At 32.5% G+C, this 134,971-nt stretch overlaps 5 protein-coding genes and 1 long non-coding RNA gene across 14 annotated transcripts; 4 read left to right on the top strand and 2 right to left on the bottom strand.

The window, feature by feature from the left end:
• Positions 1–29,302: 29,302 nt before the first annotated feature.
• LOC134270935 (uncharacterized) lies at positions 29,303–30,788 on the top strand. Its single transcript, XR_009992912.1, has 3 exons — positions 29,303–29,327; positions 29,712–29,835; positions 30,702–30,788. It is a non-coding gene; the product is annotated as an uncharacterized LOC134270935 (long non-coding RNA).
• Positions 30,789–41,518: 10,730 nt separating this feature from the next.
• On the top strand, positions 41,519–56,425 carry LOC134270934 (nuclear receptor subfamily 5 group A member 2-like). 2 transcript variants are annotated; one of them, XM_062753203.1, is made up of 7 exons: positions 41,519–41,765; positions 51,079–51,207; positions 51,602–51,742; positions 52,028–52,740; positions 52,950–53,054; positions 53,148–53,301; positions 53,510–56,425. In XM_062753203.1, the coding sequence occupies exons 1-7, from the start codon at positions 41,666–41,668 to the stop codon at positions 53,755–53,757; spliced, it is 1,590 nt and encodes a 529-aa protein (XP_062609187.1). In that variant the 5' UTR covers positions 41,519–41,665; the 3' UTR covers positions 53,758–56,425. The 2 variants fall into 2 exon arrangements, with proteins under 2 accessions (XP_062609187.1, XP_062609188.1); XM_062753204.1 differs by lacking the exon at positions 41,519–41,765 and adding an exon at positions 47,367–47,460.
• Positions 56,426–61,193: 4,768 nt separating this feature from the next.
• Positions 61,194–78,468, bottom strand: LOC134270937 (superkiller complex protein 2-like). Its single transcript, XM_062753208.1, has 23 exons — positions 78,268–78,468; positions 77,691–77,797; positions 75,895–76,012; positions 75,554–75,665; positions 75,362–75,427; positions 74,397–74,641; positions 74,112–74,243; positions 73,485–73,630; positions 72,438–72,584; positions 71,865–71,949; positions 71,568–71,674; positions 71,115–71,261; positions 70,479–70,569; positions 69,851–70,063; positions 69,436–69,546; positions 69,076–69,306; positions 68,169–68,444; positions 67,591–67,964; positions 67,074–67,284; positions 66,792–66,902; positions 62,818–63,036; positions 61,741–61,878; positions 61,194–61,408 (listed from the first exon to the last, which is right to left on the bottom strand). Exons 1-23 carry the CDS (start codon positions 78,376–78,378, stop codon positions 61,208–61,210), a joined length of 3,699 nt encoding a protein of 1,232 aa, XP_062609192.1. The 5' UTR covers positions 78,379–78,468; the 3' UTR covers positions 61,194–61,207.
• Positions 78,469–80,278: 1,810 nt separating this feature from the next.
• On the top strand, positions 80,279–82,572 carry LOC134270931 (proteasome assembly chaperone 4-like). Its single transcript, XM_062753192.1, has 3 exons — positions 80,279–80,509; positions 81,844–81,916; positions 82,024–82,572. Exons 1-3 carry the CDS (start codon positions 80,312–80,314, stop codon positions 82,152–82,154), a joined length of 402 nt encoding a protein of 133 aa, XP_062609176.1. The 5' UTR covers positions 80,279–80,311; the 3' UTR covers positions 82,155–82,572.
• Positions 82,573–87,137: 4,565 nt separating this feature from the next.
• Positions 87,138–96,439, top strand: LOC134270933 (uncharacterized). Of its 2 annotated transcripts, none has more exons than XM_062753201.1 (9): positions 87,138–87,207; positions 90,769–90,967; positions 91,242–91,483; positions 93,413–93,569; positions 94,146–94,353; positions 94,536–94,690; positions 94,821–94,940; positions 95,033–95,179; positions 95,516–96,439. In XM_062753201.1, exons 2-9 carry the CDS (start codon positions 90,794–90,796, stop codon positions 95,714–95,716), a joined length of 1,404 nt encoding a protein of 467 aa, XP_062609185.1. In that variant the 5' UTR covers positions 87,138–87,207; positions 90,769–90,793; the 3' UTR covers positions 95,717–96,439. The 2 variants fall into 2 exon arrangements, with proteins under 2 accessions (XP_062609185.1, XP_062609186.1); XM_062753202.1 differs by lacking the exon at positions 87,138–87,207 and adding an exon at positions 89,018–89,037.
• A 5,738-nt stretch (positions 96,440–102,177) lies between these two features.
• Positions 102,178–129,260, bottom strand: LOC134270932 (neurabin-1-like). 7 transcript variants are annotated; one of them, XM_062753193.1, is made up of 24 exons: positions 129,193–129,260; positions 124,618–126,976; positions 120,992–121,095; positions 120,200–120,333; positions 119,312–119,444; positions 118,291–118,411; positions 115,038–115,142; positions 113,802–114,081; positions 113,209–113,466; positions 112,641–112,823; positions 112,316–112,437; positions 111,487–111,583; positions 111,144–111,261; positions 110,947–111,015; positions 110,575–110,729; positions 108,670–108,740; positions 108,137–108,163; positions 106,784–106,924; positions 105,732–105,880; positions 104,137–104,313; positions 103,932–103,961; positions 103,300–103,412; positions 102,799–102,978; positions 102,178–102,539 (listed from the first exon to the last, which is right to left on the bottom strand). In XM_062753193.1, the coding sequence occupies exons 2-24, from the start codon at positions 126,840–126,842 to the stop codon at positions 102,387–102,389; spliced, it is 5,145 nt and encodes a 1,714-aa protein (XP_062609177.1). In that variant the 5' UTR covers positions 126,843–126,976; positions 129,193–129,260; the 3' UTR covers positions 102,178–102,386. The 7 variants fall into 7 exon arrangements, with proteins under 7 accessions (XP_062609177.1, XP_062609180.1, XP_062609181.1 ...); XM_062753196.1 differs by lacking the exon at positions 103,932–103,961; XM_062753197.1 differs by lacking the exon at positions 106,784–106,924.
• Between the last annotated feature and the right edge of the window lie 5,711 nt (positions 129,261–134,971).

Genomic DNA, 134,971 nt, shown 5'->3' with positions numbered 1-134,971 from the left:
ACTTATGCAGCAATATAGCCTCATCATCTGCATACGGAGTTTATATATCTCAGTTGAATCGATACGCAAGAGCATTCTCTACTACGTATGAACAATTTCTGAAACGAGGTAAATTATTGACTAACAAGTTGATGAAACAAGAATTTCAGCTGTCTCCTTTAAAGTCGTCATTTCGTAAATTCTGTGGTCGATACAATGGCCTTATCAGCAAATACAATTTATCATTGAGTCAAATGCCGACTGACGTTTTTCATACTAATTGTTAGTCCATTATTTATACACTGAATTGACGATGTTTTTTTTTTCTCTCGTTATTTCCCGATCATGACAAGGAAACACCAAATAGTCAACAAACAAGGTGACTTAAGCTTAAATGAAATTTAAATTTAAAAGAGCAGAAAACAATGAAGTCGCAGGACGTCGGGGTGCAGCTATAAAAATTTGTTTTGTATTCGAAAAAAAATTCCAAAACAAACTCTGAAAATGCTGGAGCAACCAGGAAATATTTAAGGAATGTTTTTAAGTTTTGTGTGAGTTATTGGTGTGTGAATCACACAGACTTGTCAAGTAGGCATATTTCATGAAGCACGCTAGCGCTTCATGAAAAATATGCCTACGTGCAAGTCTGTGTTATTCACACACCAATAATTCACACTAAACTGAAAAACATTCCATATATTTACATTTACATGTTTGGAAGCAACTTAAATATACTCAATATTTAAATTTCTCGCTGTCCTATATCGTTGCATTTTACTAACGTCGCTGCAGCCTCAATGTGACGTCACGTTAACGCACGTTTCTCCGTGTATATTTCTACGCGTGAGTAAACACAAAAATGAATTTCAAATCAATTTTACAGTTGGCTTAGTAGAAAAACACAGCGAATGTAAATATATTAAAATAAACCGTGCATTTGTATAACATGGAAAATACAATTTTTGATTGGTAGAGACTTTAATCGGACGATGGACGGTCTGCATAGAAACAGATTATACCCTAAGGTAGTTAAAATTTTGTCAAAGGAGTTAGTAACGTAATGAAGCGTAGTGTATGTTTTACTGTTGTGGAACTTGTTAAAGCATAGTTACACCAGGGATGGGGTCAATTACTTTAAAAAGTAATTAATTAAATTACAATTACTTTGACTTTTTCTTCAATTAAATTACAATTAAATTACAGGCTTTCTAAGACATGTAATTAATTAAATTACAATTACTTTACAAAAGTAATTAATTAAATTACAAATTACATTTTTATTTTTTTGAAATTTTTTCATATTAATCATATGAATATACAGAACAGGGATCATTCACTTGTATATTAGCGCAGCCTCTGCACAAACAATATAAGAAATAATATGTTATTAGGCATAGTGTATCTTTGTGGTTTAAATCACAACTTTTATTTATAAAACAGTTAAGAACTGTTCAAGATCAGTTTGATGCAATTGCCTCCACACAAAACCTACATGTACACTAATTGCATGGGATATGATATTTGATTAAAAGGGGATATTTCAATAAAGTAAAAATAAGTCACAACTGTAACCCCTCAAATTAAATATTTCTTTTAAATAAAGGTAATCTTTTAAAGGTAAAATCCTAAATTGCTATATATGTTGAACATTTTTACTTCATAAATAAAACTTGTACAAACAAATCTTTTTGAGATACAAAATACATTCATAATATTCTGTTTAAATGTTAAAATAATTATCAAATTGAAAGTTTTTCTTTTCTCAAATTAGCAGAGCATTTTAATTGAAATAATTATCCCCATGCATTGGCTATGTCATCTAAATCAAGGAATGAATACCTCTGTAGAGGGGTTGATTTGTTTTGATTGTAATTTACAGGTGTGATCTGGAGGGCAATTATCTCTTAATACCAACAAGAGAGAACTTCATTAATGACACATACATTCCTTTTTTTTCTTGACACACATATTCTTATTCTTCATTGAACAAACAAAAGAGATTGAAATATAATAAATTATTTGTGTTTCATAGCTGAATAGACCTAGAAATCGTGGTGCAAAATTCATGTAAACATAAAACAAAGAAATCAAATTTTATATAATGATTAGAAAGAAACTACATTATTATTATAAAAAAAATCTGTCTTCTGTATAATTGAAGGACTGGGGATATGTTTTGCAATAAAATATAGTATTATGGGGAGGTCGTGGTGACAATATATCAACTCATATCAAGCATGTGTATTATATAAAGTAATTGAATGTAATTGAAAAAGTAATTGAAATTACATGGTATTTTTTCAGTGTAATTAATTAAATTACAATTACAAGTAATTGAAAAAATGTTCAATTACAAATTACTTCCAATTACTTCAAAAAATGTAATTAATTACAGTCAATTACAATTACTTTTTTCAATTACCCCATCCCTGAGTTACACAATAAAGAATTTGAAAACAATGACAATCTTAATTAAGGTACTTGAATAATTGTTAGCAAACTAGGTGTCAAGGGTTATGGATACGATTTTATGAATGGGGAAGTCTCTACAAAGACGAAATGAAAAGGCAGAGTAAATTTGAGTAACTTTCTCGACTTTGTTTTGACGTTACAATGTTTTTACCGTTTTCCGTGGCGATAAAACATGTTGCTGTTAAAATTGTTTAACATGACTTCCTTTTAATCAAATGGAATCAAACTTCGTACAAGGGTTAAATGAATGTTTTTACATTTATAAATGTGTTGATTTCTAATCTTAATTATTATGAAGGAGAAACATTGTCTACGTATTTTTTGAATGACCCTCTTATGAGGCCACCCCTCGATCCAAAAAAAAAATCATGGATAAGAATCTTCTGAAAAGTTTTTTTTTTAGGAATATTCAGAATTTTAAGACAATGTCGAAATTCATGACGTTATATATATATATATAATACATAAACTACAGAGAAAATTACGTTACTTTTAACTGAAATGCAGTTACCAAGGATCCAAGTGATATATAACATTTTTCATCTAAAACTAAATAGTTTTGGGTTTTTTTAAAGAAATTCACATGGCCAAAAAAGCCCCATGTGAACCTTTTTTTTTATTTAAACCCTATCTCAAGGATTTTTTTGTTTTAAATCAATGTATATAAATGTACAATAAATGCATTAGTAAAAAGTATTTCATGAAACATTTCAAGACTTAGGGGGAAAATAAATTCTATTTCGATGTATTGGCATGTATTTTGGCACAACTTAATGAAAGCCTAGTTAAAGCTACTTTATCAAACCTCTTTCAACTGAGTTCGTTCACAGAACAAAAATCAAAACCTAGTGGTTTGGACTACCCAATCTGCAGTCCCTTAACTGCCTTGGAACTAATAATAAATCAACTTGTTACTTTTTGTAAAACTGACATTAATTTGCGAGTCTGTCAAAATTTCGCACAAAAATCGCTTGTCTTTCCTAATTTAAAGACTGTAACAGGTGTTTATAGGAATGATTGAATAAAGCCATTTTAACACTTTTCCTTGGACATTTATAACTAATATTGACGTATATTTTATCAAATTTCTCACCAACCTAATTTTTAAAACAATAAGATATTCAAATTTCACAAATTGATATTGTTTGGCAATTTATCATATGGATATTATGATTATAAATGATGTCATGTATCTGAATATTTTTTTAAAAAACAAATGCCTCTTTTTAAATTTTGAATAAAATCTGTCAAAACATTATTATTTATGGTATGTTGAGGTATTGATACTTTATATTTTTGCAATTTTGATACGACTCTCAAATAAATCATGATGTTGAAAACAAATATTATATCTAGAACACCTTAAAAACTATAGAGAAATTACATACATGATAATTATGTCAAATATTCTTTTCAATAATCTTCTTTTGTGCTTTGATAACGAATTTAATTCATTATTAATTCGTACTTAAGAAAGTTCCAAGATATTTTAGAATGTTCCCCTACTTACATTGTACTTATGTCTCTACCATTTTGCAATTTATTGATTTAAAAGTTAAGATGAAATGAAATTAAAATAATTCATTAATTCATTTCATATGTCTATAAAAATTGCATTGCTGGTAAGTTTCCTCTGCGAAATAACTGAAATATTTTTTCCCAAATTTTACTTTTCCTAAATTTTTTCTTTTTTCTAATTTGAAAATCTCAAAAACATAAATAAATCATAACAGTCATGTTTTTAAATATGCTGTGGATTGAAAAAGGATTTTATCGTGCATCACCTGCAAGTACGAGTAAATACATTGGTCATGTTTAAGATATCTTGAAAGAAAGACAAAGCATGCGTGACACCCGCTTATGAGGTGGTGGTAAAAGTCGACCTCACAAAATATCCAGACATATCTCCAAGCAGTAAAGCTTCAAGGTACTCATTAATATTCCATATATACATAAACTAGGTCAGAAACAAAGTACTAATATAATTCATTATAATCATCCCTTCTCATTACTCACTTGAAAAATATTTAATATACATTATCTAAATTAAGTACAAAATCCTTCAAGCATGTTGAGTTTAAGAAGTTCATCAATATACAAAGGATTTTAGCAGTTCATTTTTGTATTTGCTGGAGTCATTGACCTCCCGCCTAACTAGGACGATTTTGCGTGATTTACGATCCCTATTCGCTTAATAGGCACTTAATTTCATTAATATACTATTCAAATTGCATAAATTTGAATAAAGGTATAAATCAATATAAACGATGGATTAAATTTAGAATATTCCTAAACTGCTTTCATTTACATGCATTTTACTTCTGTTATGTACCAACATTTAAATATAAATTTTAATTTATTTATTTAATGACAAAGAGAAAACAAATACTGGTGGGCCTGTCTTCAATTTTAACTTGCGATTATTGACCCCTGAATTTGTTTTCAGAAGAGAATATCTGTATAACAAAGATAAGACATATATAGAAAAACTTACACGCCTATATAAAAGGTCAAAGCAATCTTTTGTTGAAAACTATGCTGAATAAAATCGTGCGTGTGTGTTTTATTTTTATTACTGCAATTGGTGCAAAACATTGTATAACAAGTCAAAAGATAATCAAAGTTTTGCTAGGGGTTATTATAAGTCAAATTTGCTATCTTTGAGAAATGGAAAACAAAGCTACGGATATTTATGTCGACGAAGATTATGCCCATTCATGATTTCTTTCAAAGAAATCGTGGAAATGACCTTCAGTCTTACCTTGACTGTATTCATGAATACACAAACTATTTGCACTATCTAAAACAAAGGATATGTCACCTACCACACATTTTATTTCATTAAATTATGATTAAAGTAATTAATTTCCTGTTCTCATTTTTAAAATAATATCATGAATAGACATAGGATTGGTGCGGTTCACCCTACATGCAAAGATAGATATATTTGTTTAGTAATTTCTATTACTGGACTTCAATTTACATATTACATTGTATTTGGCAGTTCTTTTTTTTTTTTTTTTTTTTTTTTTTTTTTTTTTTTAAGACTACGATTAAAACATTAGAGTTTGTCTAACATTTCTTCTTAAATCGGCAAATATTCATTATTGTGTAGATGAAAGCAAACTATTTCTTAACAGTTCAGCAGGAGGACAAATTCTTATTGTCCCCCGCTTGAAAAGTGGGGGATATTAATTTGGGTTTGTCCGTCCGTCCGTCCGTCCCTCCGTCCGTCCGTCTTTCTGTCTGTCTGTAACGGTTTCGTTTCCACACGATATCTCGAGAACCTTTTGAGCTTTTGCAATGAAATTTAGCATAGCAACTCCCTATGGACTAAAGAAGACCCCTATTGATTTTGAGATCAAAAGGTCAAAGGTCAAGGTCATAAATAAGCAAATTTTGTCTGTTATAACACTTTCGTTTCCACACGATATCTCTAGAACCATTTGAGCTATTGCAATGAAATTTTACATAACAACTCCCTGTGGCCAAATGAAGACCCCTATGGATTTTATGGTCAAAAGGTCAAAGTTCAAGGTCGTAAATTTATACATTCTGTCTGTGTGTAACACTATCATTTCCGGGCGATATTTCAAGAAGATTTTGAGCTTATGCAATGTAATTTTATATCTGAACTCCCTAGGACCTCTCTCACCCCTCTCAAAGTGCCCCGCCCCGTTTGTTTTAGTATTTATAGTATTACATGTCGCTATTTTAAGCACAGGGGCATGAGGAGAGTTATTGCGTACAAAACAGGTTCTCGGCGGACTTTATGTTCTTATTACATCTATTAGAACTGTTTAATAAAGGCTAAATAAATCAAACACCATGGATTGTGTAAAATTTTGAGAATACCGAACATGAATATATACATGAATGTGACTTCAGTTCTGCATATACTTCATTTCACGTAAAGCGATTCCGTGGTCTCGTGGTATGTCTCTCGCTTCACATGTGAGAGGTTCCGGGATCGAAACTCGGTGGATTCCTTTTTTTTTTTTTAAATACTTTTCTTTTTTTTACTAAATGATAGTATTCAGCATGTGAAATGAAAAATTTATGAAGTTATAAAATCATCATTACAGTGTGATAAATATTCCATATAAAAAGAATCTTCTATACGCATAATAAAGAATAAGCAATCAAATCTTTATATGCATATTGACATACATGTATTTTATTTGCTTCAGTATACATGTATACATTTAATAATTCTACAAATTCAATCAGGGGGATCCGACTTTTTCCCTAAGCGGGGGACACGAATTCTCTGAATTAGCTTGTTATGTTTATTATGCAGCGAAATTGTCTCTTTTAAAATCAATTTCTGATTTTATTAAAAGAACAAATTTAACTCCAAGATGTGCCATGGTATAGTCATAAATTATGGGAAAAAAGAAACCGGGATTGTTCACAACTATGGACATGCCCTCAATCTCCGAAATCTTACCAAAGTCTTGATTCTACCAACAACAGAAGACTGCAATAGTAAAAGGTGACATTAAGAGAACACATAAAGAGTGCAGAAAGATCGCTCAACTAAGTTTCCCTATATATTTTCTGTTAAAGGTAAAGCATGACAAAAGCTATGAACAGCATAGAAATCTAAGTGGACTCCTTCAGCCTGTAATTGAACACCCCTCTCCCCTCTCTCTCTTCATATCATCTGTCTCAGAAATGTCAGCATACGTTCATATCTTTGATCTCCATTTGGAGAAAAGTTTTCAAATTACAAATTCTTAGATGTAGCTACATATAAAGCTGGGTGACCAACAATCTCTACAGAATCGATCTTTCTCTTTCCTCTCCTTGAGCAGCCAAATCGCTCAGTGGTATCAACAAATCTCAATAAAAAAAGCTCATCCTCTGTCATGTTTCTTTACATAATTTTTGTTTCTTTAACATTTACACATAGATTAAAATTTTCTGAGATATTCAGAGAACGCTTAAAAGTTATAAGTTTTACAGACTGTCTTTTTCATAGGACCCCCCTTTATGATAAAGTCCTACTATGATTTTAGACCGATGACCATCATAATGAGATTGACCTGAAATAAACTGTAAGTACAGATATAGAGTCTAGACTTCACTTTGCTTCTACAAACAGAAAAGTAACACGGGGAAGGCCATGATAAGGTGTCACGAAACTAATCTATTACATCTCTGATAACCCTAACCTGGAATAGTCACAGAGGTTGAAGAAATGTGCCAGAGTAACGCGTAAGGCATTTACCAAGACATCCATGGGCAGCAACGCTTACCCCGTGTCAATTTTCTCTTTTGTTATTCGAATTTAGTGATTTATTAAGCTTAGAAATGTAATGATTACTTATTATAGAAAAAATCCATGATTTCTTTATTTTCGTTTTCATATAAATTTCTATTTGTTTACTAAGTACCAAGATTGTAAGCTATTAATTCGAAATCCGAGGATTTGGCCGAATTTCAACGCTTAGATGATTTACTATATGGACAGTGTTGTATATTAATTAATTGATTGATTGATTGATTGATTGATTACATAATGTTATAAGTCTCATCCAAGTAATTTTCACCGAAGGACCTCACAATATACCGTTGAGGGGCTTCAAATTAATCGCTGCTCGGCACTCAATGTCATTAAAAAGTAGGGATTCCTTATCGTTCCAACGTCTACCGTAAGAAGGGACGTCGATCCCGTGATGACAACACCTTTTGTACATCATGTGTATATTTACGAGTATTTGTCTTATTTTCTTTCTTTGAGCTGCAAAGGAAAACTAAAATTAAGGTTGCAAAATCTATTGATTATGTTTTAATAAAATATGTTTGAATACGAGAAATAAGGGACCCGTTTTTGCAAAAGAACTTACGACTAAGACCAAAATTTAATTCTGCATACATCTCTCTAACTAATATTATACTGAGAATGATTTTAATTTTTATCAAAGGAATATATTGATATATATGTAAACTAGCAATTTTAAGCAGAATAATTATATTTGTAAGATTTTACAATCAACTTTTTTTTAGTCTTAGTCTCGAGTTCTTTTGTAAAGCAGGCCACTGGATTCGTTTCATTTGAAAGACTCGCGATTTTCATTTCCAATGCCTTGCGCTTTCTGAAGGCACAGTCACTACCTATGTTTACAAATCAGGTTTTACGCGTCAAGGAGGACCAGAATTGAATCCAAGTTCTTCTACTAAGCTGCTATGTCTGGTTAATGTTATGTATTGTAAACCTAAACAATTGTAGGAAAACAAAAACTTCAGGAAAAAATTCTGTGTATTTCTAAACATTATTTGTTTTAATCCGTAAATTAGAAGAGGTGTCCATGGTTTCAATGCATGCAGATGCAAAATCAAATGGTACTCTTTTTTCCTGAAAGTTCCTAAAATGAAACCAGGTACATGTACGTCCCCTGATCAAAATTTTGACAAAAACTATAACAATATCAATATATTTTAAAATTCTTCTTAAATGTTTTAATGAAAAACTTTTATTTCACATGAAAGAAATCAATTTGAAATAAAAAGAACCCATGTAACAGAAAAATTATTTTTCAGGGTATTATTTCATGATATATGAGTAAAATATCTCTAAAAGTGTTTAGTATTAGAAAAATGAAAGTATGTTTCAAATGGTGTTAAACACTGAAAAATATATCGCCAATTTGACGTCATATTGAAAATTTTCTTACATCATCTGTGTGAAAGTATACTATATACATTGCATTCCCTCCAGTGTTTTATCTCGTTCATACATTTTGATACTTCCTACATTCAAAATATAACTAAAAAATGATAACAAACTCTGAAGGATAAATCGGTGATTTTGACGTCATATTTAAGATTTTCTTACGCTGTGTGAAAGTATACTATATACACTGAATCCCTTCCAGTTTTTTGTGAAAGAAATTTTGATACTTCAAACAAGTAAAATATGACTTAATTAAATAAATGCTAAATTTTTTTTGCATTTTTTGAATGTTAAAGTAAAAGAAATTTGAATTGATAGCTGGACTGCCTTGAAAATTCATTCATATATTTCATCCAATAGAATATTTCTGTTTAAGTAATCAATAGACGCTTATATGAAAATTGCTTTTTCAAAATTGAAAAGGGGGAATTCTTAATAATCAGCCACTGCAGTTAATCTAATTGTCTGTAATTAAGTCCTTAGATTCATGATTCCTTAAGAAATATTATTGAATATGTTTATTTATCTGTTTTGAATAAAATTGTGACCTGCATTCGATTCGAAGCCATCTGAATATAATATGTGCAAAAATAAATGTACAGCATCACATAACTTTGTAGTCTTCTCTGTTTCTTTGGCGGTAAAAGAATATAGATCATACGCATTATTCTGAAATCATATTCTTAATCTTTAAATGACAAGCAGTATGAACCCGTAGTATTCATATCTGTTAGTAACGGATCAAATATTCTGCTGAAAAGGATCGAGTATTTTTGAAATATTTAGTTTAACAAGAAATATCTACTGCATTCTTTATCAAGTAAAAAAATAACCAAAATTCCAAATTTCAAATAAAAGAATTTTTCATGGATATGGCATCCAAACATACTATGATCTTTGCAACAATTTTAACTTTTGAAAAAACAAATTTAAATAACTTTTTAATTTTTACTTAAGTAATTAGTAATAATACTTATTATATACCGTACTACATTTGGGAGACATGGTGACCTATTTCGACTAAACCGTTCCATAGTACGGAATTTCTGTCAGGAGATAACATTTGATGACGTCACGGAAGTATGTGCTCAAAGCATGCATCTGTGTACAAGTTACCTATTACACAGAGATGGATTCTTACGAATGTGATTGGCTAGGTACGTAACTTCAGTGAAATTTAATTCTTTTTTAGATGCAATTCCTATTTTTTTTTAATTTCTTTTATATAGTCCCATTTTTCTTACACAAATTTTAGAAATTTCATCTTTATCTTAATTAATTTATTCAGTAACCTCTTGCTTTTTATATTAATTTTTCTATCATTTTTAACACGCAACAATGTGATGTAATTTGTCTCAAACAGCAAACATTCTGTCTGTCAGTAAAACCTCAAAAAGATACGCTTTTTAACTAGAAATAAAAGGTTATCTGAATCAGCACACTTTTTCACAGCGTTCTTATACATTAACATGATATTAGCATGATATGTCAAGCTTTTTTAACATTTTGTTTTTACAAATAATCCAGTAGAGATACAACGTAATGACATTTCTAAAAACAAAGTGAAATTACGAGCTCTAAGGCATTCTCTCTGTTGCAGAACAATCAGACTTTGATTTCAGTAATATCTTTTAATCAGGCTTAAATGATGGTATGATGAAAAGCCTAGAAATTAATTTTTATATTGTTCAATATAGGAAGTATCGGCTTCCGCTACTCAGCAAAACATGGCATAGTTTCCTCTCATCAGAAATTAATTAATCTTTATACAAAGTAAAACAGTGAAAAGTGTCGTTCCCTATTTCCAGTATTCGCTTGTAAAAATGTTATAAAAGGTTCAACGCAAGTAGTTGACAAAATGATTCTTATAGATAAAATCTTTGTTATATAGTTTGCGGTCATTACTCTGAATAGCAGCATTTTGTATCTTGCCTGCATTATTCAATATTTAGGGCGATGAAAAGTGCAGTCCACCATTTTTTAAAAAAAAAATATTTCCCTTCTATGAGTGCAAATTTTTGTTAAATATAACTGACTGACATTTTTTCAGAAAATACATGACAAAGTAGCCACTTTTAGGTGTTTATTAAAGTTATATACACAACTACATAGCAAGATTCATTGCTTGAAGCAAGCGTTTGAATTAGCATTCAAATAACATTCTAGATTCATTTGCTTACTTCAGCAGATTTAGATTGCTTTTCGAAAACTTTTTGGCTTGTTTTGATCTTCATATTGAGTAACACCTTTCGTGTCAATTTTTTTTTTTTGAAATGGTTAATTCTTTATTCAGATGAATACAGTTTTTCCTGAAATTATTTGTTCTAATCAGATGTAATATCGTGTTCAAATGATGTACAAAACTGTAAAATACTACCGGATAAATGGTTTTGTATTTTGACATTAGTAAAATCCACTGTCAAGTTCCTTTAAGGTCTTTTTTATTTTGAAAATGTCTTTTCTGACTCTTTCTAACATAAAAAAAAGTTTCAAGGATCAACTCCTAGGATATGCCCAGTCGAAGTTTAAAAAATATTTACTAGGAAAATGACCAATTGAATTCCTGTAAATTGATTTAGCAATATCCTATTAAAATGCCGCCGAAATATGGCTGAAAGATTTCCGACTCGGTGTGCAACAATACTCTATCAATCAATCATTCTTATTTAAAGAAACAAAATATTGCATTTAACGCAACCTGATAATTCTTTATAGTTAGCTTGTTGTAGTTCAAGAAAAGTGTTTTATCTTTAGGTAATAAGGAACTGTAATACAAAAGTTTAATTCTAAAATTCTTTGAATTTTGAAAATACATTTGGATTTTGGAAATTGAAAATTAAAATTTGACAATTAATGTTTGTTTCTTAACAAAAAATCTTATACTTATTTCTGGCAGTATCCAGTAAGACATTTTGTCTAAAAAAAAAAAAGAGAGAGGCAACTTCTGTATTTAAAGTGCAGGTTGTAGTTTCAATGAAATGAATTAGAAGCTTCGATTTACGATGGACTTAAAGTGGAGAATATTTGTTTGTGCCTTAATCATTTATCTTGCAGAGTTATGGCAAAAAAATTACGGATAAAAGAAGTTATAATAATCATAGAATATATTTTTACAAAGTAATTGGGTATACAATTTCTTAGCTGTGTTTTTTCTGATGAATTATTAAGTATAGGAAAAAGCATAACATAGAGACTGTTTTTATCAAAAACTAAATAACAATTTCTCTTTAACTCGTTTTCTTCAAACTCATAATCTCCTTCCTACTTTATATATGCCTTTAATGTTGTTTTCCCCTCACAAAATATATATTTTCTCGTTTCTTCGAACATTTAAACGTTCTTGACTCGATCCCAAATGATGGTGTTAATCTCAGTAAACGTCTCGGGACAAGGAATCAAACCTTATAGATAAGTATTTAAGATAAAACTGAGAAATTTACCCAAATACCGACAATAGTTCCACCATCTGGAAATTAATCAGAGAAATTTGATTCATTTGTATGTGGAAGTTGGCACTTGTTCGTTTTTTATTCAGATAAAATTTATATGATTTTTAATTTTTTTCCAATTTTTCAAATATGACAAAGTGAGAAATATTTATTTCACCTGAAATTCCATCATTCAGTCACCACATAATAATCCTGAGGGTGATACCGTAAGGATTGTTCCCACAGAAAATATTATCATTTTAGCAAAACGCATCAATAAATGTCTTCGCTGTTATGTTACTAAATGAGAGGATTAGAGGGTGTTCGGTTACATGGAATACGAAATAAGCTGGTTTCAATTGACAAAGCATGAGTTTTTAATGATCTGTTTTCGGCTGTTTTTAAGCGATCAATTTTATCCAATGAATGAGAGAAATCGTTAGAATAATTCAAAGATATCCTTTTTAATCAAACTAAATATTGAATTACGTAACTTGAGAATGTTCAGAAGTTAAGTAAGCTTGTTACAAAAGTTATGCAAAATATCACTGCCTTTCAAAGACTCTTTCTATAAAATGTATTGTTAATTTAAAGAGTTACTCTAGTATAGTTATCAGATACATTAATATTTTTATGGTATGTTTTGACAAGGGTTCAATTTTATAAATACAGAAAGCATAGTTTACTGCATGTATACTAGATAATTATAATAACTCTAAAAGAAGAATGAATGTAAGGAAGACATATTATTTTGAGGTAAGGCATCGTCTCCATTATATGTTCTGCTATAATTTTACATAGGAAACCACCATTAAATGGAAATTGGAGCGATATGTATACAATGCACTATGAAAGGAAATGTTTAATGTATAAATTAGATTATGGGTTTATAAATTTCGTTTTTGCTATTTTTCGAACTATGTAATCCATCACGGTTTTGTAAATGTATGGTATCAGTTTGTTTAAACAAACCCAACGATCCATCATTTGGGTGGTAGGATAGGACACTCCAAAAGCCACTAGAGGTGACCACCAAAACAAGTAAATAAAACTCAACGGTATATCCCAATTTTGATTATATGTATTGTTTGTAAGATTTTTTAGATCAGTCACTGTTCGCTGTGTTCACAATTTTCATGACTATTATTATAATAATCGAGAAAAAAAAAACCTTTGGCGTGTGTTCTAACTTTTAGGATCTGTTATTATTTTTCATCATTTTGACAGCCTACAACATCACGACCTCACGCATTTAACTAAACATTACACACATTTTTTTTTACTTTCGATCACAATTGTTATTTCGTACTTGTGTACTTAAAACATTAAATAATCTATCTTGATTGGAAGTAATTCCTTAAAACAATAAATGTTCATATTATTGATGAAATACTTATAACTTTTGATGGATTTTTAAGGTTTTAAAAACCCATAATTAGTTTGTCATTACAAAGTAAGATGGCTTCATTATTAATTTATTATAATCAAGTAATAATTGTCCCTCACAAATTAAAAAAAAGGATCCTACAATTTGCTACCATAATACGCCTATATATTGATATATTAATTATTTGCTGCATCATCGCAAAACACTTGCAATGGGTCCATTATTTCCATAATAGATAAAATTTTCTGGATTTCAATATTTCAAAATTTCTGGACAAGTTTCATGACTATCCAGCTCATTTATTGGCATCATTTTATAAAAAGGACGTATAAGATAAGGTGAATATATGATAAAATAGATTATTATATAAACTGCGTTCTCATCTCCTAAAATCGTGACTTGGCTATTTTTGCAAGATTTGGGTTTTACCCCCACATCCGTGGGGCATCTTTTCTTTCATTTCACAAATATGTGTTAAATTGTTCAAGCCATGATTTTTTTTTGTGATTAATATTATACGTTTTTCTTCATCAACTTCTGATGAACTGAAAAATTATTTTTGTATAGAATTACATATCCTCGTACTTAAAGAAACTCCCCAATCACCTTTACCACGCCCGCGGTTATCTAGAAATCATTTCTTTAAAAATTACAAAGAATAGAGAAATAAAATGGGAAAAGTCAGAACTGAACTTGGGGAAGATTGTTATGGTAAAATTGATGTCCAAGCGAGCGTCTGCATTTAACTCTCGATCATTAGCACTTGATTGCTACAGACTGGAAGATTAAATCCTTTTGTGCAGATGTATTAAAATTGCTCTTATCCGCATCAAATTTTATTTCTTGTTAATATGGGTGTTTTATGCATCATAAAACTTGCATACGTCATGAAAAGTTAGATGCGGCATTTAATGCGCAGACACTGTGAGAGAGAGGAATATGTCATTTAAAGTTCAGCTGGAACTAAAAAACCATAACTTTCCTGTCGCGTGCCAACGGTGACTTTTATACCCCTATGAAAATTTAATCATTACAGGTTTACAATAAATATTATGTATATTTTACGATGGGGGCATCTTTGAGAGTTTACATAAAGGAAATTTTCTTATATATTCATAAAGTATCATTTACTTTAAATTTTAATGAGTTTACATGACATAACAGTATTTGTTGCTTACTTTCAATTTCATAATTAGGCTGGAATGTCTGATTCATTACAATAAGCTTTTGATGTAAATAATTCAAAACGCCACATATTCTTGCACTCTACTTCCAAATGCATAGAGTACAAAACTGTCCACTGCAGGCTCACGGTAAGTTAATCATTAAAAGAATAAAGCGTTATTGCTACTTTAAGGGCATTTATTGCAAACAAAATAAATGCATGTATTGCTTATTATTATTTTTTTTTTTGCGTTGTAATTGGTGCAAACATTTATTTCCTAAAATACAAAATTGTAAATGTTCGATGATGTTAAAAACTCTGGTTGATTTTTTTTTAATCTAATGTAACTATTTTTTTTTTTTTTTTACTTTTTTGATGTACGAAGTTCTGAAAATTATTTATTTGTTAAATTTTAAAATTGTTCCTCATGTCAAAAAATGTTTAACTGTGTTGAATTTTGTTTTTAAAATGATGTAATATTTTTCCTTAACAGTTTATTTACCTTTGCATTTGTATTCAATTTTTGCATTATATTGAGCAAGGCTTATTGTGAACTTTGTCATCTGCGTCTTGGAAACATTTCTTGAAATTAAATACATGTTTTCTGGAAATAACATTTTCAAAAATGCTGCAATGCAATAGGAATAAGGAATAACATTTGAAAATGCTATCTTTTTGAAAATTTCAATAGAGGTTCACAAAAAAGCCAATTAGTTTGCATTTTAGTAATGTACTAGTATATTGTAATAATTTATGAATATAGCGAACAGTAAGCTTAGACGTCCATCAAAACAATACAAATATAGAGCAGAACAAGCACAGACTCTAAAATCATCAGAGCTATAGGTGGAATCAAGTGGGATCATGTGCCCTGAAGGAGTAAGCATCGCATGTCGACTGATCACACCCGATGTTTCCACCTGGTCCCGATAGGTCAACCGAAAAATGTCGTAGACAGTGCAATGAGAAAATGATGTTCTTACAATCGTGTAGTAAACGTCAGAATTCGAGATAATATTATCGAAATATCGAATAAGATCATCGAAAGATTATTAGCCTTTCATCCATTGGTCTTTGGTGGACATAAATTGTACCTTTGGTTAAAATTATTATGTGTTTAGGTGCTATCAAAGAAGGTATCGTTTTATTATTTTTTCTTTTAAAATGCTACCATAAAACCAATTGCAAGGAGAAAATATTGTTGTGAAATACTAGTACATGTGTGTTTAATTAAAGAGGTGTATGATGAAAAAATCCGTAGATTTGCGAAATTGGAGATTTTGTCATTTATCAAGTATTGTCATAATTTAAAGAATGACGCACTCTTATGCGTTATAAATGACGTGCACTACATGCATTTTAATGACTTTTCATGAAGTACACGTTCATTTATTTAGTTTGCTAAAAATACATATCAAAATTTCCATATGGAAAACCAATGTTCAAAATGTGTAGGCTATTTACTTTTTATGTTATTCTTTCATCAAAATTTTTAACAGATGTATGTAATTAACTTTATCGGTCATTGAATGCGTGTCATTGATTTCGATGTCTAATGCGACACATTTGTGAATGTGAGATGATGAATTGCTACCTCAATAGGTTGTCAAAAGGGATAAATCTAAAATTATACTAATCCGCTAATCGGAATCGTAATCTACACAACTGTTGAAGTGTTTTCAGTTCATGAAATGTACTGAATGATTTAAAGGAGCAAGAATACAGATCATATACAGGCTAATGATTTTTAAGCAAGATATGGTCGCCTAACGTTAGAATGACTGTAATTATACCTCTATTTTGCCAACGTTGTATATAGGCTAACGGAACAATATGCAATGTCGCTGGTCAACACAGAGGAAAAACAAACCTATAAACAAACTCCTGTATCATTGTAAACAATCTTTCAGGGCGATGGATTTTAATTTTTTTCTCTCATATCATACTTTTTGACACTTTTTATATCGGAAATCTTAAGGGTGGTCGTATATTTCCACATTTATATGCTAATCAGCCTCCATTTGAAGGGATTAAGATATTTGGTTGCAATGTTTGAAAACCTTACAAGATTGACCACTTTTGAACGTGTGTATGTTACAAAACTATTGAGCCAGAAGCCATGTTTTAAACAGCGCAGTACATTATATATTTAACTTAATTAAAATTATATTAATAATTATTTTATATCATTTTCAAATTTGTTAACAAAGTAATTTATCTCAAGTTTCATGTTTACTGTATTTTAATATGCTGCTTAGTTCGATCCTTTCTTTCAAAAAAATTTCAAAAGAAAATATTTTTTTTAATATTCTTTTATATTCATTCCGGTAAAACATGAAAAATCGGGAATCTATTGTTCAAAGATTATACATTGCAATTCAATTTCTTTTTTTTCATTCTTTTTCGTTTCCAAACTCCCCAAGTGTCTATGGTTTTTGAGATTTTCTTGATTTATTTAAAGAGTAAACACAACAAGATTGAGTTGCAGTGAGAAAATGTTCATATGAGAGCATTAATTTATTGAACAATCATTTGATCTGTATCTATTTCATTTATAATTGAAAATAACATTTAATTTTCAGCGGAAAGAATCATTGACAAATGTATAAAGTGTTACTCAAAGTTTATGTAAATAATGATAATGTTCCGCTTTGAGAAGCGCCATTTTAAAAGCGTGAAGCCCTTTTCAAAGGGATTTTTTAAACCACTGCAATTTACTATCCTCTGTGTAATTACACGAGAATGTAAATTATTGTTTAAAAATCAACGTAAGTGAGAAAAGCAGAAAAAAGAATCTATTTTAGAAATCTGAAACTTATATTGTAATTGTAATCTCCTTTTTTCTAACAGAAGAAATTCGTCTCGTAACGTCTCTAGATAAGCCTAGAACAATGCAGGACATTCCTCACAGAAAAGGCTTTTTATTCTGTAGAAATGCTTTCTTTTTCTAAAGGCATAATGCAAAACACTTTTGTGGTTGCCTTTATGACTCACTAACGCCTCGCTGACCCATCTTTTAAGATACTTTCTCTGCGAGACAAAATGAATAATATTTTGTTTACCTTTTCTTACTAGTCTTAAACCTATTTCATTTTATTTGTCTTCTGATGACAAAATGGAAAACTTTATACTCCATATTTAAAATTTTATATTTTAAGAAAAAGGAAAACAGAAGCAAATACAACATTTTATTATATAAATTAATTGTTAAAAACGTCACTTGATACTGTAATTCATTTATATGTTCCCCTTTCACACCTTTATAACCCTCATGTTAGACACAAGTTACAACCCACCTTAAGCAAAATTAATGAATTAATATTTTACTTTCATCTCATTTAGAAAATTGAAGACAAATTACAACAAATTACCACGAGTCTTTAAGGTGAACGAAGATCATATCCAGACAGAGGAAGTGCAAAGCTCTCATTTCAAATAGTGTACACTTCCCCCCATTAAAGAGTAGAGTTTTCCTAAGGCTCAATTGGAACATTTCATATCAATTATATATTTCCTAATAATTCGGTTAACTTCACACAACCGAAAAGCTCATAAAATGTATCTGGTGGGCTTATAGGCCAAAAATCAATTCTTCTGCATAGAAATATGCCTTTTAGATAATTATTTTGACATTTTAATTTTCTTTTCCCTTTTTTCAATTAACGCCTGTTGTATCCTTGAACGTTATCGTTTCATATATAGAAAAGAACATGACTACAAATCTACAAACTTACTTCCCTCAAGAAGAATTAGAGTACTTAGGGACCTTATGATAAAAGAAGATGTAAAGCATATTTAGCTGAATGAATACAATAACCAATTCTTTCTTTACTCTCTGAAAGGGGGAAGCGTTTGCTTAGCAGTTGTTAAAAAATTGATCAGAAGTTACTATATAATTGCTTAAACCTCCTTCATATTAAAAGAAACCAATTCAGACCCTTCATGTCTTTGAAGTTGAAAATCCCTTTTTTAAGATTAAAATTCAACTCCATATGAATTAGTTAACAAGACTTCTCAGTATAATAGAATTTGATAAGTGCGTTTGTGATAGTTCTATTTTACCCCGTCAAAAAGGTATCAAGTATTTATTTTTTCATTTTATCAATTAAGAATGCGGGGGTACGGGAAAGCTGCGCATGGCACTCAACAAAACATCAAAAGTCTGAATACACCTCGACAAGATATATGTTAAAGTACACGACTGCAGGTGGGTTACGGGTGTAAGGGGTATAGTAGAGACCAAACGCCTTACATAAAGTTTTTTGAAATCATGTCCACTTGCGGCTTCATTGAGATCTGACTGAGAAGAATTGCATAATTTGTTATGGAAAATGGTTATTTTTCCATTGTGCTGTGAAGAATGTATCTTTTCTTTGAATAATACTTAATTTAGATTCGATTGATGGCAGAAAAGAGATAATTTACTTTTTTTTTATCCTTTTTAAATCTTAAAAGTTAATTAGGTTTACACATTCAGAGTATTGTATGCTTCAAAAAAAGTATTTTAATTGGAAATCTATCAAAGATTATTAAAGACTTATATATAAAATCATATTAAAATCTCGAGAGATGATGACCATCTACATTTTAAAAAATTGAGTATTTTTTCAACAGCCTTCAAGTTTTACCGGTAAAATTGTTGATTATTAATTGAAATAGCATGCAATTCAGTGCAGTCTCTTTTTGAGCTGAATATTCAAATTTTAATAACAAAGAAGACTTCTTATTTATTATTTATTTATTTATGTAAATAAATAATTTTAAAATATTTATTTATTTATTTATTTATTTGCGTAAAATTTATATATGTAATATTTATTTATCTTTTATTTATTTATTTTGTCCTTGACAGATGTTTTATTGATTGTGTAATTAATGCGTGTTGGCGGACGTACACGTATGTAGGTAAATGGCTCATATACATATTACCTGTATGCCATAAAAAGTTTGTAAAGAGCGCCATTCAAAAATGTCAAAAATGGTGAGTCTTGTTTTGTAGTTAATATCATCATATTCTTCGAATTCTATCAAATTTGTAATCTTTTAATCATACACAAGAATAAACAAAAAAATTATATTACCTTCTTTCGATGATGATAAGAAAATTTTGTTAAATTATAATTTTTTTTCAAACATGGTTTTCTTTTTAAATAATTTATTAATTGTAAGAGGGAACAATCACGCATGCACAATATCATTTAAAATTGATGATCTCGTGCTAATGTGGATTGTGTAGATTGAACATGATTTCCTTCGTAGTATTTGATATACGTAAGACTACTTTTCTTAAATAGATCTCAATGTAATATGTTAAATGCTCTTGTAATTTGTAAAGTGTTTCGGAATAAAGCATTCACACTTTCAGAATAAGGAGAAATACCTGTGCATACAATTCTATTGACATTTGTAAATCATGTTCATGGTCAAACTATTTATACTGTCTCAGATAGCATTTAAAACATTCAACAGGTGTTTAAAAACTATCTGTTTACCAGAAGAGGAGTAAACTTTATAGAAATGATACTACTGTATCATTTTCCAATGCCTATATAATGTCTATCTTTGTAAAAGAGGAGACTGAGTCCCCCCCCCCCCCCCCCCCCCCCGTTCCGATGCCTAAAAATGTAGATTAATTTGTTGAACGTAAACATAATAAAATACACTTCTGAAGGCAGTTAATTTTATATATCTACTTAACCGTTGTCTGTTGTTGCGAACTATGATAAAAATGAATGTAATACGTTCTTCAAAGCAGAAACACAACGTTTAAAGTAATAATTGCATAATTCTGAATATTTTTCTTTTTGACATTTCAACATTCAAATGTCGTTTTAGTGGCATTTTGAATCCTTTACAATTTTAAGTTGAACCTCATATTGTTCAATTTTTTTTTTATATTTAATAGGCCTGCAAAATAAATGATTTGAAAAAAAAAGTTCATAAAGAGAACTTAATTTTTTGTTGCACTGACTTCCGTTTCTTGGCACCTGTTCTTTTTCTGTGTGGGCATGGAACTGATTTTATAATAAATCTAATTAATTTATTGAGTTCCTATCACTAAGAATTTCATTTCAAAATGTTTGACCCATTGGCTTTATCAGTAGTCATCTAAGCGACGACAAAATTTGATAAGCATGGCACACGTTTGATTAGAAGTCGATAACTTTCAATTTCGACAGCATATCAGTTTCTTATTCAGAAAATCTTACAATTAGTTGAATAAGTAACATCAATATTTTGACGTATTTTTAGATACACTTCGCACCTCCCTAAGGTACCGTTCTCGTAAAAACCGAAATGACACGCTAATTGGGTGAATAGGGGTATGTCATTTAAAATCCAATTTTTCATCTCCCTTCAAGATAAACAATATCAATTCAAAAAATCATTAAAATAAAATGAAAACGGAATCTTAAAAACATGTTTATTTGTGCAAGTTCTAGAGTTAGGGCACATTAATGTAATCGTCGCTCTCTGTTCTCAATCACCCGATAAATATTTAAATATGTTAAAGAAAGTTTCACAATTTCCCTATTAGATTTGTTTCATTAAAGCAGGCTTGAGACGTACAAGCCTATATTATATCCAGTTACAACCCCCAGTGGCTTGGCAACTATCGTTAGTACAATTTTTGTGTTTGATATATATGATTTAAACTGTAATTTTCAAGAGTTTTATCTGATTTTTACTAAAGTAGACCCAAGTTTAAAACAGCAATTTTTGGTATTTTTATAATTATAAAAATATTTGAAATGTTTAAAAATAATTCTTCATCATTAAGATCACGCTAATTAGAAACACTGCAACGTGTACATGCTTATTTTAAGATATTCCTATAATGCAATTGTAATTTATATAAGTCTAAGTATTGAAGCACGTTTTCGTTGACTTAACATTATGAGACAATTACTTAAGGAAAATTAGCAAGTTTAGAATTTATCACCAAAAAACTTCTATTTTGGTTCATTCTACGTGGTAGGTAATTTTAATCTCCTTCTTCTGATTTATAAATAATACTCCGCAAATATCTACAATTCATGCAATTTTTCAATTACAAATTCCAGTCTATTCAAAAGATGGTAATTTTTTGGGGGGTAAAATTCATTATTTTAACTTTAAAGAAGGGGATTCAGACTAAGAGCTTTGATGGTATGTATTTTTAAGCATCCGTTGTAACAGAAAAATAATGATTAATCCATCTGTCTATTTGGTAATTATTTTATTCAATCACAAGTTCAACATGCCTTGTTAAGGAATTCATTTTTTTTATCTTATTATAGTGGAAAATAAAAGCATTCACTTCATTTTATTGAAACATTACGAAAATATTTATGTAAAGTGTACATTATCATAACACATGATTAAAGTGTCAGAAGTAATCTAACAAAAGATTATGGTCATATAGTAGTGAATTAATAAATGCAAATTCACTTATTTTGTTTATTTATACAATTTTTTCCTATTTGATTTTTCTTATACCATTACAAAGAAAAGGAGAAGCATGGCGAATTAAATATCTGCCATTCAGTAGAGGGTTCGTTTATATAAATTACTTTAATAAACTTAGATCATTTTTGAAATTTCCTCAAGAATTATCATTTCTGATTTTATCTTAGTGACGTGTAGCTGAAAATATTACATGTTTTATCATTGACAGTTTTTTTCCTTTATCTTTAAACCAAAATATTTTTTTCTTTTTATTTTGGTTTCTTAAATTCTTAAATTCATGTCTTATGGGATTTTTACTGTTTGTTGCAAACAGATTTTAAGGGCGGAAAGACCAACAAGTAAACCATGCTTGGGAAATATTGGTGTGTACTAGTATGTTAAGTGAAATGGCCACTCATTCCTTTCCTTTGCTACCTAATTTAAATGAAATGCACTTAAAAGCAAAATTTAAATATTTTCCCACAACAATTATGACATGCACAAAATTATTAAAATAAATCATTGTGTAAATAGTGATGCAAACTTACGCTAAATTGGAGGTGGTTTATATATAATTTTCGTATTTGTTATAAATGGACAATTATAATTTACAATTAAAATTGCCAAACTATGAGTAAAAACAAATTGGAAAGGAAATGATACAACTTCAAAAAGATTTAGCAAGGTATATCTTACGAAATTACAGAGTGTTCGAGCAATTTTGAAAATATAAAGTTACAAATGATATTTTGTAGGTTAACTGTTTTAACTCAGTTGCAATGTTCCCAAATTATTACATGAAATTGAATATAGAGACTTTAGAGTTAATGAAACAAATTTTCAAAGATGATTTCTAAAAGATCAATTATCTCTCGGTAGAATATGATTTAAATATGATCATGTGATCACCTGATACCATAATTAGTGCTGCTCATCATATAGTCTGCTGGTGGGTAAATACAATTCGTCATCTAAACACATACAGTTGTCGATGACATACATTGATATTTCCTTAACAGATCCTCCGAAATCCTCCCTATCTCTCTTGTATTCACGATTTGCCCAATTATAGAAAACGAAGTTGAAATCTTTCTTTGAAAATGAGATTTTTTCCTCTTTTCATTATAGACCAACAGAAAATGATAAAAATGGAACATAACAAATTTGTGGGATTATTTTCGAATTTAATTGGTGTAATAATTGTCTAAATTATACCTGGTTCTTTAACACTCAAATTCCAGCAGTCACCCAAAGATTTATCTGCCGACATTAAGCGTAACACCCGCGTGAATCAGTCGTGTCTTCTTCGTCAGCTAATTGGCTCTGACCAAATGATAGGTACAACTATGTCTGAAAAAGAACGTTTATCGACTATCAATAGCAAATCATCACCATGGAACATATCACATTACAGGTTGTTGTTGATTTTTACGCCTGTTTTCAATATAAGGAAGTCTACAGTTCAACATTGGAATTTTTGTTGTTTATTTTTGTCTCGTATACTGTCGCTTAGGTCATATTAATTTGTTGAATTTTAAAATTCGTCAGAATGTTCTTTGTTTTTAGATAGGAAATCCTTTTAATAAAAAAAACTCAATATAATTCTGTTTTGCTGACAACACCTTTTATGAGCTTTCGGTATATTAACTACTTTATAAATTCATCCTGGGTTTCAATGTCAAATGCAAATCTTAATTCTAAGCGGTTTCCCTTTTTCCATTGCGTAAAGATGACCTAAATCTTCTTGCACTTTGTGATGCACTACAGAGAAAATTCACTTTACTTTAAGATTGGAATGATACAAAGATAAACATTCAACAGGTACGTTAATATGTACCATATACGTCAACTGAAGAGCCATTCAGGCTAATTAATATTTAATGTTTATCGTTATTGATTTGAAATTTTCTTAATAGTTCTCCATATTCTTAAGAATGTATGAAAATAGAAATGCGAAATTAATGCAGATGTTAAACCTGATTAGAAAAAAACCAGAATGAAAGTAAACGCCCGTTCATTATAGGTCTGTGACAATGAATGAAATTGCATATCTATGTTCTTGTGTAACTGACATGCTTTGCTTCTGCGTCAAACCTTCGTAAAGAAAAAAAGATTACACCTGCCGAAAACGCAAACACTGCTCTCTGCAGGTCAGTCTCATTTTTTTTACTTGCGTAATAACTCATACCAACATCTCTCATGAAATTAATCAATGTTACTGGATTCAAACGGGTTGATATAATACTGTACATTAAATTGTCATCTTTGTGTTTCATGTCGTATTGACAAACCTATGAAAAGTGAAATGTTAAATAGTTATTCCCAGTTTATGTTTTGCATTCGAGACTTACTTGCAGACTTGTTTTTTTTTCAATCGTCAACATTCCTTACCTTTGCAGCAATATATCCCTTTCACATTCATACATGTATGAGGTTTATATCATTTGATTCGATACGCAAGAACATATGCTACGTATGAACAATTTCTAAAATGAGGCACTTTATTTACAAACAAGTTGATGAAACAAGAATATTAACAATCTCGTCTTAAGTCATCATTTTGCAAGTTCTGTGGTCGATACAATAACCTTCTCAGTAAAAACAATCAATTATTAAATCAAATAATGACTGACGTTTGTCATACTAATTCTAAGACCATTATAAACACATCGCATTGTGGACGGATTCCCGCCATTTCCCGATTATGGCACGGATCACACGGCGGGTGTGGCCGGTGGGTAGGGCATTCTTACTCCTCCATGGCACCTGATCCCACCTCTGATGTTTCAGGTTCGTGTTTGTTCTGCTCCTGATTTGTATTATTTGAATGGACCTTTTAGCTTGAGTACTGTTCGTTATCTCCATATATTTCATTCTCAAGATGAGACATACGTTTGGCATTTTTGCCATGAATGAATGTGGAGTATTATTAATCTATGGTGTCGGATGCTAAAGTCCCTTTGTATTTCTTCTCAATACAGTTTAATAAACACTGTATTGCACATCCGATTACATATGTTAATGACAGTACTGAAGCTCATATTCATGTGCTATTTTGAGTGATTCATCTTAGGTCTTTCTTGTAAGTTAAGTTTTCTATGATTCATCTTATCTTTCATTTAAAGCCAATAACACTCATATGGATAATGTCAAGAAGCATCGACAAAAGAGATATCTATACTTATGCAAACATTTGTATTGTAGCCGTTGAAATACGATATAGTTTCTGGTGATATAAAATTTCTCCAATCAAGAAAATATTTAAAACAATCTTTGCTTCCCTTCATTTAGCAAAATGTAGTAATATACGTATGCTTATACAGAAATGGTGTTGTTCGCTACAAAAAAATTATGTACCCAGCTAATTTTGAAAGGCAAATACACGAACAACTAATTTCAATTGTTCGTATTTCAATTTCGGATTTTTTTCCGTTATTTTTTTATCATGACAAGAAGCGGACGGCGGTTGTAGCCGGTTGTCAGGGGATGATCACTCCTCCATGGCACCTGATCCCATCTCTGATTTTTTTGGATGTCCGTGTTTTCTCTGGTTCAATTTTGTTCTGTATAATGAACTCTTGAGCTGGAAAACTGTTCGTTATCTCTAAATATTTCATTTCATAAATTAAATGCACCTACGACTTACATTTTGAACCTTTATTCACCAGTGAAAATTTCAGTCATTCAATCACAAACTATTAGTAAACGTCTTGTGCATTGTAAACACTAATTTTATGTTTTCTGGTGGATTACTTTGTAATACTCTATATGTGTTGCATCCCATTTATTGCTATAATTATTGACTTCCCACAAACTGATGCAAGCCTCCGTGAAGGCAGATGAATGATATTTGTTTTTTGTCGTTAAAAGAGGGAAACTCTTTGATGTACTAGAAAATGTGGAAAATAACAGGAAAATTGTTTTAGAAATTTCGTTAAAGAAGTAATATATTCATACTGTGGCTAAGTTCAGTATTTCACTAGGTTAATTTGGTTTTCCTGCGCAATAAACTCTCAAAATATAGTTTATGAATTATGATTAGATTTGCTTTTCATTCTTTGCGAAAATTATTTTTAAAACGTATTTATACATTATACCTAAAAAACTATTGATAACACATTTTATAAATTATGACAAGATTAGATTTCTTTTCGACTCTCCAGAAAAATGAAATTTCAAACTAATTTATCGAAAAAATTAGGAAGCCTATAAATGCCAAATAGAAACTTATTATTTTTTCACAATTTATAATTAATCTGTAAAATTTACATTTTAATCGGTAAAATATATTTTTAATTTGAACACTTTATACTTTACTGTACTTTAAATTTTACAGAAGGAAAAGTAAATGTTACCGAATAAAGTGTACATTTTACAGATTAAAGTGAAAAATTTACAATGCCACTTAGTCTTTTTTTTATTTTTCTGTTACTGATTTCCATGCGAAAGAATTTTTCATGTATCTTAATGTAGTATATAAAAGCAGATTATATTTAATCTTTAATTTTTTAAATACCCCGGTATTTACAAATATAATTACTTTTCCTAAAATTTTGAATGCAAATTTTGAGTTGCTGTAAATGCATTGCAAAGTATACTATTAATAATTCCTTCAAATCTCATATACAAGTACGTACAGATTTCTACCTTCCTTGATTACAACATTATTAATAAAATATGAAATCAAGCTAAAAAGCCCATTGCAATGACACAAATATGGAGCAGAGCAAACAAAAACATCCAGGCAGGGATCAGGTGCCACTGAGTAGTAAGCACCTTGTGTTGACTAGTCACAGCCACCTTGTGCATGTCATAATCGCGCAAACGGGAAAAAATTGTACACAATCCAGTGTTCAAATACATTTTTGAAATGGCCTTAAAAATGTATGAAAAAGTCAAGCACAAATTGATACGGATAAATTCTTATCCATTGAGGGAATACATGCAGATCGAGTCAAATTTATAATTATCAATGATTTGAGTAAAAAGTCCATGCAAGTAAGAATTTGGAGTCGTACCTTCATAATGATACTAAATGACCCCGATAAGCTTGCCTATTAATCCAATTAATTAGATTAAGAAAAAGAGAGTAAACATTGCAACAGAGTAAAATATTTGAAAAGATTATACATATGTTCTTGTGTAGGAAAAATGTTAATTTTATAAGGTTATAATATCAATTCATAAGCTTCGCTGCATTGTCAATGTTCATTTGCCCTTGAGGTAGGTCAACAGCGCCTTAACATAAATAAATAGATAAAAGTACTCACCTTAAAAAAAAATCAAATCTATACCATGATTCTCACTGCAAGTAAAATCTACACCTAATTAGGTTTATAACTGTGCAACACACCAAAACAATAAGTAATACTAAAGTTCAATACACTATGTTGTTGCAAAACAAAATTCCCTACAAGATTGCAAGCACAACCAAGCAATGGAGTTTTTTTTATGTATATATATATATATATATATATATATATATATATATATATATATATATATATATATATATATATATATATATATATATGACAATGTGAACATCTGATAATTTAATGAAATTTAAAAAAAAAAATTAAAGAATGAAAGAAATCAAAGGGTGGAAGATAGTTTTGGTATCGCTGTATTTGTTTCTTAACACCTAAAAATTCTTACTATAAACAAGCACTTTGTCAAATTATTCTCTTCAAATACAATCATCTGTATTAACCAGCGTGCAACTTATAGTTGCAATACACAAGTGTAAAAGAGTGATAACTTTATAATGCTATATGTGTTACAAATGGTATCTTTCGATATTACAAGATATTTACCTTTTTTTTAATACTTGTAAGTTATTGTATTTAACTTAATAACATTTGCAAATATCGGAACATAATTATCATCATAATTAATTATACATCTATTATATATCTTATGATAATTCTAAATTTCATTATACTTTTTAAAGCTCCTTTGATGTTTCATAAATACATTGGAAATTTTTATCAGGAGTTCTAAAATATTGTATTATTTTGGTATTTTCAAATATACATCTATTATTATTAATTTATTATATATAAATGTCTTTTTCATTTCATTTTTGTGTTGTGTATGAATAATTGTATGCTGAGCCATTTCTAAAAATTAAATTAAATCAAATCAAATGTTAAAACAATGTTTTTAAGATGGTTGTATATTTTTTGTTTTGCATATTGTTTTAATTAATTTCTTTGATTTTAAGAAAATACCTATTAGGTTTTCTGAACTGTCAAATCGTTGGCCACCAAAATCTGCAAAGAGACATAAAGAATAATCTAATATATGTAATATTGTTTTTCAACACTTTCAATAAAACTTCAAAAATAGATTTCATGCAGACAAGATTGTAAAATAAGCATTTCATAAACGGAAATATTTTGTGCAAATTGCCCAGTAACTAAATAAATGTATAAAAGATTAGCATGAAATTCAGACATCACCAAGAATAACAAAATATAAATAGTATTTAACATTTCATCGATTTTTTGGAACGTGCTTAAAGAATTTCCACGGGCATTTAAACATGTCGGTCATAAAGAAGGGGGAGGGGTCTTACCGACTGTCTGTCATCATTTCCACGCTTCAGTTTTATAGTAAGCCAGCGCTCATACTATTGTCTAAGTACCCTTATTTTACGGTGACGTCACGGGGAAGTTGACAAAGTATTGGACAATTTATACAACGCTTTGCTTTATTTACATTGGCGCTGAAATCTGTTTTATTTTATTTATAAATGACGCTGGATTCTAGATGAATCTCAGAGAAGTAAGTTTTTCATCGTTTATGTCAATGTACTGACTGCACTTATCATTTTGAACTGCTGTTTAAAATTTGTTCTTGCTCGTTAATCTTATTGTTGCTGCAAACATAGTGCATGTATTCGTAATTTTAAAATGATGCATCCATGATGAGTGAGACAAATCATTTGCCCTTTTTTAAAAGCACATGTCTTTTTTACTTAATCATGAATGTAAATCTAGTGGTGAATAGCGTTGCATTTGTGAAAAGGTCATAAGTACATAGTAATAGTACATCAAACTTTCAGCAGCTTAAAACAATGTTTTGGGTGTAAGTTAACTCATTAAGCATTATTACAGAAGTGATACCAACAGTTTCATCTGCAAAAGACTTAATTCTGTAACTTTGCAGGGTTTTCTTACAGGAGCCGGTAATATGCCTGAATACATGACAAGTTTCCCTATGACGTCATTGACACTCGACGCCATCGCATGCAAAGAGGAGGACGCAGTTGTTGTAGAATATATACTGAAAGGTACGTCAGAAAAATTCATTTTAACTGTAAACTTATGTTATCGTTCAACAGTTGAGCAACAATTATCAATTTTTATTTTTCTCTAAAATCTTCGCTCATTTTTAAACTTGTTTTGGAAAAAGTATACTTTTTGGGGGTCTTTTGAGCTGCTGTGAAAAGGGGCTGTATCTGCTGACACTTCAGTGATACGTGCTTAGCCAATTTTTTTCTGTGTTCTTCAAAACTTTCTGGGCTATATGCCTGCATTAAAAAATATTTCGAATCCACATACCTACATAAAGACCATCCTTAATAGATATTCATGTATATATATTGGACTGGTTAACTTTTCAATATGTATGCAATCTTTACCATTTTATTAAACTTAAACATAATAAGACATGTATGTCAGTGGGGCATTTATGTAACTAAAGTACCAATATCTATATGATGAATAATAATTGAAATGATAATTAAAACCTCCATTTATTCCTCATTATCATTGAAATCTCCATTAATGGCTAGGTGTGACATAATTAGTAGAGGAATCTAAGAACAATATAATCTGCTTTAATGTGTCATGTAGGAACACTGTCTGCCCTTCAGCACAAGTTTAGGAAATGTATTCATTTCTCTTCAATCTGATTGATTTATATATCCTTTGGTTATGGTAAAATTGTACATTATCTATTTTGCATATCATTATATTATCTATTTGCATCTCATTATCTTCAGGCTACATGCAATATGAATATTTAAAAACGGTCATAAATACCTTGCATTGGCAAGGTTAATTTAACTACAAGAGACTAATATTTACCACTTACCCTAATCTTAACATTTTGTATTACATATTTATGTAAATCGTGACATTATTTCCCAATTAGGTCGATACATTTCATCACGCCAGATCTGTTCTGGCTCTCCTTTGGAGCCAACTTGTCACTACAGGGATGCATGGCAATATGGTGGGCAAGACATTCGTGCATATTTAGGATACTGAAGTTATGAACAGTTGCTTAAATTACCCTGCACTTTTGATAACTTGTATAAACTTCTTACCAGTTGTGTAAAATAGGTGTGTTCCAAAGGATGGTACTTTTTTCTACTTATGTAATTCATATATCACGAAGAAATTTTAGAAAAATCAAAAAGCTGTAAGAGTCTAGAAATGATGCTTCAATTAATGAAAAGGGTTTGTACACACTTATACCTTCCAGATTCAATTACTAAAAAATATACAATCATGAAATGACCAGCTGTTTATATTTTTTATTTAAAGAATTTTTGTTGGTTTTTAATCACATTCTGATTAACCAATATGAAACAGCTGATATTTTTATTGTGAACCCCTCCTTTTTCAAACATTTGTGTATGATGGTGTTATGATAGAAACGCTTTTTTAAAAGAAATCTTTGCACAACCAATTACCCTTGCCTCTGAATAGTCAAGTCTCTAAACAAATAAAGCAAACCTTTTGCTGGCGACTCAAGCATCATCAAAAAGCATACAAATTGCTGGACAATTTATCTTTTGTGGTCAATAAACAGGATTCATAAATATCATTTCAAGTTAATTTCAATATTTGTTAAGAAAGACTGTTTAGTCAATAACGGAACGAAAAATTGGAAATTACCTACAAAAGCCATGAAATGCCTTCACACTCAATTGAGTGGCGGTGATTTATGTGTGTTCTCTCTACTTCAAAAAATACTATAACAATATCCACCACTTTTTCTAATTGTCATCGCTGATGATATGGCATATGGTCGAGCATGTTCATTTAAAAAAGATTTTATCAATTTCAATTTCTTGATCGTTTAAAAGAGCTTCAAAGTATTTCATGGAACGGTTTAAAGCCAAAACCATATTAGGTATCTTTAACGCGCAAAGGGAAAATTTATTTCATGGATTTATAAAGACATATCTCATTACCAATGTACATAGTAAATATATCTTTTAGTAGAATGCAAAACATGTCGTACTTGGGAATTCTTGAATTCCGGTTTTTTTGTTTTGTTTTTTTTTTGGCACATCTTCTCTCAGTTATCTCATATTTCTGGCAGGAGCATTTTACATAAATATTACATTTTATCTGATTTTATTATATTTCATTTTGGACATTTTGCTGCACGGTGACTTTTACTGTGTTGGTTTCGAAAGTCTGCTCTTTTCAAACATTAAAGCCTTTAAATCATCGCAAGTGACACTAGTAACTATGTTTCGTTTGACTTGTCAATTGTTCCTCTGTCAAAACGTTTAAGAGGTTGAAATTTTTATGCCATTTTGCCTCTTGATGATGCTTTAAAGTAAGAAGAGAGATTTATTTTATATAAAATCTCCTTTTTTAAGATTTATGTTCAAGAGTTGAAAGTTGTAAGTTTGAATGAAAGGGGTTTGTGTGGTATTCTTGGTTCTTAAGGAAAATTGTTTAAAGCTTCAGCAATGAGATCCATGTACGGGAATACATTTACTCTAATAATTCATATACTTTCTTTCGATGAATTAATAATATCAGTGTTCTTTTAAAAATTCTAATAATTCATACACTTTCTTTCTATGAATTAATAATATCAGTGTTCTTTTTTAAAATATTACTACAAGGAAGTGGGAAAAGTTCTAAGTCATTGTAATTATAAATTAAAATAAAATAATTGAATAAGTATAATATAAATTAATCGTTTAGTGATTTGCTAACATGCATGCATTCTTCTTGCTGATCAGATGTTAAATCATTAAGCGATTTTTTACAACCCTACTCAGTCGAGTGAATACTTGCATTCACTTGCCTGAGTACCAATTGATACTAGTATACCAATTGATAATTAATGAAGGACCTTTGCCATACAATATTAAGTCAAAATCTGCATTTTTTTCATAATTCAAGCATATTTTTTTCGCTCTCCATTCATTTCAATTTTTTTTTTCATTTGGCAAGAAATTTTGGTGTCATTTTCGCAGCATTTATTACAGGACACCCGACTGATAAGGAAGGGCGGTGCAAAGGTTCCTACCCGATAACCCGTCTGGCGATTCCATTTCCCTTTCATATAATTTCCCTATTAAATGACCCAGACGTTTGGTTTCCCAAAACTTGTATTTCAAACAACATAGCATAATCCTTAATTTACTTACCGAAGTTTTATTAGACGAGCTTAATGTGTTTTATGAGCACATTATGTCAACTTGACAAATTCATTTCTCATTAAATGTCATTGAAGTTAAAATATTGACAAAAGAACACAAGCTTCAATATGCATTTATTTAAATATATGTTCACCAAGGTGTCTTCTTACGGCTTTTTTAGGCGATGAAAGTTTTCATAATCAAATTTTATGGGGTAACATAAGCTTCGGTGGATTTTTAAGATAATTGTTAGTCTTAACTCCGTTAAACCCCCGTAAAATGGACCACAGAGGTGTAAAAAATGTAGGATTTTTTTTAAAAAATTATTTTTGTTAATGAAGTGTGGTGACATTGTTTGATATAAATGAGTCATATATAACGAGAACCATGATGCGGTCCTTATCACAGGAAAAGATGATTCGGAACATTTTCACAGGTTAACCAGAATCTCATGCATTTGATCTGTAGATGATGCATGAAAAAATTCTGAAGTATAAACGAATAGGACGATTTTTTTTAAATTCTAGGTTTGCCTTTACAACGAAGGTAAATTGTCCTCTCTATTTCAAAATGTACATTTACATATACCTTTAAAAGAAATCTTGGGAAAAAACTTAAATATTAAAAAAAAAAAAATTTTGTCAAATTATTGCATTCTATGCCTTACATAGAATACTTCTATTGAAGTCTTAAGTTCTTTTTCTGTTTTGATGAAACTCGTTTCCGTTTTACAATACTTTTTAAAACTAAATATATTGCAAGTACTATGCATGTAACGTGTATTTGTATCTACTTGGCAAAATGTCAGAAGGAGCGGTTTTGAGTGACATGCAACCCGTCTCTTCGTTCTTATACTTTTTGTTCTTCTTAATATATTTTTCAAAGAAATATAAAGATTTTATTATAAGTTTAGTACATGCAATACTCCCCATGAAAGACATAAATTTAATTTTTCTATCGAATCTAAGTCCTTTATTATTGAAAGCTAGGCCAAAATAGTTTCCTTATGATTCTACAGCAATCATTTCATTATGTACATACATTTCCTTTTAGAAAGCACTCAGAAAAGGAAATTCAGATATTTTCTTTTTAAATATTGAACTGATGGTATTTCTCAGTTACCTGTTGTATTGAAATTGCTTGTTTAATCTGAAATGTTCATTAAGGAAGATGGAGTATGGGGAATCTGTTTGAAATTGAATCGCTTCCTGATGTTGTCTTATCCTTTTCATCAAAATTTCTCTATCAGAAATCTAAAGTTTCGGGTATGTTTGTGGACAGAGAATACAGTTACCAATTATTCCCTATCAAGCCCTTTTGCTCTATCGCCAAAGATATCAATGTATACATTTAAATGTATCCGATTCAACTTGTTGTGTCATCTTCCCAGAGAAAGAGATTGATGAACAAGGGTCCCTCTATGTCCAAAGTATCAGCATAATTTACAGTCATCAATTTGCCTCCTTTTTGTACCTCCAATAAGTGGCAAATAGTACAAAGTATGAATCAATGTTTTAATGGAAAGAATCAGTTCTAAACGAGTTACGGCACGGGCAAACATGAGGATTGTGGCAATAGGTTTAACACCCGTTTATCTCGATGCAATCTCTTTAATCTTTTTATTTCATCTCTGGACAAAGTGTGCGCTTGTGAGCCCTGTTACCCTAACCGGGCTAACATCAATAAAGGGGCGTGTTCGTGCGCTACCTTTTCCCTCTATTTTTTACGGTCAGATTCGGCCAAAGACCACCTTCTGAGATGGGTTATCAACACTTGGCAGATATTACGGGTTTTTTTGTAATTACTTTGTGCACCCAGTTTACCCAAGCTTGAGGACATAAATGGAGATGTAGCATATGTTTTCCTCGCCTGTCCAAATATGTGTTAATGACTTATACGTCTCATTTGATTAGAATTCTATGAAAATTATCTCCCTACTAGCATGTTATAATTTACAATATTCTGGGTAGCTTTGTCGGTAATTATCGGAGTCTATGAACTGATATTTAGTCATTGAATATGTAACGATGTTATTACATTGGTCTGTACCGGATATGAAATGAATCTGAACCTCCATGTCAGTTACACTAACTGGAATGATTTCAAGGAATTCGAATACAGACAGCGGATGTGAAATCAGCAATGCTAATATTTTTATTTCGTGAACATGTGCAGTAACTTTTAATTATGCATTCCGTGGTCCAAATGTTTTACAATTTAAGACTTCTTTTTGGTCCTATGGGGGTTTATGAAGATTAGTTAAATGTAGCACCCGTTTACCTAACCTTTTTCAAGCAGACCCTTTGATGTTATCAACATCCTTAGACTGAATGGAAACAAACAATGGAAAAACCAAGTGAAAATATGGCGACTTTGTGTTGTCTTCTGATAGATTGTCAATAGAAATTGGTGAAACTTTAGCTCTTATTCTACCGATTATTATCTGCAAGATGAAAGTAACATTACACCACTCAATCGGGTGCAAATTTCAGTTTCTTGGGGGTGACTCAGTATTTTTAGTTTTGAGCTATTTTCACATTTTGAAATCTGTTTGAATCTTTTTGACAATACAATATAGGAATCCCCCCACATAAGGTCGCTTTAATTTTAACATTTCGTCTCCTTTTCAAAAGATCCAAATCTGTCCAATCTGCTTGCATGTTGACCTTTAGCGTTTGATCACATGCTTTCATTCTTTGAAAATGCGTTTCCTGCTTTTCCAGTTGTCATAGTAGTTTGTTTAAAATCACTTTAAACTGTGAGTAATTTCTTCTTTCTTTTTTTTCGAATAAAAAATTATATAGCTTTCCTCTCGGGCTTTAGAGATTTGGAATTCAAAAAAGGTGATACAGACAATAAATTGTCGCATTTGTGTAATTGGTGATGAGAAACACATTGATTTGATAACGGCGATACACATTAAAAGCAAGATAGCCTGCAAGCTGAGAATTGAATTAAATAGATAATTGCAGTGGTTAAAGGCATTTCAGCATTTATCGGCATACAAACGATTTTCCGCATCAAAAATGGCAAACGGGTCTGTTTCCTTTGTGATTTTTTCAAAAATACAAATTAGCCTAATATAGAATCATTGTTTACATTGTTCTTTTTGAAAATCTTTAACAAAATCCTTGCATGGTATCACAATAAAACACTTTTATAATGCATGTCTTTACTTTGCCTTGTCCTATGTTCCGGCGAAATGGGAAAGGGATGTACAGGTTTTCATTCGCTGTATGTTATAATAAATTGAGTTCTTTGTTTTCATGTCCAACATCAAAGACTTGAAGATTGTTTCAGTATTTTCAGTATGGCTAACGATTTTTTTTTATAAAGATCAAAATGTTTTAAAACTTCCTTTGACATTGAATTTTTCCGATTCTGGGAAATTAATGGGAAAAATGAATGAAGAATTCAATGCAATGGGTTTTCCCCCAATGAATAAATACAAATTTACCAGGCATATAGTTATGTCTTTGGTAAAAAAAAAAAATCTGTAACATCACTGAATAAGCAAAAATAGACAGAAAGAAAAATGATCATGTAGAGATATGTATATGCAGAGATTTTGCTATGATTTGTTTCAGTCCTTCAAAATGTGTGAAGCTATAGTACGCCACACGTCATTGGGGGTAACCACAAATATAAGCACAGGCGCGTGGCGACAGATTTTTTACAAAGTGTCGACAACTTCTTGCTGACTTGTATTGAAATAGTGCATGGCTCCACGTGGCCTAAAGAAAAGATAAAAATCAACATATTTCATAGTATTGACAAACCCGTCTGCAATATTACGGGGGAAATTTGTCTTCTTTTATGCACTATGTATTAGTTGTACATGTTATTCTTCAACATTTTAATCAAACATTTTTGAAAATTTTTGTTGAGGAAACAATAAAACACACACATTAAGAAAACATAATTTTTGAAACTTACTTACAATGGTTATTTAAAAATTTATTTAGCGTCCCAAAATATCAAAACAGAAGTATCTAAAAGTGCAAAAAACCATACATAGTTTTTGTTTGTTTTGTTTTTGTTTAAAATTTCTCAGGTTGCTCATATTTTGTACACATAATACCATCCAAACAAAAGTCGAGCTATCTATAGAGTGTCCCGCTCTGAAATCTACACTGTTTTGAAAGCACTCTATGCAAAGGATACATGTACATCCTTATTCAATAGGGGTTCATTTCCTGTCTGCCTTTGTAACGTTAGACTTTATCAAAACCTCCATCAGTCTTTAAAACAAGTCATTAGAAAGTGTTGATACTTAGATAAGAAACGCAGCGCCGTGTCACTCGACTTTTTCTTAGGTTAATGAACGGGTACCTTTGTTCAGAATCAGTATTTCTAGCTGGATGTTCGATAAATACGACTTCGTCACGTTTAAGTGCTACAAATATGCATTAAGAAAAAAATAAATTACTAGTTTAAAAAAAAAGAATAATGAATTAAAGAAAAAATTTGAGAGGAATTTTATTCGTTCTTTTTGTGTGATTGACATAAAACAATGTTTTAATTAATGATATTGGCAATTAATAAAAGATAATAAAAATCTGTGTTCCAATTGAACGATTTATAATAAAGCATTGCATAACACAGACAGTATGTACGTGTTTTATGCTATAAATCAATAATTTATTAACTATACTAAGTTCATTTTTAATTGAAACAATATAGATAAACATTTTCACACGTCAGTCCTAGTGGAATTCAATAGGATTAAAAAGGGTCCATTACATAGGAAATCGGACAATTGTCTTTTTTAAGGGGAAAAATTAACCATTCGATAAAAATGGTTCATTCCAATGAATGAATCTCGATCGAGAGAGATGGGGCATTCAGCTTCATATTAAAACGGTTATATAATTAAACAGCAGTGTTTTTTTTAAATATATTTAACTTGGATGGACCAACATTAAAATAATGCTTGCTTGCCCTCTCCCAATTCATAATGAAAAAAATGGGTCCATAGTAGGTGAGCAATTTTCCCCCAAAAAATCTTAGATCAATGTAGAATTTTCAAAAACTTTTTTCAGGAATTATTTTAAAAAATTGCATCCAAGATATTTACAATAAAAGTTTTGAGTTAGGGGCAATTTTCAGCATAGTTGATCGGGAGAGTTCAAACAATTTTTAAGGTGGCCCTGAATTCATGGCTTAAAGGAGATAACTCTAATTCACCTACTACTGGCACAAGATATAATTTTTTTATTTTTAAATTCTATAGATTTATTAAGGGGGTACCTACCCTCTGATAAGAGAGATAACTTTCCAAGTACAAAATACGAATACCATAGCTTTCATTATCAGAGTTTCTTTATTGAGATCTCGGAATCTAACATATGACTGAAACATATAGTACTTGTAACCTTCTATTTCTTTCGCCAATACTTTTCATATTGTTTTATAATAATTAACAAAAATTCAAATCCAGTTTTAAAAGCCTTACAAACCTCATACAACGTTGTGATATTCTGACTTAGGAAGCAGCACTTTAATATCTTTTCTAATACGATTTTAATAGGTATGATACTAAATATTATTTTCATATATACTTCATATTTTTAATTTAATGCCGTGTTAATAAACCGTCACTCTTTCTATTCTCTTTGTTCAAATTTCTTCATACAATGATCTGACATTTAAAAAAAGGATCCTTAAAAAAATCGTTTCTGAAAAAATAAGCCGTGCTTTATACCTCATACCATTTTCCATTCGCAGCTGATGTTAAAGCTCCTGATGAAAATCAGTGATGGGAATGTTTTTTAAAAAAAATGTAAAATTCATAGCAGAGGGTCATTCGTCCTTAAACCTCCACTTTATTAAATGATCTATTCAGCGTCTACAACCAAAAAGACTCTCATGCTATAATTGCAGTTATGTGCATGTACAGCGATATATAATTAACCAAACTACCAATTCAGCATATGTTTTTGTAATGTACTTTATGTCATTTATGAGTATGTACATTGTCAGTGTTACAAATCTAATACTGGTTACTGTCCACGGGCAACGGAGAAAAACATATATAAAGGCTAATTAATAAACACTAATTATTACTTACGAGACTAATTATGATATCTCATTTTAATAGACAATTTATTATTATATTATGGATATGAAATATTTCTATTATCCCGAACTGCCCTTCCTTGACTTTTTTTTTTAAAAGGTTAGCGCGATGTTTTCTCGATCAAGATATTTTAGAGAACCTGCCACCCCCACCCCACCCCTGTAAAAAAATCTTTCATTCAGATCATTGCATATATAACCTTGAAATCTTGTATGTAGAGTTTATTAACAGACATTGCATGTCTGTTGTCGAATCCGTTCGGTTTTCTGAATAAACCTGCTTTAAAAGTAACATGAAATCACGTTGCTATCAATGTGTTAGAGAAAATATTATGCAAAAAGTGGGCGAGAAAACTCTATAAATATTGGTTTCCGTCCAGTTCTTTGATTTTTATTGAAAATTCAGCAAAATTGTAAGAATATTGATTCTTTTTTTTTTGTGACTGATTTGTTTGATATTAGGCTTAAAATTCTCTTTTTTGTGAATACTGCCTTTCAGATAAAAAAAATGGTAAGGAAAATTTGTACTTATTAAATTCTTATGCTACCATATTTTTGTGATTCCCAGACATTGAAAATTTTTGTTTTCAGTGATATGTATGCTAGTATAAATGATCTTTTTAAATGCTTATAAATAAGACTACTTTCCAAAACAAACTTTTTTCAATGAAATGAATACTTCTATATTAAATAAAAAAAAATAATTTGAACAAAGTGCATTGTTGCTGAACACATTTTAAATGTATGCTTTCCTTCTCCTTACCTTATAAATGCTCAACATGACGAAGTAATGAATTGGATCTGTTCATTAATACGTTGATATCGTCATGTGACCCAAAGGACAAATTTAACACTTCTAGGTGTTCCTCTCAAGAAATAAAAAAGTATGTACAGAAAAGAAAATAAATGTCTAATATTCGAGTTATATTGTTTGCTGCAATAAGAGGTAACATGCTATCATATGAAACAAAATCATGTTTCTCTAATCCGTAAATTCTTTTTAGGCTTTTTTGGCCTTATTCTTTTATGCATTACATGATTTATGTAATATGCAAATAGCGACATTATGAAATTCAATAACATGGACAGTTTCTTATAATAAATGATATATGCCTGCATTGACATCATTTTGATAGCATCTATCAAAATTTGCTTCTTTTCTTGAATGGGTTGGTCGATATGCATGTTGCACAGTAGTACGTTCCTTGCACATGACTATTGTATTCATTGACGTAAAAGCTATACAGATGACGGCCAACAAATGCGTTTTGGACGCAATTTGAATTTTAATGGAGCTGGGTATAAAATCGGTGATTGTCTATGTTAGAAATGTTGTTAATTTGATAGATTTAAAATGAGCGTCCCATCTCTTGTTTCTTTGACTCGGTATTCAGAAAAAGGTGTCTTCTTTTTATTACTACATTTTGAATTTCACCTGGAAGAGACTTGATTTATGTAAGGAAAAATCAGAGAAAGACTGGTCGTCTTTAACACTTTCCGTTTCGCTTGGTCCATTCTTAAAAAAATTTACTTGGGCATTTTTCTTGTATAGCGAGCATTTTCTAATCAGGGTTCCCAATACAAATAATCTAGTTTATATCGATTCTATATTAAACTGTTAAATGTATTTATACATGGGTAATCAACATGCTTATTAAGCCCTCAAATGACGTGGTTCGAATCAAAATGAAAATCATGCTGAAACAAATTGTAATTTTTAACTGTTTAAAATTACATGCAGGCACGTAGCAACAGGAGGGGGGCTGTCCCCCACTTTTTTCCCCAACAAAACCTTTACTATTGAAAGGTTGGTTGGCTCCCCACTTCTTTCCACAGTAAAGGGATATCAAAGAATTGCAGTACTATATATATCCCAAAGAATTTGAAGTGAAAGAAAGTTGGCATCGAAAAAAGTTGGCCACTAATCCCACCCCACCCCCACGCAATAGGATTTTCGAGTTTGGCATTTTCCTTTTTTTTTTTTTTGCTTGTCAACTTTTACAGGTGAGTAAGAAAATTTTTTTCTCTGGCTGCCCCCCCCCCCTTTTAAAAACGATGCTACGTGCCTGGCATGTAGATACTAACCTAACTTTTTCCAATACATTTTTTTTCTTTTTAAAAGGAAATGGTCCAATTACATTGATGAATTAATTTGCTTAAGCCGTCCTGCAAAAGTGTTACATATAGTGAAACTTAAAAAAAAATGTTTTTAAAAAATGCAAGTTGCTGGAAAATCTGGATCCTCTCCTCTGTCTATTGAATGACTCATAGTGCAAGAGAGATAACTCTAAATAAAAGTCAAGATTTTGCTGTGCAATCATAATTTGATACCACAATTCAACGCTTTTATAATAATAACTTAAGAGTGTCAGTAAAATTGTTATCGTCCTACAAGTATTAATATTACGGTCAAAACATTTTTTATGGCTTTCAATGAAAGATTCCCCCTAAGAGCACCATGTTTACAGCAGAAAAGAGAATATCTGTCCTAGTTTAGTGATGGCGCATGCGTAGATGTGCCCCCGCAGATGAGACCGGGCACCTGTAAATTCGTAGGGAAATTGTGGTCTGTCGGAGTTTCCCCGATCTCAGATAAATGCCCTTGATTTGACAGCCGGTCAGTTGATGTGGAAATATTGAATTCAATATGATCCAACACGCAGAGAAGTTGGATGCGGATGACAATTCCATAGTCAGTGCCAATCTGAATAACTCCGATCCAGGGAGCTCTTCGCCTCAAGATGAAGGTAAAAATTTCCCCCTACGTCGAGTTGTCTTTTGAATAGAATTTGTGAATGATAGTGGAAATATTTAAAGAAATCCAAAGATTTGGTTAGGATATTTATTAATCATTTGTGTGCTTATGCTGTCATGTCAGTAATTAGTTCTTTTGCCTTGGACATGTTGACCAATACCGGCCTACCAGTCAGCTTTTTGTTGACATGTGGTTCTCTCTGGCTGGGGGGCTCAAAGTAGGGACTGCAAAACACGTGTTTGCTGCTCGGTCAAAAGAGTCAGAAAAATATTTATGCTAAAAATTCTGTATTATCGTTTCTTTTAGGGGGAACAGTGTATTTGTTTTAATTTATTTTTTCTCATACAATATTTTAGTTATTTCTGTCCCAGGACATGTTCATTTACTAATCAGCTGATCAGTGTTTACTCAAGATAAACATTATGCAGTCATAGAGAGGTCAACAGATTTTCTTTAGTCTGCAAAATATTCAATAAAACCCTGACCCTCCTGTTTACTTTCGCCATGTGAATGAATCAAGATTGAAAAAAAATTGAAAAAGGGGGGAGTAATTGGGCAGATTCTTATACACACAGTGTCTTTATAAATTAGAAGTTTCCCATTCTTTTCACTCTCTCTCTTTTTTTTTAAAATAAATAATTTTTCCTGAAATGCAGAAATTCAATATTTGAAAATCCATCTGGTTGAAACCATTAAATTAACATTTAATTATATACATATATATAAGTTATAAATCTCCTGACCAATTCATTCCTTTACATTATTGATTACCATGTAACCTCAACAAATGGAAATAAAACTCCAAGATCAGTAGAATATATTTTTTTTCAAACTTGTGAGATCAGAAGTATTAAGAAGTATTTTCTTCAGGAAAACTTTAATGACAAAAAGTCTTTGCAATGATTAATTTAAACTCTGAGCACCAGAGTTCATTTCATTCCCCCCCAATTTTTTTTTTAATCTTTAAATTGCATGGTCATCAGTGTCTGTAACAAGGTAAATGAAAAAAAAGGTCAATAAATTGGTGATGGGAGGGGGGGGGTATTGTGTGGTGACCAGTCGGTGTCGATTAGCAGAAAAATATTGATGAACAGTCACAAAAATGAAGATAAGTGAGTATTGTTATGAAGACTTGTTTGCTTTGAATAACAATGAAAAGTGCTAACCCAACAACTAAATGAATTCACTGCATGTTTTAAAAATACATACTATTAGGCTTAAATTCAATGTTATTTTACACACTCTTATTGAAACAATTAATGTTAAGCTTGAATCTGATACTAGACAAACAACAGTTTCCCTTTAGGACAGTTTGTCGGAGGAAATATCTCGTTAATTAGGTGTAAGCGACATAATATGTATTGTGGTTATGTTATAGTGGTTAATCTGTTGTAAAGGGTGAAACTTAACCCCTAAACAAGGGTCATCTGTTCAAATCAGCCGAACTAAACACTCAAAATTTGTAACAATAGATTTACATCTTGTTCATGTATAGATTGTTTGTGTGTGTTGGGGGGGGGGGTCATGATTGAAATTTATTAAACTTATGAGTTAATTAATAATGGCTCATATGTCACATTAAATTGACCAAAAAAATGTATATGGTGGTTAAAAGTTACAAATTTAATTACATGACAATGTTAACATATTGTGATCTGTCATTGAATATTTATCACAGTCCAATAATTTCAGAGGTCTGCTTGCCATTGTCTGTCTGTCCACTTCTACAGACAAACCTTTTATCTACATAGAGAATGATATGGGGTAGTGGCTTGATATTCATATTTTGAGTGTCCATAAACATCAGGGATCCTTAGTATGCTCTGAGGTATTTTGTGTCACTTGTCTGAGATATGTTTGGTAAACTTGAAATCCGAGATATGTATGGAATAAGTAACTGCTTGAGAGGTGTACTTCACTTCCTCTATCCTTTAACAGAGTTCCCGAAACTAGTCAAAAATATGTCGGACAATTGTCCTGTAAATATTCAAAATTCACCGGACAGTTGTAAAATTTACCGGACATTAATTTTTTGTATGTAAATTTAACATATTATAGGATTGGAAATTGTAACGATATAATAAATAATATGTGTAAATAAAAAGATGGCAAATGCAGATTTTTTTTAAAAAAATTATTAAAATATTTTCTATAAGGCCTGTGTATGAAGGATTTGACGTCGCCGACGGCGTGTGATGACCAACGCTTAATTCATCGTATAAAATTATTATGTCCTTTCTGACATATTTTTTTTATTTTTTTTAAATAAAATCTGCAACATGACAACTCTTGGTTGATTGTTTGGAATTAGTGGGAAATATATGTTGTTTTCCAGGCTTTTTTCTTTTTTCTTTTGGATTTTGGTATTTTATGTGCCAGGAAAAATATTACGTAAAATATCAAACTCGTTTTAAAATGCCTGGAAAACGTCCGATATTTCTGACTAGTTAAAATTTATTATACAACCTCCACACAGTTAAAAATATGTACTAATGATATAAAGATATGCAAATTTATCATGAAAATGATGATTTTAAGTGAATTTGTTGTCGTTTTACTACATTCAAGTCAGTCCGCTATTTTTAGAAAAGGGGAAAAACGCGCATGTATTTTAAATGCTATCAAATACATTAAAAAAAATCCAGAAGTTGGTATAATATTATCATGCTAATAGATTAAATTATAGAGAAAATAATAAATGGTAACAAATTGTCTGTAATCAAAGAAATAGCAGGCAACTCTTGCAACCCTGCAAATCCGTCCTTCAAAACGAAAGTAGATTGTCACATTTTTTTACTGTCAGAACTACAGAGTGCATATATTTATCAGAGGGAAAATATTTGTTTGACAGTGTTTTTAAAAACAGTCTACGCGAAAGTTGAAAATTGTTACCAGACAAAATGTCTGGTAAAAATAAAATTTTTACCAGACCAAGCAATTTTTTACCAGACCGACTTTTTTTCCTTTAAATCCATACATCATTATGATACTGAGATTGAGAGGATGGTGGGATGGGGTTAATTCTCACTGTGAAATTTAACCTTATTGTTAAATGAATTCAGAGTGAAATGGACATGTTAACTATTTATAATTTTCCTTTGTTAAAGGTATCTATACAATTGCATGTATTTTTTTCCTTCATATTTGACTTGTACAACATACACTGTATCAAAAAAAATTCTTAAATTTAATATGCACTTTCAATGCATATTTATTTTTCCTGAAACAACTCATTATGGTTACTCAAGTTTGATGATCATTTGAACAAAAATTCCCAACTAAATCTACGTATGAGCTATCTAAATATTTTCCCAACCAAATCTACGTATGAGCTATCTAAAGATCTCTAACCCTTGACAGAGGAAATTCGAATTAGAATAAAAACGATCATGACAGGGTTGTAATATATAAAAATCAATCAAGTATTACTGCTAAATTGGTCACATAAAGGACATTTGTGGGGAATTGGACCATGTTTACCTCTTAATTTAGATTTATTTGGCCTTATTTTTTACCGGACATTCGGTCCTGTAAACTGATTTTTTTTACCGACCCGACCTAAATTTTACCGGTAAAAACCGACGGTCCGGTGACTTTCGCATAGACTGTTAAAACTGTTTTTCCTCCCAGACTTATGGAAATTATTATTTTAATATGTAGCTTTTTATACTAGACAATCACCGTCTACATTTTATTTAAACAAGATCTGGCGCGCCCCTCTTTTTTTTCATTCCTTTAGTTTTGCATTTGTTTATTGTCAGGACAATTGAATTAAATGATTTTGTTAAGATTATATGTAAACGTTATACAGTCTGTAAAAAAAACCATCGGACATTTTGACCGATAAAATTAAGATTTTACCGGTCCCATTTCTGGACCGGTGCGTTTCGGGAACTCTGCTTTAACTTATTCATTTTTGGGAAAAAAAAGGTCTGTTTGCAATCCATGCAATGCTTTTTTAAGGACTAGGGATATTGGCAATTATATAATGAAAAGACTATATCCTATTTCAACTTAATTTTAGCCCTTACTATCAGCTCTATCTTGCCATGTTACGATGAACACATTCGAATTTTTCTTTCTTTTCATTGCAAAGGGGCTTTTTAGCCTGAAGATTGAATAACCCAATTTAATATGTTACTGACATGCAAAAAACAGCTTTTCTAATTGCATTTTACCACTAGAAAGCCTCTATTTAAAGAGAAAAAAGTTTGAAAAGACAGAACGACCGCTGAAATACAAAACAACTAATTTAAGCTCGTAAGAGAGATTTTCCACTCGAAATGTTGACATTGCCAACCGTGGCATGAAAGCTTAAATGTTGATGACCATTACCCCTCCAGGGTGAATGCTCTTTATAGACTATGGATATTGTGTCCCCAGAGATATAAAATACATGTATCTGTATGACCAAGAACCCTGTACTAACAGGTAAAAAGAACCAGGCCATTACTTTATTGTTCAAAATATCCAAATTTTGAGCAGACCCTTCGGCTTTTTTGTATTTTCAGCAAAAGTGTAGAATGTTAAAACTTCAATCATCTTTTCTCTGGAGTATAATGTTGGATACCACATATAGCATTATGTCTCTACTGTTAATGTTTGTTTAGAACATATATTTTTATGAATATTTAACAAAAATAAAATTTATTGTTCTAGTGCATATGCCTCTTTACATGCCTAGTAGAATACCATATAAGTGCACTATATAGCTTTGTTCACAATTGCCTGATTCCTTGTGCTTCATTAAAAAATGTTATTTCAATTAATTAGTTTTTCTATTATTGAGCCCTATATTTTTTGGAATGTCAGATTTTAGTCAGTTCATCCTATCCAATTCTCTTAAAAAGGTACTTGGTAATGGCCCATAAACATGGTTATAAAGATTTTTTTTTATGAAATCAATATAGGATGCTCAACATGCCCATTTCTTCAAACTTAAGGTTTTTAAACATATGCATTTATCTATTATTTCAAGGGTAACTTTTATTAATTAGTTACTTTCTTTTTACTCTTTAGGATTAACAAGCCAAATTAAGATTTTTGTTTTCTGATGATACCCAAAAATGGATCATAAGTTATGAATTTCTCACTGCATGATTCCCATCACATACATGTATGAAAATTAATTAAACTGTAAATATTTATCCCAATAGACAAATTGTTTGGTTTTTAATCTGAATGATGAAAACCAGTTTCCCACATAAATGTGACAAAAAATATTGTTCATGCTGTATACATAATTCTCTCTGCATGCAACACGTGATACTAAATAGATGAAAAAATTGTGACAATTAACATCATCAGCATTTTACAGACTAGGATATTTTCAGACATTATGCCTATGTTGGACTTTGTGAAGGCATATAAATTTTATACAAGAACTGCCTTCGTTAATATACTGCTTACATGTATATCGCTATATTACTCTTGACATGTATGCATCTTTGAATGCTACTTAAGAATTACCACTGTGTGACAGATAATGTGATATGCATGATCTGCAATAGCAGAAATGAGCATTCCTAATAAACCATTTTCTGGTTATTCCCCTTGAAACAGCTCTTTTGTGTATGGAGTATGACCTAATTATGCACTAGAGTTTATTGAACCTCAGCCATGTTACTTGTATTTTCATTCCGTTTGCCAACGAATAATGGATGATTTAGACTGTTCAGACACCATCAGTATGTATTAATATACATTAAAATCTCTCGTGTCTTTAAAGTTTTTGTGACCTAGTTTATGGGCAGACAAAATTTGGCATTAAATACCTGTTGTTCGGACAGCATGTACTTGTTCTGGAGCATGTAAATATAATGTTCAGGTCACAGCTGAGCATATTGTGATGTTTTGTTGTAAACATGCACAACGGCTGTCAGACAACATGGTTTGACATGATTATGCTTCGTACTTTTATTTGTATGTCAGAGTATTTTTGGAATCAATTACTTTGAATGCATGTGTAATATAAGTTGTTATTTTAAATTGTCATTCAGCTGAACTTCTAATTGGTATAAGTTTCAGAATTTTTATTTGTTTTTTCAATAACTAAATCTTTTCATCTTTTAATGTTTATATTGAATTAATAACTTCAATACTGGCTAATACACAGTCTCATAAATATCCGAGTTTACACTTGCATGTGTGATACCAGAACTTTTCCTATCAGAGGAAATCATTACTTTATGATCCTATTATTTAATACAAGTATTTGTATATTATTCATCAGATTAAATGGCAACATCATGTTTTCTATTGGTTACTAGCTAAAATGGGCACAATTTAAGTCATGTATGGGCAAACTAGTAACATTCAAATACCTGGTATATATTTATAATTATATTGATGAAAGAGGAACTGTAGAATATGTTGCAATGGACATTTTAAACCTATATTTTCTCAAAATTTTGCGCCAGCTAGCCTCTTGTATGGTTATCCTTGTGAGATGTATATTTTGGACATCTCCCTATGGTACAATTGTTTTTCGTTCAGGTGTAGGAAAGCAGCCACATTTTTCTTGCTCATCTGTCTTATTTGCATCAGTTGATGTGTGTAGAATATTTTACTTAAACAGTTAAACTTACACATGATCATTTACGGTCATATGAAAAATGTCCAATTCTGCACCCCCAACACCATTGCTACCAAACTGTAGATATTAAAAAGTATATTTAAAATATCTACATTTTAGAGAAGGGACTTAACAGTTTACACTATAATATGTTTTACGGTGTGACCGTTGGGGCGAGCGCAGTTGTACCATCAAAAACACTTGAGATCAGCCACTTCGAATGTCAAGCCGCACGAGATATCTCGACTAGCTGTGACATCATACAACGTCACAAAGCTCGTCGGAGCTTACGGAGACAGCCGAGCGTCTGTTTGAAACTATAGAACAAGTGCAATTTTTGTCGATAAACATTGCAGAGTTATTTCTTGTTTCTTTGAAAGATTTCTACAAACTAAAAGTCTGATATATGCTTTACGTTATTATTTATTTATTTATTCGGCAATATTCGCGCAAAGGACATTGGGTAGTGCAGGAATTCTGGGAATGTTGCACAGAGAAATTTGGCTGACGTATGTACAGATTTCAATCCGAATTTCCTCTGTTCTTACACGTTAGTCTATTGAGCTCGCTTTGCGAGCGTCGCTTTGCGAGCGTCGCTTCGCGACGCTCGCTGCGCTCGCTATTAGACAAGATTTCAGATTACCCAACATCCAGAGAAGACAAGTTTCACTGTAATTTATCACTAAATTATTAAATGAAACAAAATTATCAACTTCTTCATTTCTTGTATTGTTGTTTGTAATCTATAATTTTCACAGGTAGACCCTTCTCTCGTAAAGTTCTCACAAATAAAAATTAAATTTACTTTATAAAGCAAATTTACAATATAGTATGTATTTCTTTTGAATTGACCACTGAAAATTTTCAGAGAACAATTAACTGATTAAATTTAAAATTTAATTACTTTGGATTACAAAAGTTTCTTAAGAATGAAATATGCCATATTATGAATTCTTACTTACAAAAATATGTTAGTTTAATACACTTTTAAAAATTTTAGGATCTTAAAAAATATTGTTGTAAAAGAGGAAAAACCTCTGTTGAACACATTATCAGTTGATTATATCTATAAAATCAGTATATCTGAGTTCTTTACAACGGTAAAATTTTACAATGAATCGTTTATAATTTTGTCATGGATACAAAAAAAACTGCTTTATCCATAAATTTTGCAATATCTGTGTTCATACAATATTGAATGAGTTGTACTCTTTAACAAATGAATTGATTAAGTGAAAGATCAGTTACAGGACACAGATGAAGCACATTGCATTAATGAAATACCTCTAAGCTATATGAAAAGTAATGAGGGGCATTTACAGTATTGAAAAATTCTCTACTCATCAGGAAATTTAAAGATTACTCAAACCTTACTGTGGGTAAAATGTGAAGAGAAAGTTATTTTGACCAGGATATGACATTTTACATGATTTGTTGAACCAGTTATGGATTTTTTAAAGGATACGTTAAAATTCTATCTCATTTATAAATTACTTATACTGTAGTTAACATGCTGCTTTTTGGGAAACTGAACGCGATAATCGGTCAACTAAAACATCCTTTTGTTAAAAGAACCTTTAGGTACACTATATAAACTTGGTGATTTTTTGATAAATGCTTGTAGAATTTTTTCAATGTTGTCATAAAATTTATGATTTCATTCCTTAGTTAAAGAAGCCAAATAGTTTTTTCACTCTCTCTCTTGTTCCATTGCACTGAGTTCACATTTATCATGAATATTAATGGATATACTAAAGCTTTTAAAAATGCCTGAAGCATGCAGTATACATGATAATTGTTTTATTTTCAAACTGTTTAATATGTATAAATGAACAATTGGCTAATATACCTTCACAGGCCATTAATGCAAAATTAAAAGTATAAATCACTTTTTACCAAAAATGTATCGTTAAATTCTTGCCTCTTCTTTGAGTCTCTAGGCATTGTTTGTTTTTTTTTCTCAGTTGTTTGAATTAAATATATGTATTTTTAGCCAGATTTGCTGAGAGGACAGACATATGTTAGTTTGTATTAAGGATAATTGTCTCATATATTAACACAATATCATGAAGGCCATTAGCCCCAGACAATACATTTTTCTCGTCGTTTCTTTTAGCTGATTAATCAAAATATGTTAAACAAAATGTTTTTAAGTATATTACCATGTATAAATCTAGTTTACATTCAGAAAAGAAATTTTTTCATATTTCTTTTCTGAAACATGAGCTAATTTTTTTTGTCATTTGATTCAGCAGTATTGATGATGTACATGATGTACGCCATACAAATATATGTAACCTTCAGAATTTTCCTTTATCAGTCAGATAATAGTAATCACCAAGGCTAGTCTATATATGCATAATGATAGTTATTCATATGCACAAGTACTGTACTATATATATAATGATTGCTCAAACCTCGGCTTACATTTGACCTTCTGTACTTCTATTGTGATACATGTGCAGAGTTGTCACTGTATAAACAGCACACACCTTTCAGCTTTCATTGATTTGACTTCGATTTTTGATCTGTGTAGATTTTGGACAATGTGTATTTTGTGAAAACACTGACTAGATTTGCACGATGGTGTATGTTACAGAAGGTGAGAGGTTATTCAGTAGGTTTCCTGGTAAAGTACTGGACGCTTTCCAGGTACATGTAGACCCTACAGAAACTTGGAATATTGAATTTTTTATTAAAAATTGCTGAACTTGATTTTTCTTTTTTTTAGCCTCGGGAAGTGGTGGGGAGATGCAGTACCCCCAGGATGTGAAGTACACATTCGAGGAACTGTGTCCTGTTTGCGGGGATAAGGTGTCGGGGTACCATTACGGACTTCTCACCTGTGAAAGCTGCAAAGGTAAGATAATCCTACAGCTGTCAGTTACTGGATCAAGGTCACCAAAATAAGGCTTTAATTGAAGTCATATAATCACTATGAATGATATATTCTGAAAAATTAAATCACTAACAGATTGTCAACATTAAACATTACTTTCTCAGTAATGCGATTGATAAATCAGTAATAGGGAATCCATTCAATAATAGTAAATATGAATCATTATAGTTTCAGTTAATGAAGAGGGATAATTCTCACAATAATTGCATGAACTCATGTGGAATATGAGCTTACAGTAGCAGAGCATTTTACAGTGATATGCTGATAGGCTAATTTTTTAAAGGTTAAAATGACAGGCCATGATCATAATGATTGAAACTTATATTTCTTCAAATTTTTTTGTAACATATTACAGGTTTCTTCAAGAGAACAGTACAAAACAAAAAGGTTTACTCTTGTGTGGATAACAGAAATTGTCATATTGACAAGAGTCAGCGAAAGCGGTGTCCATATTGTAGATTTCAGAAGTGTCTCAGCGTAGGCATGAAGTTAGAAGGTAAGGGTAATATAAAAGATTGATTGGAATGGTTCTTGTCTCGTATTTTTTGTAATTTTTTTTTTACCAAATATTTATGACTCTTACTTTTAAATATTTGAAGATTAGTTTTTACTCTTTTGAAAATCGCAAGTAGAAATCGATGATAAGGATATTTAAAGACGATGTAAATGCATGTAGTTTATGAATCATTAGAGGTAGAATCATCAGAGGTAGAGGTATAGGTTTTTTTAACCCTTAAATTTCATTCTTTAGATTCATACAACATTTTCCATTCTTTTGTAGCTGTGAGACAAGATAGAATGAGAGGAGGGAGAAACAAATTTGGTCCGATGTACAAACGCGACCGAGCCCTCAAACAGCAGGCCATACGGCAGCAACAACAGCTTCTGGCCACGTGTCATGCGCGATTTTCGGGTGGAATGAACATGATGGGAGACCAGGACATCAAACCGGATCCCAACATGCTTCACCAACTGTCCTCCGAGGGCAATGTGGGATACGCAATGCATTCACCTCCACTGTCCGGTATGCCCTCACCAGGGATGCCAGATTCACCCCCTCAGGACCTCAGTCGGTTGTCAACCTCGGTTTCCTCTCAAGCCCTGCCCACTTCCACCAACTCTCCCTCTCAGGTTTACTCCATGCCACCAAATTACCATCACTCTGTAGTGTCAGCACTGCGCAATCAATATTCATCCACACCTCAAATGAATCACCATTATAACCATCACAGTCCAACCCAGATGTCGCCACTATCGCCCGTGGCGCCCCCTATTGTGCCAATTGTGCCTCAAATGATTCTGGACGTGAAAGCTTCCATGGCTGACGAGAATGAAATAAAACAAAAACTGACTTCCTTTGTACAAAATGAGTTTGGTCATGAAGACATTTTACAACCTAGTGTTTTAATCAACATGCTCTGTAAATTGTCCGACCAGCTTCTGTTTCTGATGGTGGAATGGGCAAGAACCTCATTCTTCTTCAAAGATTTAAAGGTAAACATCTGAAATTCATTCCATAAATGAGGCTTTTAATATAGCATGGTCATCAATCATAGTATAGGCTCAAATTGATTTCTATAGAGTAACGTTGTGTATTCAACAGGGCACAGTTACACAGAGCACTATATATATAAAATGTATTGAACATCATACAGTACATGTCAGGAATCTTAGATCTAAACAAACTTGTTTGTTTTACACAGGTTGAAGATCAAATGAAGCTGCTACAGAACTGTTGGAGTGAGATACTTATATTAGACCTGGTCCATCGACTGGTCAGGGAGACATGGTCAGGCGAGGTCACTCTGGTAAGTATACGCTATATCGGATCCAATTATAACACACTTAAAAGAAAGTTAAAAAATATACATTTTGCTCAACAAACAAAATATATTTTTTAGTTGAATGGAAAAAAGCTGACATTGGATTGCTTAGACAAATTAGGATTAGCAGCAGCCAAAGAGAGCATCTTTGATTTGGTGCGAAAAATGAAAGAACTAAAGATAGATATCAACGAATATCTGTGCCTGAAATTTTTAATATTATTAAATCCTGGTAAGTGGGTTAAACTGAAATGGGATGATTATTATTTGTTATGAGTAAAAACATTTATTCTTAAAGATTTTGTTCATTTTCTTTTCTCTGAAGATTTTTTGTTGAAGGATAAAATGCACCTCTAAAATTCATTACTTGAGCTAGATTTATTTTGTTCACTTGTCTAAAATAACAACCTGTCAAATGATAAATCATTTTCTTTGCACAGATGTACCAGGTCTAGAAAATCGACAAGCAGTGGAGAACTCCCAAGAGAAGGTAAATTCAGCCCTAATGGAATACTGTGTCAATTTCTACCCGCATCTTAAAGACAAATTTGGACAAGTTCTATTAAGACTTCCAGAAGTGAGATTGATCAGTATGCATGCTGAGGAATTTCTGTACTACAAACATCTGAATGGTGAAATTCCCGATCAGACACTTCTAATAGAAATGCTGCATTCTAAGAAGAAATAAAGAATAGCGTCCTATAGGCTGCAAGGTTTTTCCCTAAATTTGAGTATGTTAGGATGCCGCTTCAAAACAAGGTTGGAGATGCATGAGCTAAGAGGAGAAAAGGCACTTTCGAGAAAATGATAGTTTCTATCGAAGGTTGTTGAGTTATATTTTTTATCAGGGAAAAGAAACTTGTATACATGTAGTTATATCAAAAAAGGAGAAATGTACAAGTCAATTGATAATGAGTGCTCCAGTGTTTATTCATGTTTGGTTCAAAGTATCGAGTGCGATAATCATGAAATATAGTGCCATGTTTTTCATCTGTTATGTTATATATTGTTAAATTTGTTTTAATTATGTTCTTATTTTTTGGACATTGATGGTCAGTTATTAACTTCTTTACTTGTCCGTTTCTAAATGACGGTGCACAACTTTAATTAAACCTGAATAGAATCTTTTTTTTAATTCGAGAAAATATTAATTACAGAAATAGATTTTAGGTCTTAATTTTTTCATAAATAAAGCTTGTGCCATTTACATTATGTTAAAAAAAATATGATGTAGTAGTTAGAAATCTAGTTGTTTTTAATACATTGAGCATACTATATGTATGTTTCATTGTTTTATGCAACACTATACCCGACAAGTAGCATATTTTTTAGACAGAAAAATTTAAAGTAAGTTCAACTGATATATTTTCAGTAGGTACACATTTCCCCTGTATTTATAGAGAATATATACTGTTTATGTACTGTATATGTTTCATTATATTGACTTTGTGTTAATATCATTCTCATTTCATTTTCATAGGGCATTTGGTTTATAACTGTCATTAGATTTGTACTTGATGCAGTTGTAGCTGAACATTTTTTATTGCGGTATACTTTCTGCCGAGTAAGGCTTTGGAAGTACACAACTTTAGCGTAGCTCAAAAACACGTCTTGGAAATATTTTTTATTCCATTTTGTTAAGGATTTTTTTTTATGTTTAATAATATTCAAGAAGAGATTTCCCAGTATGGAAGTTTTGGAATTTTCTTTTGTTTTTAAATTATTTTATGACAAATTTTATTTTGGAACTTATATTTGTAATAGATTTAAATTTTTCCTGTTTTGGTTTTTATAAAATTATCTGGTTCCGAATAATGCAAGGATGCCTTTTATTTACAAAAAATAGTTGTTTTTTTTTTTTTTTTTTTTTTTTTAATCATCATGCACTGATATGTCAAAGTAAATTACCGATGAATTCAAAATTTCAAGAATCTTGAAAAATCTTTTTTGAACCTTAATCCTATCTTTCCATCTGTTTGTCAATGCATAATCACTGTAATCTATGAGAAATATGAGTATGACAATCAAATAACAGAATACATCTAGATTAATTAGGCTGTTCCATGTTGCTCAACATTTGTCACCAATGTTAAAAACACAGATTTGTAAAATCTGTAAATGGTTGATTAGCTATTTTTCATAGCAGCATTTTCATATTCTGTAGCATATATCAAACCTTCATTGATATATAATTAGAAATTAACCTTGATATTTATAAAGATCTCAAAAATAAAAAATAAAAACTTTCTGCACTTAAATTTTAGCTAGCTTCCTCTATTTTTCCAAAGAAAATAAAATGCTTTTCGTAGAATTTTTTTTCCAAAACATTAACCATGTTAACGCATGAATTTAATTTTTTTTTAAAAATTGTTTTTACATAATATATTATCTTATGCAGCTATTTCACACTTAGAAATTGTAAATAATTTTTTATGACATTTGACGATTGATCACATGATCAAATATTCTAATGAAATCTTACCATTCCCTGAAGTGCATGCATGATGATACAAAATTGTTTTAGCTAACACATTAAAAACTTCATATCCTTGCAGTGAGAATTACAAGTTAATGGATTGGAGGTTTTCCATGTTTTAGTCTGAAAAAAAAACACTTTTATATAATATATATTGGATAGTTAATATATTCTCATATTTAAGTCACATTAATTATACTGTTTTTACATGTTTTCATCAACTACACATACAGTGCTGAATAATTTTGTTGACGGCTGAAGTTTTGTTGGAAAACCAGCTTCAAATGTGTATATACAAATATATGACTGTATATTAAAGTGTATGAGAGTGTGTGGTTGAGAGATATGATACGAAAGTCTGTGCAGTATTTGCACCCAGAACATTTTTACTTGTGAGGGACATCTCCAATGTGTTGTAACTCCATGCCTCTTGGATACATTTAGTGCTATGTTTATAAACCAGAAGTGCTACAAGGATGTACATTTCTATTGAATGTATGTGCTTTCACTGCTAAACATTGTGATTTATTTTCAAAATGGATTCTCTAAACCATGTATAGATTTGTACACACAAGCTTGTAAACCAATACAAGCCCCCATGTTTTAATGGTCTGTCTGATGGACTCTGGAATTTTGAATAGAGCTTTTTGACTTTATATTGTTTAATATTTGTTTTTAGTGAGGTACTGTGATCATTTTGACCAGTTTCCAACACAGTGTTAAGATAAAAAGGAAAAATTAATTTACTGATAGGCTTGCTGTTCAAGAATATCTAACTTGATGGCAGTCTTGTGGCAGTGAAGAAAATTCTGTTATTATTGCCACAGGCTGCTCTATGGCATACAGTTGTATATGAAATAAAATCTAAAACTGTGTACAAGTCTTTCTTCTATTTTTCAGTATAGTGTTAACTTACATTGGTATATTTAACAGTTCTTTTACATGTAACTGACCTTCTTTTTGAATTTGCAGGCATTCATATTCAGATTATTTAGATGCATATTTTGAACTCTTTGAAGCTTATGATCCAGGATGCAGCAACTGATTAAGATTCAAAGCGAATTTTAAAATATCTGAAATATTTAAATAAAGCTGTTCAATTCCCTAAGTAGGTCACTGTGACCTATTTTTCCAATGAAATATTTTGAGGTCTTAGGATACATAAATTGACAAGGTTTAATGATCATAAACATTCTCATAGTGAAGTTCTTTTTTTTTAAGTAATTGAGTAATCAGAGTTTTATCTTTTAAAGGGGCTTGGACACAGATTTGAAGTTAATATTTTCTGGCCATGTGGAAGAAAACTCACCGTCAGTGACTATAACCATGATTTTATTACATGTACTACATGTAGCAATTTGTTTCCCAAAGCCATCTTTTGCTGTGAACTGTATAGTACAGGGACAATATAATACACTGTACTCTTGTAGCATGAAGGGAAGATGAGATAAAAGAATCACTCATATTTGTCTGAGAATTATAGAAAATATCATATTACTGTTTTATATATGAAAAAACTAGAAAAATGACCAGTCAGCAAGGGCCCCGCTGAGGGGTAGAAATATAAGGGTGCAGCTCATTGAATGAGAGTTTTACTTGATTACATTTTTTAAAAATGAAGATTATAAGTAACAACTGTAGTTTTTAAAATTTCAAGATAATTCCTGAATGTCCAAAAACCTGTAGATAGTAACCTAGCTTGTATTTACATAAAACGGGGAAAACCTCATGTCTTATTAAAAAAAATAAATTAAATGTGTATTTAAAAAAGATTTAAGCAGGTGTTATATAAAACGCAAGCCTTCAGTGAATGCAAATACCCAGTATCACCTAAGGTTGAACTCAACTTCAAAACAATCATCAGTTGCAGACAAAGGTGTTCATTAATCTTTATGTGACAGATAAAGATAAGCCTCTAAATTTTCTGCAGCAGGCTAGATAATTAATCCCAAGAGATTAATTGAACTGCTCTCTCATCCTTTTCTTCTAAATTTACAATAAGAACTCTTTTTTTTAGCTCTGACAGAATAGGGTTATTGTCTGATTACCTGTTAAAATTAACAGCATCAAGGCAGCCCCCCCCCCCAAAAAAAATAAAATAATTAAAGAAATAAAATAGTAATAATAAAACATAGGTAATCAGAGATTACAGAGCTCACCTCAACGAATGTTGTCTTTAAGTAAGGCAAATTAAGTCACACAATTAACCAACAAAAAGTGTACATCCAAAAATGCAAAATTTATGCAATTTTGATACTTTGGAATAGTCCTTTATAAAAACTTAAAACTAGTTCTTTATCATGAAAATGTAATTAAAATCCAGCATCTGAAGCAAGATTCTGAGAGTTTTCATCCCTCGATGCATCATTTGTGCAACTTTGGTTTATATAAGCCTTATAGTTTCTTGGTGATAGACCTGCACCCATAACTTTTACGAGGTCTATTGTCTGGAAAATGTATGTTGAATTCAGCATCTGAAGCAAGTCCATTAGTGTGCATCCTAAGATGTATCATCCATGCAAGTTTGTTCAACATAGAGCTCAAAGTTACTTGGAAATGAAACCTGTATAAAAAACTAACCTTTTCACTAATCCGGAAAATGTAGGTCAGAATCAGCTTCTGAAGCCAGCCTAGTAGAATGCACCCTTAGATGTACCATCCATGCCAAGTTTGGTCATTATAGGGCTCAAAGTTACTTGGAAATGAATCCTGCACCATAAACTTTAACCTGTTTACTCGTCCAGAAAATGTAGGTCAGATTCAGCATCCGAAGCAAGTCTGGTAGTATGCATCCTAAGATGTACCATCCATGTAAGTTTGGTCAACATAGGGCTTATAGTTACTCGGAAATGAGACCTACACCAAAAACTGCACCAAAAATGTTAACCTGCACCAAAAACATTAACCTGGGCATTCCTTTGCTGAAATTGCAGCATCTGAAACTTTGACTGGTACAATGAAACACATTAGAAACATCTTCCATGCATGTCTAATCAATATAGGACATAGAAGTACTTATAAAGAAAACTGCTCCAAAAAACTTAACCTTAACCCGGGACACCGACGCCGACGGTATCACATAAGCTCCCCCCAACTTCGTTGAGGTGAGCTAAAAATGATATCTTAATATATATATATCTTGATTTTAGAATTCAATAAATTTATAATAAATCATTCTGTACAGTATTTTAACCAAAATAAAGTATGAACATTATTTTAAATCCATATTTCAGAGAATGTACACATCATTCAAAATTGACCTTAACTTCAAAACAAAGTTCATTTGCAGACAGAGGCAGTACAGTTATTAATCTCAATGTGACAGATAAAGATAATGCTTAGGACTTTCTTCATGTGGAAGGTTAATTAATCCCAAAGGACAAATTGCACAGCCTTCCCAGTTTACAATGGTAACATTCTCAGCAGTTATCTCTCTTTGCCCATTCATTCTTATGCATAGTAAAGGAATCTACCCCACCACCCCAGCCCAAAACCAGAAGACATAGAGAACCAAACTTAGCATCAAAATATGTATTTCTGCCTACTGAAATACCATACCAAATTTGAACTTGATTGGGCAACCATAAAAAAATGTTATTAGAAAAAAACAGAAAATTTGTGGACGGAAGAATGACAGACGGACAGCTAGACAGACAGACAGAGTGATTACTATAGGGCACCCGCAAATCCTTGCGGGGCCCTAATGACTGCCTTAAGATGTAGATAAACACAAAACACACAAAATACTGTTTCCTTCCTGAAACCAATACCTATGTTGACGATAGCTTATAGATTAATATTGTAAGGATATAGATAAAAACATTCTACATGTATCTTGCTGGCAGAAAATTTTCAATCTCTGTAAATTGATATTTCATAATGAATTGATATTTCATGAAATCAATGTTTTTTTTTCGGATAATAAGAATTCATATTTAAATGCAATCAAATAACAAAACCTTATAAGGATACAAAAGAACTTTGCAAACTCAGGTCACTTAAAAGTCATAGAAACCCGCTGAATAGGTATTGTTTATTTATATGCATGAACTTGACCTTTCCTTAATTACATAAAACACTGCTTAGCCTTATGTAATAATTCTTTTTTTTAAAAATGAGCTTCATATATACATGCATTTAAGCAGCTGTAACAGAAACAATATGTACTTATGATATGCAAATACCATAAGATTAATCAGTTAATGATACACAAAGCAGACATTTGTGTTTTAATTAATGATATATAATGCCAACAACTTTCGATACCCAGTGATGGAACTTTTATAAAGAATGGAGGTGTAGAAGGCAAGAAGAACCACCAAATGCGAGACAAGAAATAACTCAGTTCTTAACATTTATAGTGCTGTTCTTTGCTGGTTAGCACATAAGGCTGTCACCTGAGAAAAAAAAAAAACTTTAATTTTTTTTCTTCTCAAAAAAGCAAAGTTATATGCTATATTGATGTGGAGACATCTTTAAGTAGTATAAAATTCCCTCTGCTCCCCCCCAACCTTTTTCAACACTGAACTGATTTGTGCTCTTTCCTAGCACTCAGATGTGCTCAGGTGAACCATGTGGCACATGGGCCTCTCATGTTTAGGGTGATGGGATCGTCTGATTTAGTGTTGACCCTCATGATAGTCTTAATCTTCAATGTTCATGGAAAATTATACCGTTATTTTATCAAATATCATATTGTTACAAACATGCCTTAAAGCTAATGAGCTGCAACTTTGATGTTGCAATTTTTTGTTGCAAAATATTGTAAATATCTACTTCATGACAGAAAAAAATAACATTGATAAACTTTTGTTGTTCATATTTGCGATGGAAAAACTATTTATATAAGCTTCAACTGAATCAAAATTATGTTATAATTGTCGTCCTGTACAATAATGATTTCTTATACATGTATAAAACTGTATATTGGATTGTATATAGAAGTCTTTCTTCTGCTTTATTTTAGCCTAATAGTCCAATCCACACTTTGAAAAAGTTGTGTCTCTTTGTGGGGTCAAGCAAAAGGTCAAAAGGGAAAGAAATGCCATTTCCTTCTTTATGCTATCCAACATTTTGGCGTGCTTCAATAAATCCACTGTGTTTAATTTTTTTCTGTCAATGTATGGGTAGCCCCATCCTGAGCCAATCACATACCAGATGCACTGATTTTTTTCTGTCAAATAATTAAGTTACAAACCAGAAAACTACAAAAGCTACTGTGAGGATTCTGTGGGTTTTTCCCAAAAGATGGCAGCCAAGGGACATAACTTTTGGAAAGTGTGGATTCAACTATTGATCATAAAAGTTTAAGTTAAATACAAATTTATCATAATAACTCATTTTAACAGCAAAATAAAATTTTCAAAAATGCAGTTCAAATTGCTTTAAAAATTTTACATAAATTTTCCCAGTTGGAAAGTGTGGATTCAACTATTGATCATAATTCAGGTTTAAAGTAAATACAAATTTATCATAATAACTCATTTTAACAGCAAAATAAAATTTTCAAAAATGCAGTTCATATTGCTTTAAAAATTTTAATTCTTAAGTACTTTATTGAGTAATTTACTGATAAATGGACAGACAAACACCATACCAGCACATAAGCTCTTTTTGAGTCCAACCAGTAGAACTAAAAAAGACTTAAAATTCTTCTAAAGTTTTATTGTGTGTAAAGTGAAGCTGCAAATACAATGTCTCTTTTGATCATATTAGAAGCTTCCTCCATTTTGCGATACAACACGGGGTCACCGATTATTCGAGCTGCATTCCTTACATCTCTCAGTGTTTCGTGAAGTCTTTGAATACATCGGACAATAATTCCCTCCTGTACATCAGTCAATCCAGTGATTTCAGCAAAGGGCTGCAAGGTAATGATTTAAAACATGAAAGTGAGATACAGTGCAACTTTCTTATTCTTTTGACAACTACAATAAACAGACTCATTGTTCTAAGAAATAAAGCACTAATGGAAAATATAAATTATATCAAAACAAGTCATTCATATTTTGTTCTCTTGAGGTTTAAGATGACTGTTTTATTGCATTTCAAGTATGTTTTTCTAATGAAGAGAGGATTGTACCAGGAATAAAATATGAAAAAATATCAATCAATTATCATTTTATTGAGTCAGACATTCTTTAATCCTACTGTTCTATATAAGATTTATCCTTTACATAATATTATATCCCTTACCAGTCCTCGCGCCCATTCAAACACCACCTCCATCAACCCAAACTTAAACTCGTCCTCATAATCCCCCACCAGGTTCATCCCACATTGTCTCTGGAGCCCACTGATTTTCTGGGCTATGGATATTATGGATTCTTTACCCTTCAAAGAAAATAAAAATGTTTGTTCACATCAAATGAATAAACTTAAATATAATTATAAGAATGTTCTCAAGGGTGCATGGGTACTGGATAAAGGATTATTTACATCTTGTGTCACTTTTGCCCTGATTACATTTGCAAACAATTGTGCCCCAAATAAAATTCTCCTGGTATGAATGAGACCAAAATTATCCTGAATGTAGTACATGTAATTTATTTTGGTGAGTATAACCACCATCCAGGCATTAAGTACAAGTTAGTCATGAAGAGCAATTAATTCCTTACAAATTTTCCTCAGTCTAGCTTTAATATTCTGAATCTCATCATTTTGCAGTTAAGAGTCAGGAAGCACAGGCCCCAAAAAATATTTACGGGTGGATGATGGGTGGACACTCTTAATACATCTATTGCATTAAGCTCTTTTGGCACCTGAACAGTACAGAGCTAAAAAGCAAGTTTTCAATTGGTAATTCTTGAATGAAATATATGTACATGCATGCAGGAATGTTTCAATTATTCCATGTAGTATTGGTTTATAGGACCTGGTAAAAAAAAAAGGGGGTACACAATTTTTACAAGGATAGTGCACTTTCACTTTTAATGTACAGACATAAACACACGCACACTACCCAGACAAATCTCTCACCTACTGCACAGAGACTCATCTCCTGGATAGGGTCAATGTTTGATTACTTGCAGATAATGACCCAAGCTATAGAATAAAAGTTTGATTTCCCGCAAAAATCTACCCTACTCATTTCATACCTTGAGAGACAATTTTGGTGAGTAAGCAAAATTTTAATGGTTAATGACTATCTTGTATTTACCAAACATTCAAAGAACAAAGTAATTCATTGTTCATTTGGGATGTAAATTCATGGGTATCCATGGATGATTAATGGAATTCCCAAACATGAACAATGATGACTGTACAGTATACCTTGACAAGTTCAGGACACAGTTTTGGCTCACTGCAGTTCTTCTGTTCAAACACCACACAAGAGAGGAGGGCTGCAATTTCTGTGGGATGTAAATCTGTCAAGACGTTCTCAAACACTAACTCTGTTATCATGATCTCATGATTGCTTATTTCGCAAGCAACTCTGCCTTTCAATTGCACAGCACCATTTTCATCAATGTAGTTCAAATGTTTCAAAACCTAAAATACACACAAAACATTAAATAACTCTTAATTTCACAATACATGTATTATTCACTTTTTAAATCAAAAGTTGTCTCCATGATGTTTTCCACTAATAAACAGAAGTGGCATATATATAAATATATATACTGTAGAACTACTTTTTTTCCACATGGTATTAATTTAGGCTAAGTTCGTGGTCACAAATTTTCCAAGGAAATTTGTCCCAGTGTACTTTTAAAAAGTACACTAAAGGCATAAAGTGCAATTTAAGAAATCTGCTAACCTTTTTTTAAATTCATGGACTGAAGAGAAATTATGATTCCCTGGAATAATGACCCCCATGGAAAACAGTATGTTCTAAATACATGTATATTTGTTTTAACGAGGACTTATTCAGTTCATGTTGTGAGGACACACGATGCAATGAATTTCAGGAGGAGTCTTTGGGCTTATGGTATATGTACTGTATAAAAATGGAAATATTTGCACGGAGGAAATTATTTTGTGAATTTCGTGATTAACCAAACTGGTCTCGTCATTTTATTAATTGAGCTTTGTCAAAATGGCCTTGGGTCAAGGTTATCCTTGATACATCCTCATGGCATAAACATTCTATGCACCAAATATAAGTTTAAAAATAATTCTCCATTACAAAGTTAAAGCCTGGCAAATTTTTTAAATAACTTTTTTGACAGTGACCTTGAACTTGCCAAAATGACCCTGAGTCAAGATCACAACACAATCTCAGTTCATAAAAATCTTTGTAGTACACATGTATAAGCTTACAGTGATTCTCCATTGAAAAATTACACTTTTGTGTGACCTTTTTGTCAAAACAGGTCAAGATCAAGACAACTTCTCAGGATATTACAATATCTTTGTTTCTAATAATCCTCATTACATAATCATAGCCCATACAATTAAACTGCACAGAAAGAGAGAGAAGGTAAAGAACTGTAAACGATAGTATAGTAGGCCTTCCAACTAATTTTTCAAGTTGCATATATGGTAAAAAACATTGTATAGATAGATTTATAGGTACATGAAATTATCAAAAAAGATAATAACTTATTCATACTTTTAATTACATCATTTAAAAGTTTAATCATTTATAACTGACTTTTCCGATGTTGTGTTTAAGGACAGGTAACTCAGGTGTAAAAAATGACCAACTTAGTGCCGATTTATGAGTTATCGTTTATAGGAATGACATATAGGCTGTTTCAGCATTGGTATTGTTATATACACAAAAGGGTTCCTTACATTGTTTTGTACACAAAAAGTTTTGACCAAGAGAAAGAGAATGCCTTCACTCTACCTGAAATAACAGGGTCAAATGAATGGGGAACAGACTATATTCAATAGTTTTAACTCTCTTTGATGATTATTATGAAGAAGAAAATTTAATGTCATGTTTTTTGGGTTCGCACTTTTTCGCTTCCTGTGTAAATATATATATTTTTACAAGTAAATGCAACAATTGATCATCTTATTTGTGTTACTAAGCACGAAGGGGAACGACCAAGTATAAAAATTCAATTAGGTTATAACTGAGAAGGAGGGTAGATTTCACTTTCTATTTTAATTAAAAATTTTAATTATATGCAGTAAAGCGGTGTCCGCAACGATACAGTAAATAAGTTTAACATTGGTGCTAAATTCTAAAACCACTGGATTCTACTGAGAGCAAAGAAACACTTGGAAAATGGTAAAAACTGCCTTGCGTGTAAACAGTTAGATACCCCGAGCCTGCTCTAAACAAGTTTCAGCAGTGAGTTATCGTTCATAACACCGACCCCTAGCGGCAGTTGAAAGGCCTAAGTATAGTTCTCCCACCTACCTCCAAGTCAATTTTCAAAAGTTAACATATATGATGAATTTTTAATATTTTTTATAGATAATTATATGAATTTTCATAAAACATTACTTATTTGGGAAAACAAAGAGAGATAACTTTAAAATTTTGGTAAAACTTGTTTTTTCACTACAGAAATCAACGGAAAATATTTTTAAAACATCTCCCTCCCCCCCCCAAGTCACAAAAATTCCTTTTTACAGGTAATATGGAATGTTATTTCATAAATGCATACCAAAGCTTTTTGTGTGACACGTGGGGGAGAACATATGTTTATTGACAAAAAACAATAAAAATGCTTATTTTCCACCAATTTCAAAGCGATTTACAACTGAAACATTATATTTTATTGATATATTTATGTTTTATTTATTTGTCTAAAACACAAGAAAAGATATAAGGAACATTTAATCATATCAAAGACTATTTCAAAATATAGTGATGCTTGAAACTCCGATTTCAATGGAAAATATCGTCTACCCCCCTTTTTTCAAGAGCTGAAATTATGGATAATTTACTGTTTAGCGCTGGTATTAAGACAATTCATCAATTACCATTGAACTGTTCTTTGTATTAAATAAAGACTTTATGGCCAAATTGCTAATTATATTGAATTAAATGGTTCCAAAATGTAGGCGGGAATGGAGAGTTAGCGTGCATATTTTTTACGCTCTCTCTCTGTCCAATATACCCCACACTTCGACGGGGGGTATTACCGCCACACTTTGACTGGAGGTATAAAAATATGCATGATCTACAAATTAACACTCAAGGCAGTTGATAATTGATTATTTACTAACGGTATACTTTAAATTAGCATTTAAATATCATGGTATACTATTGAACTTTTTTTTCATTTGCTCGATCACTGTAAGTCCACATGTGTTCACCGGTCATTCACAATCCACTCATTGTCGATATGATCACACCTCAGTACGTGCTGCAAGTCATTCTTAAACAACCTCTTAAATTATCAATCAATTATTGAATGCCGTTTGATTAATTGTATGCTATTTTTTTTTCCTTTATGCAGGTAATATTCATCAGCTATAGCATTTGATTAAACATACAGTTGAACTTCCAAAACTCACCATTATTTCAAGTACAATGGGTATATGAATATGATAAAGTGATTCAGAAGTCAAAAATCTTGACTGTATCTTGTTACTATAAGAAACAAAAATGTATATTAAACAACATGCATATGTCAGCTAGCATCACAAACCTTTTTTCTTCAGAAAATAAAGTGTTCACAACAAAAGGCAACAAAGCTTTGAACCTAGTCTAGTGATGTAGTCACTAAAATAATTATCGAGTGATTTGTTAATCATTTTTTTCTGACCCAATTATAGAATAAGCACAATGCAAGTAAACCACTGAGGCATTCCCAATAAATCTTCACAGCAATGGTTAAGGCACTATTTAAAGAACTGAAGTAAGGCCAAAAGAAATTAATCAATAGTTTCTCAGGCCAAAAAAATCAGAATTCAATGCGGCAGGCAGGCTTTTTTTTTCCAAGCAGGTTGAACACCTTTTTTAAGCCATTTGTTCGATAAAATCATATCTACCAATTCTTAATTCTTGTTCTCTGACATTGGTTGTAATATGTATTCAACTTTAAATAATGTTACTTCAAACATTTATTTAAAAGTCAATTAATAAAATACTGAAAATTTAGAAAAAATGTATTGTTTTTCTAATAAAAACGTCTATCTTAGCATTTACGAAAAGGGGAATAACTCTATTTTCTTTTTCAACTTGGAAAAATAGAAAATTGAGTTATTTCCCTTTTCAATATATCAATAAAATTGATCACTGCGGCCGTTTTTGAACTGATGCGGCGGTGCCTGAGAAACTATTGATTAATTTTTTTTGGTCCTAAATGGATACTGGGTCCTGTTTAGAATATATTTACCTGAACTCTCTGTTGGTATTCTGGTAAGAGTGCCAGACTCTCATCAGACAGCAGAAACTTCAGTCTTTTGTATTCATCCTTCAATCTAGTGTTTCTACCATGTTCTTCAAACTAGAATAAGAAGGCATCATGTATGCATATAATAATGAAAATATAAGACCCAGATAATCTATGCTAGATACAGGATCCCATATCCTTTTTTCATTCATAAAATTTAATACAAACATGATAAAGTATGACGAGTTAAATTTAGATAACAGTAAGTTTGTTAATCAAACATACATGTTCAGTAAAGTGAGGGCAGTTTATACACTGGTAGCTTTTAAAGCTGTCCTCTATGAGATGTAAAGCTCGGAACTGTTCCACAAGCTCGATGTCACGAAGGTGAAGGTCCTTGACTGGGTCCAGCCCGGGGAGACCGTGAATGTTGGATTCAATCATGCGTAGCAATTCTTGTGAGGCTGCTGTGACCGATTTTCCTGGTGGGTCATCCCTGTGGAAAAACATTTAATTTAACTTAAATCACAATAAATAAATCAGACTTTGAGAAAACTATTTAATTCACCTATATACATGTATATATAAACTTTTTAAATTCTTTATTTATTATTATTTCCACACTTCCTATAAAAAATTTCCATTCTTTTTTTAAATATTGCTTCTTCCATGGCATCTATAATGTTTAGAATGGAATTCCTTGTTTTATTCTATTGGAAAAAAAAAACTATAACAAAACACATCTACATAAAGTACTGTAAGTAACAACTTTTAATTTAACAAAAGAGAATTCATCTCTTACTTAAATCTGGGCATCTGCCTTTTCTTTATGTCATCAATGATCTTATTGGCCTCCACTCTGATGCTTTTGACCGTCACCTTACTGATGTCTTTGGCCTTGACCTGAACCATTTCATGTCCGACTGGTGCCTCCGGCAGATACAGGTCAGTGTCTATAACCGGGGACACCTCATCATTCTCTGTCTTTTCTTCAGTTTTTGATTTCACAGGTTTATTTTTATCACATAAAACAAGACATGTAAACACTCTCTCATTAGCTGCCATTGTAGAGTTGAGAACTATTCCTAACTGGTTGCTATGGAAACTGTTGCTTATGACAACAACCCTCCCTGCAGTCAAAGCTTTAATGGCTGCAGGGTGGGATAAAACAACTTCCTGAATAATGAAAACAGAAGATCTATTTACATGTAAAAATATCTTGTTTGTCTCTTCTTACCCTCACACATTTCTTACACATACTTCCAAAATATTTTAAATGAGTACCAGCATATGTATGGATACTTTCTTTCAAGATTCAAACTAAATGAAATCAAAAGTAATGTCTAACTTTTATAAAAATTTAAAGCTATAAAACTTTACCTGCAATTTCTTTTTAAGGCACATATAATCCCTACAAGTCTCATAGTATTTTTCGAGATCTACAGAACACAGGTAGCACTCTATGGGGCGGATCTGAGATATTCGGCTGTGGAGCTGGTCTATGGTGACCTTGTGTTTACTGATGTCCTTCTGTTGGTGGAACTCGGAGAAGCTCCGCTTTATCATGTCCTCCACCCTCAGCTGTTCCACTCTCAGTAAGTTAAGTATCATAGAGTAAGTCAAGCGGAACTGCGATTCCAACTTAGTTGGTTTTCCCTACAAAATAATAAATACACATTATTCTACATGCACGTAGAAACTTAAAGCCACTGTATTTATCTAAATGTAATTCTATTTTCTCTATTAGTACTATTGGACACAGATAGTACCCTCTTACTGTCAGAGACCTTGATCTTGCTAGAATGTCCTTTAGTTAAATTCAATCATAAGAACTATTTGTGATAAGTACAAACTTCTAATATTCTTCATTACATGATATGGTTAGTACAGGAATAAAACATTTCTGTAGGTTGATCAAATAACACTGACACACCTTCAATTCAAGAGCATTTTTGTATGAGGTTTGAACCACCAATGCTTATCCATTAGGGAGTTGGAGACCAAACACTAATTTTATACTTTTTCTGCCGTAACATTAAATTTGCCAAAATGACTAAGAACAAGGTCATGACACATCTTCAGGTCAATAACAATCCTTGTATGAAGTAAGTGCTTCCAAAGTTTCTCAGTTACAAAGTTATGTGGACCGGACATGATTGCATGGACAGCTAAACAAAGAGCTAGACAGACAAACAGATGGACAAGATGATTCCTATATACATGTACATGTATACACATGAGAACCTTGTTTGCTCTAGGTATAATGATAGGGAGAGAAATTACATACCAGCATCATTTTATGAAGATCAGACATCTCCGGTATGTCCCCCTTACAGAGAATAATGACAGTCCCCGTGGTATCTAGACCCCTCCTCCCTGCCCTTCCTGCCATCTGGATGTACTCCCCGGGTAGAAGGTCACGGAAATTCGTCCCATCATGCTTCCTGATGCTGTCAAACACCACCGTTCTGGCCGGCATGTTCACCCCCATGGCAAAAGTCTCAGTTGCGAAAAGAACCTAGCAAAGAATTATGCCAAAGTTGAAGTAACTCTCTGTTATGAATCAAGTTTTGACAATTTATATTTTATATTATATGCAGTTACACTCAATGGCAACAAAATAACTCACGAGCTTACTTTTACTTACTTTTACTAAAGCTTTCTGAAAAAGCATTTCCACAACCTCCTTTAGAATAGGTAGGATTCCACTATGATGCTTACCAATCCCATTCTTCAACAGAATCTCCATTTCTAACACCTTAAACATAAAACTGTTATGTTGTAATCTGATTGTATTGATGAGCAATTTGACATAAGCAAAACAATTTGTCATTTTTTCCTCAAAAGTTTCTAAATTATTTATATTCATGCAATTACAGTAAAACATGCTTATAAAGAACACACTTTCAATGAATTGATGCTTATAGCGAAGTAATTTTTATTCCCAATATCTTTAAAATATATTGTGATATAACAAATTACATAAATAGGGAAGCAAAATTGCCTGTTCCTTTGTTTGTCCTTTGTGTGTTTGACTGCAAATCACAATCAATTTATTATACCTGAGGCAGTTTCTGGTCTGGAGGTTTAAGCCTCTTTATGGCACTGTGGAAAAACGTGTGGATCTCACTTTTTTCCTTGGCTGTTGTCAGGTCTTTGTTTTGGAGATTTTGGGTGTTTTCGTCGATTTTTTTCTTGGAGAAAGTGAAAGCCACGGCTGGCAATTGTTCTTTCTTACTGAGCATGTCTATCACAGAGATCCATACATTTTTATCCTGAAATATAAATACAGTTGATCTTTTGGTATCTTGAACACTCATATGTCCCTTACCATGGATAAGTCAAAGTGATATGGAAGACCCAAAGCCTTTACTCTTTAAGTAATTAACCCTAAATATCTTAAATCCTTGGCTATCTCAATTTTTTTTCCCAATGCCACTGAGTTAGAAATAACAAGGATTGACTGTATTAAAAGTATTCAGGCCAAGTTTGATGTTCATTATTACACATTAGTGAAAATATAGCATGGACAAGACCTCTACACTTCAAAGCCAGTGACCTTCATAATATCTATACGACAGTGGTTACTGCATAAAAAACAAAGGATTTCTAAATGGTTTATCTCAAAATGATTTTTTTTTGGTCTCTTTCAGCAGAATTTTTTACATGTATTAATGGGCATCAACTTACTTGTTGTGGTTTACCTCCCCTTGTCCCTTTGGGTCCAAATCCTTGAGAAGATTTACTTTTGTCTTTCTTTGCATCTAGAGCTTTGTGATACCTTTTAAATGAGAAACAAATTCAATTGACAAAGAAATGGTTTCCTCTAGATTCTTTATTATCAAAATTCTTTTTCACTTTAACAAATGTACCCAGTGGTACCTCCTTCATAACTTGCTTTATTTTTTAAAATATAAGTCATTTGATTATTTTGCATACTTCAAGGCCCCCTCCTGATTGTTAAGATATAAAGAACAGCAAAGTTAAGATGATTGCCATACCTTTTGATCATTAAGAATATGTTCCTCAGAAAGATGTATATATGTAGAAAGCCATCATACTTGAAGAATTTTTAACATGCAGTTTCAAAAAAAAATTGCCAGGAATATGTTCATATATTCCAGAGGAAATTTGCACGATGTAGATTACATGATTTACATGCAAGTACTTGGAAAATTTAGAACTAAAGAGAATGTCATGAATCAGGCAGATATGTGTAACGGATTACTTTTTACCTGTTCTATACAAGAACTTTCATTGAAGGAATTGACCAGTGAAGCCCCATCAACTACACCCATTCTAGAAGGCAGATAAAAACTCATTTACCCATTTGTTAAGAAAGTTTTCTTCTCATCCACAATCTTAAAGAGTTCATTGCTGGTCTTTCCACTGGTCCCAGTGTACAAATAATGTTCTAGAGGTACTGGTCTTTTCAAGGTGCTTATTACATAAATCTTCTTCTTCTTTGTCCTTCTACAGAAAACAAGATGGAAACATTTTGAGTTCTCTAATCAAATTTGAAAGAAAATGTGTTTTTTTTTTTCAAACCATAGGAATAACTGCTGTTTTACTTTGTACAAAAGTTTGAATACAGTATGATTCACACTGTGTGTAACTTTACATGTATGTATTGGTAGCTATTTTCATTTTTCTTCAGTTTTTTTTTTTATTAATTTCAGGATTAAATTCTAGCTTACTTATTCTACAATACAGCCTGAGTCCAATTCATGAATTTGAGAACTGAGATTGACTGTTTGTTAACTTATACATGTAACTTACCCAATCCAATCAGCAAATTCCACAGTATTAGGTACAGTTGCACTCAGAAGTATAATGTTGACATGTTGTGGTAACATAATCAGCACTTCTTCCCACACCACTCCTCTCTGTGAGAAAGATAAATTACATAAAGCAAAATAGGATTAACTGAAATACATTGGGCAATTGAAACCCCATAAATTTATTAATATGTAAATTTAATGCAGTATAGGAGATTAATTCTACAATGTGTAATTAAAAAATATATGAAGAACATGTTTTGTACACAATTTGAAAATTTGAAATGCTAATACTAACCTCAGCATCATTTATGTAATGAACTTCATCAAAGATCACCCATTCTAGATCCCTGATTACATCTGATCCATTGTAAAGCATAGACCTGGGGAAAAAAAGATATTCACTAAACATATTTCATTTATTTCAGTCTCTTTTATTCCTGGGAGCATGTACCCTCAATAGAGGTTGTAATATTAAGGCAAGCAAATATATGTATCAATCAGAGAACAGTGTTAAAATTAAAATGAAAAGGGACATGAAAAGGAAGTGTATAGAATCAAAAACATATAACAGATTAATAATTTCTTTGTAGCTTAGGATACAATTTTGTTATAATACCTTGAAAGTTCAAGGTCATACCATGTACAAACCTCAAGGTCAGAAAATTTTAACACAGTTAAATAGATATTTTCAATTTGTTTCATTGAAAATGTCATTTTTGAAACAAAGAAAAATTCAAAATGGGGAAAAGTGGGTCAAGGTCATTGGAAGATCGAGGTCAGAGAATGATATGTTAATGTGAGTTGGTAGTCCAAACCTCTTTTTCATAATGTATTTTAATTTTACTATCTCAAATCATACAAAGGTTACCTGAGAATTTCTGTTGTCATGATAAGACAAGATGCTGTCTGGTTAATCTGAACATCTCCTGTAATTAGCCCCACCTCCTCAAATGTGAGCTTAAATTCTCGATATTTCTGATTGGACAAAGCCTTGATTGGGGATGTGTACACAGTTCTAGAAAAAAAATCTCAAGATGAAAAAACAAGAAATCTGTGAGCCAATGCTCACTAGTAATACCCCCGCTCTGATGTAAATAAGCACTATCATGTTAATATACTGTTTACACAAGTTCAATTACAGGCAGATGAAGTTGACATCAGATTCATATCAAAATCAAACCCACCATATGGCATGCCTCAACAAAGTCGGTAATAAAATTTCAAGCATCTGCTATGAATAGCTAATGAGAAAACTGCTATGAAAATTTGTCATGTATGAAACGGACAGATGCACAGACAAACAGGAAGTTGACATCGTGTTTGAGCAAAAATGTATCCCACCATATGGCATGCCTCAGAGAAGATTGTGTTAAAATTTCAAGCATCTACGCTGAGTAGTTGCTGAGAAAACTGCGACGAAAATTTGTTATGTATGAAACGGATAGACGCACAGACAAACAGGAAGTTGACATCGGATTTAAACAAAAATGTATCCCACCATATGGCTTGCCTCGTAGAAGATTGTGTTAAAATTTCAAGCATCTACGATGAGTAGTTGCTGAGAAAACTTCGACGAAAATTTGTTTCGGACGGACACACAGCTAGACAGACAGACGGACGGACGGACGGACAGACAGACGGACAGACACACAAGGGTAAAACAGAATACCCCCCTCTCCTTTGGAGCGGGGGTATAAAAATCACATATTCATATGATATTACATGTAATAAAATACACAAATCCTTCTCCAATTTAGTTCCACAATTTTTTTAAGATTATATATGAAACTGTTATCAAAGAAACATCTCTGTATAACAATAGAATATTTTTCTTTAAAATGCAGGGAAAGGAACCCATGACAATCAAATCACTTAACTGTCACAAAAGAGTGTAATTTGTGGTTATGTGGCTTACTTGGTCATGTGTTTCAGTGAGAGAGCTATGGCGTACTCAGCCACCACCGTTTTACCAGCAGACGTGTGGGCAGCCACAAACACACTCTCGTGGTTCTCCAGACGTAGGATGGCCTGCTTCTGGAACACATCCAACTCAAAAGGCCACTATATGTATAGGAGAGAAAAAGGTTTCCTTTGATTTATGACAATAAAATTTTATAATACAAAATAAGCATAATGTTAACTTTGCATAATTGTATTTATTTGATACTAATTGATGATTAAGGTTAATAATCTTTAAAACTAGTAAAATAAATATAGATAATGGAGATTCATAGAACTTGAGAACAGGGGCATTGCAAAGCAAAGCTTCCTATTTAACAAGATTTCATCCGCTGAACATTGTTTCTCATATAATAGTCCACAACACATGGTTAAGGAAATACCCTAAAAATGCTCTCAAATGAATAGACTTGTACTACTGGTCACCTTATGATGTAGCAAGCTTTATATAAAGAAGTCATATAGTTCCTCATACATTCTTAAAAACACATTAAACTGATATACAAGGCCTTTTAACTGATTAAAATCTCCTTGAATCTTTCTTGGGCAGGGATAATAGATATAATAACTTTATCTGCCAGACCTTATAAGCCATGTCAGGTATTCTTTGGTAGAAATCCTCCACTGGATGGTCAGTGTCAACTTTGATGGCCCATTCCTCTTTCTTCTCATAGCTGGGTCTGTAAGCCTTCTCACTTTCTTTTTCATGATCAATCTACAATTTATAATGATACTTACACATACATGCATAAGTTTCAAACAAGTTTACTAAAATTAGATAAATCCAAAGGAAAAGGGATGTTTTTATCATCCTCATCTCCGAAGGTAATTTTCAAGGACTAAATAAATGAATCATATTTCACAATACCTTCACAAGATTTTCCAGACTGTCACTCTTTTCAAGCTTTAAGTCAGCTCGGATTTGACCTTGACCTTCATCTTCCTTTCGGATTTCTTCTTCGTCCTCCTCATCACCCAGATCAAACTCATCAAGATCCCCCGCAGACATAATGTCGGCCAGATTTATAAAAGTGGACTCCTTCTGTTGGGGTTTAGGGTCAAGGTCATCAAAGGTCATTCCCTCCTTCAAACCTGGTGCTATTGATAATAACTCTGTGAAAAGTGAAAAATGTTTTTTAATACAGTATCTATAGGCAAATTTCCAGACAAGTCACTTTTTTCATTATAATTTTGTGTTTGGTTATTGCAAAAGCAAAATTTTGGCAGTCATATGAAACTTATTGGGGATTGAGAACTTTCTGTGCAAAGAATTTTCTTGAATCACTGTACCCAATTTTTTTTTTCTCCTATGCCTTCCATTAATAATATTATTATTAATTTGATTAAGAGGCCCGTGGTTCTTCATGGTCACATGGGTATTATGGAAAATACTCATTCTCTATAAATAATCCACCTGTCTGACACATCCAAGTTCACTGTATTGCGCAGTGATTTTTACCAGGTAATCCTTTTCAAGTGGCCTTTGATCATAACGGTGACAGACACTTTCATTATCAAAATTTTTTATAATGAGTAAATTCAATAGGCATCTAACAGTTTTAATTTTTTGTGCAATTTGTTACTTATCAAACAATTAATATTTAAAACAAATTGAAAGGAACAGACAAGGTGATTCCTGCATGCAGGGTTGTCTCTAAGAATTGAAATACGGAACCTTAAAAAAGTAGAAGGAAGTCCTTGGTTCCTCTCCTAAGTAAGGGTTCAGGGTAAATATCAGAATAGGACAACCCTGTGAAGGTCAACAGATTATGTGTCCAAAACTTTGCTTCACAATTTTATAATCAATATCAAGAGCATTCAAGTTTCATTTACCTTTCTCAAGATCCAAAAATCCCTCTTTGTCTTTGGATAAAATGGAATCAATTTCTTCCATTCCACCTGTGAATGTGTTCAAAAAATTTTGATGCAAAAATTTTGTAATATGATGAAATCTGGAACAGTTGCATTAATATGTACAAGAAAATAAACGTAATCATCTGACTGATTTCTAGTAAATAAATTTACCGGGCAGGAAGGGGAAGTTGGCACTGCTCCCTCTAACATCTTGACTGGCAGGGCCCAGGGGTCTCCTCAAAGATAGGGAGGTCCTACCCTCTGAGGTGCTCTCCAAGAATTCCTAAATGGGAAAATTGTCTTTTTATATCCCATTTTGGTGCTAAATTATGACCATAAAGTTTCTCTTTTTTCTAATATAAGAAAAAAAAAATTCAACGGACAAAATTTCCAAAGAGGTTATACAGACACAACACAAATTTACAAGCCCCCACATTTTCTACAACTTTAAAATTTGATTTCTATCATAACTACATGTACATGTGTTATATTATATTTTGTGTGTGCCACACCTCCTTGTAGCCTAGTAGTTCCCCTGTGGTGGGGTTCCTGTCCACCTGTATGGTGGTCTGTACCCCCGACACTTCAGCATGATAGAGATTCTCAGGACAAGGCTCTCTGGACCAAAACCTAAACAATATATACAATTATTGACTTGTGTAGAGGTAAATACAGTCATATAGCTGCTAATTTGCTAAAGAAAGATAATCTCAGCTGAAGGGTGCAATTTTTCTCTGAGACAATCTATAGGATAATGAATGATTGTATTAATCAAATGAGATTTGTAATTGTTTCATGAAATAAACTTAACGACACTTGCATCATACACTGTAAATGAACACAAAATTTATAAACATGATAAAGTACCTTTCCCAGTTCCCACTGATAATTTTCTAAGATATTCTCAATTTAAAATCAGGGTATCATAAGATGTTCTTTAATACAAATATAATCAGCATTCATTTCCAGGAGTTTTGACCAGATAAAAAATGGTTCTGATGACGACCGTCACAGGTCGAAACCGGTCAACAAAATAAATTTACTGCTGCATTCTCACGAAGTGTTGGTGATCTGTTTTATACTTTTAAGTTAGATAAAAAATTATTAAAATTCTTGCACTTTTTGAAGATAAATTAACGTAAAAATGAATTTAACATTCCTAGAAATTTGATTTAGAGGTGGCGCACATTATAGATATAAGACATCATAAACATGATAAAACCACATTAACGCCTTTTAGGTTATTGGAATTTATTAATTATTCAGGGAATAACAAATTAAAGATTTAATCTACATTCCAATTGTTCTTAATTGTTTTCAAGTGATTTTCTCTGAAAATAACAACATGAAATTGGGATAGTATTGCTGCAAATGTCGAACATTACGACACATAATTAGCTTCAAGATAAACTGACCTATCAATGGCAAGTGAGGGGAAATAAAATAAGATTTCCTACAGGAGGGGATTTCAACCAATCTTAGTTTAGAAAAATCTCCCATAATGTAATGACAAAACAATTAATATTGATGTTAATGAAACATCACACACTTAATATTTCAAAACTTTCATATATCACAATAATTAGCCCACATATAAATTATAAAATCATCATCAATTTTTATTTATTTCTAAGATGACATTTAATTGACATTATCTTGTAAGGAAATATCAAAAGCATATGAATACATGCATGTACTTGTCTTTAAACTATATATAGTCAAATAATGTCATTGGAAATCCTTGGTTGGTTATACTTCTCTTCTCTGAAGCATTATCAACCACACGTTTCCAATGATGGTAAAACAAATACTTCGCAGCACAGTTAAGCCAGGTTACAAAAACGGGGCGGACCCTAATTTTTACAGGAAAACTTAACTATGACATGATACAAAATATACGTCATGCAAAAATTCTTTAAAATACCACAAAATGAGGTGATTTGCTAATTTAACCTGCAGCACTTTTCAGAAACTACAATGTGTGTTGAAAATATTTATAAAGTAAACTTAGTATTTTAACTTGGTCATGCCCTTGCACTAGTGGGATTTATAGGTAACATCAATACTGCAAGTAAATGTGTTAAAATCACGTGACTGCCAAATCACGTGACAAGTCTAAATTTAAAATCTAGTCATCCTCAATATGTAGTTAATTTTATTAACCATAATCATAATTATCCGATATAAATAATGTACTAAAAATAATCGCCATCCTGATGATGAATACATTTTTAATTACAAAATATTGTCGATATTTCCATTGTGCACCTTAACTGTACTGCATTATGACGGTAAATCAATATTTTACTTTTGTGCCTTGGTAATATCATGGACTGGTACTTTCTCTACACAAGTTAAGTACTCCTCTAACTCTTCATCCCAGGAAGGTACAATTGGTGGTAAGCCAGCAGGAAGCTATACAAAGTCAAATAAGTATGTCAAACGTAAACTCAATAAGGTTGAACACATTTTGATTCATTATGCCTGGTGGCCAGAAAACTTAGATGAGCTCGCTTTTGATCCAAAGGATTTAATAGTGGAAAAGTGAGACCGAGATCAAAAGTGAGCTCATTTAAGTTTTATGCCCCCCAGGCCTGATGGTCTGCTTTAACTTATATTTACTGTACATTCACTTGCTCTGGTTATATGGAACTTTAAGACTATATCCTGGTCTATTGCCCATTTAGCAAAGGATACTCTGATCTTTCAAAAAAAAAATGGATGGGCAGATATATATTATTACATTTTACATTAATGTGTAGATTAATGCACTACTACCTTTTTTACATTTTAGATGATATATTACAAGGTACAAATGACATCAAAGATGTAGTCCAATTAATCTGCATGGAAATTAAAAACAATCCAATATTCAAATTACTTACTGTTTTTCTGGGCAGATCACCATCAGAGTTTCTTTTTAGGACTGGTATAAATTTTCCTTGACAACCGACTTCAGCCAGATCAAAATCCACTCCCAATCCTTCTATATCCATGGTGCTGCCTTACCAGACTAGCTAGGGCATGTTGTATGGAACAGCTGCTTACCTCTTCATCAAAAGTTGATATTACCACTAGGACCGTGACTCTACCTGTACAGTTAATGAAGAATCATGGAAATTATACACAATGTTAGATATCCAATAATTTCTAATTTGTCAGAAATATTGTTAACAGTTTTTAACAAAAGAACTTACTTGTATATGCAACGTTACAATATGCAGTAAAAGCAGGCTAAAGGTGTTGACTGAAATTTTTAAATTAATGTTATATGACCGATTAGCTAGGGGGCGTCAACACTGTGGCAAGAACCTAAAACCTTCAAATTTAAAATCCAATGGTCTACTGACTGTCAGAGCTAAGTGGTTAGCCCACTAGCTAGTGCTATTAGGAGTGTTACTATTTGCAAAGCATAGCCACTTTTAACTCAGTTACAAAAATGCAACAGACTAGACCGGAATTCAAACCTGGGCCCCCTGAGTGAATCTCCTGTCATGTGCTCCACAGACTGAGCTATCTGGTCCGGGTTAAATCCGGGTCTGGTCTGCTGCATTCTTCTTCTCTCCCATTTCATTTGGTGCCATGCCATGCCCTGGAACTGACAGGTGAGAGGCCTGCCAGGGATGAGTCTGGGTTGGGGGTCTTTGGGGGGCCAAGGACCTTTAAGGAGGGAGGAGTGTGGAGGTCAGCTGGGTTCGATCACCAGTGGCCAGATAGCTCAGTTAGTAGTAGGGTTGTATCAATATATCGATATATCGATACGTATCGACATTCAAGAAAAATATCGTATCGAAAAGTAACTTCCAATACGTATCAGACAGACATTTTTTCTTCAAATTCTGTTTAAAAGATGGGAATTACAATCACCAAGGATTATATTTTACTTTTTTGAGTTAAAACCTTCAATAATTATATGAATTCTAAGGAAATACCACAGTTTTTAAAATCATTACAAAGTACAAAGAGAAATTTATTTGAACATATTGATTTTACTGTCGTCAAAAGTTTTAATTGAAGTGTTATTTTTAAAGACAATGAGACAAGAACTTTAAAATGGTTAATAAAACACTTAATCGTTATGAAATGTATGCATTAAAATGATTTAGAAGCCTTTTTAGATGGACTTGTTTCAGAATCCAATATATCGCATATCGCTTTAACAAATATTGTATCGTATCGTATCGAAATTTTTAGCTCAATACACAGCCCTAGTTAGTAGAGCACCTGAGGGAGTTTCAGGGGGCCTGGGTTCGAGTATTCGTCTGGTCCACCACATTTTTTCTCTCCCATTACAGTTATAGGTAGAATGCAAAACGGCATTTGAGAGATAAATAGCTGCATGCGCTCGTAAACAGTTTCACCATCGGGCAGATTTCTCATTGATTTCCTGTGTATTCTGTTTGTGTATAGTCGCATTCATTAATTTAAAGCTCCAAATCTCACAAAATTGACAGATTTAGGTTAGGGCAGTGACGGAATGGGAGGGGGAGGGGGCCAATCCATCTCCTTCCTAAAAAAAAATTGAGTACCATCACAAAAACAAAAAAAACCCACCATATTGAGTTAGATATAGGCCATCAACATATGAATAAAAGACAGCATAATCGAGAGATTTTTTTAACAACAACAATTTTCAAATAAGATTGAAAAAGATTCACATTACTGAGGAAATTCGGATCAATATTTTCCTCGCGTTTTTCGCTCCCTTCCGCCCAGTTTATTTTGAAGAAATTGCATTCATCCTTCTAACTGAGTTAATTCCTATCAACATGTTTATTCTGTTTTTATACCAACAATACATTCTATAATCTTCTGCAAAACATTTTCAGTTTACTTACTTTCTCAGTTTCTGTTCTTTCGCTTTCAATTTTTTTCCCATCGGGATCGAAGTGCTGAGTCCTACTTTCTGTTTCAATCTAGGAAAACAGCATGCAGCATGACATGATGACTGCAAGTGTTACGAACAAGACCATTCTTGAGCCTCAGTTAAAATATCATGTGTTTTCTGATAAAATAATGGACAAAGTGTTTCATTTCCAAGTGTTAAGATTAAAAGACAGTTTCTTTATTTCGGTCTGTACTTCGAACAAGTTAGGAAATCTAGCAGTTGCAATGCAAACAAAATTTGTGAGTATATTTTAGGTTTCTGGGTTTATAAATGACTGTTTACAGAAATAAACGGGGTTGATTGCCCCTCAGACTAATCAATCCCATGTATATCTGTAGACACCTGTAACAATCCCTATGCATGTTATTTATTTTCATAAGTTTGAGAAAAGTCCATAGCAACACTTTTAATTTAACAGGTCCAGTCCAAAGACTATTTCTACCTAAGTAGCTATTAATAGCTACGTAGGTATTTAAACCTACCCAAAGTAGCTATTTTTACCTACTTTTTGTGTTATCTGCATTTTGTGGCCAAAAGACGTAACGGCCCAACATGGTGAATACCATATTTTTTCATACTGTCACACCAAAGGTGAATACTTATGACAAAAATTTGGCCAAAAAATGATTACTTCATGAATCAGCAATTTTACATTAGTTTCTAGTTGCGAAATTGATAATATACGAAGTAATCATTTTTTGGCCAAATTTTTGTCATATTCATCATCAGTGAGACTGTATCAAGAAATTTTGAGCTCAACATGTTGCGCCGTTCCTGCATTTGGCCACAAAATGCAAGTAAAGGAGAAAGCAGGTAAAAAAAGCTACTTTGGATATGTTTAAATACCTACGTAGCTATTAATAGCTAATTTGGACTGGACCTGTTTAAGAGGAAAGGGGAGCCACACCCCCAGAAAGTATCCTAACATCTCCACTATCTGTTGTCAATATCATACACTTCTTCTTATTTCTCATACTAAGTCAATCTCTTTAAAATTTTACCATTATGTATAATCTTGATGAATCCTGGAGATATCTAAATTTGTTCATGTTGTTTAAATTCTAATACACAAAATTCTCCTTTTCTTGTTTAATGTATCTCAAGGCTATGCTACAATAACTTGTGATGAAGTCACAAAATCTTTTTAGAATAAACTACCAATAAAATTGTCCATTTTTTGCACAACATTGAGAAATGTAATTTCATCATGTTGACACTTAAGCCCCATTCACATGCCCTGATTTACTTACAGGGGGCATATTTTGCATGCATGCAAAATCTGCACCCAGGTGTAAAAGTATATTTGCTAAGTGTTCACTCATTGAAGTCTAAAGAATGGATAATCATGACTGTCACAGTAAATGTTTTATCCATGACTTTTCTGATTTATTTATGCTAGTAATACTTTTACAAAAGAGTTTACATTCGCCGAAATCTGATCTGTGTGCTGCAGCTGCTGCCTTAACATACATGTACTTGCGAAGAAAAAATGCATGAAATTTTGTTAAGTGGGATGAGGGAGTTCATAAATGGATTAACACTTAATTTCAATGACTGGATTATTTGATTGTAGAGCAGTATTCCTTCTGGAGCAGTTCTTCTTGGCCCATCAGATTCCCATTGCTTCACCATAGCACAGCGATTAGGTACCTCCAGATTCATTAAGTATTTATTTCTTTAATTACATTGAAAATTGACCTTATCCAGGATCCTAATGATATGAATCAACCTTTTTTTCTGTTCTGTTCTGTAGCTAAGAAAACTGGGAAGCAGGTTTTTGTGAGTGGAAGTTTGGACTATGACCAGCTTATGCTACCCCTCATAGAAAAACGCATCGGACAGGAATTGCAGAACTTTCCTGAAAAATTCTATGAACCAAATTAAAGCTGTTTATAACATGTTTTAGCACTAATTACTACCACTGTTCTACTGAATCTTGATGATCTTGACTATCTGTTTCCAAAATAAAAATGACATGGTAAAACAATATTCCAACAAAGCACATACTAGTCTAGATAGTAGATAGAGAGTTACTGTCATGAAGCATGCATATATTTGTCTTTTATTCAAAATAAATGCTTCAAAAGATTCAGTTTACAAATATATGACTTTTAACATGTTTACCTGTTGTTGTTTTTTTTTATTACTGTACATTGTAAGGTGCTACAATTTAACTATCACTGAGTGTTTAGCTAAGTCTATACATACTATGCCCTCTTATATTTCATGAAGAATTGTGCTGTAATGTTGAAATGAACCTGTCATTTTCACATAAGAAGTCTGTTTGGGGATTCTGTGCATATTCACAAGTAAAAGCAAAAATTATTATCTAAATGTCTTTGAAGTTGTGTTTTATATTATTTAGTATACTGTAGGTCACTATATTTTCGCGACACTTTATTTTCGCGAGATAGTCATTGACTCTTTATAAGCGAGACAAAATTTTCACGAATTGTGGTCGTCACTCTATATAATCTTAAGGAATTCTATTATACACGAGAATTGAATTTTCGCGAGCATACCATCTCGCGTAATTACGCGAAAATAAAGTTCTCGTGAATAAAAAGTGATTTACAGTATGTAAGAGTCTGTTACTATACATGTATGCCAACAAATGTAACAGGGAAAAAATTGCCATTGACCAGGCTAGAGCATCTTAGCCCTCTACAGCAATGGTTTTTCATTGCATTGTGATTTAGAATTGAGGCCCCAGATGGTGAGCCTCAATACAAATTGAAAATTCATACTTGTAATGCAGTAAACCTTTATCTATGGCCATTTATCAATCAATCTTTTAGAATTGGTAGTATACAAACTATTTGCATAAGTGTAATGTTTGCACCCAGAACAAATGTACCCTGGTATGTTCTTTTTCTGTGATCTCCTGTTGCGACCCGCCGAAGGGGTGCATTTATATATTTTAAAAAAAGATTTCAGAGATTGTCCCTCTGTGGGTATGTAAACAAATTGTGTTTGTGAAACAATGATGCCCCCATATGAAAGCTTTTGGCAAAAGTTTACGTGTCTCAAATGCAAGTCAAACTCCAAGGTCAAGAGATGAAAAATGGTGTTACCTAGAGAAAGGACTTGTTCTCAGTGAATATATCTGTGAAATATTAAAATCTAAGCACTTATCAATAAAAAAAATTATGGCGAAGATTTAAGTTTTTTTAAATTTGGGTCAAACTCCAAGGTCAAAGTGTCATATTAAAGGTACTCAGAGGAAGGCGTTGTCATTAGATATGTATGAAAAATAGAACCATTTCCAGCTTAGTTTGGACTTTCAGTCAGGTGTGGCATTCTCGAAGTTACATAATTAGCTTCTGAAATTTACACCGCTTTCCTTTACTTTTGAAATATACATGGGATAGAAATTCGGGCAAATGCCATTTAGTGTATCAATTAACTAATTACATTGTTTCGTCCTGCAAAGAGGTGCTTAAGTTGTCTCATCGTTGTCAACAACAATTTTTATCCTGATGTTATTAATTTCTTAACCAATGAGAATCTATTTGCCATTTGATAGGAGGTAAACATGTAGCGCCAAGAATGCCACGCCTTACTGAAAGTCCAAACTAAGCTGGAAATGGTTCTATCAAAGCCTAGCACCAATTGTTCAAAAGCCAAGGTTATCATTTTTCAAAAGTAGGCCAAACTCTATATAGTCAAAAGATCAAAATTGTTGGTAACCAAAGAATACCTTCACATGAAATACCCCTGTGAAATATGAAACGGTTAATGGTGGGTAAATTTTTATAAAATTGGGTCAAACTCCAAGGTCAAGAGGTCAAAATTAAATATGTTCCCAAAGAAAGACCTTGTCGCAAAGATAGAATACACATGTGAAATACCATTGCTCGAACCAATCAAAAGTTATAAGCGATGAAATAGGTTTTTGCAGACAGACAGGCGGACGGACAGGATAAAAGTGAAACTGAACTACTCTGATTACGGAGGCATAAACACATGCTCTATCATTCTTTATATATAAGGAAAATCTTTAAAACTTTACAGAAACGAAAAATAATATCAGAATTCAAAAACTAGGAATGATAAACTAGGAATTTATGTATATTTTGGATAACTTATCGTGTCTAATAAACATTCTCTTCATCTACATGTACCATGACTGATACCCTCTTGAATCTTGATTTTACAGAGTAGCATCGCATTTTTTAAAAACTTCTTTCTTTTTGAGTAGTACAACATGACACATAACCCGTATTCCCCCCCAGAATATGCTTCAACTTCCATTTATACATTTTATTACTTACACTCCAATAGCAGAGATGGGTGTTGTTAAGAATTTCGTATCGCGATATATCATGATTTCCCCCCAAATTATCACGATAGCATCTTGATATATCTTGATATATTTACAGGCGATATTTTTTACAATAAATATTTGTAGGTTTTCCTTTTTAAAAAATGCTGGAAAAACAAAACTTCACTTTTCTCGATTAATTTTTAGTTGCATAATTAATGTCAAGCATTTTGGGATGGTAAGTAGGATGCCGTTCTCCAGCTGCGGAAAAGAAGCAAGATTTCAGTTCCCCAATATAAGAAATGAAATTATAAAGAAGTACAGTATCCAAACTCAAAAGTTCATCGGACTAAAACAAAATTGTACCGAAATAGAGCGAACACGAACATCGATCTTGCTGATTCAAAAAGGGATGTCTATTCACAGCAATTTTTAGGAACGTTTACAGTGATGTAGAATAGTTTTTAAGGGGGGGGGGGGGGGCAGAGAAAAAAATTCAACTTACCTGAAAAAAGCTTGACAAGTAAAAAAGAGGGAAATTGCCCAATCTCGAAAATCAACTTCTTCCAGTACCAAAAATTCTTCCTGAAATACTATAATTACCTTTGTTTGAACGTCTTGTAACAAAGGGCGGGGAGGGGGGCAACCGGCCTTTCAATTAACATTCTCAATAGTAAAATTAAGTTATGTTTGGGAAAAATGTTGTTGTTGTTGCTCTGTGCCTGTTTTATTCACATCTACCTATCTAATTGTATATAGGGGATGCTTACTCCTTCTCGGCACATGGTCCCGTCTTTGAAATTTCTGCGGGTTGGTGTTTTATACCATGTTTACGGATTTGTATTGTTTTTTTGGATTTTTTTAAAGATCGATCATTGTTCAATTCATAAAGGAAAATAAAAGCTATTAAAGTTTAAGCTGTATGTTAAAATTGCAATACGAACTTCTTATCCGGTTATTTTATACATATGCAGACCTTTACTTATGCAAGTCGACCGGACCTTTTGATATCATCAAACAAGATACCTGGACCTATGAACTGTTGAACCGAGAGAACCAAATATTATGCCACATAGATCACATTGATCCTGCAGCCCGATTCCTCGCATTTAATGTTAAACCTATTTTCCATGATCGCTAAAAACTTAAATATGAATAATCTAGAGATCAAATTCTTCATATGTTGTTCGAAAACGATCATACTTTTTTGCCAGGTATACGATTTTTAACAATTTAGTTTAAGGATGGTGCTTCAGATTAAATTATGATTTGAACCTTACGAGTAAATTCTTATCATTCACGTCATATATTTTTGGAAGTGTGTTTTGATTGGAATATGGCACACCTCTATACTTCGTTTTACATTATAATTAGGCCCCATATTAACAACTTCTTCCTAGACCTCGTATATACGGTTCATGCCAGCATGTTCTTCATATAATTCTGTAGTTTCAAATGTAGTTCCAAACAGCCTAATAAATTTTAACATGGGGTACGGTGCTTCGATGACCAACCTGTTTTTTTTTTCTGCATTTTAAAATTATGAAAGACTTCATTCCGATTTTCTGTTTAGCTCTACAACGCCCTACATTGATCGGATTATAAAAAGAAGATGTGTTTGTGGTACACTGGTGTTCTTAATTAAACGTTCCCCATGAAAAATTTTGGCGAATCAAACTTCAAGCCAGTCCAAGGTCAAAAGATAAAAACTGTTGTTAACCAACAAAATGATTTGTCTCAATGAAGATACCCGCACCATTGAAATATGAGAGCACAAGCACTAACCATTCAAAATTTAAGGTCATGTATATTTTTTAAATGTGGGTCAAGCTCAAAGGTTGAGTTCAAAGGGACAAATTAAAGGTACACAGGGGAAGGGTATATGTCATAAAAATATGTCATCTGTGAAATATTATACATTACATGGCCCTATCAACAAATGTGTAAAAGTAATGGCCAAGGTTTAAGTCAATCAAAAGACGTTCAAAGTCTAGGGTCGAGGTCAAAAGATCAGTATTGTTGGTACCCAAAGGAAGGAAGCCCCTGTCATAAGAAATATTCCTGTAAAAAATGAAGGTGCTCTAGTACTAACTGTTCAAAATCAATTATGTCCAAGGTAAAAGTTTTTAAAGTGTGTCAAACTCAAGGTTCAAGGTGAACAGGTAAGAAGCATTTATGTCTTTGGAAAGTAATGTCACAATATTGATATACACGTGAACATTGGCACTGGAAGCAAATTGAAAGGGGGGAGGGTGCTAAGTGAAAGAGAGATTGACAAGCAAGGGGAGTTGGGTGGAGTAGGATCAAACTTCTTTTGATACCTTTTTTTGCAAACAATATCATTTTTTATTTTGTTTGTTTGTTTTTTTTTCCTTCACCTAAACTGCACGTAACTTTTGCCTCGAAAGTGGGGGGGGGGGCTGCTAATCCCAGGCCCCGATGTGCAATGCCTATATTTTGTCTATCTTTGCAAAAAAGTGTTGGTGGGGGCATAAAATTAATGGAAATAAAAAAGGGTGAAAATATTCTGATGAAAACAGAAACCGAGTCGGTGAACGTTCTGATAGGGTATTCCGGAATTGCCATAATCGTAACCGATCTCGATTATAGCTACCGAAAAGGCCTACTTTCGGTTTGTCTTTGATTGAGGAAAGTGATTTTTCAGTTTTTAAAGTAAGTGAATATGTGGATTATTAATTACACATTATGTTTTTTTTATCTGCTTAAGTATATCTAAGATGTGAAAATTCGCAATAATCTGAATATTCCTAGTCATTGGTAAATGGTGTACTTTATAAATGAAGATAAGGTTCTTGCTCCTCAGGAGCATGCTAAAAGTAAAAAGAGCTAGGTTCACTTAATGTCTAAAACGGCACTGCAATTTTAGTGCAATACCCCCTTATCCAAATATAGCATGTTTTGTAATCCTTAGAAACAATTCTATTATAGTAAAAGTTAATTTTGTGCTGTACATGAAAAATTGAAAACTAGGGCTCTCCAAAGATTGTCAATTTCTATAGAATTTTTTAGGATGTAAGTAAAATGATGCAAATCTTAATTAATGTTGTAAGGCACTGAATAGGTAGAAAATTAGATTATTATTATTTTAATTTATAAATACATGAATGAGTCACTAATAGTCTAAATTTATCTAACGTATTATCAATAAAATTAGCAGTTTTTCTTTCCGTAAATTCATAGGGAGAAAAAAGGCCTCTAAACTTGTTCTTTTCATATTTTTTCTTGTATAAAAATAATTATTTTTATTTAGAAGCAGGGGATGACCATGCTATTCTGTGTGCAAACAGTAATTATGTACTCAGATACATGTAGTACTAGTTGTAATGATCTATCTATTAAGTAACACAATCAGAAATACATTGTATCATTTGCAATAATACAACATAATAAAAATCATGTTTAAAATATCTCCATTAATATTAACATGATTAAATTCACATGAATTATTTGATGAAAAATTGGGTCTCTGTTAGGATATGGATCTAGGATTTGGGTAGGTGCATCTGATTTAAGGTATGGGTTCATTGAGCCCCCATAAGGCTGCCAATGGGTCCAGGGGGCAAGGGATGAGAGGTCAAAAGTGGGGGCTTAGGGGGATGAAAGCTCCTGGATTCCAGAGACTTAATTATTAGAGAAAAATGAAAAATTCTAAGAAATCTTTTAAATTTTTCTTTTTTTTTTTAAATTTGGTGTGAAAAAATTAATAAAACTATTAATTTAATAGAAGGTCAGCTAGAGTGTGAAGGAAGCCACAACATGGCTCAGAGCCTTGCAAGGAAAGATTCTTTTTTCTATACCCCTTAATTAATTTTTTTTTTAAAAAATCATTTCTTTTTAAAGATTGAACAATAATTTGTCTGATTTGACAATTTTTGAAAGGGGGTGTATGCCCCTAATGACTACTAATGAAATGCTATAAATCACTTTTAATTTATTATAATAACGGTATACTTGGTGTTGCAATTCATTTTCACTGATTTTATTAATTATTCCACAGAAACACTGCAGTAAGAGTTAATTAATTTCAATATATCTTTATAAATTTTTCAAGAATTATTCACTGTGTGTTGAATTTGCAGAATTTTTATTCCCGCAATTATGTAGATTAATTAGAAATATTAAAATCTGCGAGAACCTTGTTCTGCTGTACAGTATAAACATTATTTTCTGGAAAAAAAAATTAAAATTAACCCTCCAGTGAATGATCTTAGGCTGTTCATCTGAGCAAACAATTAGCTAAGGAGCACAAGAGCCCTGAACATGCTGAAAAACTTAAACATGTATTTCCTAGTGGTAATGACTGGAATCAAGGGCAGAGAACCTGTGCTATTAGGTAGACTGATACAGTTAACATCCCTGTTATCATAATCATTTTTTTTCCTTAGTGCCAAGAAAAGTTTGCCTAACTGGGCATTGACCTGGCTTCTATTCGTACAAGATGTATAAAGTACATGGAGAATCTTTTTTGTTTGTTATAGATCTGTAAGCCTCTAAATGTTGCCAAAGCAAATTTTTTTAACAGGGGTATAGAGAGAAATGAACTCCTGATAACATGTATAACATGGATAAACTCCAAACCCACATAGCCAGATTTTAGCAACAATCCTGTTTCAGTTTTATTGTGAAATCTCCAGAATTGAATAACACCCGTAGTTTACCCCAATGAAGTACCAGTTTTTCACTCATATGTAACATACGTACTGTTAGATTATACGTTATACAGGAAGTGCAGTATCCTTCATGCATGGAGACAGGTAATGGTAGAACTTTAAAAGTCTCATCTTGTTTTTAGCTGCAACTGTATCTAGAGTAATATTTTTAATACTCGTGTTTTTCACCAAGTGTTTTTGACTGCAGATAAATTTCATAGCTCATCAATCACTGGCCAGGAGAAAATTGAAATACTGATTCTCTAGGAAATTGTCCAGAATTTCACAACACCAGATTCAGATACATTTTGACAATTAACGGACCTAAATATCAATATGCCAGTTCTAGAATCCAATCAGAATCGACTAGTGTGTGTGATGTCCTGCCAATTTTTTTTCAGACTAGTGATTTAGGTACTAAATAGCTAAATACTTGAATTTCAGCAACAAATTGTGTCAATTAATTTCATTTTGTTGGTATAAAAATATGATTGTCAGAGCCAAACATAATCTAATTAAAATTAGATGTTAGATCCGCTCACATACTCGCTTTACTTACATCTAAAAACATCCCATAGAGGGTCACCTCAGATATTCTATCAACCAAGCAAATTGTCACCCGCAAAATCATTGTAAACTTGTTGAAGCGAATAAGTTTAGAGTTGTTCTGACTTTGACCTATGACGTGACCCTCTCTGGGAACTGGGGAGGGGGGAGGGGAGGAGGGGGACTAGGGCTTAGCCCCCCCCCACTTTTTTTGCAAATATATACGTGATATAGGCACTGGATATTGGGGATTACCTTTTTTTGTTGGTTTAGCCCCCCCCCCCCACTTTCAATTAGCCCCCCGACTTTCAGTTTGCTTCCGACGCCTATGTGTTTGATGTTAGTGTAGCAATACACGAGGATCTCACATCTAATTTTAATAGATTAAGCCAAACATAATGTGATGCTGAAAGAAATCTTATTACATCTAAGTATTATAGGCATGCAATAAACTCAGACACTGTAAAACCAAAGATACATGTATGGAATTAGACAGAAACTAGATGAAATGCATGATGGTGCATCAGTTGATACATAAAAGGTTTTAAGAAATGAGAAAAACATTTCATCTGAATATTATCTATACAAATGTTCTCATGGTTTAATTGTCATCAGTGATAATATACATGTATTCATATTACCAGGGATGTCAAATTATTCAATTTTTGATAATTGGTTACTAATGGACAATTTTCCAATCAAGTACCTTGGTACTTGGTAAAATTGTAAACAAAGTAACAATTTTAGCACTGTATAGAGGGAAATTCTCGCCCCTATTTTATTTTTTTGCCCCTTTTGCCCTGTCCTCCTTTGGGCAATTTGAAATGGAGCGAATTTAAAGAATACAGTATAATTTCTTAAACAAAACTATGACTGGGCGAATTTAAAACGGGACAGAATTGTTTTCAAGTGTGAAAGTGCGAAAATAACCCGGTATACAGTATTTGATACTTGGACATTTGTTTTAGTACCCGTTTAAGGGCTACTCTTTTACATCCCTAATTTATATCTTAAATAGTGTAATACACAACCACTCCCACAAGATGTTCCCAGCAGTCTGTCAGAAGTTTGTCCATGCCATGGGCCCAGAGACGATGATGCCCGCTCACAGTATGGACGCAGCGCAGGATCTAGACTTACTGAAGATCGTGCTGCGGAAAACAAAAAGACGCTATCTCTTCTGGGAAAAAGTGACGCATACTGTGCTCGACTTTCATGTACTTTAAATTTGTATTCATATTTAATTAATTCTTATTTGGATCAATATTGTTGCAATTTAGTTTGTAAAAAGGATATAGCTGCTGAATGCCAACACTTTAACTGAATGCAATTTCTGTATTTAACACAAGTGAGGTTTATAATTATTACAAGGAATAGTAATACGTTCAAAGTTTGCATGTAAATATTTTTGTAGAAAGTATGCATTCATATTCTTGATAAATGCTGTAATATTTTTTTAACACATATGTAGTTATTCTTATTGATATCTAGCTTCAGGCACTGCTAGAAAACAGCCATGTTGTTCTCGATGTTCCGAGTAAAACCAAAAATTTCTGTGAGTTTAATCCGGAGAGTAAATATTCCCTGGATGGAAAGCTGGGGATCAAGTTGATGAAGGAATTAATGGATTCCTCTTTATCTGCATCAGACTCGGTCACTATTTCATCTAAACTAGGAACCATTCAGGAGAAATCACTGGATTCAGAGGCACTGCTGGAAGCACTCAGGGGCAGGTAACTCTTAATTCAGAATTATTTCAATTGCTGCTTGGGTTGGATGTAAAGACAATAACTTAACATTTCCTTGGAAAGTTAAGTATTATATTGGCTTTTGATTTTAAATTTGGTGTTGCCATAGTTACTAATTATATAAATTTCTTTAAATTATCTTTAAAAAATCTAATCCTCCTTGGGTTTTGGTTTGGTCTTATATATTTCATTAAGACTTAATTATTAAGACTTAGTACACAAGTAAACTATACATATCTATATAATTCATACATATATGATTCTGATTTTATAAAACATTTTTTTCATACATGAGTCTAACTGATAAACATTTCTAACTAGTTGTTGAGCTCCAGAGTGTGAGTATTTAAGATTTGCCACCTTAATGGCAACACAGCAGTGCTTATTTGTAGCAAAATCAATCTGCCTGATCTGGTCATGTTAAGCTTTATAACTCCTCTGTCCTCTGCACTTAGTTTATTCAAAGAAAAATGACAATCTGGTACATCTAGATAACATGTGGACAGAACAACAGCTGTTTTATGCTTTTAATATATGTTATTTCAGAAAAAAAACCAGTTATATATACTGTGGTTGTTAATTATACATGTACCATGTTAACTGGATCATTTTCCCAATTCATGATAGCATTTGATTCATTTAGTGTCATTAAACACTTGCTTAAAAAAGGTAACCTACAGAATGCACAGTTGACTATGACCTGTAATTGGAATGTACAGTTGACTATGACATACTGTAAAATCACATATTTTCGTGGGGTCAAATTTGCGTGGTTTGAGGAAAAACTCTTGGTTCGTTGTGATTTGAATTCGAGGATGAAGAATTGTTGAGAAGTTATGTATGTAACATTTTACATTTCATAGTGATGTGAATTCATAGGTCTCTTCATACTTTGAAAACAACGAAAATTAAACCCCCACGAAAATTTGTGAATTCACAGGATAATTGGAAAGTACATTTGACTATGACCTACAAATGGAATGTATAGTTGACCATGATCTATAATTGGAATGAAAAGTTGATTATGACCAACGTATGAAAAGTTGATTATGACCAACTGTTGGAATGTATAGTTGACTATGACCTACAAATGGAATGTACAGTTGATTGTGACCTATGAATAGAATTTACAGTTGACTATGACCAACTGCTACAATGTAAAGTTGACTATGACCTATAATTGCAATGTACAGTTGACTTTGACCTACTGTTGCAATGTACAATTACTTTGACCTTCAAATGGAATGTACAGTTGACTATGACCTACTGTTGCAATGTACAGTTGACTTTGACATATAATTGGTATGTATGAAACAGGCTTGATATCTTTGTTGAAGATCTCTTAATTATGCTGAGACCTCTTGTTACATCACACATGAATAAACAAAAAATTCCAAGAACCAAGTTTCATTTCAAGTGATCCTTTTCCTTTCTTTAAACTTTTCACGTTATTATAAAATAGTTGAAGGTTTTTCTCAATTCATGTCTGTTTTCTTTGTCAATTTTTTTTTCAATTAATAATTTTTTAAATATTAATTTGCAGATAATTATAGACCATTTACAGTCCATCTGTACTGTCTTTTTTATATACAATTTCTTGTCCACCTCTGATGTTTTGGAGGTCTGTTTTGCTCTGCTCCTATTTTGTATTGTTTTATGGACTTTTGATCTTGAATACTGTTCGTTACTTCCATATGTTTCATTATAAAGTTTTCTTCAGAAGTTAATAGAGTATTCAATTTATTCTTGCTTTTTTTGATCGACATGTTCCAAATTCTTGTTAGTACACGTATATCTTAATGAACAGGAAGGAGGTGTAGACGAGTCTGCTGAAAAACAGTATTTGTCACAAATGTTATTGTGTGAGTTTATATAGACATTGAAAATGAGTATTTTATCTGGCTCTTCTTTCAGAAAATTGGATATGAACAACATGATTGTAAATCAGGTCCTTGGGAGCTCTAAACAGTCAATTAGTCTGTGCATTGTCAACGATTTATACGTAGTCGAGAAAAACGCAGAAATAAAGAGAGTTTCTTCAGTGGATGAAAAAATGGATCTTGGTGAAAAGGTACAGTAAAACATGCTTCTAGCATGTACAATGAACTGATATAACAATTACAACAATTAAATCACTTTGTAACTATTAAGCAAAACCATCTGTCCCAGCACTTAGATGAAAAAAAATATTTACATGGTACTGTATTTTAATAGCATCATTATATCCAGATTGCAAATACTGTAAACATGCTTATATTTCGTGAAAATGATATCTTAGCTCCTTTGGCACTAAAAATTAAAAAAAAAAAATGTGAGTGCACTTGTTTTTGTTCATGTACAGTACTCAAAAATTACTCTAAAATCACATATTTTCATGGGGTCAAATTTCGAGATTTGAGGAAAAAATATTGGTTTGTGAGGATTTGATTTCAGATTGAAGAAAATGTTTAGTAGTAATGCATATAAAATTTTGTTTCTTGTTGTGGACATACATTCGTGGGTCTCTCTATACCTCTAAGACAATGAAAATTAACCCCGCCATGAAAATTACTTATTTCATAGTGGTTGATGAGTTGTCATCAACGACATTGAACTGTATTGACTACTTGATTAGTTAACTAGACTAAGTACACTTTTTTCTCTTTAGGTAACGGCAGTGCCTGGTAATGTGGATGAAAATTTTCATTACGACAAAACAGGTGACATTGTCGTCCCTGCTGGCACCCCAGTGGCTTACAAGGTGTGGGAACTTCAGGTTAGGGCCAGTGATGGGACCATCACCCCCATGACGCTACCCACAGGCAAGGGAGGGTTCCTGGGTAGCCGCTCCAATGTGGACCTTGCTGACAGTCTTGGTAAGAAAAATATAATATTAAAGCAAAACACAACTACAGCAAACTTGCTTAATAAGTATAATATACAGTTTAAATCGTTTAGTACAAAGACGGATATCGCAAATTCAGGGATATAACAAAATCATTTTGCATCCCCAGGTGTGATATTGTAATGTAGGCATTTTTTGTTTTTTCCCCCACAGATCATGAGAAACCAGCCGACAAAACAGGACATGAAATAGTGGCAGACACTTTAAAACCTTTGGTAACCATGAAAGATAGTGAGAGACAAGCTTTGATTTCAGCTTTTAAGACCGTCATGGGAAATCAAGCAGAAATCAGGGAGCTGGAACACTTGGTATGGGATTTTGTTTGTAGTCGGTACAGTTAGCTATAGTTGAAGATTTGTCAGATTTTGCTGTGATAGTTGAGTTAGTGCCCTTGTCAGCATCCATCTTGTTTTTCATTTACACCCCTTTCATTTTCAGTTCAGTCATGTAGAAGCAGGAGAGTTTAAAGAAGTCTCTTTCTCAGAATGGATGAAAAATTGTTCTTCTGATGAAAACATTTTCAAGACAATTCTAACATCCAGTGGATTCATAATTAAGGTATTAACATGTACATAGGTGCCTGTGAAGGTCCTTGGGCCTCTTGTTATAATACAGTATGTAATTTATAACTTTTCTACTTTTTTTCTCAGGGGGATAAGCTTCAGTACCCCTCACCCACCAGTGACACTCTTACAGCCTGTGCCTATCTTTTGGGGGCACTGCATGAATTTAACAAGCGAGAACTACAGCTACTTGTCTCCTGTGAAAAAGAAGCAGGAATACCTCTAGTAGAGATGGTGAGTAAATTTACTGTAAAATCATAATTGTTCATGGGGAACCATATTAGTGGAATTCATGGGTCACCCTTATACCCACAAATTTGCATCCCCATAAATGTTTATTTTGTAGACATATTGATTTAAAGAATCAACCACATAAATGAGCAACCCATGAAATTACATGTACATCCTCACACACAAGTAAAATTTGACCCTACAAATTAAAATAGCCCACTTTGGCTAGATCTGCAGCAATAATCCATTTCAACCTCTATGTACTTTTCGAAATGATGTTGCAAAGCTACAAGTATTGCATGATTTTAAACAATAAACCTACAAATTTATATTTTTCAGTGCTCCCAAGCCATTAGTGGAGAGAGTGCTATATCAGTACCAGACTTAGCTAAAGTTCTAGGTAAAGGGACAGCTGGCCGAAACCTTGCAGAGTCCCTGGGATTCAAGCTGGATGATGGAAACAACACAGTTACTGCCCCTAGTCACATTTCAAAAACATTTGAGAATAGTTACTGGGCCTTGTACACAATGTTTAAGTAATTCATGTGGCCTCCTTATTGATGCTTTAACTTTTGTGCCAATTCAGCATGCTCATGTAGCAGACGTTTTTTTAACATATATGTAGATATAATCTATACATGTATGAAATGCATACATGTAGGTAAACTTCATAACCTTGAGCACTGAAACTGAATACCTTGGACGTTGAAGTAATTTTGAAGCCTTATCACTTTCTTGAGATAAAAAGGAATATTGATTAAGTATTTACCCTTATATATTTTTTCTTATTCTAGTAGAGCTCAAGTTAACAGGATTTGTGTGTATTTATAGCAGCTCAAAAAATTGTCTCAGAATCTCCAGAGAACTGTTATAAATAAATAAATAAAGGAAAACATGTTTATAAAACTTGTATGTATTTTAATTAAACACTGCCAAATTTTGAACAGACCTACACAACTCTGTGTTCTGGCCCCGGGATCATGAAACAGACTTGGACTTAAGTCGAAATTTTAATTATCTATAAAATCTTTAAAACTTGTTAAAGGAAACTCATAATTTGCATGCAACAGCAGGCTGATGATACAAAATCGGAAAACATTTTCATTTTGGGCTGCATGATCTCTAAAAAATTTCAGCATCTAAGGCATTTTTTGACTTAAGCTTAAGATGCTTCATGATCCCGGGGCCTGGTTGCAAACATGTCATATTTATTTACCGGTACTGTGCAAAATGGAATTAAATATAGAAAAAAAAACTTTGAAACTGTCTTTGAAACTGTCTTGCTCTTCTCTGAAAAAAGGAATGAATGACACTTTTGTAAAAAATACTTGTACCGGTATATCCCCCAGCAGGTTCTAGTGTTTCACCTCCCAGGTGAAATCTTATAACAATGCCACTGTGGACTGTGGAGTCCAGTCCTTCGGATGAGACCCGTTAACGAGGTCCCGTGTCGCAGTAGGTACTGGCATGAAAAAAATCCCTCTCTGCTCAATGGTTGTTAAGTGGGGAGTATGACAAAATTTGCAATTCTTCAATGGCAAGTGGCAGCTTTCCATGCGAGTGAAAAGTTCTTATGAAAGATGTTAAATAAGACCGAAATCTAGTGTACTTGTACAAGTTCTCACTAGCAAGATTACCAAGTCACTTGGGTATTTGAAAATGAGTACAAAACACATACTGTACTTGTATAAATATATTTATTTTTTATCACATTGAATTACACCATTCATCCATCAGACACAAAGTTGTCGTATGATATTGTTTGATTAATGGCTGAATATTTTGTGTTAAAGAATGGAAACGGAAAAATTGCACTGAAAGTTTTGTTCATCAAATTAACAAGCTGAAATATAGTGATGAAGAAGACAGAATGCATGAAGGATTGCATATTACATGTACTTATGTTTTTTTTCCCAAAACACTTGGTCGGTTATCTTAGATGATTGCTTGCCTGCATAAATTTAGGGTATAATGACCACTTAACATTCTCAATAACAAATTCTTCATAAGTAGAACATAGAGTGGATGATAAATGTGAAGATACACAAGTGCTCTCTACTACAATAATATACACTTCATTTATAGAACTGTTAATGATATTAAACAACCAACATGTTTATACCACAGTAACCTCCCCTTATATTTCCGTCGAGCCATTGACCACAATATTGAATACTTCACAATTATTTTTCCCCCAAAGTAACATATTATTATGTGGTTATGTATAATTCAATTTATGTCACAATCAATTAACCTTTCCAGATTTTTGGAAATTATTTTCATATCTTCTTTTTAACCAGAACCTTATCTGTTTAAAAAACTTAAAAATTGAAAATTCAGAGTTTTCCTCTTTTAAAATCCTTTTAACATTTTCCCTCAAAAGTCTAAAACATCTGGTCATAAACATGATGGAAAAACTTCATACAAATTTCATACAACCTAGAAAATAAAAGTGAATTCATATATTGCTAAAGTAAATAATTTCAGCTCACTGCACTTTACTTGATATATTAACTGTGGAAGGATAAAATCTTAATTTCTACTAATTTGTATAAGATATAGATGTATATGTGTTAATACTTTTCAAGCTTGACTGAGGAACTATGGCTGTATTGTAATTTAAGCAAGCAAATTTAATGTTAATTAAGTATTTATATTGAAGATTAGATATGCCAAAGCTTATTGCTCTACATTAGTAATCAATCCAGTAAAATAGTGTTTTATTTATACATGTATTTGATTTTAATAGTGGAAATTCTTTTGCAGAGAAAAAAAAAGCACTAAGGTTTTCAAACTGTACATTGTATAGTTTGTTGTATTCATAAAAGATTTTTACAACTTGCAAAAAACGTGTTTTAAAAAAATTGTAAGCAGTATTTCCTACAAATCAGATGTTGTGAAAGCAAATATATATTTCAGTATACTGCTTGAAAACTTCACTCTGTAAAGATGTACACAACCTTCAATTGAAAAGTAAACACTAATACATACATATATATAGGAGTATAAATACAGTGTATACATGTATAAATAAAATATTTAAACAATCTACCAAAATAAATTTCCAGCAACAATGTTTTATATGCACCAATTTCTTACAGATGAGCACCCGTCCACTGGGACTTGGTAGACTGAAGGGGAGACAAATTCATATCAAGGGCATCATTAGAATTTTCTTTAAATCATCTCTAAATTTTTTCCTTCAACATTTTGAAACTCAAGTTTTGAACACCACGGATTTTCATATTTGCAAGTTTAAGGGCATTGCAATTATTCTTTTCTATTCATTTGGTCCTCAATTGTAATAATCATATTGATCATTGCCAAAAACTCCTTGTTTTTTCCCAACAAACTGGCCAATATATTGACATACCACATACCACAATGTATGTACTGGAATAGCTATTCAAACACACTACTTTTGCTACAATTCTCCTTCTTTCAAATGGTCCCTAAAATAATATTCTGAATGAAAAACCTGCAAAAAGCTGACATGAATAATCCAACCATGTGAAAGTGAATCATTTGTTAGAACTCATAAAATAAGAGCCATAGAAAGATAGCAACAGTTACCTTTCCAAACAAAAAAGACAAACGAAACGACAAATGACTCACGACACCAGGATCATGTTCATCAGAAAATGTACTATGAGGAGATTAAATTAGAACAAATCTAATTAGAGCAAAAATAAACTCACTATAGAGGAATTAAAAATTGGTAAATTTACTTGTCTAAAAAAGTTCAGCACCAATATCAAAGGAATATTCATTCAATTGAAAAAAAACTGCCATGTTTTAACAGGAAAAACTTGTGACTGTCTAAGAGTATTTTTTTAAATGTACAACATGTACATGTAAAAGTGTAACTTTGTCATTAAGCTACAGCAAGATTAACAAAGAAATCTTAATTCACACTTTGATAAAACATTCTGGCAACCCAATTTTTGATTTTCTATTAAAATTCTCTATAAATCTCATTGGCATCAGAAATATAGAATATTACATCTAAGTTTTCTCTGTCAGAAATACATCACTTCATTAACCTCCCTATTTAGAAACACATTGGTGTAATGCTGATGAAACATGCTGTAATGTTTTTTTAATGAAAAATTGCTAACAACAATGCAGAAAAACAGGGGGAAGTAACTGTCATGGAGAGTAAGTAATTTATGAATGGAGTTAATATGTTTCTGGAATGTTTACTTGGTATTGTCTTTGACAATATGATAATACATGTACATATAGATATCAAATACTTAATATATATCGCAAACAATAGTGCAAATTGAATATATTTCTGATATACATTTAACAACCTCTAGTATATATATTTTATACATTTAAAAAAAAAAAGATATGGTGGGATACATGTTTGATAACAACCATAAGTTACACATACTGTAGATATCTTAGTGTTGTTATGTGTGTGTGATATGATATACACAGTAATTTTCCTTTCTCGGCCATTATGGTCTGGTCTATTTAACTCTGAGACAAATGTTCTAAACATGGCTATATATACAAGTATATACCCTGTTAGAAAAACAGGAAACTAGGACCCCCAGCTTCCCATAGTCATGTTGAGATTTGTGAATTAAAAAAAACAAGAGGCCCATGGGCCTTATAGGTCACCTGAGCATTATGCAACAACTTTCCAGTGATTAAATTTAATTCATCATAACAATTCACTTAGCAGTTGCTTAGTTTGTTTACTCAATACCCATACACAAGGTAGGGGAACAAAAAATGCATTTCAACTAATCAGTTATATTCAGCAATAATCAGTAGTGCCCCTACTACACATGAACCCCTGACCCTTAGGCCTTGATATTTGATTAATACCAAGGAGCAAATTTCAAACCATTCATTCATTTTCAGTATATAAGTACACACCCCCATATTACCCCTGACCCTGGGGCCTTGAAATTCACAATTCTGGAAGATTAGGGCCCTTGTAGATAATAACTATATAGGTACTTCATCTGCTTAATACCCTAGAGCAGAGAAGAAAATTTTTAAAGATTTAATGAATTTTCACTATATAATCTATAGAGCCCCGCCCTAACACCAAAACCCGACCCTGGGGCCATAAAATTCATAATTTTGGTAGAGGCACTCTTGCTCATCATAATTATGCACTTAGTTAGTTTATTTAATACCCAGGAGCAATGAAGAAGATTTTCAAAGAATTCATGTATTTTCACTATATAATCAATAGAGCCCCACCCTAACACCAGAACCCCTGACCCTGGGGCCATAAAATTCACAATTTTGGTTGAGGCACTCTTGTTCATCATAACTATGCACTTAGTTAGTTTATTTAATACCCAGGAGCACAGAAGAAGATTTTGAAAGAATTCGTGTATCCTTAACTACATAATCTATCGAGCCCCCCCCCCCCCAGCACTAGAACCCCTGACCCTGGGGCCAAAAAATTCACAATTTTGGTAGAGGCACTCTTGCTCATTATAACTATGCACTTAGTTTATTTAATACCCAGGTGCAGAGAAGATTTTCAAAGAATTCATGTATTTTCACTATATAATCAATAGAGCCCCCCCCCCCTAATACCAGAACCCCTTATCCTGGGGCCATAAAATTCACAATATTGGTAGAGGCACTCTTGCTCACCATAACTAGGCACTTAGTTAGCTTATTTAATACCCAGGAGCAGAGAAGAAGATTTTCAAAGAATTCATGTATTTTCAATATATAATCAATAGAGCCCCGCCCTAACACCAGAACCCCTGACCCTGGGGCCATAAAATTCACAATTTTGGTAGAGGCACTCTTGCTCATCATAATTATATACTTAGTTAGTTTATTTAATACCCAGGAGCAGAGAAGAAGATTTTCAAAGAATTCATGTATTTTCACTATATAATCAAAAGAGAGCCCCACCCTAACACCAGAACCCCTGACCCTGGGGCCATAAAATTCACAATTTTGGTAGAGGCACTCTTGCTCATCATAACTATGTACTTAGTTAGTTTATTTAATACCCAGGAGCAGAGAAGAAGATTTTCAAAGAATTCATGTATTTTCACTATATAATCAATAGAGCCCCACCCTAACACCAGAACCCCTGACCCTGGGGCCATAAAATTCACAATTTTGGTAGAGGCACTCTTGCTCATCATAACTATGTACTTAGTTAGTTTATTTAATACCCAGGAGCAGAGAAGAAGATTTTCAAAGAAATAATGCATTTTCACTACCTACTTATTTAGCCCCGCCCTAGCACTAGAACCCCTGACCCTGGGGCCATGAATTTCACAATTTTGGTAGAGGACTCATTGCTGATTACAATCATGCAACCAGTTTGACTGCTTGTGTGTGGAGTAAAGAAGAAGATTTTTAAAGATTGCATTAATTTTAGTGGTTTTGGCCCCACCCCTCAGGCCCCTGGGGGGCAGGGATCATGAAATTCACAATTTTTGTTCCCCTTCACCCATAGATGCTTTGTGGCAAATTTGGTTGAAATTGGTTCAGTGGTTGCAGAGAAGAAGCTGAAAATGTTCAAATGTTAACGCACAACGCACGACGCACGACGCACGACGACGGACGAAAACGGATAGCAATAGGTCACCTGAGTTTACTCAGGTGACCTAAAAACATGATAAGGAGACATCAATATGGCAGTTTTTCAGCCAATCATAAAATACAACAGGAAAAAATGATAAACCAATCATCTTGTTCATTATATAAAGTATATGGAAATAAAAGATGATACATCAACCAATCGTATTGTACACTGTAAATAATACATAAAATATTTCATTCTTCCAATCACAACAACAAAACAGTTAAAACAACCCCTTTTGCTTGTATGTAGACAACACTTTGTGACATGTTACATCATAACCTTTTCTCATTCTGAACACTTCAGTTTGTTCATGTAAAGTTATCACTGACCATAAAGGAATTATTGCATTCAAGGAGTGAATCTTGTATAAAGAACTTTTCACTCCATCTTGTCTAATAACCTTGCTTTTTTTTAAAAAAGTACACAACTTCTCTCCTTAATATACGTCAATATACAAAACATATCGATTCTGTATACCATAATGTATTGTGAAATGCTTGTAAAGTACCACATGTATTTGCTGAGACATCACCAACTTGTGTAGACAGACGAGCACTATATCCAAATTCCCTGTGATGAGAGTTTTCACAACATCAATAGTTAAATCCTACGGACTTTTTGTCTTCATTTCTTCTTCTGAAGTTGCTTTTTCTGTTCTTTCTCTTTGGCTTTCCTTTCTTTCTCCTGAATTTTCTTTTCTTTCTCCATGCCAGTTTTAATTTCTTTAATTTTCTTTTTCAATAAGTCTCTGTCTTTACTACTAGCAATGCCCATTGTCTGGAAGGGAATAAATTAACAATTATTTCATGTTAATTTATCAAAGGTATAGCATATGCCTATTTATTATCCATTACTACATGTCAAACTCTAAATAATACATTCTGAAGAAATTTCTAAATCAAACATCTTAAAGATATGCATTAATTTTTTTTGTATTTGTATTTTTCTACAGAAATGAAGGATTCTAATCCCAAAATAAAAGCTTTTTTTAGAAAGACCAGTACAAATTTTCAAATGCTGAACCAATGAATCTCACCTTTAACTTTGTGCCATCTAGTTGAATTAGTTGAGGTCCTGTTATGTTTTTCTCAGCAAAGAGAGGAATATATTTCTCTAACTCGAGAAGCATTAACCAGTGGGCCACGTTTTCCACGGACCACTCCGAAATGGACCCGGACTGAAACTGATTGACCTGTCTCTTACTGGAAGATTTGTCCTACAGAAAATCAAATCAAATTGTTATGGCATACAGTAAAGCATGGTTATATCAAAACATGCTGATAATGAATTCACAATGACAGTCGAGTCATTTCCATTCCCTACTGTAGTTTAAACATATTATGGATCAAATAATGTAAATATCCAATCAAAATTGTGCATCCTTGGTACTTCTGCTGAGTGTTACCATGTTTTACGATATCTGAAATTCACCTGACTGTAGAACTTTATTTTGATATAATTTTCCAACCTCTACCATATCATGAATGATGAAGTTTGGCTCCTCCATAATGAGAGGGATACATGTATATGTACTTACATCAAGGGCTGGAGTTCCTGAGATATTTAGGGAGAAAAATGTCTTTTTGCCGTCATCATCGTCGTATTCTTGCACCATGTATGAAGAGGAAACATCACTTGTTGTACTGACACCTGAATCATAACAGTTTACAGTTTGAGATTTAGACCCGAGGTAGCAAGACATTTCTATTGTTAAGAAATCATTCATTTTCTGTATTTCTGATCTTATATTTTTTTAAAATCACTTGACTCTGATCCTATGAGGAGAAAAAAATGATTTAAAAGAAATGTGGAAGGACTTAAGGTGTGGAAAAGAAATCCCCTAGTATGTAAATTAATAACATTTACTAGCTGCATTACAAGACCCTGTACCCTTCTAGACACATTATCATAATCTAATACATGTTGAGCTGTTAGTAATAATTTGTTATATATAACACTAGTATTACTTATATGACTATATCATTTGTACGTGTATAACATAGACTGAAGCTAAACATATTCATGCATGGTTTTCAATATGGTAATGTAATACAACAAAACAAATGCACAAATGCTCTGTGTTCTGAATTGCAGTGTGATTTGAAACTGTGGATAGGTGAACAATCAAAGAAAGGGGGGTGAGGGTGTGACACGTTTGTTAAAGCCTACCTGGTAAAGATTTGGGAGAAGAACTCCTGACTGTTAGCCAGCAAGAAAAACAAGAGACAGGACAAATATACATTACTGAATACACAATACAGTACGGAAATTACAACTCTTCAAATTTACAAGAGACAGTAATCCAGAAATTCTCTCTTTCATCCATTCTTTCCCTCTCTCTATCTCTCTTAAGAAAGGAATCTATAAGACTTACCATCCAGCGACTCTGTGGACATATCCAGAGGACGCTTGGATATGAGAGTTATGCCCCCTTCCTCTCCCGAGCTCCCCTGCTCCTTATTAAGAGAACGATTGGACAACAAAACCACACCACTGTTTTCTGCATTACCTCCACTCTTACCAAATTTTAACAGTTTGGACAAACCTAGGCCTAGGTAAAGAGACATACAAATCATGTACACACTCGTCTCACAGATTTCCTGTCCCAAACAATATTCCTCCTTTCCCTGTCGAGATCCTGACTTTTTTTTCAACTATATAGATCCATGCTTTGAATCATGCTTTCTTGTATAATAAGGTTACAAAATACAAACTCTCCAATATTGCATGCTTTTTCATTCCTCCTTCTTTTTAGTTTGTAAGTAAAAGATGACAGTCTTGATTATCTCAGATTTAAGATTTTGTGTGAGACAGAAACAGCAGCACTTTGAAAGAAAATGTGTACCATTAAGACAGATTGAAGATGTTAATAGATTGCTTTACTTCATATTTACATTATTTAAAACATTTAGTAACAATTAATGTTGGATTATGAAGTCCAAATTGACCTTAAACTCTCAATTTTTTTATGCACTAGCCCTTGATCTTGACTGCTTTTAAGTTATGAACTTGAGTTTCTATTAATAAAGCTTTTTCACACTTCGGACTGATAATTCTATATTATTCACATCTTTGCCTACACACCTCCAAACTTTTTCCCCTTATTTATCTCTTAAAAAATTGCACTTTCTGCCAATTTCCAGTAAGATAGAATTTTTTTTAATGGTACAAAAATTTCTTCTACAAAATCTTTATATAAAAGAAACTTGGGTAAAATTAAACTCAAAGGCACATATTCAAAATTACTAGCAGGTAGTAAATATGCTGCATGCTCATGCAAACACAATAATTAATAATAATTGCTATCAATGCAACATATAAGAAATGACAGTACTAAACAAAAAGTGTTGAACAAATAATGTTTAATTATATTGTAGCAAGCAAGTCAAAATTTTGCACAACACTGTCAGTGAAGTGTACTGCATGAAGCCATAGTCCTATACATTTAACTAATTATGACAAAAAAGTAATCACATTTGCATGACTATTTTACATGAAATAACATTTGCCCAAAATTATAGGAATGTCAAATTTTCATTAATATTTTTTTTTTAGAAATGCTAGTATCCTTCTTTCAAGAAAATATCTAGGCTCTTTCCCTAATTGTTCAATGATTTATAGTACATGTATGAAGAATTGTTAAAGGAAAGTACTTGCAAATAAGAAACAGATAATTAACTGAATTAATTTCTTTTATGCATTTCAGGCAAGTAGCATTTTTTTTACTAGTAAATAAGTATTTAGTTTACTTTACCATTCAAATTCCAAACTTTAAATAGATAATTTTTCATTTTTTTTAAATATTATAAAAACATGACACAGAAATCTTCATGTGTTTCATTATTAGCCCTATATCTAGACTTTCTACTTTTTCTATACACCTGTAAATGCCCTAAATGCATAAATGCATGATGTTTAAGTCACACAAAAACAATGCATTACTCCAGCACACCGAAAGCTATATGTTACCTTTACTTTTTCCGGCACTGCCTATGGAGGGGATTTCCTCAGGGAGGGAGTCGGGGATTTCTGACTGCATGTTTTTAAACATCGGCTGGGAGGGGTCATATGATGTCTGGGACACAGTGGAGGAGGAGTCCTCGTTCTCACTGTCCTGCCTGAAATACACAGCCAATAAATTACGGAACTCACTGTTTATTTCATTAAGTTAGTACTAAATACACTGGCAAATTTGTCAAAATTGAATGTTAAGAGTGAATGAGTATTTGAATTATATAATGACTGCTGGATATACTTTGAATCTTTCTGGAAACATTGACAGAAATAATATTAATGTATTTCTTTAAATCATCCTGAAACAAATTTTGTTAAAGTGACATCACACTACATTAAGGGTACTGGAAACAAGTTACATAACATACTAAACTGTAATGGAATACGTAATTTGATTACTAACAGCACAATACACAGGAAAGCTTAAAGGTGCAATATTGATGATACAATGTATATATGATATATTAATACAATATTGTTCTTAATATTGCTAAGATATAACACTACATCTCTAAGTACTACTATATAGAAGTCTATAGATGAATATACTGGTATATACAGGTATATACAGCTAAAAATACTAATAACCATTTAAGAAACATTTTTTTAACACTATTTTTTCACAAACACAGTTGAAAATACGTGTTACACAGATCATTTCTCAGATATTCTCTTGTACCCTTGAATACTCGGTTTAGAAGCTCTTATAATAGAATGATATGAAAGTTATGTGGTATATAATCACTTCACAAGCAATAAGCAATGCTTAGGGCATATCTTCACTCAGGTACAAGTGTATTAATCACCACTCACTGGTTAACAAAATTAGTACAAAAATTGTCTTGCAACTCACAGCTTTAATTACATATATGACAGTTTCAATGTATTTGTGGTTAAATCAGAAGGGCACTAAGAACTGCACTAAGAGAGAGGAGGTTAATTCTATTCTGAGGACGTCTGCACTATAGGTGGTCACGATGCTGTGTGGGCGTGCCCTGACTACCTACCTGGAGTGGGACTGGTCACTGACAGAGTCACTGTCGGGCCCCTGGGGAGGTGGGGGAGGGGGTGGTATATTGGGGGGTTGTAATAAATTCTTCTGCTGAGCTTTTCTCTTTTTTGCATCACTTTTCTTGACTGTACTGTCGCTATAAAACAAATTGCTCGTGACAAAAATACACACAAAATAATGAGAAAACTGAAAAATCAGCTGAACCCTGAAGTTCTGTTAAAAACAAGGATGGCTGATTCTTGAAATAAAGGGTAGCTAATACTTGAAATTTAGCATTTGCAAATGAGACTAATTCTATATGAAAACAAACTTGGTGACAATGATTTGGGAACCTAGTTAATTATCTGTAAGTTTTACATAATTAAATGTCAAGTATTAATAAATGCAATTATTAAAAAAATCCTTCTTCAGAAAGTTTAAAAAAATAAATAACAAAGCTGAAATAAAAAGTTTTCAAAACATGTCATGATTAAGGACACTGAATACCTTAAAAGAAAATTATCACACAATATAACCACTACAAATAAGAGATAATGCCTTCACTTTCATGCAAATAATGATCAATCATGCACCAGAGGATGCATATTAAAATTTACTGTACATGTACTGTACATAATATAATACTACAGTGAGATATTGTTAACCATTCCACAGCAGGCATGTCTTCAGTGGGCTTGTTTATTTTAAATCATTAATTGTTGTTTTAATTAATAAAGTAAGAAATTTAAAGTAAGTTTTACTTTCACTTCAAATTTATAATGTACAATACCCAGTGAAGACTCTGTAGTGCATAACAACTCCAACAATTTCAAGAAAATGTCTTTTTATAATGAGAACTGAGTAATGACTTCAAAAATTTATAATTATTGTGCAATGACGGAAATTCACATTCATACAGGTATATCCTGGCTATTGTTTAGAAAAAAAATGCATCTTTTAACAAATGCTATGAATGTGCTGATTTGGAAGATTTTCTTCATTTCCTAGTTATTAGAGATACAACTTCATAACTGAAAAGTAAAAAAGAAATTGAATAGTACTCCAGTAGGAAACAAGTTCTTGCAGAGGAATCTACAATATATGTACAAGGAAATAGATATATTTTCTCGGTTACTACATACAAGAAGGTATTCAGAAAGAAAAATCTTGAGGCAGGTCCTACATGTAGGTTTCAGAATGTATTCATAAATTGACAATGGAAGAAAAAACAAAGAAAGAAATTGTTTACAATTTGAAATGCACAGACTTTGGGTAGGAAATTTTCTAAGTAAGATGGCCCCTTGTTATGCACTACTATTGAATAGAGTGAATAAGTACACACATACTATAAATAAACAAAAGCCCTTACAAAAATTCATCCTCACTACTACTGAAACTGAATGAAACAAAAGCAACATAAATATATATACTGATGATAAAACAGCCATTTTCAACTAAAAAATTCAGTGTGATAATGCAAAATAAAAAAAAATGACTTAGCAAATAAAAGGCAGCCAAAATGCATAATTAATGATTCTTAATTAAATTATATACAAGTATATAAACACAGATATGAAAAGTACAAATAACATGCCCCACATCAAAATGTTGCAAATTAATATTTTCTGGTCAGTTTATTCTGAATATAAAATGAGAACCATTGTACATTTGAAATGTTTCAAGCTAGAAGAAACATGCTTTATATGTAAAACAAAGATTTATGCAAGCATTTTTTTTTAAACATCAAAATTATCACTCTTATTCTTTAACCAAGAAAGAAAATTATAATTAATTTAGCTCAGGTCATTCTTAATTTTTTTATATACTAGATTTTTTTCAAAAAATAAATAAATAAATTACATCAGTTTGGGCCAGGAAATATTCTTTTTATATCAAACCAACCTGTCATGTTTGATCCAAGTCTCTAATCCACTTTCATCCTGTTCTTCCTCTACAATCTCGCCTTCAGAACCCTGTAATTTGTATAACTAATATTAATTTCTTCCTGTTGTAAAAAAATATTTAAGAATAAATCTATTATTAGGCCAAAGTTTTTATTTTTTTTGGTTTACGATTTTTTGACACAAAAATATGCGTTGGGCGGTTAAAAATAAAAATAATTTGGAACCTTGACATATTTTTCTCTTGAGTAGCATTGAAATGTATTCAAATGCCCTGTTACTGTTGATGGTTTTCATTCTTCTTACAAGTCTGAGTTTGCACTGGGACAAATATGGGTAAAATTAAGTGAATCTGCTATTCTCTGGTCAACCTTTCCACGTATGAAAAAGTTTTTGGAAACTCTCTCTGAAAGTCATGGACTGCTTTCACAACAAACTTTTACCTTAAGGTACGTGTGTCCATTAACCCAGACCCGAAATTTAAGGAGACATTTCTCCATCAAAGAAAGTTAGGGAGAAGTTTTGAAATTGAGGGAGACTTCTTGGCACACACAAATCATTATAAAACTATTTCATTGTTTATAGATTACAAACATTTCAATTAATTTTCTGTATAAACATTGTATTTAAAATGATTTAATAAGAGAAAAAGAATCTTAAAAGATATTTCCCGAAATTACAAGGTATATAAATATCTAGAAAAAAATTAATAAAACAACATTGACATTACATAAAATTTACAACTATGTGTACTACAATTGAAATGTAAAAGCTTCTTATCAGATTAATTGTTCATCAAACATTTTTTTTTTCATTTTTTATATAGTAGCACAACCTTAAACTTCTAAAATTTCTCTTCACATTAGATTGCCAGGCTTTTGGCATACTCATAATTTTGTTAATTTCTCTTCAAACTTTGTTTTCAATATAAAATTCAATTTTTAATAAAGGTTTTGATGCACATCTGCATGCTGATTGAACTACTTATGTTTATCGGATCCGATGTGTGACTTCTTAGGAAGTTAATAACTTCACAATTTAACAGTAAAAATATGTCTGTATTCACAGCATGAATTAATTATTTGACAATAAAAAGATCTAAAATCTTCTCCAACATCTTTAGCATGACATCGATAGCTGTCCAGCTGTTTTGCGTCTTGTTGTGTATAACTTGTAACGATGGACTTTTTCATACCCGGAAGTATAAAATCTAGAGGAGTTCCGACGGAGTATTCGATGCATTGGTCATTAGTACAGATACAGTCTGTAAGTGAGTCGCCCCCTAGGTTGGTCCTTGCGCTGTTCCGACATGTGGTTTGAAAATCTGTATTTGTGGAGGTCATTTGAATGTTTAAGATGTGTTGTAAATTCTAAAAACTGTCGTTTGGTCAAGAAAATTTCGGATTAAGAGTCCAGTTTCGAGAGTCAGACACATTATTTTTATTTTTGTAAATAGGGAAAAATAGGGTCGGCGGAATCGTAAACCAAGAGAAAAAAAAACTTTGGCCTTAATGAAATGCATATTGCTTTCAAGCAAAAACTCTTTCATATTATAGTTTTTCGCAATGTCTGCTTTCTTATTTTTGAGTGCTTTCCATATGGTGCAGTGGTTAGTTTGTTTGCACTAGGGTCACAGAGTAAGGAGTTGATCTTTAATAGGTTACAGGTTTGAATCCCACTGTGGGACATTAAGACCAGTCCTTTGAATGAGACTGTATAAAATGAGGTCCTGTGTCACAATAGTTGCTGGCATGATAAAGATCTCTCTCTGCTCAGAGGCATAAAGAGCCCAGTACAGGTCTAAATTTTCAGCCCTTCACCAAACAGTGGCATCTCAATACAAGTCAAAAATTCTCAAAGGCATGTTAAACAAAACATACTGATTTTAAGTAAATGTACCAAGTACCTTAATATTGCGTTTTGTAGGGGGTCGTCTGGCCCTGTTAGCAGCAGCGGCCAGTTGACCTTTGTCACGATTGGCTGAAGTGTCCAGTAGTGAGGTCTGAGGAACGGCGTCCCTAAAACTGTCCACTGAGGAACTGTCGTCATCTACACCATTCTCTGCAGAAAAAATAAAGTCTGTATTTAAATTAACAATTTCATACACATCAAAAAAACAATATTTTCTTTTTATAATATAAATCTTTTTTTTTCCTTCCAAAACTCCTTTAAATACACAAAGCATTTTTTATATCAAGCATAAATTATTCCTTTTTTCACTCTTTCATATCAAAGTTTCCTGTTTATTCATTTTATTGTCTCTCATATGAGTATTTACCTGTTCTGTTACTGGGTGATGCATCAGAACTGGATGATATTGATTCATTTAATGGAGAGGCTTCAACTTCTGAAATATATAACAGATATTGGTCAGAGATTCAAAACAAAACGTTCAAATATCAACTAATAGTTAATAAATGTAATATTTCAAAAACAGATCATTACATGCATTAGTTAACTATTTTTTGTTCTTACTTTGCATGAGTTTGGGTTGTATTGTTGGGGAGGGGAGGGGTTGCTGGCTGCTGGGGACCAGTACAGGTAGTCCTGCTACCTTCTGTACCTCCCCTAGCTCCTTCTCCAACTCAAAAATCTAAAACAGATCAAATTAAAGGTTAAGGCTACAAAGCAGAAATTTTATAATTTTCAAACTTCCATTCTGTTGGTCCAAAAATAATGTTTCTTAAAATTCAGAATATCTGGCATTGTTTCACATTATTACAAAACTGCTTTTTCTTTGCTAATTTTTAAAACTATGTCTTATTTTCTGTTAACTTATTTTTAGGTTTTTCAGTAGCAAAACAGAATAAATCCTTACTCTATCTTTGAGGGACTTGACTAAATCATCATATTGTTGATTTTTCTCTGCTTGCTGCTGTAAGAGGGATTCTCTTTCCTGAATAAAGTCCTTTTCCCTGTAAAATCATCATATACAGTGTAAAGTCAATTTAACTGTCACATCTTTACTATTTATAATTAAGTCGTTCCATCAAAATCATGCAAATAAGGCCATAATAAAAATATTCCTAGATTCTCATCCCCACCCGCCCCGATTTTATACCCCCGCCTCGATTTTTTTTTTAATTTCTGTTTTTCTTTGTGTTAATTTTTAAAACTATGTATTATATACCATTCTACTTTCGTTTTAAATCCCGCGAAAGTCGACATGATTTTGACAGTTGAAAAGATGGTAATATTGCTGTAATACATGCGTATATACTTTAAACAAGGGTCATTGGTTGAAAAAGATTGGTGATGATGTGAAGTAAGAGATAATTGAACCTTGACTATGACTTTTATTCAGGTATTGTAGATAAAATTACAACGATTGACCAGGTCAATAGAAAATCTGCAAAATTGAAAAAATAAAAAATATAAAATAAAAGCCGCCCGCCCGCCTCGATTTTTAAAAAAATTCGGATGAGAATCTAGCAATTTATTTATTATGGCCTAACCATTCATATACAGTCAAACCTCATTATCTCAAACCAAAGGGGACCAAGAAAAAACTTCAAGATAAACGATTCAAGATATTCATAGTTGGTACTTATTCATAGTATTCGATATATCCATGTTTGAGTTACCGAAGTTCAAATGTACAACAATTACAAATACTATTTCTTTTCCTTGTTTCACTTTCAGCTCACCTCTGTTGATAGTCTTTGATTAATTTCTTGGCCTTATGATACTTTTTCTCCAGACCTGCAAATTCTCCTTTCATTTTCCTCTCTAATGCAATATACTGTCCTTGAGATCCCTCCAGTAAATCCTATGAAAATAATCCAAATATGGAAATCATTATAAAGTTTACCCATGTTCTTAACAAAAGCCAATACACATTGAAGTGACTGAATTCAATCTTTAATGAAATGCAATTGAATCAACACTTAGAGCCAAGGAAGTTTTCATACTGGAAGAGTAAAACATAAAGTTGACAAGACGAGAAAATCTCTGAGAAAATGCCTGCTGTACCTGATAGTGGTTAATCTCTTTGCGATTACTTTCCAGTTTCTTCTCCATATCCCTCAGTCTGTGGGCCATCTGCTCACATTTCTTCTCCGTTTCTTTCTTCTGATTTTCTGCAGATTCCAGCATGATTATTTTTGCTTTCACTTTAGCCAGTTCTGCTTCAGTAACAGCATTCTTATACTGGGCCTAAGGAAAATAGAGAGTCATATGGTTAATGTTACCTCACAAATCATCTGACAATTGATCTTCAAAATGTTGGTTGATTACATCACAGAGTAAATACATTGATACTGTATACTTTTGAAAAAGGATTCTGAAATAAATCTATTTAATTTGAATTAAAGCTCATATATTTTTCTTGCTATTTAAGAGCAGACTAAAGTAAATGCAACATTGGCCTCTGAAAAATTCTACATGAGAGATAACCTTATTTTTTTTCCAAAATATAACTGTGAAATAAATTAAAACTTCTATTGAAAAAAATTGTATTAAACGACTTTGCAATATTCTCATATTCTATGAAACAAAAAAAAGATTAAAATCATTACATAGTGATGTTACAACATCTCACCTCTTTGAGTTTGATAAACAGTGCCTGAGACTCCATATCGGGAGATATGGACTCACTACTGCTCTCTTGTAGATCAAACACCTCCATCGCCGGCTTCTCCTCAGGGGACTCGGCGGGGCTCTCCCCCTCCAGGTCAGGGGGCATCATTAGGGGGGTGCTGTCCCCCGCCGCAGTCTCCATGACATCCATAGCTGAGCTATCCTGTTCTGAGTGATTGATTTGATTGTCTTCTTCTGTGTTCTCAGATTCATCAATGTCCTGCATTATAAGACAAATTTATAGCATCTATAGTATATACTATATCCAGAGGCCTAAGAGCAACTTTGCTCACCTAAGCAGAATAGCTGGGAAAATGCAGAAAGTTTATAGTATCTAAGCTTTACTCTTCACTATACAGATAACCATGCTGTGCCTCATGGCAAATTTTGTTCAATATGTTCAAAACTTAAAAACTGAGGCAAAGAGAATTCATAAAATGTCCGATTTGGGTTAATGTCAGGTTTTTGTTCAAAACCTAAAATCTGAGGCAGATACAATTCTTAGAATTTCTGAGCCTTTTTGGGCTTCTAAATTGTCAACAACTTAGAACAGACCTTGTCATCATCCACCACCTGATCTTCTTCATATTCCTCCTCCTCCTCCTCTTCCTCCTCATCCGTCTCGTCCAGTTCTCGCCCAGTCTCAGACACCCTCCTCATATGCTCGTGCTCCATGATCTCGTCTCGCGGGTGGAACTGCTCCTCCAGCTGACGATGGAGCTTCTCCTGTTCCATCTTCTTCATTTCCTCCCGCTTACGATCCTGTTCTAGGGATTGTTGGATCAGACGAGCCACTTCACTTCTACTGGGGTCTTTTTCCCTTCCAATCATAAATCTAAAATAAAGAAAATTAAATGATTAACCTTTAAAGTTCTTGTACACAGAGATTATATAATTGTATCATTAGCAACTCCTTTCTTTTGTAATGATGAATCACTTCAAATTCTATTTCAATGAATTTTACCTGGTAATTTAATTTAATTTAATACTATTTCACTATTATATAAAACATTTTAAGGAGTCAGTGACTTTTCTACACTCCTGTATGTTGGCAAGTCCCAATTCACACCCACCCCAAAAAAAACAATCTGAATGCCAGGTGCTTTAGACAACGATAGAATCAGATTTTGCTTTTGGAGAACATAGGGCTGATACATTGATGCTATAGACATCTTAGATACAGACTGATTCTAACATAACATCCTATACAAGATGTTCTGTTTTGTAAAGTTTTCCACAATGTTCTAGTTTTCCTTTTCAAAAGATAATGATTGTGAACAGAAAAAAATAATTATCAGATCTCAAGGGATGTAACAAATAATGAAGAGTTTTGTAGTGTATTACATAATGTAAACCCATAATTACAGTTCATTTTCTATCTGTTCATTGCAATCTTTCCAACATCTGCAGCTTCAGTTTTTGCATGAACATGATGAACACTTGATTAATCTGCCAGCTTTCCTCTATATATTTATATTGTTTGCAAAAACATTTCTTTCTTTTCTGTACCTGTGACTTTGTACAGTAGAGCAAATTATCTACAGTACTTGGCTATGCATAATTAGTGCAAAAAAAGTAGCCATGTGAAACTTACAAAATAATACCAGATTAAGAAGTATCTTTTTTAACTTATACATGTTGTATATAATATTATGCTTTTTTCTACTCATGTCTCTCACTTCCCAGAAATTACAATCTTCTGTTTTGCTTTTCATGCTTTGCTTTTTGAACATTCAGTCTTCGACATCAAAATGAAATGATATCTGCATTACTAATGTATGTAATACTTACTGCACTTTTCCACTGGTGTTCCTCAGTACGGAGGCAGCGTAGGCCTGTGTTACACCTACCAGACTCTTCCCATCCACCTCTATGATCTGGTCATTCACCTGAATTCTACAACAGCAAATGTATTCTGAAGTTAGATCAACATAAACAGAAAGGTCCGAAAAAAAAAAAATTCTTCAGCTCAGAAATAAGTATAGCTAGAAGCAAATATGTACATGCATTTATATGAACTTGAGCCAAGTTCCATTTGCTCCACTGGCAAAATATCACATAAATATTTTGCTTTGACCATATATTCTCTCTCTCTTAATCTCTCTCTCATATATCAAGAGGCTGCATGTTGACCCACTTTTTTAAACAAGAAAAGTACCTAATGAATCATAAATTTATATACCCTTTACTTCATCATAAGAATATAAATTATTACACAGTCCAGAGATACCACAGCTAGTACCTGCAGTTCAGTAGCGAAAAATCATTAACATCACTTCAAATGTACTTCTGTGAAAAAAAAACTTCAACATTTCTTTTTTTAACTTTAAGATAATATTAATAATTCCTCTAGATGCATGATCCTCTAGTGCATCTTTTAAAACATACTTTTTTAGTTAATTCTTTTTCTTACTTAATAAATCATTTTTACCCTTGCTCTTAATTTTGTAGTAAGATCCATTTAAATTTGTTCCCCATTTGCCCTATGTGAACTTATAATCAAGTTATAATCAACTGTCTGGGTGGTTTAAGACATACAGTAACTATTACCTGGAATGCATTTTGATAAGGTCTTTAAACATCTGCTCACAGAGAGAAATGATACTTTTCAATATATCTAAATCTACAGATAAGATCAACAATGGCACACGAGTTTATGTTATTTTTTATCTCGTCTACCTTGCACATAAACATCTTGAATCACTTCATTCATTCTTGTAACTAAAACCTCTTTTTTGAGGAAAAATGGGTGCATGCCTTCATGTATCTGAAATAGCAATTTTTATCATTCTCTCTAGTGTACCCCATAAACTCCAGAATTATCAAAAAGATGGATCAGTACTTTCTTCATTTTACACCCAAGCATTTATAAACCTTTACTGACTATCTTTTTTTTTCAATTTTGCAATTTGAAAATTTTTTTTTTTTTTTGCCTGTTAACATTATATTAGGACTTGAAACAATTTTGTTTGACAGTATAATTACATAATGACAATCAACATATTTTACCTGTGCCATGCTTATTCCCCAAAAAGTTCCTTAAACACCGATTTTACAAAAAAAAAAAAAAAATACAGACGTTTATGTTTAGGAAATATCACAAATATTCCAAGGAAATTTTTCCTTTAAACACTGTTCCTTCAAAATGGGCAATACTAGATGAAAGGAATATTCTCCTGAAGACCTGCCCAGAAAACATGTGGAACTTGTACATCCATATTTATCACATATGCTTGTAGTAGTCAGGAATGCCCTTACAATCAGACAGGAATATCTTGTCCTAGAGAATCATTAAGAAACTCACAAACAGATGGACTTCTTTATCCCCTAAGATTAACAGCTGTCTAAAAGATCCCTCTCAAAGACTAGAAGCCTCATTTTACAAGCCCCCCTTCTACATGAAGATGTTCTGTCAAAAATTTACAAGCACAAAAAAGAGGGAGAAAAAAAGAAGCATAAAAAAGCAAGATAAACAGTTTTTATTTTTTTTTTACTGCATTACCCAGCCCCTAGCAATTCCATTAACATTTGAGCCACTTTTCACATCAACAAATACACAGAATAATCTGCTTTATCACCGACTTTTACCCCCTAACACACTCTCTCCTCCTCAGAAAAAGGGTGGATAAATTAAAAGAAAAAAGCTACTAAATCATTTCCATTTGCAAAGAGAAACATTTATAAACATTTTTCTTTAGCAGGGCTCTTAAACTTTCCAATACCTGGATACTTTAAATTCTTGAAGAAATCACCTAAAATATGCTGAATATTTTGGATTGCCGTACAGAAATAGAACATCCTGACAATTTGCTGCCTGCAGATTCTAAGAATAGATAAAACCAAAAATATGTTCTAATTACCCAATATAGCTGCCCAAATACTTGAGTTGATTTATTTTACTATAAAATCACTCATTTTACTTCTACAGCTTAAATAACACGGTCTAAATTGGAAAACTGTGCTTACTTACAGAGGAAATAAAATGTTCATAATTCAGCATTGCAGGCATGAAATATGGGTCACTAAAGTCAGATGGCTGATGGGCATACAGACAGCTTCACTGATAAGTTTAACACTGTTAACACTGTCTAGAACAAGATGTTGTCTGGGCTTGATTAACCTACTTCTGACCACAGTCAGATGCTGTAAAATTTGATTGATTTATAACTAGAACTTTGAGATTGAAAGGGGGGGGGGGTGTAAATAGTGTAAGTCATTCTAAATTTACAAAAAAAAGGGGGGGGGTGGGAAGGTGTGCAAATAAAAATCATTTATCCTTACTTTTAATAATACACAGAGGAGTGTTTTTATATACTTGATAATAAAAAATGATAAGGTTAAACACAAAAAATAGATATTTTCTCAGCATGCCTACATGTATAGGCCTATATGAACCAACATCAAAGGATAATCTGACAAGATGAACAGATTGAGTTGTAGCCCTGCAAGAAATTTTGTTATGCTCTACTGCTATCAAAAATTTATTTTTTATCTGATCAAGATGCCATTGCTTCATTCTGTCTATTTATCAGAATGTCTTAAATGTATCAGATTCTTAAACGTAAAAGAAGAACTTGACTAGACTCTTAAAATGAATCGTTAGTTATACGTCATGCTGAGATCACACACACATTGTTACATAATGAATACAAAGACGGAATGCAGTCAAGTAAAAACATGTCTATTGTACACTGCGTATCTCTCCACAAACTCCAATTTTCTCTCATCAAAGAAATATCCCAAATACCGGAACATTCAATGAACATTATGAGAATTATGCAGGTAATCTGCTCAGCCTCTGTGCAATAAAATGTTACAGTGAAGGTCAAGGCCATGACATAGTTTTTCTTCTAGTGTAACAAATCCAGGTCAAGGTCATGACATAGTTTTTTTTTTCTAGTGTAGCAGACCCCCATCAAGGCCATAACATAGGTTTTTTATTCTAGTGTAACGGTGAAGGTCAAGGCAAGGAAATAGTTTTTCTAGTCTAACAGATTCAGGTCAAAAGTCATGACCTAGTTTTTAAAGTATAACTGCTTCCTACCTTGTGTCCCTCTGAGCAGCTCCTCCTTCTGTCAGGGTCTTTATAAATATTCCTAGTTTCTCTAACCCTGCATCAGCACCTACTCCCATACCAATGATACTGAGGCCTAATCCCTCAGGACCTGTAAAGATACAGTCACACTGTAATTCTTCAACATCAGTGCCTAATACTTTCAGCTGGTTAAGATCATATTAATTTCAATCATGTGTAGTTATTCCTAATGTTACACATTGTTAAGCATGACCAAAATTACAAGGCTAAAAGGAAGTATATTTGATCTTTTTCCTTAGTTCACACACTAACAATTCATCTGATAAAAGTGTCATTTTATGGATCACCATATCACTATAGCTTACAGAGCTCATTTGAAGCTCATACCTTAAAAAGAATTTATAAGCATGGGGACACATTTTTTTTGTTGTTGCGAAAATCACATTTTATGCTGAAAATATATTCTCTTGCAAATACTTTCAATTTTGATAAATATGCATTTTCAATCATTCTACATTTTTCTTAATTTCATTCTGCCAGAAAATTTAAACAGACATTCATGTTATTCTAATTATTTCCCCCACCTGGATGGGAAACAAACACTCTCCCTATACATGTATTGTGTAAATTATTTGATCAAACACACAATGCCTTTTGAAGTTTCCTTTAGTGAATCTTTAACTTGGTGAATGATCTTGATTAACATGATTAACACCTTCAGAGAACATCATGGATACTGTAATAGGTCAACATTTCTTTTTTCTTAATGAGTCTGCTCTAACAACATTTAGGACAAAATCTGGAATTTAATCACTTCCTACACTTAAATGTTAAACTTTTAATGTTAGTCTGACATATATTTAAGGTGTTACATTACTAATGCTTACAGTCTAACTTTCCTTTTTTATATTCAGCACATGCAATAAATTCTATCACAAATGAAAATTTTGAGAATTATAATTTATCATCAACTTAAAGTTATCATCATAAGCTCAGCAATATTTCATTGAAGTATAAACCTAGTACACACCTTTGATAAGATCGACTGGAAATACATCCATTTTCTCGACTCTTTTCTCTAATTCATATTCCGCTGAGGCTGCTACTGGGTCAACATCCTCATTTCTTCTATCATACTCATCAGTAGAGAAGGTGTGAAAAAGCTGTAGAAGATGAAATAGTATTTAAAATCGTCAGAATTTCCGCAGTTATCTCATTTTACAAATTTGAAAACACTCTTAATAGTAATTTGAATCAACATGAAACAAAAGGTATTTGAAAAATATATAACACATGGATTCAAGCTAGCTAATTATCTGAGAAAATTTTTACCACAAAAGCCAATAATGGGTAACACAATTTAACAACCCCTTATTTCAATATTTTTAAGTCTAACCACATCACTGAGCTTTCTCAGCCTAACATATTCTCAGCAACTCTATGAAATTTACCTTGTACTGTAACACTGCATGGTGTTTGAACATTTATTTTTACCCTGATGAAACTGCCTTTGTATTTTAACCCTGATTTACTCTTAATTTTTTAGCCCTTCTATTTCTTAAACAAGTTTAAACTCAAAATTCTTTGTATGACAGGTGCTTTCCCATGAACTGAGAGCTGTGAAGGAGGCTTATATAATCCACTGTACCATTATCTCATATTTAACCATGTATTTTATCCAGGTTTCTTTACCCTGATGTTTTATCTTGTATTATAACCCTGGTGTTTCATCCTGCATTTTTATTTTAATTTAGTGTTTTACTCTATATTTTAAGTTAGTGTTTTACTCTATATTTTAATCCAGTGTTTTACTCTATATTTTAATTTAGTGTTTTACTCTGTATTTTAATTTAGTGTTTTACTCTGTATTTTTACCCTGATTTTAACTGTTCCTTGTATTTTAACACCGGTGCTTTACCTTGATGGGGGCCTTGCTGAACCTGACTTTAGTTGTTTTCTTGTAGTTCTGTTCTTCATCGGATGATTCATCTGTGCTGTCCAGACCCTCTATCTCTATGAAGTCATGTGAGACACAGACATAGTCATGGAATTCTGAAAAACCATGGAAACAAAGCTGGCATTAAAAATATTTCGTGAAAGTGCCGAGTTGTTAAGATATTGTGTAAAATTTCATACTGCTTTGTTCATTTAAAAAATTTGGTATATGAAAAAGAAAATTTTTCCATAGCTTTCCAGCTTCATGAATACACACCATACAGCCAAAGCATCCTTGTTAAGTTTGTAATATCAATTTACATGTATGTTAATTAAGACTAAATACTGATAAATTAACTGTAGACATGTACATGCTGTTGAACTATAAACTGCATGATATTGTAGAACAAAGTACAAATTCATATGCAGAGCCATCAAAGAATTCAAATAGTCATCACAGATTAAACTTGATCTAGTTTTATTGGATCCCCCAATTTCCCAGTTCCTTTCCTGAACACATGCTACACATGGCAAACTCTGACCTTGGCCAGTTTTACAATGTTTACTGTATAGGTAAATGCCCCGGCTCAATAACAATACTGAATAACCCTAAACATTTATAGCTTACACATAAAACTGAGGCTTTTAACACCTTGGTCCCCCCAGCAAGAGAACACTGAATATTATGACATAGTACTTGACAAATACATTAAAATTTAAACGTTTGACATTTTTCACTGACCAACTAAAATCATAATTTTTTTTAAATACTGACCAGCATGGCTGTCTGAGTGGACTGTGTCCGGTTCCTCATGCCCATCCCCTGCCTCTCTCGGGGGAATCTCGGTCTTGGCATCAGAGTACACCCCACTCCTAGAGCTGTCAATAAAGTAAAAGAACAATGTAAAATTACAACTCTTCACTAAAAGAGGGTTCATCTTTAATATTATTCTATCATCCTTATTTTGTTATTATTAATTTTTGAAATCAAATTTCTACAAGTAATCGGGTACAATGCTTGAATAATGTCCTCGAGAAAACAACATAAATACCGGTATAATATATCACACGTATAAATATGTGAATCATTTTAAAAAGATAACAATTCATTCAAAAGCAATGTGTATCAAACATACTCTGAAAGAATTTTCCATGCTTACTTACTTATGACAAAATAGAAAGGCATTAACCGTAACTCTACATTTAGAAAAATATAATTTATAAATACTTTATATATGTGAATAAAAATACACAGAAAAAAATACAAATAGATCAGATGGATCAAATGAGTACTTTAACAGCATTTTCCTAAATTTTTTGCAGGATATATTGCTATTGGAAAGAAAACAATAAAACTTACTTTCGCCTTTTTTCCTGGATATGAAGTAAAGTTAATCTAGTTGGTTTATCAATAATAATCATAATTTTTTTCCGATACATTTATCACTAGATAACATTTCCTCATTACACCATGTTAACACAAACGATCCCTAAGCCACAACACAGCAATGAACTTTTGAACATGAATTTCAAGCACTTATGAATGAAACAGCGACTGAAATTTGGATACAATGTAACTCTGGCTGCCTGCAATTGGTTCACATCTGTCTTCAATATATACAATGGGAAGGCGTATTGTTTTCACAAAAAAAAATTCTCCATGAAAGCTGCTCTTCTCAAAATTCTTATACAACAGTGACATCAACTTCCTTATAATACGTAAATATACACCAAAGCTTTTGTAATTTATGTGCAAGTGAAAAACTATTTACATTAATAAACAAAAATAATACATCTGAAATGATTATATACTCCTTAGATAAAAGAGCGATAAGCCAAATTCATAGAACTAGAGCTTAAGAGTCTGGAAGCCAAAAATTGACAAGGATAAATGCACAATCCAGCAAACTCCCTGTCTACTGCACTGAGAGAATTGACTGATAAGCTTTTCAATTTCGTAGGTGTACATTTATCACCTTGGAACAAAGTAAAGGTTATCCCATTACCAGGGAAACTGATTAGCCACGAACACTAAATATGACCCATGTGTTTACTCTGAAGTTTCTTACAGCCCTTAATTGCTCCAATAAACTTTTAACTTTCTATATTTTGAATGAAGGAAGTACCTTTTCGAGTGCCTCAATCTGGGACCATTAATCACTAATTAACAATCAAGTGCATAACAAATGCTCAAGTACCAGCTAACACCTACAGCAGTTTTAATTTGATTATTTCCCAGAACTTTTGTATTTGTTCAGAGTGTTCCTTTATGAGACAGGTACAAACATACAAGCCATACTGTGTGACGTAGATTTCTGCATGGAAAAAGTATAACTCCCTGTATTAAACAATTTTTTTTTAAAGTCAATTAAAGCATTCTTTAAAAAATTATTATTAAATCCCCAATAGACTAACCAATTATTAATGTTTCTTTCTTTAGTATATTTCTTTTGACCTAAACAACTATGTTTTACCCTCCAATAACAAAATAATATCCCCTTTTTCATTTCTGTTTCTATTTTCACTAATTACTTTTTTGTGTAACAAGTGTATAAACAAAATAAAAAAAATGTAACATCATTAATGCCTTGTCATAGACTAAGTTATGAAAATATGTATCAGCATGGAAATGCCATGGAAAAAAAGAAAACTATCTATAAACACTTATATTTTCAATTTTACATGACTAAAAAATTTCGAAAATTGCATTAACAGTCTTCTCTTCTCAGACATCTTATCTTTGCGATGCCATGTTTGCACTTTATCAATAGGAACAATGATTGTTTATAGTTTAACAGTAAATGAGGAAAAAACTAGGGAATGTAAATTAGTAATCATATCCCTAAATCCTGTACCAAATTATAGACATACATATGAAAAAAAAATATAATTTAAATCTGTAGTATTTAATTATGTCGGTGGGGAAATAAAAAAAACCTGTCAGCTTTGGTGCCAAGCGTCTACTACTACAGTAACTGCATTTGTACTGCCTGTAAAAAGTAGTTGCCCTTGTACATGCAGTTTAAAATTTGTTGTGGAAGTAGTAAAAGAGTAATATGTTAGAAACATTTTACATATTGTAATATTTTGAAATATAAAGTGAAAAATAAAGAAACCATGCACTTTTTTGTGCCTGTCAATAGTATAAATAGATATACATTTTTTCAATGCCAGGCACTGTAGCTTTCTGGTTGTCCATCCCATTCTTTTTTTTTTAGACCAGTGAGCTACAAATCTGCAGCTATCTTTATTGTGATTGTGTGATTGTCAAAGTGAATGTCAAACTGAATGTGTATAGATAAAACAGAAAAGTGATTGAAATTTTACATTTTATGATTTCAGCTCTGTTGTAATACTTTTATTACATGACAAAGCTTTACCTAAACTGACTGCTAGATATTTAACAAGTGATTTTTTCAAACAATGAAATCTTGCTATCCATTATAAACATATTTTGACCACAAGAATGTAGATCGAAATTTCAGCATAAAATTTGTACAAATGACAGATTTTCCATGAACTCTTTGATTAAATCTCTTTATGCTTTTAATATTACAAGACAAAAACAAAAACTTGATTCAATAGTATTTCTTAAAGATTAACAAGTTGAATTTTTGTTATCCATTAAAAGAGAATTTTTACCACAACAAGGTAATTTTAGTATAAAATCTGTACAATTTACGACAGATTTTCTGTCAAGTTTGGCACCTATGCTGACAATTTAGTGTGTCTGTCACTGTCAGGTATAATATAAGATTATTATACCTCTACTGATTTTTCCCTATATAAAAATTAGATAGTAAAATGTGAAAAATTCCATAGAAATCACTGTGAACTGACTAATCTCTGTGCGTTAGTCAAATAAGCTATTCCCTGCTTCAGAAGCTAATTTGGAGTTATCCGTAATCCTCTAGATTTTACTTTTGTATCTGTATAATATGTTATTGGACTAATTCCTGTGCATTAGTCAAGTGAGCTAATCTCCGCTCTGAAAGCTAATTTCCTGTCATTCATAGTCCTCTATTTTTTTTTACTTTTGTATCGGTATAATGAAACAGTTAAAAAGTATATCATTGAGGGAGTTAGCAAGATTCAAGTTCCCCTCAACCGTGACTATTTCCCTTGGCTGTGCCTCGGGAAATAGTCCTGGCCTTGGGGAACTAGAATCTTGCAAACTCTATCAATGATATATTTTAACTGTACAGTGTTTTCCCTAAGAACCGGCTACCGGCCAAATTGACCGCTTCAAATGACAAAAATGCCACTTTGAAATAAAAATTTGTTGTAAGGTCCACAGAGTTTCTGTGTATAAACCTCAGCCCCTGGCCCGTTACAATTGATCTCTAACCCTTTACTTTAAGATAAAGGGAAAACACTGACTGTATACTATTTATTACTTACCCTGTTCTTGTATATTTGTCAGAGTCTTCTGTCACCACATCTGTGGGATGCTTCTTTACTGGCGGCGTGGACTCCCCGTTCCGCGATTCCTGGTAGTTCTCATCATTAACGTAAGTAGAGGATTTCACATTCTCGTAGTGATGCGAGGCAGGAAGCTGGTCTACCATGGAAGGCAGGGTAGTGGAATAGTTACCCGAACTGGGCGGAGACACGTGGCTCTGATATGGTGGGGGTGGGGGGTTAGGATAAGGGGGTGGGGGTGGCAAGTGGCACTTTGGAATCACAGGTTCATAGAGATCTGAGTCACTGTCAACTCCTTTGTTGGATATCACAGAAGATGGTGAGTGGGCAGCCTGAGAAGACTCCTTTGGCACAATCTCTTCTTCAATGTCTTTTGGCGATGTAGTCCTCTGGTCTCTTTCTGAGTGATAATGTGAAGTGGATTCGAGCATACCTGATTTTGAACTGGTGACATTTTGGTAAGGCCTTTCACTTTCATTGTCAATTACATGTGGTGCACTGTCATTAGAATTCACACTTTTAAAATCCAGCTTTGCTTCACTAATGACCCTTTTCTCAACACTTTCATTGAGGGGGGATGATTTTAAAGAATCACTCTTCCTTTGATCCATAAACTCATTTACTATATCACTAGTAGGGGAGAGAGATGGTGGATGGGTAGTTTTAGTGGGTGATGGAGGAGTCCTGTTAGGGGGTGGGGGTGCTGTTCGTTTGGGGACAGGGGACTGTCTTCGGGCTGGCGCACTACTCACAACAGAGGAATCACTACTAGATCCAGTGTTCAAAACTATATTAGGCTTACTGGGTATGGGAGGTTTAGTTCCTGGAATTTGTCTGGTGGGCGATGTAACACTCTTTTTATCTCCTACTAAGGAGGGTTTTCCCTCATCAACATATTCTGACTTTATCTCTTTTTTAGATTCTGAACTTATAGATGATTCATTACTTCTGTTTTCTAAACAGTCCATTGAACGAGACAACTTCTGATTTTTGCTTTTGGTCCAGCCATAAAGACTTCCTTCTGAAATATCGGACATTTGTTCTCTCAGTTCCCATGAACGTCTTTTTGATTGAAAATCATTGTTTGTCTCCGATTTGTGGGATAAGTAGGAGTCGGCTCTGTTAATGGCGGCCTGAATTTCTTCTTTACTTAACCGTTTGGCACTGTCCTTCCTTCCATCACTATCAAACCTCTTTTGTCTCATGACAACACTTTCAGAAGGTTTATAGTTTCGGGGTAACGTCACAGGCCTTTCTCCATCATAAGAATGCTGAGCAGTGCCTGCTGCTTCTAGGGAATCTGATCTGGATCTCAGGGTGGCAGGTTCATTCACTTCTTGCTTGGAACTGTTGGATAACAAATTTTCATCGGACTGGATTTTCCTTGCACCCAGTCCCCTTGATGATATTGAATGATCATATCCCCGATGTAGAATGCTTCCCAACTCTCCATTCTGTTTTCCCAATGAATCTTCTTTTCTGGCAATATCTGGATTAGCTCTACTTTCATACTGTCTTCGCTTCCAAAGGAGTCCTCCAGCCATGTTACTAAATGCATGTGAGCTCTTATGTTCAAACTTAGATTTACCCCCTGTGCTGCCTGAATCCATAGCCTGGTCCTTATCCATTCTCTCTATTGCATCTTTGGACGGGGCCTTTTTTGTATGGTCTGGAGATAGGGCTGGGGACAATGGACCTGAAGCAGAGGAGGACAATTTTCGTGGTCGGGTTAATTGAACAGGTTCCACAGGGGCTCTATTTTTTTCTTCCATTTTTGCAAACAGAGCTCTAGTATACATGAATCTCTGTACATGATTTGCAGCATCGTGCAGGTTGGGCTGACTGTTTTCTGTCTGCACATTTCCGGTAGACTGTATATCACATGTCTTTTTCCTCTTGATCTCTGGCGAGCGGTCGCCCTCTGATGTCACGGCCCTGCTGGCAGACAGGGACCTGGCCTCCTCAGGTTTTCTGGGCCCTTGCTGAAATTTTTCTTTCATCCTGCTTACATTGGACCCATACAACAATCTACCTCTTAGTGCAGAGTCTCCTACTGTGTTACCCTCCATGTTGGAAGAATTCAGTGAAGATGTTCTGGATGACACTGGGCTTTCTTTCTGAGATCCTTCATCGGAGAAAGCACTTCCACTGCGAACACGGCTTCCTGCTAGTATTTCTGCTCTGGGACTTTTATATGATGTCATGGTAAGTCATCTTTATGAGGAGGACAGTTTATATCACAGAGTGCTCACAAATCTCATACACGTATGGAGAACCCCTTTGTCCGGGGTATCTGTCATCCAGACTGGAATGTCTTTACCCATTACATTTTTGGAACCTTTAATAAAAAAACAACAGAACAATGAATATTGAGCAAATCGTTTAACTGAATCAGATATTGTTATTTCTGATTATGAATAATAATAGATTTAGACTGAATACACTTACTTAGTACTTATAATTTATCAAAAATAATTTATAAGCTACATGTACAAGATTATTCCAATTACCTTTAATAGGCATTCACTTATTAATAAAAAAGAAAACAAAGTGTGAAAATTTTTCACCATTCTTTAAAATCATTCAATAGCACATTCACTTCAACTCATAATTTTTATTTCCTCCATAATAAATTAATATACCAAACAGGTTCAAGTACAATTAATAAGGCCATAAGGGGTGTGTAATATTGCATACACATCAATTAATACAGAAAATTGTAGTATTTGAAAACCAAACACAAAATATTGTGATATTTTTTCCCCATATTGTAGTATTCTCAGTGTGCTAGCAAAAGTTTTACAATGAGTAAAGAACAATACTGTGTCTGGATTCAACACTATGCTACATTGAAATTTTCCTGTTTTAGATACTATTGCAGTGTTTTAAAGATAACAATGAAGGGAGACTTAAGATTTATTTATTTTGTTTTTCACTATACATGTATCATGTATATAATATCTAAATAGTTTATAAATTTTTGTTTCCTTTCTTTTTTCTTTTGAAGTTTTTAAAAACATTCTGAAAAAATAAACTAATCTGGGTTGATCTGTTGATGAAGACTGTCCTTATACTTCTTTTTAATAAAATTAATAAACAATGCATTTTTGACAAGTCAAATAAAACTTTAAGAGAAATGGACAAGCTCCCAATAAATTGGGCCAAAGATAAAAAATGATTTGTCTGATGTACTCCAACCAACCCATGAAAACTGCCCCTACCCAATCATTTTTTTCAGCACTTTAAATATTTAATTTTTTTATATTAGAAATAGAGATTGTTTCATTTTGAAGCTAAGGTATATAATTTCTACTGGATGCTTTTAGATTGAAAATTTTCATAGCAATAAATATTAAATCTATAGGTTACCCAATTGTATTGAAAACATGAATAAATTTCTGAGTTTGTGATTTTTTATGATAGTAATGAATTTGATCAATACTGTTAAGCAAAAAAAAAAAAAAAACTACCTACCTACCTACCCACCTTGAAAAATGTGGGTCAGAGTACATCAAACAAAAATATTTTTAATGATGGCCTTGTCATTCTTATCATAATATGCCATCAAATATATCATTTTAATATAACAATTCTTCTAATGTAGCTATAACCACCTAACATAACAATATAAAGGCATTCCAATTCTCACTTAATGCACCTGCATGCTCTCTTTTAATATTAGAGTGCAAGGTCACAATTTGATGGCATTTTAAATATTGATCATCATAAGTACTACATGTAAATAAAACCAAATATCATGAATGAAAGTTTGGCGTTAAAGTTGACAAGATTTTCTATTTAACATGCAAGTCATCGATTTTTATGATAATAAGTTTATCATATCAGATACGTTAAACATTCCAAACATTTTTAAAATGATTGCCAAAGAAATTGGGGAAATGGGATGGGACATCTGACTCATAAAAAGTAAAAATCATTAAAATGCAGTGGGTTAACACTACCATTTTTCTTCTGTCATTGGTCTATTGGTGAAGGGGGGGTTAGAGTTAGACACACCAAAATGATCTGTTTGAGTGAAGACGAAAGGTAGTACATTACATTCACTGAAAGCTATAGAGAATTTAAAACAGTTCGCCCTCTATCAACTGATAACTGAAACTTATCTGTTTAATCTTATCCAATTTAAATAACCTGGTAATGTTAAATGTGACTTTTAAGTTTTCCAATAGGAACCACTGACTGGCAGAAGAAAATGGTTTTGCACAAAATTTCCAATTTTGACGAAGTCGTACATTTACACAAAATAGTAAAGAAAATCCATCAATATATATCTGCGACACAACCATTATCTTATGTAATTTATCTTAAGAACCCGAATACAAAAGCCAAAATATTCTACTAATCCCTGCTGAGAAGTCGAGAAACCTGCTCGGCGCACCCGAAACTTACACCTTCCCCAGTTTTCATTCTTAGGAAGTTTATGCGCAAAATAGATTAAAATCAATATTTTTTTATTTATCTATCAAAGAGATGTCAATAAATAAATTAAAACTTAGCATCTAAGCAACTTAAAATGAAGAAAACAACACACACCCTCTCCACTTCGTTGACATAGGCCGACATCTTGAATATGTAACCTTTGACACAGAAGATCCCGGATGATAACATAATATCTAAACTATTTTAGATGTTTGTTTCCGGAAGTCGTCTATGTTATCCCTCGGGACATTGAACTTACATGAATAATTTTCCTTCCAATTAAATTTGAAAGAGCGGAAATGGCTTTAACTTACTTGCATTACAAGTTAAATTATCTTTTGTCATCTTTCAAAACAGGTTTTTTGGTGATTATTTTTAAAATATTTAACATGATGGCAAATATTGATAGTGCATTTACCCTGACCGATGTCCATACTGATATAATATTGGGTTATAATTTCAACACCTTTTAAAGCGAATGGTTAAAAAATAAAAACAACAGAAAAAAAAATATATTTATATATATATATAAATAATTATATTGACAGGGACCTATATACTTTTTGGGTCCATTGGCGTCGGAAGCAATGAAAGTTAGGGGCTAAGTGAAAGAGAAAAAAAAATTCAAACATATAAAAAAAAAAAAAATATACTTTTTGGGTCCATTGGCGTCGGAAGCAATGAAAGTTAGGGGCAAAAAAAACAAAAAAAAAAACAAAAAAAAAAAAAGAAAAACTTGACATTTAAGCAAAAAAAAAAAAAAAAAAAGGAAAATGTGTCCATTATGGAATTCCATATACGATAGCCAACTGCTTACTGCCAACTACTTACTGCTAACTGCCACACATATTTGAATAAGTTTTCATATTTACTTTGATATTTATGTGAATTGTCAAAAAAAAAAAAAAAAAAAAAAAAAAAGGGGGGGGGGTGGATGCAGGATTTTTTCCAAGACGGATCCACGCCAGTAAAAATAAATCCAACTCTGAAATTTCTTGACCAAAAAATAACGTAAACTCCTTTCTTAAACGTGAAAAATTATTTTGGCGGGGGGTGGGGGTGTATGCTTCATATCTTCATATCTATGACTTTTCATACAAATTAACTTAATATGGATTAGCGTTTTCGGGGGTGGGTGGGCTCCAAGGTCAGTTTTAGTTGGTTTAGTTTATACATAAAATGACTGTTAAAATTATAAATGGGTGGTGCGCCCTCCCCCCTTAGATCTGTGTATTTGAAGCGTTATAACAGCTGTTATAACACAAAGACATAAAACATTAATTCTCGATTCCCGTCCACATTTTCCATGTTTAAAAACTTGTTTGAATGCAAAGAAAAATTTGTTAGTATTAAGTACATTGACAAAAAGTTAATAGCTCTTATGTACAACTCCTTTCATAAGGGGGTAGAAAATTTTATCATTTGAAATCAGACTGAACATATCATCAGATTAATTTATCATTTTCAAATACTAATGAAAATGAATAAACGACCTTTTGTTTTAATTAATGTAAAATTCAACATATGAGATTGTTAAAGTTTTTTTTTATTTGTTATCTTATAAAATGACTATTTTCCTGTTTTTAATCTCTATCCTCCCCCCCCCCCCCCCAATGAAACAACAAAACCTAGGATAAAAACTGAAAAAAGGGATTTGTTGTTGTTTCACAGGGAGATATCATCCAGACGGACTTTTAAAGACATGTTAATATCTATCGGTTAAGGCATGTCTTGACAATCAATGCTAGATTATGTCAAAAAATCTTCTCTCGTGTCCCACCGGGCCATTTCAATTTTCCGTCCATTTCTATAGTGAACATTTGAACATTTTTCTCAAAGATTTATTTCTCTTTGTTTTTACAAAATAAGTTATGTTTTATATGCACATATCTTTTGAGAGGGGAGGGGGAGTGGGGTTCCAGACCACCCCTTTGAAATTTGTAAAGGTATTTAATGTACAAACTAAACCAACTGAAATTTATATAATGCATAAACTAAACCAACTAAAAGGGACCTTGGAACCCCCCCCCCCCAAAAAAAAAACAAAAAAACAAAAAAAAAAAAAAGCGGATCCGTGTTTAGTTGATATAAAAAATCTCATAGACATAAAGCATAAGAAGTCCCCCCCCCCCCCCCCCCCCCGCCAAAATAATTTTTCAGGTTTGGGAAATGAGTTTACTTTTTTTATCTTGTCAAGAACTTTCTGGGTTGGTTTTTTTTTTTACCTGGGTGACCCTCTTGGAAAAAAAATTCCTGGATCCGCGCCTGTTTTTTGACAATTCACATGAATATCAAAATAAATAAATATGAAAAGAACGAGGGCGCTTTTGATTGGCATTCGGCAGGAATCTGGGCGTAATTGAAAAGTGAAAATTTTATCGACATGTCACATGAAATTTTAACATTTTTTTTATTTATATGGCATTCCATATTATCGGGTTCATGTGCAACAGGAAAGGAAAATATTTTCCCGAAATTGAGCTTTGATTTGCTAAAAAAATTGGCCAAATCAGACATTTGGCACGAAATGGTACATATTTAAACACGCTTTTCTAAAATTTTTCTATCTCTGGGTCTTCTCTCCATGATTTTTAAACATTGTTTGTGTGTATTTTAATTCAAAGAAACGAATACACATTTTTAAAAAATGGAGAGAAGACCCAGAGACCACAAAAAATGAACTTTTCCCAAAAAAAATCCAAATGTGTAAATGTGGTGCTTCTTTGTCCTTTTAAAATCATATATATGTGTGTAGCGGTGATAGCTCAGTAAGTTAGGCTACCTGTTCAAAAAGATAAAAAAAAAAAAAAAAAGGCTACCTGTTCAGTTCACTCGTAGCGAAAACTTTTTGGTTCGAGCCTGGCATGGGGCGTTAATTTTTTTTTTTTCATGCAAACAACCATTAATTTTTTTAATTAACACATACACTAACATCTTATATAAATAATCTTTGTTTTAATATTTGAATTTATAGTATGTAATCATAATAATTTCATGGGTAGGGGTGTATTCAAACAGTCAAAAATAAATAAATAATTGAAAAACCTTTTTACTACTAATTTAAAAATTTTCTCAAAATCCCCAACACAGGTAAAGACAGTGACACGTTTGTGTAGGCCCACCTATACATCAGTATCTTAGAACAATAATGATCCAGAGTATTTTATAAAATTCATAGTTTCTCTTTGTTAATTATATTAATTATTAATTTAACAATTCAAAATTTTGTTTAAAAATCAAAGTATAACTTTTTTAAAATTTATCATTTATTTTTTTTAATTTCATTTTAGGGTACAAAAATCTTTTTTCAGTGGTTGAGGATGGGTTGGGATATGGAAAATATTCAACTTTTTATTCCAACCCATTTTTAGAATACATTTCAAAATTGCCATGATTTTACAATGCGGTAGGGGAGGAGGCAACCAGCCTTTAAATGAATGGTTTCAATAGTGAAATGTTATTTGGGGGAAAGTTGGTAAATGGGGGGGGGGGGTCCATTCTATGTGCCTGAATAGGTAGGAAAATGTTCAAAATAAAGTTTTTAAATTTAAGATTGATTGTTTGTAAGTACATGCATGTGTAGTTAATTACACCCCATAAGGCAATTTTTTTTTACTCATATGAAGACATCAACATATAGGCATATAATGATACCATATTGAAGGCCGGGCTCTTTTAGACCTATATGCAGGGCCATTGAGCTGTGAGTGTTTTATTAAAGTATCAGTCACATTGTCCAGTGATGGGGTATACGATGAGAAACCGATGCGTTTTTTTGAAAATAGCGTGGTTGCCAACCGGACAGCTATAATAATCGGACGGTGACTGAGGCCATTGGGCGAACTGGTGGGGTCATCGGTAGAAAATAAGTTTGTTTCAAATATACACACCCTATCATGTGTGTCATTCAAAAATAATCAACAATTGTTTTTTTGACAATAAGGTCAAATATGAAGGGCAAAGGGTAAAAAAAAAATCATAGCATTCTTGGAAACATATCTTGTTACAAGTAATGCACATGCATCACAGGCACTTGTTTCGTATACGGGGTACCCCCTACCCCGCATACGAAACAAGTGCCTGTGACATGCATGTCAAGAATAAAAAGTCCTATTTCTTGTCAATCAAATATTAATAAGACAGGGTCTCAATTCATTATATTTAGAAAGGTCAAGTGTCACAGGTAATATGTATTAAGAAAGGTCTTGTCGTAGGTGATATACATATTTAATACAAAAGCCTCATCTTTTCTCCTTCTAAAGTTGTGACAATTTAAAATAAAGTTAATTGTTTTAAAGTAGGTCAAACGTCAAGGTCACAAGGGTCAAAAGCCATAGTGTTTTTGGAAAAGGTCTTGTCACAGATTATGAACATGTGAAATATGAAAGCCATGTTTTTTATTTAAAAGTTATGGACAGTGTTCAAGTTTTTTGGGACAGATGGACAGACTGACAGACAAATGAAATCTTCTCTCGCTTTCGCGAAAGCGGGGGACAAGACACAATCAAATTCATTTCTGGGATTCCCCACTTTCGGTTTCTTAGTGAATGGGATGTCATCATTTAATTAATATTTATGGAATATTGTGTCAAATATTAACGCTATATCATATGTCATTCAAAAGTAATCAGCATCGTTAAAATTTTTGAATTAGATTAAATATGAGGTTAAGGCGTAAAATATCTTAGCAAGTTCGGAAACTTCTTGTCACACGTAATTCATATTCAAATATGAAAGCCCCATCTCTTCTCAATCAAAAGTTATAAAGAAAGATAACATTTTTGAAAGGTAGGTCAAAATTCAAAGTTCAAGTTTTTTTCTGGACAAACGGACACACTGACAAATAAATGACAATGGCCCACCAAGAGAGGTGTGTCCACTGTTGATTCTCTCAAGGACACAGCCTGCAATAGGTAGTGCTTGTATGTGGTAAACCAGTTGCTAATGTACCTGGTTTTGTCTAATAGACAAATCCTGTGGATTGAAAAACTGATTTGAGCAACTCACTCATAAAGCTTAACACTGTGACTTGTACTATATCTCGGCTTTGATAGAAGCCAAGAAACAACATCGATTGAAGTATACTTGCCAAAAGTAAACGACTGGAAGATGGATAATTTATTTCATTTTCTGTGATTGTTAGTGATCTTGTATTTCTAGTTGAATACGATGAGCATGGCCAACCAAGAGAGATGTGTGTATTGTTGATGTACTCAAGTAACAGTCTGCACTAGGTAGTGCTTGTACGTGATATACCAGTTGCTAATGTCCCTGGTTTTCTCTATCCTATAGACAAACCAAGTGGATTAAAAAGAACTGATTTGAGCCACTCACTCATAAAACTTCAGACTGTGACTTGTACTCAATCTTGCCTGTGATAGAAGCTAAGAAACAACACCAATTGCAGTGCACTTGCCAGCAGTACAGGACAGGAAGATGGTAAGTTTATTCTATTGTCTGATTGTTAGTGATCTTATATTTTCAGTTGAATATGATGAGCATGGTGTACAAGTCACAGTCTGAAGTTTTATGAGTGAGTGGCTCAAATCAGTTCTTTTTAACCCACTGGGTTTGTCCATAGCATAGAAAAAACCAGGGACATTAGCAACTGGTATACCACATACAAGCACTACCTACTGCAGACTGTGGCTTGAGTGCATCAACAATTGGCAAACTTCTCTTTTTGGACCATGCTCCTCTCACATTCAATTGAAAATACAAGATAACTAACAATCAGATAATAAAATAAACTTAACATCTTCCTGCCCTGTACTGCGTATTAGTAAACTTTAATTGCTGTTGTTTCATGGCTTCTATCACAGCCAAGATTGAGTACAAGTCACAGTCTGAAGTTTTATGAGTGAATGGCTCAAATCAGTTCTTTTTAATCCAC

The sequence above is a fragment of the Saccostrea cucullata genome, unplaced genomic scaffold (genome assembly GCF_032062105.1).
Source record: "Saccostrea cucullata isolate Sc308-1 unplaced genomic scaffold, CSIRO_AGI_Scuc_v1 ctg210, whole genome shotgun sequence".
In the NCBI taxonomy this organism is placed as follows: domain Eukaryota; kingdom Metazoa; phylum Mollusca; class Bivalvia; order Ostreida; family Ostreidae; genus Saccostrea; species Saccostrea cuccullata.
This window is presented reverse-complemented; position numbering and strand designations above follow the sequence as displayed.

Excerpts from the sequence above, each read along its gene's own strand:
- LOC134270932 (XM_062753193.1), bottom strand. The coding sequence starts at position 126,842 with ATGACATCATATAAAAGTCCCAGAGCAGAAATACTAGCAGGAAGCCGT. Across the intron at positions 121,096-124,617 it reads GACAAATATACAAGAACAGG|CTCTAGGAGTGGGGTGTACT; the intron begins GTAAGTAATAAA and ends CTTTATTGACAG. Across the intron at positions 102,540-102,798 it reads TAGATGGCACAAAGTTAAAG|ACAATGGGCATTGCTAGTAG; the intron begins GTGAGATTCATT and ends ATTCCCTTCCAG.
- LOC134270934 (XM_062753203.1), top strand. The coding sequence starts at position 41,666 with ATGATCCAACACGCAGAGAAGTTGGATGCGGATGACAATTCCATAGTC. Across the intron at positions 51,743-52,027 it reads CGTAGGCATGAAGTTAGAAG|CTGTGAGACAAGATAGAATG; the intron begins GTAAGGGTAATA and ends ATTCTTTTGTAG. Across the intron at positions 53,302-53,509 it reads TTTAATATTATTAAATCCTG|ATGTACCAGGTCTAGAAAAT; the intron begins GTAAGTGGGTTA and ends TTCTTTGCACAG.
- LOC134270931 (XM_062753192.1), top strand. The coding sequence starts at position 80,312 with ATGCAGCATGACATGATGACTGCAAGTGTTACGAACAAGACCATTCTT. Across the intron at positions 80,510-81,843 it reads TTGCAATGCAAACAAAATTT|AGCAGTATTCCTTCTGGAGC; the intron begins GTGAGTATATTT and ends ATTTGATTGTAG. Across the intron at positions 81,917-82,023 it reads CACCATAGCACAGCGATTAG|CTAAGAAAACTGGGAAGCAG; the intron begins GTACCTCCAGAT and ends TCTGTTCTGTAG.
- LOC134270933 (XM_062753201.1), top strand. The coding sequence starts at position 90,794 with ATGTTCCCAGCAGTCTGTCAGAAGTTTGTCCATGCCATGGGCCCAGAG. Across the intron at positions 91,484-93,412 it reads CTGGAAGCACTCAGGGGCAG|AAAATTGGATATGAACAACA; the intron begins GTAACTCTTAAT and ends CTCTTCTTTCAG. Across the intron at positions 94,354-94,535 it reads GGACCTTGCTGACAGTCTTG|ATCATGAGAAACCAGCCGAC; the intron begins GTAAGAAAAATA and ends TTTCCCCCACAG.
- LOC134270937 (XM_062753208.1), bottom strand. The coding sequence starts at position 78,378 with ATGGATATAGAAGGATTGGGAGTGGATTTTGATCTGGCTGAAGTCGGT. Across the intron at positions 73,631-74,111 it reads TACCTGACATGGCTTATAAG|TGGCCTTTTGAGTTGGATGT; the intron begins GTCTGGCAGATA and ends CTATACATATAG. Across the intron at positions 66,903-67,073 it reads GCCCTCACTTTACTGAACAT|TTTGAAGAACATGGTAGAAA; the intron begins GTATGTTTGATT and ends TTCTTATTCTAG.